General features: G+C 41.5%; 1 protein-coding gene across 1 annotated transcript; it reads left to right on the plus strand.

The window, feature by feature from the left end:
• The first annotated feature begins 53545 nt into the window (after positions 1-53545).
• Positions 53546-118919, plus strand: runx3 (RUNX family transcription factor 3). Its single transcript, XM_062962349.1, has 5 exons — positions 53546-53983; positions 67176-67332; positions 71325-71429; positions 99181-99342; positions 112937-118919. The coding sequence occupies exons 1-5, from the start codon at positions 53684-53686 to the stop codon at positions 113458-113460; spliced, it is 1248 nt and encodes a 415-aa protein (XP_062818419.1). The 5' UTR covers positions 53546-53683; the 3' UTR covers positions 113461-118919.
• The last annotated feature ends 25260 nt before the right edge of the window (positions 118920-144179 follow it).

A 144179-nucleotide genomic window follows, 5' to 3' on the forward strand; every position in this document is an offset into this window, starting at 1 on the left:
CATATGTTATCTATATACTGTACCAGCAAACCGAACATGGCATTTAACCGTTAGCCCAAGTTTCTCTCTTCCAATTTCATATGTATCTCTACTAGATGGAGAACAGATCCATTCGCATATTTATAGTCTGAGCTGTGCCTGTGCGGTTACGCAGAAAAAAAAAGGAATTCTACCAAGGTCAATAGGGTTTCTTGACAGCTTGTCACTTTAGGACAGCATCAGAAATTGTATCGGGAGGAGCGCGGAGCAGAATTTCTTTAAGAAACCACAACTTGAATATCAAAGTAGCTTCATATGTTCTAAATCAGGAAAGGAAGAAAGTCCATCAGAATCTACTGATAGGTCTTTAGGGGGTTTGTAGTAGATCCACAAGGATTTCTGCTTCTTAGGAACTGAATAATTGAACCACACACACAAAACAGCACACAACACTCCCATGTTGCTCCTCCAGATTCCAGAACACGGAGCATTTCCTTTTTTTTTTGGGATTGCAGCTCCTAGAATCCCAGAACAAACCCAGGCATTTGTAGTCCAAATAGGTATTTCTTCAAGTCCGGTCACAAACCGGCTGTTTATAGCGATGCAATGGAAGAAAATTGACTGAAAAACTCGACTTGTATTCAAGTATATACGGCAGTCTTGGTTTGCAAAATGCAAAATATTTGACATGCATCCCATCAAATTTTGCGCATTGTTTACTTGGAAAGGCATTTGCAGTGAGCATCAAATCCTCCACAATGAGCACAAGGAGATTTTATTTGGGTTATTATTAGAGAGAGTGAATCTAAAATCCACGCCCAAAATCCCACTGGAGGCAAGCACATACATGTGCACGTTCCTTTCCACATGCCATTGCATTATTTTCACTGATGTGCAATACTTTGTGTTTGCATCAGGAGCATTCTACAAATGTAACTATTTCATCTGGGCCTATTAGCAGTCCTAATTAGAGCAGAACAATTAAATCCACCCTGTCTGCTTGTAAACAATACAAAGATATAGATTAGTATTGAAGTAATTTAACCGGGTTGTGGCGCAGCTGGTTAGTAGCCAGCTGCAATAAATCACTTCTGACCAAGAGGTCATGAGATCAAAGCCCGGGTCGGATTAAGTCCCCGACCATTAATAGCCTAGCTTGCTGTTGACCTAAGCAGCCCTAAAGACTTGGGCTGTGGCGCAGGCTGGAGAGCAGCTGCAATGAATCACTGCAATGAATCACTCTGACCAGGAGGTCATGAGTTCGAGGCCTGCTCGGAGCCATGTTTGTCTTGTCTTTGTTCTATGTTAAAAGGCATTGAATGTTTGCCTATATGTGTAATGTGATCTGCCCTGAGTCCCCTTCGGGGTGAGAAAGAAGGGCGGAATATACATGCTGTAAATAAATAAATAAATAAATAAAGACAGTTGCATCTGTCGAATAGGAAATTTAGGTACGCTTTAGCCAGGGAGGCTAATTTAACTAATTTACAACACCATAAAATCACCAGCCGTGCACAGAAAGGAATGAGGAAGTACTACCATCAAGGACTCGGTGTCACAAGTGGACAGTGAAGCGGCAGCTCCCCCTTGTGGCCGGAATCGAGCATAATATCCTCCTGAAGCCAGATGCTGGAAAATGTTAAATTGCCTCTGTATGTGTCTATATGTTGTATGTCTAATGGCATTTATTTTATTTATTTATTTCCAGAATTTATACCCCGCCCTTCTCACCCGGGGGGACTCAGGGCGGCTTACACAGTTGGCAACATTTAATGCCAAGAACATAATAACAAAACAAAAACAGTACACATAATCAATTAAAACTATAAAAATACATCATTAAAATACATTATAAAAATTAAAACATATGTAAATTATGTTTGCATTGAATGTTTGCCATGTATATGTGCATCGTAATCTGCTCTGAGTCCCCTTCGGGGTGAGAAAGAAGGACGGAATATAAATACTGTAAATAAATAAAATAAATAATTTGGGAGCAGAGGAGGGGATAGTGCAGAAAATAAAAATGTAGCAAATAAATAAATAAAATGACATTTTCTTTTTGGCTCAACAAAAGCAAACTGGTTCAGCTTCTCCTGACTTTTGTGTTTGCCTTCATTCACCACATTCTGGACAGAAAATTCCTCACGTATTGCTTGACCAAATGAAAAATGTGTGAAACATCGGTGGGTATGAAATAACAGACAATACTGAATAAATGGCAGCCTTGAAAAATGTGAAAGCCTTTTGTTCTTCCCCTCTCGCTAACCCTCCCTGGGCTGCATTTATCTCTCTGTGTTTTATGATCCTGGATATGTAAGCAGCAGGGAGAGATATAGCAACAACTTCTTGGTTCTGCACAAAGTTTGAGGAATTTTCTGTCCTGTCATCTTGTTTCACCGTTGCGTCCCTTGGCTTAAAGTTCAGAGCTATCAACAAAGTCGTGAACATGACTGGCTCTAGGTTTTTTCTTTTTTACAGCATTCATTACATGGCCAGCCAGCAAGATACAATGGGGAAAAGTGGGGATTTGGGGGGAGAGTGTGAATGGCGCGGTCGAGGCCGGAGACAAGGGAAGCTTGTGGAGACGCACAGGCCGGTCTCTGTGCCTCGCAAAGGCCGATCGATCGTCAAGAGGATGGTCAAACTGTCATGAAGACTTTTACAACAAAAGTTAAAACATCCTGGTCAGACTGAACAGAATATCCCACTTCTGACACCAAAAATGTTATGAATAACTTTTCAATAACTTTAAAGCATAGGTTCTTTTTATTGCAGAACAAAGAACAATATTTAGACATACAGACATACAGATTCTATGCAACTACATTGGATTCACAAACAACCTACAGTTACATTGGCTAACAAACAAACAAGGGGGGGGTTTACATTTTCATTCTTCATTCACACACAACATGCATCCATCTTCATGCACACAAATATTACCATATCCTTTCTTCCTTCTTGGAGAAGCACCTGCTTAGGCCAGTCCCAGCTTCCACTGCTGCCTGCCAAGACATAGTTCCAAAACGCCAAAACTTCAAGAAGACCATGACTTCAAAATGCACTCTTTCCTCTTTCCATGAGAAAAAGAGGCCCCAAAAAGTGAACAGAGCAGATCTGCCACTCCCAAGGACACCATCTCCACTGAGCATGGCGGGTGAACAGCGTCGCTGTCTGTCACACCTTCTGGACTCTCATAAGGTCACTTATATAGCAATATTTTGCTGATGATGTTGACAAACAACGTTCCTCTCCTTTCTCTCTTTCTATTTATTTATATTGTGATAAAACATCGCAATGGATGTCCCTGTAATCCCAAAGACAGAGGAGTTCCAGTTCCTTTACGACAGGGTTGGGAATCATAAAACCTTCCACCTATTGTTCAACTGCAGCTCTCAGCATTCCTCACTATTGACAATGGTGGCAGTCCAACCCCCTGCCAAGAAGCAGGAAAATCACATTCAAATCGTGGATAAATGGGGCCACAAAGGCCATCTAGTCCGGTAATTCCCAAAGTGGGTGCTAGCGCCCCCTGGTGGCACCTATTAGGACTCAGGGGCGGAGCCAGAGGAGGGGCGGGGCCTCTTCCCAAGTGCTGGAGACAGGGTTGAGCACCTGAGGCACCTGTTAGGACACAGGGGGCGGAGCTAGAGGAGTGGGCGTGTCTTCTTCCCAAGAGCCTGAGACAGGGCTGAGCCTCTATACCTCTCCTGAGGCGCTTGTTAGAACATGGGGGTGGGGTATAGAGGTTCAGCCACCCCTGCCTCCTTCTCCTCCTTTCTGGGCCTTCCCGTGGGGGGCAGGGCCTCTTGGGGGGTGGGACCGCTTGGCATGGGGGCGGGGCCACACAGGGGCGTGGCCAGGATGCGCAGCAGGAAGGCCCAGGCAGACTGGCTGGGCCTTCCCGCCATGGCCTGTGCAGCCTGGCCCTGCCTCCTGTGCTGCGCAGCCTGGCTCCGCCCCCATGTGGCCTGGCCCCGCCCCTGCGTGGCCTGGCCCCTCCCCACGCACGGTCCCCCACGCCACGCGGTCCTGCCCCCCCACACTGCGCGACCTTGCCTCCCACGCCACAGGGGGGGGGGCGGGCGCCAAAATTACTTTTGCCTACTAAAGAAAATGAGCTAAGGACGGCTCTGGGTCTCTTCCAACTCTATGATTCTATATGGCAGTGTGGACTCAGATAATCCCATTTATGGTTGGGGGTCACCACAACATGAGGAACAGTATTGAGGGGTTAGGAAGGTTGAGAAGCCCTGATCTAGACGTCCTGTCTTCCCACAGGTAAGGGTGAGCAGGAGGTCCTTGACCTCTTCCTTTGAAGGAAAGGCCAAGGAGTGAAGCCGGGACCTTCTGGGCCCAAAGCCACGTGCCCTTCCCACCGAGCGAGGAGCCTTCCCATGTGCCTGCAACTCCCTGCTTTGTGTCTTTAAAGGCTTGCAGGCAGCCACTGTTCCTGCTCCCCAGCCAACAATGTTTATTCTGCTGCATGTGCTTCATATTTTTTGCTTAATACTAATTCGGAGAAAATCCCTCTGAAGAGGAACCACCCATCAACACATATGGAACGAGTCTTGGCAGCAAGAAGAGTCACTCGTACGGCTGGGGGAGTTCGAAAGCCACCGCTTTCAGGGGGGAAAAAATAAAAGAAAAGGGAGAGATGCAGACAAGTGGTAAATGTGGGAGAAAAAAAAGCAAAAACCACCAGATATGAAATGGGCGACAACGACGACGACTGCTTCGATCCACGATCCTGTGGCAAGGGCAACAAAAGAGAAAAGAAGGAAGCCTTCCAGGACAGCCGAGCCTTGGCTCGCTCCATCATTTGTTCTAAGTTGCGAATGAGTCAACAAGGCCTCCCGTGAACCGAAAAAACACATCCTCAACCCTCAATTTGTGTGTGTGCTTGAACGGAGGAGAGCAAGGCGAAGAAGCCACAGAGATCCTGGGTGACATCACGGATCAGATGACTCCCTCCTTCCAGTCAACGGACCTTGATCCGGAGTCATTTGAGTCTCAGAAAGTTGGGTTGAGTTGAGCGCTCTTCCAGGCCTCATTGGCAACCACAGAACCACAAGCCAACTGCAATCTGCAATTTAGAAGAGTACCTGAACCTTGACAGGGAGGTCTACCTCCTCCTTGTGTTTTTCCACACCTTCTGTGTATTTTTGGTTCTGCGTAGGGTGAGTTCCATCCATTCATTCATTCGTTCATTCATTCATGTTCATGCTTCCAAGACATGTTCATCTTGGGGGTGGGAATAGACGGGGGCACCTATCTCTCCGCATCAAAGCCCGGTTTGCTTCCTCCTCCCTTTTCATCTTCCTGACGCTCCAGCCTGCATTGGCTTCTGTTGGGAAACTCGTGTGGCTGGACATTCCTGTGGTGCCGTGGAATCGGATCCTTGGTTATAAACAGGCACCAAACCTCATTGGGGATTTTTATCCGTTGACGACGACCCCCCCGCCCCGCTCTCACACACATACACAACCCTTTTTTAAAAAACTTTTTTTGCCTTTTCGGTTCAATTTCGGTTTTTGTTTTTGTTTTGTTTCCCAAAGAAAGAGTAGGGCGAACCAAGCGAAACCACAAATCCGGGACTGGAAGACCCAATCTGGGTCATGGCTTCCAACAGCATATTTGATTCCTTTGCAAGCTACCCGTCGAGCTTCTTGCGCGGTGAGTACAGACCTCTCCTCCTCTCCTTCCTCGGAGGCAGGAAGCGCCGTTGTTTGCCACTCAAGGGAGCTTAAACTCACAGCCTCTTTTAATAATCCCGTTGGCACGTCTTCAGTTGGATGCAAACTCCTTGCAAACTGGGTGGTAGAGGAAGGAAACTTTTCTCTCTCTCTCTCTCTTCTATGCGGATGATGCTTAAGGGAAACCCATGGCAGGAAAGAACGGCAAATGTTCTCCCATGCTTTTCCAAGTTGTGGTTGGGTTGCTTGTGCGTGAAGGAGCGTTTTCCGATCACAGGCGCCGTTTGCACATTTGCGCCGAACTGCCCACAATATGATAAGATTGGGTGAAATCTATGAATGTGATAGGATAAGAATTCTCTCTTGGGTGGATGGCCATCTGTCGGGGGTGCTTCTTGGAAGGGGGTTGGACTGGATGTCCCATGAGGCCTCTTCCAACTCTATGATGCTATAACTGGGCCAGATTCACATTTTTCCATCTGTTGCTTTCCTATTTTCTGGCCCAATGGTGGTTGAATAAATTGGCCAGCAGAGCTGATAATTTTGGTACAATATTTGGCTTAGGATTCAGCAGGGATAGACCTATCTGTTGGAAAAGAACTTCAAACATTACTGCCTTTCCAGCCGTCAGGGGATGTATTTGTCTGATGCATCCCTCTCAGCCAAAAATAAAAATCCAAACAATTTATAGATTAGTGATGTGCAAGGTATTTGTTTCATCTGTTTCATTCGCCTGTTCATTTAATATCGTCCATTCGGATACACGAAATGAGCAACTTATAGATTAGTGATGTGCAAGGTATTTGTTTCATCTGTTTCATCCGTCTGTTCATTTAGTATAATCCATTCGGATGCACGAAATGAACAACTTATAGATTAGTGATGTGCAAGATATTTGTTTCATTTGTTTCATTCACCTGTTCATTTAGTATCGTCCATTCGGATGCACGAAATGAACAACTTATAGATGAGTGATGTGCAAGCTATTTGTTTCATTTGTTTCATTCACCTGTTCATTTAGTATTGTCCATTCGGATGCACGAAATGAACAACTTATAGATTAGTGATGCGCAAGGTATTTGTTTTATTTGTTTCATCCGTCTGTTCGTTTAGTATCATCCATTCGGATGCACGAAACAAACTACTTATAGATTAGCGATGTGCAAGGTATTTGTTTCATTTGTTTCATTCGCCTGTTCATTTAGTACCGTCCATTTTCAGATGCACGAAATGAATTACTTATAGATTAATGATGTGCAAGGTATTTGTTTTATCTGTTTCATTCATCTGTTCATTTAGTATCGTCCATTCGGATACACGAAATGAGCAACTTATAGATTAGCGATGTGCAAGGTATTTGTTTCATCTGTTTCCTTCGTCTTTTCATTTAGTATCATCCATTCGGATGCATGAAATGAAAGTTGCCATTTTCTTACAAAACAAAAGGCGACATGAAAGAGAACGCTGCCACTAATGGTCCAAAAATTTTCAAGTTTTTTTCGTAATCCAGACGAAAATTCTATTCTTATTGGCACCCCGTTTTTGGAAACTGGGACAAATACAAAACAAATGAAACTAAACAAAATGAACAGCGATTCCATACAAATGCACACCACTATGATAGACCATCCATGATGAGATCCTCAGGAAGGTTTCCTCACAAAGACTCCAGTGGAAAAAGCCATGGGTTGCACACAGGATAGTTCCCCCTTGTTGAAGCAATATTGTGCAATATTCTGAATGGAAATATTCTGAATCCAGTCATTGTAACAGCATTGTATGGACAGCATTGTATGGACAGGTTAGCCTCAATTAGTTTATATTCAATCTATGACCCTCATCGTCACCCTCATCATCACATTTCGTTTATGGCGGGCATGTCCCCAGCTGAAGAGTTTTTGGAATAATATATTTAAGGAAATAGGTAATGTTATAGGACAAAACATCACCCCAGATGCTAGGTTAGCATTACTAATGGAATTTAGAACTAGTTGAATTTAGAAATAGGAAAGAAATAATTGCGGAGACTTATAATGGCAAGGAATTGGAAGATAGTAAGCAGTCTCACGTTGGAAGCGTGGTATATTGAGCCTGAAATGATAAACTATCAATGGAAATGTGGGTGTACATGGGATATTTTGATTCATATTGGTCGGTTTCTATTAAATACATTTTAGAGAGTGAAAAGGTAAAACAATACAACCTTGTTGGTCAGAAATTTCAGAAAATCCAACAATATCTGCTTTGAACTGGGTTATCTGAGTCCACACTGCCATATATTCCAGTTCAAAGCAGATAACGAGGGATTTTCTGCCTTGATATTCTGGGATATAGGGCTGTGTGGAAGGGGCCTTAGCCTGTTTCTTGTTTTGTCTATTCGCTTGCTCACGATGTGCCATATATACTTGAGTATAAGCCGACCTGAATATAAGCCAAGGCACCTAATTTTACCACAAAAAAACTGGGAAAACATTGACTCCAGTATAAGCCGAGATACCAATAAAATTACCGTATATACTCAAGTATAAGCCAACCCGAATATAAGCTGAGGCACCTAATTTTACCACAAAAAAACTGGGAAAACATTGACTCCAGTATAAGCCGAGAGACCAATAAAATTACATTAATTGAGGCCTCAGTAGTTTAAATGTTTTTGAATCTTTACATCAAACTGTAATTTAAGATATGACTGTTCCACTCTGATTACATCATTATTTGCATCTTCTTCAATGTAAATGTGCTTATGTATCCTTTTAATCATAATAGAGTGAAATAATAAATGTAATAATAATAATAATAAATGCAGTGAAATAATAAATGTAATAATCGAGTAAAATAAATGTAAAAGTAACAACAATAATAGAGTTAAATAATAAATGTAATAATAATTAATAGAGTAAAATAATAAATGTAACAATACCAATAATAACAGAGAAAAATAATAAATATACCATATACTAGCTGTGCCCGGCCACGCGTTGCTGTGGCTAGGACTTATTTTTTCTTTTCTTTTTGTTGTATGAATGTAGAGGCGTGGATGAGAGGTTATGCTGTCAATTTTCGAGGTTGTGGGGCGTTTAGTTTAGTTGTTTTGTCCGGTGCCGTGATTCCATTACCCTTTTATATATATAGATACTTGAGTATAAGCCGACATGAATAGAAGCCCACCAGACCCTCACCCGAGTATAAGCCAAGGAGGTTTTTTTCAGTCCTAAAAAAGGGCTGAAAAACTAGGCTCATATGTTATTTGAGTGATTATATTCCTTCTGTTTATGTGATTGTTTTAGTCAATTGTTATGTTTTGTTTTTGTTTTTAATTCTTATAGCGTTTTATAGTGTTTTCAGTGTTTTATTGTACAATGTTTTATGCTGATTTTATATTGGAAACCGCCCTGAGTCCCTTTCGGGAGAGAGGGCGGTATACAAATAAACAATTCATAACAGTAACACAATGACGATGTGTTGTCAAAGGCTTTCATGGCTTCGACAACAGGGTTGTTGTGTGTTTTCCGGCCAGTACGGCTATGTTCCAGAAGCATTCTCTCCTGATGTTTGGCCCACATCTATGGCAGGCATACTCAGAGGTGTGAGGTGTGATGAGGGTGAAACGTCAGGAGAGAATGCTTCTGGAACATGGCCACACAGCCCGAAAGACATACAACAACCCAAATAAACTTTTACTTACTTACTTACTTACTGACTTACTAGGCTTATACTCGAGTATATACAGTATGTCTTTCTGATGCTTGACACCGATACAAAAGTATGATTCAAAACCCACCGTAGTAGATACACGAGCTTCGGATTTGTGAAGATGGCTTTGAGCGTAGGAAAGCAGCAAGTCTTTGACGTTGGCCCGAAACAGCTGATCTTTGCAGCGAGTCTTCAAAATTGTGATTTTGTTTGGTGGTCAATTGCAAGCTGAAGTCCCTGAATGCTGGTCCTTGTACAGCCGAAACCGCACCATCCATGCGCAAAAAGGTGGCTCCAACCAGATACGGGAGCCTCAGGGTTCATTGGAAAACAAGGGGGAAATGTTTCGAGAAAATGGGGTGGTCATCTGTTTCAGTTTCAGCAATTTATTACGGACTATGACCAGCATATATGAAAATGGGCACAGGTGCCCGAAAAGGTGGGTGGTCATCTGGACACTCCCAAAGACCCCAATGAGAACTGAACATAATAGTCAGAATAAGAATACTAATAATACACTTATTTCTTGCACACCTCTGGTAGGGATATTACTTGAAACCATGTAGCTCAGTGGTTCTCAACCTTCCCAATGCCGCGAAACCCTTGATACGGTTCTTCGTGTTGTGGTGACCCCCAACTATATCATTACAGTAGAGTCTCACTTATCCAACACTCGCTTATCCAACATTCTGGATTATCCAACGCATTTTTGTAGTCAATGTTTTCAATATATCGTGATATTTTGGTGCTAAATTCATAAATACAGTAATTACCACATAGCATTACTGCATATTGAACTACTTTTTCTGCCAAATTTGTTGTCTAACATGATGTTTTGGTGCTTAATTTGTAAAATCATAACCTAATTTGATGTTTAATAGGCTTTTCCTTAATGCTTCCTTATTATCCAAAATATTCGCTTATCCAACATTCTGCCGGCCCGTTTATGTTGGATAAGTGAGACTCTACTGTATTTTAGTTGCTACTGTCATTTTGTTGAGTTGTTGTGTGTTTTCCGGACAGTATGGCCATGTTCCAGAAGCATTCTATCCTGACGTTTCGCCCTCATCACACCTCACACCTCTGAGGATGCCTGCCATAGATGTGGGCGAAACATCAGGAGAGAATGCTTCTGGAACATAGCCGTACTGGCCGGAAAACGCACAACAACCCTGTTGTCGAAGGCATGAAAGCCTTCGACAACACATCGTCATTGTGTTACTGTTATGAATTGTAATGTAAATACCTGAAATGCAGGATGTATTTTCATTCACCGGACCAAATTTGGCACACTACTACTAATAATAGAGTAAAATAAATGTAATAGTAGCAACAACAATAGAGTACAACAATAAATGTAATAATAATAGAGTAAAATAATAAATGTAATAATACCAATAATAATAGAGTAAAATAATAAATGTACCATATATTCTCGAGTATAAGATGACCCAAATATAAGCCAGCCAGGACCCTCACCCGAGCATAAGCTTAGGGTGGCTTTTTTAGTCTTAAAAAAGGGGCTGAAAAACTAGGCTTATACTCAAGTATATACAGTATTTGCAGTCCCAACAGAATGCAATTAAAAATATGTAAAGCAAGTATGAGTTTCCAAGGAAGTAACCAAATAACCGCCAACCACGAATCCAATGGATATAATATGCGGAAGTAACTTTTCCTTAACGTCCAACAAATGTCTTGCAATTTGGCGAGGTTCCAGTTTTTCCCATCAGCGTTCTTTTTCCTTCCTTCCTTTCCTTCCCTTAATAAAATTATGTCTGAAACAAAGATGTTTATAGCTTCACGGGATTCGATTCATATGGAAAGAGAGTTCAAGATGCGACATTTCTCTCCCTTTTCTTATTTTATTATTATTATTATTATTTTGTGAATGATCCCGGTTAAAAACCTAGCCTTTATTCATCTCGCTCGTGGAAGGGAAAATATAGATGAAAAAGAACTGTGTGTGCAAATGTTTTTTATTTCCCTCTTCTTATTTTCTTGCCATGTGCCTGTCTTTAATTATCAGCATGGGAGGAAGTACAAAGGCGATATTTATAGTGCCACCATCTTGGAGGGGACGCTGCCACGATCCACCGCGCATATTGCTCCGTTACACCTTTGCAAAACCCAAAAGCTTCGCAAATATTTATTGCTTGCTTTTATTACAAACTGCCCTCAAGCGTGATCAGGGCCGGCACAAGGTAATTTTCAAGTGTAGGCGAACAAAATTTTGGTGCCCCGTCCCCCAAAACAATCACTGAAAAATAAAAGCGTTGGATAAGCAAAAATGTTGGATAATAAGGAGGGATTAAGGATAAGCCTAAATAAAGAACAGCACTCTGAAAACAGGGGAAATCCAGGCAGGAAACAATCAGGGCCAGCTAACACCTCCCAACCAAGGATGCCCTCAGGGAGGAAGCAGACAGGCTTTGAATCTGCAAGGCCATTAAATGCGGAGGCAGGTGAGGTGGTGGAGGCAGGTGTTGCCTCAATGGCGCCCCCTATAGGATGGCGCCACAGGCAACTGCCTAGTTCGCCTCACGGTTGAACCGCCCCTGCGCATGATTCCATGTTGGAGTGGCATTTAGAAAAGTAAAAGTAAAGGTAAAGGTTTCCCTCTGAGATTAAGTCTAGTTGTGTCTGACTCTGAGGGTTGGTGCTCATCTCCATTTCTAAGCCAAAAAGCCGGCGTTGTCCATAGACACCTCCAAGGTCACTTAGCCGGCATCATTGCATGGAGCGCCGTTACCTTCCCACCAATAGGACCGGTACCTTTTAATATATATATCATTTTTATTGTAAGATTTGTGAGCCACTTTGATACAGTCATTATTACAACAAATATCATCTTTTCTTCATACAATAAAAGTGAATTAATGACAGGTCAAAAACAGTGTGAAAGAATGACATAGCATAGAAGGGAAAGAGAAAATGCAACGAGAGAAAGAAGGACAAGTAGAGAGGAGAAAAAATATTTTAAAAAATACAACAAAGTAGAAATATATTTTATTTATTTATTAGCAACATTTATATCCCGCCCTTCTCACCCCAGAGGGAACTCAGGGCGGCTTACAAGTTATATTTACATACAATATATTATATTATTAACATTATATACTTATAAACAGTTGCTATAATATTCCTATTACTTCCAGAGCCCAGGGCAGAATTAAAAAGTAAATGTATTGTTATTCATACAACTACAAAGGGCAAATTAAATGGGTAAAGGACGGTTTGGAGGAGAAAGATCTAATTTCCCCCCTAATTTTCTTCTCCGAGAAAGCAATGAGTAATTCTGGTGATTTTTCCCTTTTTTCCAAGAAGAAAGATTTTGTAAACCATGCCGTTTCTGTTGCCTGCTCCCAATTTAGTACTTACTGTGCAGAACATTTGCATTCTGTTGTTTTGCATCGAAAGGAGAATTTTCTATACAGAAAAATGGCACTTTCATATTGAAAATGCTGCTTTCTACACAAATCAGCCGTATGCAAATTCTGTGCAGAATAAATCCCCAACTAGAGCAATTTTTGTTTTTTTTCTGCAGAGAAAATAAGCATTATATATTACTATACCAGTTGTGCCCGACAACGCTTTGCTGTGGCGTATGGAAATCCTTTGTTGGTCAGGTGGAATAGCAGTGAATAGCCTTGCAGCCTCAAAGCCTGACTGTTTTCTTCTTAGGGGAATCCTTGTTTGGTGAGCTGGAATGCAATGGAATAGGCTTGCTGCTTGGAAACCAGGATACTTGCGTTTTAGGGGAATTTTTTTTTTAATTTTGAGGGATTTTTCAGACCTTGTCTCTATTGATGGTCACTCCTTGGAAAGTGATTAGTTCTGTGGCCAAATTTGGTGTGATTTGGCCCAGTGGTTTTGTTGTTTACTCAGTCCTAATTATGCACTATATATATTTATATATATACACACACACACACACACTGTATATACTCGAGTATAAGCCTAGTTTTTCAGCCCTTTTTTAGGGCTTAGAAAACTCCCCTTGGCTTATACTCGAGTGAGGGTCCTGTCCGGCTTATATTCAGGTCAGTTTATACTTGAGTATATAGGTAATCAGACTTAGAGGGTCTTATCTTATTAAATTATTATTATTATTATTATTATTATTATTATTATTATTATTATTATCTTAAATTATAGTTTTACATAAATATTCAAAAACGTTTAACCTACTGATGCCACAAATAATGCAATTTTATTAATATCTATTTTTATTTTTGAAATTGACCTGTAGCTGCTGCATTTCCCACCCTCGTCTTATACTCGAGTCAATAAGTTTTCCCAGCTTTTGTGGTAAAATTAGGTGCCTCGGCTTATATTTGGGTCGGCTTATACTCGAGTATATACGGTGTGTGTGTGTGTGTGTGTGTGTGTGTGTGTGTATGTATATATATATATATATATATATATATATATATATATATATACACACACGCCACTATATTGCAATATTATTAGTAATATTACATGTAACATAAATATACAATTATAATAGTGTTTTATTATTATTGGGGGCCCCTGGTGGCGCAGTGTGTTAAAGCGCTGAGCTGCTGAACTTGCAGACAGAAAGGTGCCAGGTTCAAATCCCGGGAGTGCCCGCTGTTAGCCCCAGCTCCTGCCAACCTAGCAGTTCGAAAACATGTAAATGTGAGTAGATCAATAGGTACCGCTCCGGTGGGAAGGTAATGGCGCTCCATGCAGTCATGCCAGTGGCCACATGACCTTGGAGGTGTCTACAGACAACGCCGGCTCTTCGGCTTAGAAATGGAGATGAGCACCAACCCCCAGAGTCGATCACGACTGGACTTAACGTCAGGGGAAACCTTTACCTTTAACTTCTTCTTCTTATTATTATTATCATTATTATTATTATTATTATTAGACTAGCTTTGTCCGGCCACGCGTTGCTGTGGCTTATGGGAATCCTTTGTTGGCCAGGTGGAATAGCAGTGAATAGCCTTGCAGTCTCAAAGCCTGGCTGTTTTCTGGAGTAGCTGGAGCTGTTTATTGTATGAACGTAGAGGCATGGATGAGGGGTTGTGCTGCCAAGTTTAGTGTTTCTGGGATAGGTATTTTTGTTGTTTTGTCCTAGGCTGAAATTTCATTACCCTTTTATATATATACTAGCTGTGCCCGACCACGCGTTGCTGTGGCAAAGTGGTGGTGGTATTGGTAAAAATTTGTTGTGTAATTTTTATTTGACGTTATTTGTATTTTTAAATTATTTTATTGTAAGTTATCTTTTTATTTATTATATTTTATTATTTCCTTGTATTATTTTTAGTTATTTTCTGTTATTATAGTATTTCATTGTATTGATTTTTTAGTGCTTTTAATTATTTTAGTGTTTTTTATTATTTTTTATTGGGTTGATAGGAGACCAAGTTGGAGGAGCTTAGCCTTCTAACTGGCAGCAATTGGATAAAAGCAATTATTCCTCTCTCTCTAATTAGGACTTTGTATCAACCTAGAGGCATGGATGATGGGTTGTGTTGTCAAATTTCGAGGTTGGGGGGCCTGTAGTTTTGTTGTTTTGTGGGTCGCCGTGATGCCATCACTCTTTTATATATATAGATAGATTGTATTGCACTGTAATATTATTGTTAATATTATATGTATATACAATATATTATATTATATTCCTTCCATTGCTACTGTCAAGAGCAGAATAGAAATGTTGGAAATGAACCCGAATAAATCTATCTGCCTCCTTTTTTCTTGCAACTATCCAAGTGGCTGGTCATTGCGGACTGCACACCTGAATTTTGTGCAGACCTCCTTTTGCCCCCGTTGCGGAAAAGGGACCACCTGGAACGAGAGATAGAAAAACTGTTTCCGATAGCAGCCGCCACTCATCGGCTCCTGAAGGATGTTATGGGAGGCCAAAGCAGCCTGCCTGCCACCCTCCTGCCCCACCAAATGCCGACCTCAGTGGTTTTTGAAGTCTTGGCACGGAATCTCCGAATGGCTTGTTGATTCTAGCTCTAAGCTGCTCCTAAATCGTCCAGGCCGCGAGACCACCCGATGTGACCAAAACCACCGCCACCGAGAGAAAAGGTGCAGAAATGTACCAGTTCCTGTGATCACTCCATGTTCCCCACAGTCCTGGCTGATTTCCTTGCCTCGGTCGGAACATTTTCCCCGCCCGCCCCCAAACTGATACATCTTGTAAACAACCGCCGCTCTATATAGGCCGAAGGAGAGAAGGAGACGGTCTGCTGTTGTAGGAAAGGAGGGAGGGAAGGAAGGAGAAGGAAAAAGGAGAGCAAGACCTCCCTCTCACTGCCTTGTTGTTGCCCTCATTGACATGCAAAGGTGATGCCCTGGGGATCCCGGAGCAAGAAGCGAAGGAAAACAACAACGGCCCACCAGTGCCGATCTTACGAGCAAAGATCAAATAGCTAACCACAGATTGCATCCACTCCCATGGCAACCTCTCCGGCAAGGAAACAGTCGAGATCCTCTGGAGGGTGTCTCTCCCCCTCCCCGCCTGTGCCACACACCAGAAAGAAAACACACAAACACACACATGACAAAACAGAAGAACCTTCATCTAGACTTCAGTCCCAGGATGCCTACAATACAGAGCATGTGCTGGGATGGATGTAAAAGGATGGAGAGCCTTGTGCAGCCGACTCATCTTGTACGTTGGTGAAGGTTTGAAGGAGCCAACGGATGACCCGTCAAGCCAAGTGGATGACATCCATCAAGTGTGGTGACCCACCAGGAAACTTTATCAAAAGTGTACTTGTTGAACAAACAAGAGAGGTGGTCCAGCACTTGGCAAATCACCAGCCATGCACTGGGATGGGATATAAGTATCTACGTAGGTTCCCTGTTCTTTAAAAACAGAAGAACATCATTGACCTAAATTTTACGAGCTAACAAAGGATGGAGAGCCTTGTGCAGCCAACTCGTATTGTACATTGGTGAAGACCAAGTCACCAGTCATGTACTGGGATGAGATATAAGTATCTTTAAAAACAGGAGAACATCATTGACTTCAATATTACAAGCTAACAAAGGATGGAGAGCCTTGTGCAGCCAACTCATATTATACGTTGGTGAAGGCCAAGTCACCAGCCATGTACTAGGATGGGATATAAGTATCTACATAGGTTCCCTGTTCTTAAAAAACAGAAGAACATCATTGACCTAAATTTTACGAGCTAACAAAGGATGGAGAGCCTTGTGTAGCCAACTCATATTGTACATTGTTGAAGGCTTGAAGGAGCCAATGGGTGACCCGTCAAGCCAAGTGGATAACATCCATCAAGTATGCTGACCCACCAGGAAACTTTATCAAAAGTGTACTTGTGCTGTTGAACAAACAAGAGAGGTGGTCCAGCACTTGGCAAGTCACCAGCCATGTACTGGGATGGGATATAAGTATCTACGTAGGTTCCTTGTTCTTTAAAAACAGAAGAATATCATTGACTTTAATTTTACAAGCCAACCAAGGATGGAGAGCCTTGTACAGCCAACTCATATTGTACGTTGGTGAAGGCCAAGTCACCAGTCATGTACTGGGATGAGATATAAGTATCTTTAAAAACAGAAGAACATCATTGACCTAAATTTTACGAGCTAACAAAGGATGGAGAGCCTTGTGTAGCCAACTCATATTATACGTTGGTGAAGGCCGTCACCAGCCATGTACTGGGATGAGATATAAGTATCTATGTAGGTTCCCTGTTCTTTAAAAACAGAAGAACATCCTTGACTTTAATTTTATGAGCTAACAAAGGATGGAGAGCCTTGTGTAGCCAACTCATATTGTACGTTGGTGAAGGCCAAGTAACCTGGGAGACAGAGTTCAGGACCTTGGACAGTTCCTTTAAGGTTCTGGCTGAGTGTAGAGGAAATTCACGAGTTGTCCGTAGTTGTTAGATGCCCTTGGGTTCAGCTTTGAGGTGCCCTGGGTTCATCTAAAGTTCCCGATTCACATTCCATCTCTTGGGTCATCTTCAAGAGCTAGTAGCATTCTCTGCAAATACAATAAAGCACCCCATTCCCAAAAGCTGTCAATCTTCACCAATATTTTCCCTCCCATTTTTTGGCACATATCGGTCTCTCATGTTACCCAACAATTTAAATGTGTATGAATTGCTTTTCAAAAATCTTTCTTCTACATGTAACGTATTTGTAATTCATTCCTTGCACTGGCTGTTTAGAATGAATATACCGTATATACTCGAGTATAAGCCGACCTGAATATAAGCCGAGGCACCTAATTTTATCACAAAACTGGGAAAACCTAATGAGTATAAGACGAGGGTGGGAAATGCAGCAACTACTGGCAAATTTCAAAAATAAATATAAATATAGATACTAATAAAATTACATTATTTGAGGCATCAATAGGTTAAATGTTTTTGAATGTTTACATAAAATTGTAATTTATGATAATAATAATAATAAGACTTTAATAAGATAAGACTGTCTAAGTCTGATTAGCTATATACTTGAGTATAAGCCGACCCGAACATAAGCCAGCCAGGATCTTCACTCGAGTATAAGCCGAGCGGAGCTTTTTCAGCCCTAAAAAAGGGCTGAAAAACTAGGCTTATACTCGAGTATATACAGTAGTTGTGTTGGGCCGTATCCATACTAGAGTTTGACACCACATTATTATTATTATTATTAATAATAATAATAATAATAATAATAATAATACTTTGTTTATATCCTGCCACCATCTCCCGCAGGGACTCGGGACGGCTCACATAGGGCAAAGCCCGACAAAAAATTAAATAGAATGAACAATTAAATATTAATATTAATTAAATAGAATATACCATAAACACAATTCACAGTATAAAAGATAAAAGCAGTAATACAATACAATACGAGAATATTACAACAATAGTCAATAATATCAGTCAGCCACCAGGCACTGTTCTATCATGTAGTTCGATGCTATGGAACAATTTACGGTATAAAAGATAAAAGCAGTATTACAATACAATACGAGAATATTATAACAATAGTTAATAATATCAGTCAACCACCAGGCACTGTTCTATCATTAACTGCTATAGTTCGATGCTATGGAGTTCTGGGATTTGTTGTTCTGTGAAATATTTATTTTCCTTTTTCTGTAACGGCAAAAACTACAACCCCAGGGTTCCATTGGACACAGTTATGGCAATTAAAGTAGTGTCGAAGTGCTATAACGCTGCAGTGTGGACAGTATGTCGGTGTTCTTAGTGGATTGATTTGAAGGTTGGGCAATTCCAAGACTAAATCATAAATACTGCTAAAATTCACATGTAATATCCAGCCCTGGTCTTTTTCCTTGCTGTTTGGTTCATTCTCTCTCTCTCTGACCTTCCCAACCGGTCCCTTGAGAACCGCCATGGCCAACCCCACTAGACTTGCTGTTCTTTTGTCTGCAAAGTTTCAGAAGCAAATGCCATAGAAGTGAACTGGGATTACACTCTGAGACAATGAGTCATCGGTTTCACGCTGACTGTTTTCTAGACATTGTGGTTGTTTAGCATGATTTCCTCCTCTTTCGGTCTCCGTTGGGCATTTTCCTGTTCCCAGTGAAATCTAGCACAAAACTTCTGTTGGTTTGGAGATAGTGTCTTTGCTTTTGGATTCCGTGTTGCTTGGAATCAGAATTAAATCTTGGAGTCCTCGTGGACAACAAGTTAAACATGAGCCTACAATGTGATGCGGCAGCTAAAAAAGCCAATGGGATTTTGGCCTGCATCAATAGGGGAATAACGTCTAGATCCAGGGAAGTCATGCTCCCCCTCTATTCTGCCTTGGTCAGACCACACCTGGAATACTGTGTCCAGTTTTGGGCACCGCAGATGAAGGGAGATGCTGACAAGCTGGAAAGCGTCCAGAGGAGGGCGAGTAAAATGATGAAGGGTCTGGAGAACAAGCCCTATGAGGAGAGGCTTAAAGAGCTGGGCATGTTTAGCCTGCAGAAGAGAAGGCTGAGAGGAGACATGATAGCCATGTACAAATATGTGAGGGGAAGTCATAGGGAGGAGGGAGCAAGCTTATTTTCTGCTGCCCTGCAGACTAGGACACGGAACAATGGCTTCAAACTACAGGAAAGGAGATTCCACCTGAACATCAGGAAGAACTTCCTCACTGTGAGGGCTGTTCGGCAGTGGAACTCTCTCCCCCGGGCCGTGGTGGAGGCTCCTTCTTTGGAGGCTTTTAAGCAGAGGCTGGATGGCCATCTGTCGGGGGTGCTTTGAATGCGATTTCCTGCTTCTTAGCGGGGGGTTGGACTAGATGGCCCTTGAGGTCTCTTCCAACTCTACTATTCTATGATTCTATGATTCTAAATATCCCATCTCAGGCTTGTTAAGTCCTAAAGTTAGACACTCCAGGCCAGGCATGGGCAAACCTGGGCCCTCCCTCCAGGTGTTTTGGACTTCAACTCCCACAATTCCTGGCCTCAGGCCCCTTCCTTTTCCCCATTAGGCACTTAAGCCAGGTGTCAAAGGGATGACCTCATGGGTTCTTGGTAGGGCCTTAGCATAAATTAATATAAATTGTTGTATGGTTCTGCTTCACCGTCCACTTCTGATACCGAGTCCTTGATGGTAGTACTTCCTCATTCTTCTGCACACTAATGGACATTTTTATGGTGTCGTAAATTAGTTAAATTAGCCTCCCCACATAAAGCGGTACCTAGAATTTTCTACTCGACAGATACAACTGTCTTTTGAGCTGCATAGGTCAACAGCAAGCAAGCAAGTTTGCTGAGAGGCAACTCTTTGTCAAAGCAAATCGTTGCTTCAACAGAGAACTTGGTCTGTGTTTCCGTGCTGTTTTCGCCTTGGATGTATTCCTGTTCCTGGATCTTTGTAACTCTTTGAATGGACTACTGTTTTTGTCTATGGAGTTTTGGATTTGGATTTATGGACTCTATTTTGCAACTATTATTGGAACTGTTTTTCTGCCTGCTTTGCTATAATATAAATTATAGCTCTTGAATAAATAGGCCCAATATAAATATAATATAAATTATAGCACTTGAATAAATAGGCCCAATAGAGCTGTTACAGTAGAGTCTCACTAATCCAAGCCTCGCTTATCCAAGCCTCTGGATAATCCAAGCCATTTTGGTAGTCAATGTTTTCAATATATCGTGATATTTTGGTGCTAAATTCGTAAATTACTACATAACATTACTGCGTATTGAACTACTTTTTCTGTCAAATTTGTTGTATAACATGAAGTTTTGGTGCTTAATTTGTAAAATCATAACCTAATTTGATGTTTAATAGGCTTTTTCTTAATTCCTCCTTATTATCCAAGATATTCGCTTATCCAAGCTTCTGCCGGCCTGTTTAGCTTGGATAAGTGAGACTCTACTGTATTAGAATACTTCTTTCTGTTTTAAAAGCATATGGCACTTTATCGCTGTTACTTATTTCCATGATACAGCACTTTATGAAACCTGTCCCCACTGGTTTGCTTTTAACTACTCTGATTCTATCTGCTTGGATTTTAATGTATTGTCCATTATTTTATTTCGTGTATCGTTGGAATGTTTTAAGTTTCTGTCAAATATGTTGTGTTGTTGTTTCGGGTTTGTCCCTGTTGTGAGCCGCCCCGAGTCCCTTTGGGGAGATGGGGCGGGATATAAAAATAAAGTTTATTATTTTACTATATATATATATATATACACTGCTTTTGCTTAATTAACTACAAAAGACTATCATCTGCGTGCTGCTTGGTGTTTACAGCAAGGTGAAGCTATTCTAAGGTGTGACAGGTGACGGGATGGTCAAGAAAATTGTTGAAAGATGCAATGCACCACAGTGATTTTCTGTTTTGGAAGATAATAATAATATAATAATAATTTTATTCTTGTACCCCGCCTCTATCTCCCCACAGGGACTCAGGGCGGCTTACAAATGCAAAAGAGTATACATACATAAAACATCAAATACCGAAAACACACAAATGAAAAATTAAAACATATGATTAAAATCAAACCATTAATAAGACAAAGTTAAAACACATCAATAAAAACATAAGGATGGGCTGATCAAAGTGCACTAAGTGAGACTTGTAAACATAGAGGAAGTTAAAGGTGCTATAACAACATTGGGGAGAACCCAAATGCGAGTTGAACCCTGAGGCTATATAAAGAATAATAATAATAATAATAATAATAATAACTTTATGTTTTTATATCCCGCCCCATCTCCCCGGAGGGACTCAGAGCGGCTTACATGGGGCCATGCCTGACAACAATACAATAATAGCAATAAAACAATAAAACAAGATGGGCAATAAAACAATGTCGCATCAATAAAAACGTAACATCAATAAACAGTTATAAAAGTCAGCACACGGCATAAAATGGTTAAAAACAGGGCTAAAAACACGGAGCTGGGCCACGGGGAAAAACTTCAGCGTGGTAGAGGTAGTTTCACAGTTTAAAAATCAATAAAGTGCAAAATAATCGTGGCCAGGCAACCTATTATTAGATGGGCAGGAAAATCGACCCTATAATAATTAACCCTCAAACGCTTTTTGGAAGAAATTACCCATGCAGAAACAACCGATCAAGGATAACCATTTATGCAAGAATTTAGCATTCAAGAGGGTGGTACTAATTCAAAAGCCTGTGTGAACAAACAGGTTTTCAGGCTTTTCCTAAACCCTTCCAAAGTGGTAGCTAGCCGAATTTCCCTTGGGATGAAAGATGAAACTTTGGATGCGAGTAGCTCAGAACAGTGAGTACGAGATGACAAAGACGGAGCACAACTCTAGAGCAGGCCTCCTACTCTTCTGTATGTCGTGTAGCCTCCGTTCTTTGCCTCCTCGACTCTTTCTTTTCCATTCTTTGCTTCCCGATGTGCCCGTTCCTGGCGTGTCAGTACATCATCAAGGATAACCAACCATTTGTGCAAGAATTTAGCATTCAAGAGGGTGGTACTTATTCAAAAGCCTGTGTGAACAACCAGGTTTTCAGGCTTTTCCTAAACCCTTACAAAGTGGCAGCTAGCCGAATTTCCCTTGGGATGAAAGATGAAACTTTGGATGCGAGCACCTCGGAACAGTGAGTACGACATGACAAAGATGGAGCACAACTCTAGAGCAGGCCTCCTACTCTTCTGTATGTCGTGTAGCCTCCGTTCTTTGCCTCTCCGAAATCTTTCTTTTCCATTCTTTGCTTCCCGACATGCCTGTTCCTGGCATGTCGGCCTCTGTGTGTCGGCACATGTGTTTTCCTCGGGTGCCCTTCTGGCTTCCTCAGAGGCCTGGCACTCGTGTGGGAGTGAACATAAATCCTCGAACCTCTCACCACCTCATTAGGCTATAATGGGGCGAGGGAGGCGATGGCCTTTCCCTCCCGGCGGTGCTTAATTCCCGACGATTTCTGGGCTTGATCTCCTGGTGTTCACCGATTATGTCACCCGCCTCTGTGGTCCAACCGTTTGGGAAGCGAGAGAGAGACGGAGAATGAGTTACTCATTAGGAGCAAGGTCTGCCCCGCACATGGAAGGCATTAGGACTCCAAATGCCTCGTCCCATCTTTTTGAAAGCAGAGGGAAGCAACCTAAGAAAACATCCTTCAGTGGAGCTGCAAGCAATTGAGAGGGATTGATCCTGTGGAGGGAAGAGAAGAAGATTTAAGAGCTGTCGAGGCAGGCGCTCCTCGGAAACAGATGACGACCACGAGCACTCCCCTCGGTGGAAGCGACCCCGGCGGTGGCACATCTGGGGGAACTCAGAGCAGATAAAGTGGCCATATGGTCCCAGTTTTGGCTGCCATATGATGTGAGCAAATGTGGTCGCCAGTCATGCTTGTAACAAGGGATTTACGTACAGCAACAGGGACTTTGGATCGTCGCGACTCAACTGTCTATCACAGCCACCCACGGTCTGGTGGCCTCCAGGCAACATCTCTCCATCTGCAGCCAGCCATCCCACTTGAGATGCAATCTTTGGGATGGACTACAACACCCATCACCACATCCCAGAAGCATCTGGCTCAGCTTATCCTATGGATAAGGAGACGAGGAGACCACCAAGTTGGAAGAAGGCAACTAACTGTTAGTAGAGTGAGAAGCAGATATATACACCCACTAACTTTGGGATGGACTACAACACCCATCACCACATCCCAGAGACATATGGCTCAACTTATCCTAGGGATAAGGAGACGAGGAGACCACCAAGTTGGAAGTAGGCAACTATTGGTTAGTAGAGTGAGAAGCAGATATATACACCCACTAACTTTGGGCTGGACTACAACACCCATAATCACATCCCAGAGGCATCTGGCTCAACCTATCCTATGGATAAGGAGACGAGGAGACCACCAAGTTGGAAGCAGGCAACTATGTGTTACTAGAGTGAGAAGCAGATATATACACCCACTAACTTATCCCTCCGCCTGCAGCCAGCCATCCCACTTGAGATGCACTCTTTGGGATGGACTACAACACCCATCACCACATCCCAGAGACATATGGCTCAACTTATCCTAGGGAGAAGGAGACGAGGAGACCACCAAGTTGGAAGTAGGCAATGACCTGTTAGTAGAGTGAGAAGCAGATATATACACCCACTAACTTTGGATGGACTACAACACCCATCATCACATCCCAGAGACATATGGCTCAACTTATTCTAGGGATAAGGAGAAGGAGAGACCACCAAGTTGTAAGAAGGCAACTATCTGTTAGCAGAGTGAGACGCAGATATATCCATCCACCCACTTCCACATTATTATAGTTTCACTTTCTTTCTTCAAGAATGACAAAGAGGGCTTCAAAGTCAGTTTTTTCCCTACTTTTCTTCCCTTTCTGCCTTTCAGTTCCTTCTGTGTTTCTTTTCTGGGTTGCATTCTCTCCTGACGTTTCTCCCACATCTATGGTAGGCATCCTCAGAGGTTGTGAGTTGGTGTGTTGTACATTTTTTGGGTACCTCACAACCTCTGAGCATGCCTGCCATAGATGTGGGAGAAACATCAGGAGAGAATGCTTCTGGAACATGGTCATAAAGAACACTGGTGTCAAACCTATTTCCCTTTCGGCTACAATCCTTTGTGTGCAGAACTGGGCAACCCTGTCCAATAACCAAATGCGCCACACCATGGTTACATTTGCAGGCAGTTCCTTCTCCGCTAAAACCTCTTTCTTCAGCAGCTAGCCATGCGCGTTGGGTATGACATGAAACTCCCCATTGCTTCCTGAGAGCGCACGATGCACAGACCATAGAAGGCTCAGCCGAACCTTTGCAGCCACCAAATTGTCTGTGGGACCAAATGCCTTCTGCAAATGACTCAGCTGCTTTTAAACTCTCAGGATGTGGTTGATGAATTGGTTTGCATTGCCCTTGCCTGGGCTTTTGTATACCGTGCAGATGGTCCCCGTGTTTTCTGAAAACCGCCAGCTTTAGAAACAATGCAAGGAACCGAAACGCTTGAAACTCCTTCAGTGTGGACGATAGTGTTTTTCTGCAGGTTGCTTTTTTGAGAAGCAGGGAAATTCCTGTGCATATTATTTTGACTGGATTTGTCAACTGTCCAGAGCAGCGTTTCTCAACCTGGGGGTCGGGACCCCTGGAGGGGTCACCAAAGACCATCCAAAAACACATAATAATAATAATAATAATAATAATAATAATAATAATAATCATCATCATCATCATCATCAATCATTGATGTCGCCATCCCAGGTGACAGTCGCATTGGTGGGATCACAAACCTGCAAAAGTCTTGGAAAATGAGCACGCAAAGATACTGTGGGACTTCCGAATCCAGACTGACAAAGTTCTGGAACACAACACACCAGACATCACAGTTGTGGAAAACAAAAAAGGTTTGGATCATTGATGTCGCCATCCCAGGTGACAGTCGCATTGACGAAAAACAACAGGAAAAACTCAGCCGCTCTCAGGACCTCAAGACTAAACTTCAAAGACTCTGGCAGAAACCAGTGCAGGTGGTCCCAGTGGTGATGGGCACATTGGGTGCCGTGCAAAAAGATCTCAGCTGGCATTTGGAAACAATAGACATTGACAAAATTACGATCTGCCAACTGCAAAAGGTCACCCGACTGGGATCTGCACGCATCATCCGAAAATACTTCACACAGTCCTAGACACTTGGGAAGTGTTTGACTTGTGATTTTGTGATACGAAATCCAGCATGTCTATCTTGTTTGCTGTGTCATAATAAAATAATAATAATAATAATAATAATAATAATAATAATAATAATAATAATAATAATAATAATACATCACACAGTCCTAGACACTTGGGAAGTGTTTGACTTGTGATTTTGTGATACGAAATCCAGCATATCTGTCTTGTTTTCTGTGTCATACAATAAAATAATAATAATAATAATAATAATAATAATAATAATAATAATAATAAACTTTATTTGTATTCCGCCCTATCTCCCCGAGAGGACTCAGGGCTGATTCCAACATAAAATGGCAAACATTAAATGCCTCCATAAACAGACAAATACTGACATAAAAATCTCAGAGAAACCCCACATATAAAAATAACATTAAAACATCACATAAATTTAGAGTCATAGTTCCGATAGTCTTAGGAGCCGAAATCCCTTCAGTGTTTTTTGTTGATATTGGGGTTCTGTGTGGGAAGTTTGGTCCAATTCTATCGTTGGTGGAGTTCAAGGGGCGCTTTGATTGTAGGTGAACTATAAATCCCAGCAACCACAACTCCCAAATGTCAAGGTCTGCTTTCCCCAAACTCCACCAGTGTTCACATTAGGGCATATTGAGCATTCATGCCAAGTTTGGTCCAGATCTATCATTGTTTGACTCCACAGTGCTCTCTGGATGCAGGTGAACTACAACTCCCAAAAGAACTAGGTATCTTCTCAGGGCCCTTCCTCGCAGTCATATTACCCAACAGATCAAGGCGGATCTATGTGTTGTCGAAGGCTTTCATGGCCAGCATCACAGGGTTGTTGTATGTTTTCCGGGCAGTCTGGCCATGTTCCAGAAGCATTCTCTCCTGACGTTTCACCCACATTTATGGCAGGCATCCTCAAGGCGGATCTGCTTTGAACTGGGTTATTCGAGTTCACATACAACCAAGTTCAGAGAGTTAAATCGCCGAGCTGCTGAACTTGCGTTCCAAAAAGTGGCAGGTTCGAATCTGGGTAGAGCGGAGTGAGCTCCTGCTGTTAGCCCCAGCTCCTGCCAACCTAGCAGTTCGAAAACATGCAAATGTGAGTAGATCAATAGATACCGCTCTGGCGGGAAGGTAACGGTGCTCTATGCAGTCATGCCAGGGGCCACATGACCTTGGAGGTGTCTATGGACAACGCTGGCTCTTTGGCTTAGACATGGAGATGAGCACCAACCCCCAGAGTGTGAGTAGATAAATAGGTACTGCTCTGGTGGGAAGGTAACATTAGCGCTCCATGCAGTCATGCCAATGGCCACATGACCTTGGAGGTGTCTATGGACAACGCTGGCTCTTTGGCTTAGACATGGAGATGAGCACCAACCCCCAGAGTGTGAGTAGATCAATAGGTACTGCTCTGGTGGGAAGGTAACATTAGCGCTCCATGCAGTCATGCCAGTGGCCACATGACCTTGGAGGTGTCTATGGACAACGCCGGTTCTTTGGCTTAGAAATGGAGATGAGCACCAACCCCTAAAGTTGGACATGACTAGACTTAATGTCAGGGGAAAACCAAACTTTACAACCCAGTTCAATGAAGTTAATTGGCATTCTGAAACCGCATTGTATGGCAGTGTAGATCCAGTGTAGACGGGGAGCAAAGGTAGCTCACTGAGTAGCAACACAATTGAAACCTGTGTGGATTTCACCAACTCTCTGTATGTGTAGATAGATACGACAGTGCCCGACCTATGCGCTATGACTCTTGAGCGCACTGGATGATGTCTTTCAAGATGACTCTTTCCATGTCTTCAGGAAGCCTTCGTGGTCCTTTCCCACCACTTGTCACACCTGTCTGTTCACGTCTCTTCCGTCCCTCCCACTCATCTCCGTGCCCGCCCGGCCCCTTCCCTCCCGTTGCACACCCAAAATTGGAAACTCATTGAGCGCCTCTTCCAGTCTATGCGCATCATCAGCCACTTTCCAAATGAGGCAGCTCGGCTCGCAGACAGAGGAAGTGGTTTGGCTCTCCCCGTCCGACCCGTCCATGGGAACAGCCCAGAAGTTCTCAGAAAGGACCCCTTCTGAGTAGTGAGGGCTTCCTATGAGAGTCTCACGCTGAAAGGCGCGCAGAGTGAAAGAGACGCTTTGTGATGCCCTTGATGACATCTCTGCAGGACTGTGACATCTTCTCCTAGGTGTAATTTCCACAGGTTGAATGAAGAGTAATGCCTCCACCTTTGTTACTTGGGTTTGGGAATATTCTAATAAATCAAATGCAGAAATAATCCTTAGAACGTGCTCTTTAACTACCACTATTCACTTTTCCACGTAATCACCAGACCATTGGATACGAGGGTTGAATGAAAAGTAATGCCTCCACCTTCGTAACTCCTCAACAAAAGGCAGTCCTGGTCTGCAGCAGGTCATGGCTTGTTCAGTAGACTCTCCTCTGCATTTCCATTTGGAGGGAAGCCTTAGCATTGAACGGTTGTGTTGTTAAAGAGTGAAGTATGGAACCCTGCACAGACGGGGAAGCCTTAGCATTGAACGGTTGTGTTGTTAAAGAGTGAAGTATGGAACCCTGCACAGACAGGGAAGCCTTAGCATTGAACGGTTGTGTTGTTAAAGAGTGAAGTATGGAACCCTGCGCAGACAGGGAAGCCTTAGCATTGAACGGTTGTGTTGTTAAAGAGTGAAGTATGGAACCCTGCACAGACGGAGAAGCATTAGCATTGAACGGTTGTGTTTTTAAAGAGTGAAGTATGGAACCCTGCACAGACGGAGAAGCATTAGCATTGAACGGTTGTGTTTTTAAAGAGTGAAGTATGGAACCCTGCACAGACGGAGAAGCCTTAGCATTGAACGGTTGTGTTGTTGAAGTGTGAACTATGGAACCCTACACAGACGGAGAAGCATTAGCATTGAACGGTTGTGTTGTTAAAGAGTGAATTATGGAACACTGCGCAGACAGGGAAGCCTTAGCATTGAACGGTTGTGTTGTTAAAGAGTGAAGTATGGAACACTGCGCAGACAGGGAAGCCTTAGCATTGAACGGTTGTGTTGTTGAAGTGTGAAGTATGGAACCCTGCGCAGACGGGGAAGCCTTAGCATTGAACGGTTGTGTTGTTAAAGAGTGAAGTATGGAACCCTGCGCAGACAGGGAAGCCTTAGCATTGAACGGTTGTGTTGTTAAAGAGTGAAGTATGGAACCCTGCACAGACGGGGAAGCCTTAGCATTGAACGGTTGTGTTGTTAAAGAGTGAAGTATGGAACCCTGCACAGACAGGGAAGCCTTAGCATTGAACGGTTGTGTTGTTAAAGAGTGAAGTATGGAACCCTGCGCAGACAGGGAAGCCTTAGCATTGAACGGTTGTGTTGTTAAAGAGTGAAGTATGGAACCCTGCACAGACGGAGAAGCATTAGCATTGAACGGTTGTGTTTTTAAAGAGTGAAGTATGGAACCCTGCACAGACGGAGAAGCATTAGCATTGAACGGTTGTGTTTTTAAAGAGTGAAGTATGGAACCCTGCACAGACGGAGAAGCCTTAGCATTGAACGGTTGTGTTGTTGAAGTGTGAACTATGGAACCCTACACAGACGGAGAAGCATTAGCATTGAACGGTTGTGTTGTTAAAGAGTGAATTATGGAACACTGCGCAGACAGGGAAGCCTTAGCATTGAACGGTTGTGTTGTTAAAGAGTGAAGTATGGAACACTGCGCAGACAGGGAAGCCTTAGCATTGAACGGTTGTGTTGTTGAAGTGTGAACTATGGAACCCTACACAGACGGAGAAGCATTAGCATTGAACGGTTGTGTTGTTAAAGAGTGAAGTATGGAACACTGCGCAGACAGGGAAGCCTTAGCATTGAACGGTTGTGTTGTTAAAGAGTGAAGTATGGAACCCTGCACAGACGGAGAAGCCTTAGCATTGAACGGTTGTGTTGTTAAAGAGTGAAGTATGGAACCCTGCACAGACGGAGAAGCATTAGCATTGAACGGTTGTGTTGTTAAAGTGTGAAGTATGGAACCCTGCACAGACGGAGAAGCCTTAGCATTGAACGGTTGTGTTGTTAAAGTGCGAAGTATGGAACACTGCGCAGACAGGGAAGCCTTAGCATTGAACGGTTGTGTTGTTAAAGAGTGAAGTATGGAACCCTGCACAGACGGAGAAGCATTAGCATTGAACGGTTGTGTTGTTAAAGAGTGAAGTATGGAACCCTGCACAGACGGAGAAGCCTTAGCATTGAACGGTTGTGTTGTTGAAGTGTGAACTATGGAACCCTACACAGACGGAGAAGCATTAGCATTGAACGGTTGTGTTGTTAAAGAGTGAAGTATGGAACACTGCGCAGACAGGGAAGCCTTAGCATTGAACGGTTGTGTTGTTAAAGTGCTATTGATAATAATATTATGATGTAATACAATGTAATAAAAATAATAATAATAAAAATAATAATAATAATAATAATTATTATTATTATACACTATTATAATGGTGTATTTATATTACATGTAATATTACTAATAATATTGCAATATAGTCGTATAGCACAGTATAATAATATATAATGCTTATATAGTGCTTATATTGTGCTATACTAATAATATAATATATTGTATGTGTATATACTGTATATACTCAAGTATAAGCCTAGTTTTTCAGCCCTTTTTTTAGGCTTATACTCGAGTGAGGGTCCTGGCTGGCTTATGTTCGGGTCAGCTTATACTTGAGTATATAGGTATTCAGAGTTGGACAGTCTTATCTTATTAAAGTATTATTATTATTATTATTATTATTATTATTATTATTATCTTAAATTACAGTTTTATATAAATATTCAAAAACATTTAACCTACTGATGCCTCAAATAATGCAGTTTTATTAATATCTATTTTCTTTTTGAAATTTACCAGTAGCTGCTGCATTTCCCACCCTCGCCTTATACTCGAGTCAATATGTTTTCCCAGTTTTTGTGGTAAAATTAGGTGCCTCGGCTTATATTCAGGTCAGCTTATACTCGAGTATATATGGTAACTTGTAAGCCGCCCTGAATCCCCTTCGGGATGAGAAGGGCGGGATATAAATGTCGCTGATGATGATGATGATGATGATGATGATGATGATGATGATGATGTTATGGTTGGGGGTCACCACAGCATGAGGAACCGTATTAAGGGGTCATGGCATTAGGAAGGTTGAGAATCATCGTCTTTGAACATCTAAGAAGCCCACTAGAAACCCATTGGATTCAGAGCTGGCTTGAGATCTACCGTATATACTCGAGTATAAGCTGACTCGAATATAAGCCAAGGCACTTAATTTTACCACAAAAAAACCCTGGGAAAACATTGACTCCAGTATAAGCCGAGGGTGGTGAATTTCAGAAATAAAAACAGATACCGATAAAATTACCTTAATTGAAGCATCAGTAGGTTATTGAATATTTACATCAAGCTCAAATTTAAGATAAGACTGTCAACTTTGATTAAATCATTATTCTCATCTTCTTCAATGTAAATATGCTTATGTATCCTTTTAATAATAATAGAGTAAAATAATACATGTAATAATAATTATTATTATTATTATTATTATTAATAGAGGAAAATAAAACATTTAATAATAATAGAGTAAAATAATAAATATAATAATAATAAGATCAGAGTGAAATAATAAATATATTAAATAATAAAAATAGAGTAAAATAAATGTAATAGTAGCAACAATAATAGAGAAAAATAATCAATGTAATAATACCAATAATAATAGAGAAAAATAATAAATGTACCATATATTCTCAAGTATAAGCTGACCCAAATATAAGCTACCCAGGACCCTTACCCGAGTATAAGCCGAGGAGGGCTTTTTCCTCTTTATTAAGCTTTATTAAGTATATACAGTAATTAAGCTGTATACTCGAGTATATACAGTAACTGAGCTATTTCCCATTTGGTTCCATTTCGCTCCCATAATCGGCGACCATTACGATGTCACATGCAAAGCTTCCCATGTCCCGATTTTCACCATCTCCTGATACCAATTCCATGATCTTTAGTCACTCATTACCGCTTGCTGCCATGTCCAGACACCACAAAATAAGAGGTTTTATTATTTTATTTTTTCCAGGGAGCTGAATGGTAGACACCATAATGCTTGGGCACATCGTAAATGCCTGCTTTAAACTCAAAGCATATGCAGCGTGATAATTCAGTACGATGTTTTCTCCTGCTTGCGTTCAGGGATCAACTCCCTTTCCTAGTGGGGGGATTTCTGGGCTTTTTCCTTCATTAGCCCGAGAAGAAGACCGAAAAAGCTTAGAAATGCCAATAACGGTCGGGAAAGTCAGACTTGCCCCAAACAAGCGTCTTTCCTCTGAGCTGCTTTTGTCCAGGGCTCTGTTTTACTGGCTGCTTTTGTTCCCCAATTATACCCAAACCCTGTAATTAAACACCTTTTTTATTGGGGCAAAGTAGCTTTAGAAAATTTTGCCCAGCAGCAAAGCTGGTTAGGGTTTTTTTTCCGCACAGGAATTGGCAAAGTTGCCCATACAAAGGAAACCGAGCTCCTTTGCATGTAAAATCCACATCAGAACCACCCAAGAACCTCAGTTGCAGGCAGGCCAATGGGTTTTATAGTGTGTCTGGTGCCGCCAAGGAGCAACCCACTGTATTTATTTACTTATTGACAGTATTTATATTCCGCCCTTCTTTCTCAGGGCGGATCACAATGTACATAGACATGGCATGCATTCAATGCCATTAGACATACAACACACACAGTCAGAGACACAGAGGCTCTTTAACATTTCCCAGATTCTGGCTTCATGAGATAGTCATGCTTGATTCCGGCCACAGGGGGAGCTGCTGCTTCATCATCCACTGTGATGCCGAGTCATTGATGGAGTACTTTCTCATCTTCCGGCAAGCATGCTGCTGAACATTTTTTTTAATAGTGATTTTTATTGTAATATATAAGTAACTAGCTGTGCCCGGCCACGCGTTGCTGTGGCAAAGTGGTGGTGGTATTGGTTAAAAATTGTTGTGTAATTTTTATTTGACATTATTTGCATTTTGTTTATTAATTTTATTGTAAGTTATATCTTTATTTATTATATTTTATTATTTTCTTGTATTATTTTTAGTTATTTTCTGTTATAGTATTTTATTGTATTAATTTTTAGTGTTTTTATTATTTTTTATTGGGTTGCTAGGAGACCAAGTTGGAGGAGCTTAGCCTTCTAACTGGCAGCAATTGGATAAAAGCAATTATTCCTCTCTCTCGAATTAGTTTTTCTTTTCTTTTTGTTGTATCAACCTAGAGGCGTGGATGATGGGTTGTGTTGTCAAATTTCGAGGTTGGGGGGCCTGTAGTTTTGTTGTTTTGTGGGTCGCCGTGATGCCATCACTCTTTTATATATATAGATGTATACAGTGCAAGCGAGGAAAACATTGGTGAAAGATTAGAGAGATTAAAGTACAAGATGAAAACCAAGGATTGAATAAGTAATAGAGATAGTTCAACAAAATAATAATAATAAAAAAACAGGAAAAAAATAATAATAAAAAGAAAAAAAAGAAGAAGAAAAAAAAAAGACTTCCCATTGTTGTCTTGGGATCTACCGTCGTAATTTTCTTTTTCGGCAGTCTTTCCCAGTCTTGCCATCTTAATGTCATAGAGGTATTTCAAACGTTGGATATGTCTATTATTAATGTGTATCCTTCTTTTCGAATAAAGTCTTTAAAACCTGACCAGTCTGTTTTTTTCCTTTTTATCTTGTAACTTTTGTGTTAGGCTGTCCATTTGGATTATATCAATAAGCTTTAAGATCCAATCTTCTATAGTGGGAATATTTTTTTTGTTTCCAAACTCTTGCCAGAACGAGTCTTCCTGCAGTCCCTATTAAGAAGACTACTTTGTCTTGATTTTTGTTCAACTTTGTGTTAGATATTCCCAGCAGGTATGTTTCTGGCAGTAAGGGGAGATTTTTTCCCGAAAATTTTTTGTGTCGCATTGTGTATGTTGTTCCAGTACTTTTTAATTCTTTTGCATTTCCACCATTGATGGATAAAGGTTCCTATTTCTTTGTTGCACTTCCAACATTTATTGGAGGTGTCTTTGTTGAATTTAGCCAGTTTTGCTGCTAAACATTTTTATGGTGACGTAAATTAGGAGTATAAGCCGAGGGTTTTTTTTTTCAGTCTTAAAAAAAGGGCTGAAAAACTAGGCTTATACTCGAGCATATACAGTAATCAGAATTAGGAAGCCCTGTCGCTTTAGATTTCTAAATAGACGTGGAAGGTTTTATGAATTAGTCTCCTGTTTTAATATTGTATGCTTCATGTCGATTTTATCGATTGGTTTACTGATAATTGAGGTTTTATTGGTATCATTGTTTTATTGTTGTATCATTGATATTTGATTGTTTTATCGGGCTAGGCCCCATGTAACATTTTAACATTTTATCTTGTAAGATTGTCCTTTTCGATTGTTTTACCGATATTGTTGATTTATTGTTGTAAATTTGTGTTTTTGTTTTGATTTTATATTGTGATGTTGGGCAAGGCCCCATGTGAGCCGTCCCGAGTCCCTTCGGGGAGATGGGGCGGGGTACAAGAATAAATAATAATAATAATAATAATAATAATAATAATAATAATAATAATAATAATATGTAAGCCGCCCCAAGTCCCTTCGGGGAGATGGGGCGGGGTACAAGAATAAATAATAATAATAATTATTATTATTATTATTATTATTATATTATTATTATTATTATGTAAGCTGCCCCGAGTCCCTTCGGGGAGATGGGGCGGGGTACAAGAATAAATAATAATAATAATAATAATAATAATAATAATAATAATAATATGTAAGCCGCCCCGAGTCCCTTCGGGGAGATGGGGCGGGGTACAAGAATAAATAATAATAATAATAATAATAATAATAATAATATTATGTAAGCCGCCCCGAGTCCCTTCGGGAAGATGGGGCGGGGTACAAGAATAAATAAATAAATAATAATAATAATAATAATAATAATAATAATAATTATTATTATTATTATATTATTATGTAAGCCGCCCCGAGTCCCTTCGGGGAGATGGGGCGGGGTACAAGAATAAATAATAATAATAATAATAATAATAATAATAATAATAATAATAATAATTATATTATGTAAGCCGCCCCGAGTCCCTTCGGGGAGATGGGGCGGGGTATAAAAATAAAGTTATTATTATTATTATTATTATTATTATTATTATTATTATTATTATTAACGTCATCTAATGACAACATGCCTCGGTTTCACATCATCATCGGGCCTCCAAATGAGACTTCATTTGAATTGGCTCCATATTGCAAATCCTGGCCAAAGGTAAACAGACAATGTCAGGGACAAGGAGCGGAAACTGGCGTATGTGGAACTCAGGGCCAGGCAAAGATCCCGAATTCCCATCAAATTCCAAAATTGTCCCGTCAGTGGTTCAGGTTCAATGTCCTGCACAAGAACCGGCAACGTTGTGACGGTCCGTACACACTCAAGGTGCCACCGGAGATTTCTCCTCAGCCGTGCGCTCCGTTTTCTTCGCCACCGAAGCCATAGCCAAGGGTGGAGACCACGTGATCCGATCCACATGTGGTGCCCATGTGTCGACTTTCACATCTGAACAGTTTGTCATGTGGTTACATGCCTGTTTCCGGACCGCTTCCTGTATAGTAACAGTTGCCAGTATATTCTTGCTGCAGACAAGAGCCAAAGTGAATTTGATCCCCACATTTTTCCCCTTCTGTCAATATTGACGTTGAATATTTCACCCTCCCGGAGAAGGGAATATTTGCTGAATATTTACAATAAGTTTGAGATACCTATAATTAATATCTAGCATTTGATACTCGGCAGTTGTCCTTGGGCAGCTGACATATTGTTAGGTTACATTTGTAGCTCATGCCTTTATTATAATTTTGCTGAAATTTCTTAGCTGCCCAATATTAGTCCGTATTTGACAGTTTTCGATAGCGGAATGAAATGGGATTTTGCACATTGTTATTGGCCATGTTGTAGAACAGTCTATTGAATGACATTTGACTATATTTGACAGTTGGAATTTTATTTTTACAGTCTAAAGTGTATGCTATTTTTCATTATACACATCATTGGTGGAGTCCAGAATGCTCTTTGATTGTAAGTGAACTATAAATCCCAGCAACTACAACTCCCAAATGACCAAATCAATCCCCCTTAAACCCACCAGTTATCGGGTATTTGTGCCAAATGGGGTCCAGTGAATGAAAATGCATCCTGCATATATTTACATTATGATTCATAACAGGAGCAAAATTACAGTGATGAAGTAGCAACGAAAATAATTATGGTTGGGGGTCACCACAACATGAGGAACCGTATTAAAGGGTCGCGGCATTAGGAAGGTTGAGAACCACTGATGTAATGGCACACAGGTAACTCAGCTGTTAGACTGAAAAACCATAAAATAATTTTATGGTTGGAGGTCACCACAACATGAAGAACCGTATTAAAAGGTTGCGGCATTAGGAAGGTTGAGCACCACTGATTTAATGGCACACAGGTAACTCGGCTGTTAGACTGAAAAACCATAAAATAATTTTATGGTTGGGGGGTTACCACAACATGAGGAACCGTATTAAAAGGTCTCGGCATTAGGAAGGTTGAGAACCACTGTCCTAGAGTCTCTGATCAGAATAATTTCACATTGAAAAGATATCATTGCAGACCCCCATATACAGTACTTTTTTTCATTTTGAAGGCATCAAGGGTGGCTTTTCACCTTTCCATCTTCCCTTGGATTTTTCCGTCTCACTTAATGTGTAGCTGAAGCCTAAAGCAAGCCTTGAATAAGCTGTATGATGGGTGTAGAAATCTACCGGGAGGAAGGCAGGACTCCGGGAGTGGGAAGCGATAGCTTTTGAAAGCTCTTAGCATGAAGGCATCTGACCAAAGGTTAATTGAGAGTGAGGATCACAGAGTCAACCACCTCATGACCATCCAGACCATGGATTCTGCTCTTGGGTCCACAATCCCTTTAAGTGATATTTTTTTCTCTCTCTCTCTTTCGGATGACTTCATCCACAACAGACTTGGCAGGTTTCAAAGATAAGCATCAGTTCATTATCTGGTATTTTAGCAGGAGAGCCATTCGCTTGAGCTCCAAGGGAACCAAATGGGTGACCTAGAGGAAGCGTAGTATTAAAAATTCATCACAAATTCCTGTGCCGAAACTCTCAAGAGGAGGTGACTGAGCAAGGGTCGTGCCGATCAGGATGTGGGGTGGCGGAAGGGTCAGTCCTGACCGAATCTGCTCTACGGGAATGGAGAACAAACACCAAAAGTCATATCATGTCCTCCAAATGTCCCTCTTTGGCAGGAATAATCTTCAATTAATCCCAATTGGTGTTAACACACCACTGTTTATCTCTCCAACTCCCACTTTCCGCCTTCGACATTGGCTTACTTCAATGGTCGCAAACTTAGTCCAAGTTGAAAAATAGTTAACACATGTCCCAGTTCTCATCTGTGAAATTTGGTAGAATATATAACATGGAGAGCATGATGTTCGATTACAGTTGGTCTCAGTGGAGGGGAAAAGGAACGAATTAGAAGGAAGTATAATTATGAAACAAGTAGATTGAAATCAAGATGTGATCCTTCCCAATTCTTCCCTACTTTGCTGCTTACCTGGCTCTTAAGAATCGTCTTTTGCTACCTGGAGTCCTCCAGATGTGTTGGACAGCCAGCGCTATGATAGTATGTAACTCAAGTGTTGGAAACCTGAGTGTGGACAAGACTATAAATGAGGCATGGGCCAACTTGGGCCCCCCTCCAGTTCTTTTGGACTTCAACTCCCACCATTCCAAACAGCCTCAGGCCCCTTCCTTTTCCCCCTCAGCCGCTTAAGTGATCAGATAATCACATACAATGCAGACAGATACTCACACTGAGTCACACAGGAGAGAGGAAGATGGATTCTACAATGCAGGGAGATACTCGGACTGAGTCACATAAGAGAGAGGAAGATGGATTCTATAATGCAGGCAGATACTCGGACTGAGTCACATAGGAGAGAGGAAGATGGATTCTTTCGTCCTCCTTATATATGTAGCCACCTGCTGATAGGTCACCAGTAAGGGACACTGGGAAGCATTGGTTCAAATCCATACATGGGAGCATCCCATGCTGCAACAATTGATCTTTGATTCCTCAGGTAACAACCTTGTGAAACCTCAGATGTATAAATATCAGAACACCATAAAAGGAGCACAACAATGCAGCCAGGGAGATACAATCTGTTCTTATATTTTATTTTTTCAAAACCTAAGTTTTAGCAGAGGGAAGAGGGAAAAATTCCTTCTGGAAAGAAACTAAGTTGGCTTTCCTGCCTGGTTTCTTTCCATCGTTGCAAAATACGCACACATTTTTTTTGAATCCAGCAGCAACACATATATGCTCATTTTGTTTACTTTTAGCGACTCTTATTTGTCACCATCAAGTGCCCAATCTGTCTGTCCTGAATCCTGGACAAGCTGACCGCTCTGCAACACTTTCGGAAGTTGCCCGAGAGTCAGAAGAGCACGGAGACCTTCCGTTTGTACAACTCCGGTTTTCAACACAGAAGGGAACTTCAAGATACTCACACAGGAGAGAAGAAGATGGATTCTGCAATGCAGGGAGATACTCGGACTGAGTCACATAGGAGAGAGGAAGATGGATTCTTTCGTCCTCCTTATATATGTACCCAACTTCTGATAGGTCATCAGTAAGGGACACTGGGAGGCATTGGTTCAAATCCATACTTGACCATGAAGCTCAATGAGTAGTTTTGGACTCAGTGGTCATTCTTTCTCAAACCTTGCAGGGCCGTATTATCAGATTAAATGAGGGCAAGGAGAGAACTGTAATGCCAACACGAGTTTCCAGGAGGAAAAGGAAGAAATAAGTAAAAAATCATGTATCTATTCTGGTTTTAAAAAAAAGAACACAAAATCTCTTCTATCTTGTTCCTTTCCCTCTACTTATACTTCTTAATTAATCTCAGCGTTCGGCTGCAAATCGGAAACAAGGCAGCTTTTGCCCTGATGCGGATGAGTATTACTGTTCCATTTGATGTGGCAATTCAAGGAATGCTGTTATTCATTCCTGCCTCCAATAAAAACCACATGTTTTTTAAGACTTTGCACTCGGAGGGGGGGAATCCCTCTTCGGAAAGGGATCAAATATGTTTTGTATGCATGGCATGAGATAAAAAAAGAGTTGTAAATATTCAAAGAACAGTCGGGCCTTTGTGTTGGATGGAAGCGAGTGTCAGGAAAGGGAGGAGCAGGTTGGACATCTTTGGTGGGAAGAGGTGAGAAGCCACCCATGGGCCTTGGCAGCCAAGAAGTTGCACAATTCTCGGCACCGGATCTTCTCCAAAATATTTGGATCCATCTCGATCATGCGCGGTGCAATGTTCAGAGCAACTTCACCAACTGGGCACCTTTTGGTTATGATTCCCATTTTGGAATGTTTGCATTTACATATATGTACATGGGAAGGTATCTTGCAGATGAGATCCAAGTCTAAAGCAAAGTCCATGTATACCTTCTACACCTTGACTGAATTGTAAAATATTGTACACAATTTTGAATTGTAAAATATTGTACACAATATTGAATTGTAAAATATTGTACGCAATGTTCAATGGTAAAATATTGTACACAATATTGAATTTTAAAATATTGTACGCAATGTTGAATTGTAAAATATTGTACACAATATTGAGTTGTAAAATATTGTATGCAATGTTCAATGGTAAAATATTGTACACAATACTGAATTGTAAAATATTGTACGCAATATTGAATTGTAATTGCTGTTGGTTTTGGGAGCAGAAGACGTCGCCCTGTCTAAACGCAGACGTTGGGTTCAGCAGGAATTCAGACATTTCCAAACCTTCTCTGGAGACGGAAGAGACTGGACTTCATGCAAAGCATGTGGTCTACCCTTTAGCCACCACTTTTGGCTCAAATGTGCCAGGAAAATCCTAGAAGCTGCCTTATGCCACATCGGACCATTGGTCCACCTTACAGGATCCTGTAAAAACGTCTCAGGTGGAGTCGGAAAGGTTTAAGAAGCCCTGGTGTTGAGGACATTTGCTGGGAGTTGGAGTCCAAATATGCTCTGTTACAATCCCAATATGAGCTATTTGTGCTGAGATGTGTGTGTGTTTATGTACACAAACAAAAGAAAAGTTGGGGAAACAACCATCCAGGCATTTTAAGGGACAGATTTGTGTCCAATTGGATGCCTAGCCTTTGCTTTCAGTCAAAAGAACCCATTTAATATAATCAGTGAACCAGGTATTTTCATTTAGGACAGTGGTTCTCAACCTTCCTGATGCCACGACCCGTTAATACCGTTCCTCATGTGGTGGTGAACCCCAACCATAATATTATTTTCATTGCTATTTACTTCATAACTGTAATTTGGCTATTGTTATGAATCGTAATGTAAATATCTGATATGCAGGATGGATTTTCAAACACTGGACCAAATTTGGCACAAATACCCAATACACTCAAATTTGAATACTGGTGGGGTTGGGACGGGGATTAATTTTGTCATTTGGGAATTGTAGTTGCTGGGATTTATAGTTCACATACAACCAAAGAGCGTTCTGAAGATATGCAAGCTATCAAATTCCCATAGTTCCTAACAGCTTCCGTCCCCTTACTTTTCCCCCTCAGCCACTTAAGTTATCAGATAATTACATACAACACAGGCAGATACTCACACTGAGTCACATAGGAGAGAGGAAGATGGATTCTATAATGCAGGGAGATACTCGGACTGAGTCACACGGGAGAGAGGAAGATGGATTCTACAACGCAGGCAGATACTCACACTAAGTCACATAGGAGAGAGGAAGATGGATTCTACAACGCAGACAAATACTCGGACTGAGTCACACAGGAGAGAGGAAGATGGATTCTACTACGCAGGTAGATACTCGCATAGAGTCAAACAGGAGAGAGGAAGGTGGATTCTATAATGCAGGGAGATACTCGGACTGAGTCACACAGGAGAGAGGAAGGTGGATTATTTCGTCCTCCTTATATATGTAGCCACCTGCTGATAGGTCACCAGTAAGGGACACTGGGAGTCATTGGTTCAAATCCATACATGGGAGCATTCCATGCTGCAACAATTGATCTTTGATTCCTCAGGTAACAACCTTGTGAAACCTCAGATGTATAAATATCAGAATGCCATAAAAAGAGTACAACAATGCAGTCAGGGAGATCCAATCTGTTCTTGTATTTTATTTTTTCAAAACCTGAGTTTTAGCAGAGGGAAGAGAAAAAAGTTGGCTTTCCCGCACGGATTCTTTCTTCCATCGTAGCAAAATGCGCACACAAGTTTTTCGAATCCAGCAGCAACACATATACGCTCATTTTGTTTATTTTTAGCGACTCTTATTTGTCACCGTCAAGTGCCCAATCTGTCTGTCCTGAATCCTGGACAAGCTGACCGCTCTGCAACACTTTCGGAAGTTGCCCGAGAGTCAGAAGAGCACGGAGACCTTCCGTTTGTACAACTCGGGTTTTGAACACAGAAGGGAACTTCAAGATCTATTGTACAATGTGGCATGAGTTGGAAGTCTCGGCAACTCCCCAGTCCCGTCTCGGACACATTCTATCACGCGCATAAAGGTTGTTCTTGTGAAATCAATAGGGCCCTTTGCCTGCAGCCTGGAGGTGTGTGTTTGTGTTTGTGTGTGTTCTGGGTCCCTGGATCTGAGCGAGATTTGAATGAGAAGCACTCCGTCTTCTGCAGATTGAAAGAGGTCATAAATTACAATGGTTGGTTAGTTTCCTTCCGGACCTAACGTCAGGGCGCATTGTTTGCAAACGTCGGAGTATTTTATTACCTAAATGCAGGCATTTATTTTGTGAATTTATATCCTGCCTTTAGAGGCTGGAAAGCGGGTCCTTGAGGCGTGGCTGGGCATTGGCAACAATGTTTGCGCACAATAGGTGCAATCCAGCCTGAAGATAAACATTTGTATGGGCCAACATCAATTACATGGACACAGTAGGAGGTAGCGACTCCCACATCATTTCGGAGTGGATCTCCCCTGCCATTGGGTCACTAGTCTTATGAGACCATTTAGATGGCTTTTGGAGGTCACTTATGGTCCTATGAGACCGTCTAGATGGCCTTTGAGGGGCCCTTTCCTTACCTATGGTCTTATGAAACCATCTAGATGGCCTTTGAGGTCCCTTTTCTTCTCTATGGTCTTCTGATGGCCTTATGAGATCATCTAGATGACCTTTGAGAGTCCCTTTCCTTACTTATGGTTTTATGAGATTGTCTTGATGGCCTTTGAGGGCCCCTTTCCTTACCTATGGTCTTATGAACACTATTTTATGACCCTGTTTTCTGTGGTTTATTTCTATTCCCTTTCTCACCCCGAGTTTTTAACCTAGTGTTCATGTGGACCACCCTTGGTTTTATTGTTCTTTTGATTTTGCTTAATGTAGTGCAGGGGTCCTCAAACGTTTTAAGTGGAGGGCCGGTTCATGGTCCCTCAGACTGTTGAGGGGCCGAATTATCATTTGAAAAAAAACCCGCACAAATACCTATGCACGCTGCACATGTCTTATTTGTAGTGCAAAAACCCCCCAACAACAATTATTTGTTTGTTTACTACATTTATACCCCACCCACTCTCATCCCGAAGGGGGCTCAGAGCAGTTTACAAGTTGTATGTACATACAATATATTATATTATTAGCATAGCACAATATTAGCATTATATATTACTATATTGTACTATGCCACTATACTGTAATATTAAGAATATTACATTTAATATATAATTAATATTATTATATTGTATTATTATTAGTATTATATTGTATTACATTATAATATTATTATCAATATTATATGTATATAGGTACACAATATATGATATTATTACCATAGCACAATATTAGTTAATGAAAAAACAATACAATATTTAAAAATAAAAACAATTTTAACCTACATAATCCTACTAGGATTTCAATGGGAAGTGTGGGCCTGCTCCTGGCCAATGAGATAGTCAAGTTAATTAGGATTGTTGTTGTTGTGTGCCTTCAAGTCATTTCTGACTTTGGCCGAGCCTAAGTCTAAAACTGAGGATGGGGGCCAAGTAAATGACCTTGGAGGGCCACATCCGGCCCCCGGGCCTTAGTTTGGGGACCCCTGATGTAGTGTATATTATCTTTTATTGTATTATTTAATGTGTTATTATTTGTTGTTCTATTTATATTCTGTGATATTGTATTGTTCTGGGCATGGCCCCATGTAAGCCGCCCCGAGTCCCCATTGGGGAGATGGTGGCGGGGTATAAATAAAGATGATGATGATGATGATGATGATGATGATGATGATGATGATTATTATTATTATTAAACCATCTAGCTGGTCTTTGAAGGCCCCTTTCCTTACTTATGGTCTTATGAAACCATCTAGATGGTCTTTGAGGACCCCTTTCCTTACCTATGGTCTTATGAGACCATCTAGACCAGGGGTCCCCAAACTAAGGCCCTCCAGAGCCATTGCCCTGGCCTTTGTCCTAAACTTTAGACTTTGGGTTGACCTAAGTCTGCAACGACTTGAAGGCACACAACAACAACAATCCTAATTTTGGACTATTTCATTATAGTCTGGCCCCCCAACAGTCTGAGGAACTGTGAACCGGCCCTCCACTGAAAATGTTTGAGGACCCCTGCTCTACTGTATCTATTTTAATTTTAATTTTTTTTTAATTTACCAGTAGCTCCTGCATTTTCCCACCCTTATCTTATATTCTAGTCAATAAGTTTTCACAGTTTGTTTTGTGGTAAAATTAGGTGCCTTGGCTTATATCCGGGTCAGCTTATACTCGAGTATATACGGGTAATCAGAGTTGGGCAGTCTTATCTTAAATTATAGTTTTATGTAAATATTCAAAAAAAATCCCTACTGATGCCTCAATTAATGTAATTTTATTGGTATCTATTTTAATTTTAATTTTTGAAATTTACCAGTAGTTGCTGCATTTTCCCACTCTCGGCTTATACTGGAGTCAATGTTTTCCCAGTTTTTTGTGGTAAAATTAGGTCTCTCGGCTTATATCCGGGTCGGCTTATACTCGGGTATATATGGGAATTTTATTGATATCTCGGCTTATACTGGAGTCAATGTTTTCCCAGTTTTTTGTGGTAAAATTAGGTGCCTCGGCTTATATTCAGGTTGGCTTATACTAGAGTATATACGGTACTTTGGACCCAAAGCCAATTCAGCTGAGGTTTATTCATTCATTCAAAAAAGAGACTGGATTTGGCAGCCCTTTCTTCCAAACTGAGTGTGTTTTTGTCTGGATGGCAACGTTGTTTTCGTGGTGCCATGCAGTCGGTCCAATTCCGTCTTCCAGGTCAGTCTGTCCAGCGCATTTGGCCTTGTTTTCCACTATGAAGCGTGTCAATCTGTGCCTTGACCGGGAAAGATGAGGACCTTCTTTTGTCCCTCGTGACTCGTAACCACAGTCCAGATTATTTTGGGAATCTTGCGGCCTATGGAAGTCGGCCGGAACTGCTTTCCCATCAAGAGCGTGTTTTCCAAACCAAAGTGCCAGCTCCTTGGACAAACCGGGCATTCTGACATCCTTTCCTGGCAACCTCAAGTGGGCAATTTTGCAGGAATTCGGCAGAATAAAAAGAGTAATTACACTGGGAGAGAAGGTTAACTGGGGGAAAAAACTGCCATTTCCAATCCAGCTCATTGAAGGGAGGAGGGGTTCGGCAAATTAGAGAATTTATAGAATTTCTCATCAGCATTTCTATAGCAGTTTATTATTTACTAGCTGTGCCCGGCCACACATTGCTGTGGCGAAGTATGGTGGTATGGGAAATAAAGTATTGAAGAATTATCTGATTAGAACTGGATTATATGAGGCCCCTTCTTCACAACTGTATAAAATGCACACTGAAGTGGATTATATGGAAGTGTGGAGTCAAGATAATCCAGTTCAAAGCAGATAATATAAGATTATAAATGGGTTATATAGCTATGTGGAAGGGCCTTGAGTCTACACTGCCATATAATCCAGTTCAAATCTGATAATCTGTATTTTATAGGCAGCGTGGAAGAGGCCTAAGTGAGGCCTAACTCTGCCTGTCCCCTGGGCTGAGTGGGTTGCTAGGAGATGAAGTGGGCGGAGCTTAGCCTTCTAACTGGCAGTAATTGGATAAAAACAATTATTCCTCTCCCTCTAATTAGGATTTTATTTTTATTTTATTTTTGTTGTATGAACTTAGAGGCATGGATGAGGGGTTGTGCTGTCAATTTTTGAGGTTATGGGGTGTTTAGTTTTGTTGTTTTGTCGGTTGCCAGGATTCCATCACTCTTATATATATATAGATTTATTTATTTATTTATTGGTGAATTTTATATCCCACCCATCTCACCCTGAAGGGGACTCAGGGCGGTGTACAAGTATATATACATACAATATATTATATTATACGACTATATCACAATATTCTTAGTACTGTATATACTCGAGTATAAGCCTAGTTTTTCAGCCCTTTTTAGGGCTGAAAAAGCTCCCCTCGGCTTATACTCGAGTGAGGGTCCTGACTGGCTTATGTTCGGGTCAGCTTATACTTGAGTACATAGGTATTCAGAGTTGGACAGTCTTATCTTATTAAAATCTTATTATTATCTTAAATTACAGTTTTATATAAATACTAGCTGTGCCCAGCCACGCGTTGCTGTGGCGAAGTATGGTGGTATGGGAAATCAGATAATCTGTATTTTATAGGTAGTGTGGAATAGGCCTAAGTTTGGCCTAACTCTGCCTGTCCCCTGGGCTGAGTGGGTTGCTAGGAGACTAAGTGGGCGGAGCTTAGCCTTCTAACTGGCAGCAATTGGATAAAAACAATTATTCCTCTCCCTCTAATTAGGACTTTATTTTTCTTTTTTTGTTGTTGTGTATGAACATAGAGGCATGGATGAGGGGTTGTGCTGCCAAGTTTAGTGTTTCTGGGATGTGTAGTTTTGTTGTTTCGTCCTAGGCCGAAATTTCATTACCCTTTTATATATATAGATTCAAAAACATTTAACCTCCTGGTGCCTCAAATAATGCAATTTTATTAATATCTATTTTTATTTTTGAAATTGACCAATAGCTGCTGCATTTCCCACCCTCGTCTTATACTCGAGTCAATAAGTTTTCCCAGTTTTTTTTTTTTGTGGTAAAATTAGGTGCCTCGGCTTATATTCGGGTCGGCTTATACTTGAGTATATACGCTATCTGCTTTGATCATCTGGATGATATGGCAGTGTAGAAGGGACCATAGTAAGCTCCATGGAATGCATGGGCCTGCCACAAGTTGACAGGAGACTTGAAGTCACATCTTACCGCTCAGACTCTGATCGAGGCATTGCAAACAAAAGTCTTCTTTTCTGCAACTTTGCAAAGGGGAGGCGAGGCCTGTGGGCCTGGGGAGGGAGGGGTGGGGAGGGTGCCAGCTTAATATTTTTATTTTATTTTTTGCTCTTGACTTGGTGGGAGGTCAGCTTGCTGTGGGTTCTGGAGCCCGGTGCTGCCAGCAAGGTTTTGATTTGAATGCCCAAAGGGTTTGTTGCTTTGCAAGCAAAGCAAAGCAAAGCAGAGAAGCAGTCACTCAAGGATGGGGCTTAGGCGCCAACTAGTGGCCGCAGGGGGAAGGACAGCTTCTCTGGGAGTTCCATTAGCAGCAGACTGACACATGTCAGTGTTGGGTTTCAGACTTCTAGATTCATGGCCCAGCCTTAGAGATGGCAAAGCCCATGCCTATACTTTGAAAAGTAGTTATATGGCATTTTATGAAAAGGTGGAAAGGGTCTCTCTAGATCAGGCATGGGAAAACTAATAATAATAATTATAATAATTATTATTATACAGTAGAGTCTCACTTATCCAAGCCTCGCTTATCCAAGCTTCTGGATAATCCAAGCCATTTTTGTAGTCAATGTTTTCAATATATCATGATATTGGTCTCTTCCAACTCTACTATTCTATGATTCTATGATTCTATGATTCTATGATTTTGGTGCTAAATTTGTAAATACAGTAATTACAACATAACATTACTGCGTATTGAACTACTTTTTCTGTCAATTTTGTTGTATAACATGATGCTTTGGCGCTTAATTTGTAAATTCATAACCTAATTTGATGTTTAATAGGCTTTTCCTTATTCCCTCCTTATTATCCAAGATATTCGCTTATCCAAGCTTCTGCCGGCCCGTTTAGCTTGGATAAGTGAGACTCTACTGTATATAAAAACTCTTTTTCTGAAATATTTCAAGGAAGCTCTTGTCTGTTGGAGGCCAGTGTGAAGGTTGCAATTGATCACCTTGGTTAGCATCGAATAGCCTTGTAGCTTCAAAGCCTGGCTGCTTCCTGCATGGGGGAACCCTTTGTTGGGAGGTGTTAGCTGGCCCTGATTGTTTCCTGTCTGGAACTCCCCTGTTTTCTGAGTGTTTTTTTTTTAATTTACTGTCCTCATTCTGTTATGCTAGAATTTTGGGAAAAATTGGGACGAGAATCCTTATCTAAGGGACATTCAGGGCCCTTCCACACAGCCATATAACCCAGAATATCAAGGCAGATCACCCACAATATCTGCTTTGAACTGAGTCCACACTGCCATATAATCCAGTTCAAACTAGATAATGTGGAGTTGTATATAGGTGTGTGGAAGGGGCCTCAGAAAGCCAAAATATCCCAAAAGGCACTAAAATCCTCTGATTTGGGAAGCTAAGTAGGGTAGGCTTTGGTTAGTACTTGGATGGGAGACCATCTATGACCATCTAATAATATTGCAGTATAGTGGTATAGTACAATAGAGTAATATATAATGCTTATATTGTGCTATGCTAATAATACAATATATTGTAAAGACATATAATATTGATAATATTATATAATACAATACAATAATAATACACTATTATAATTATATATTATATATTACATGTAATATTACTAATAATATAGAAGTATAATGGTATAGTACAGAGTAATATATAATGCTTATATTGTGCTATGCTAATAATATAATATATTGTAAAGACGTATAATATTGATAATATTATATAATACAATACAATAATAATACACTATTATAATTATATATTATATATTACATGTAATATTACTAATAATATAGAAGTATAATGGTATAGTACAGAGTAATATATAATGCTTATATTGTGCTATGCTAATAATATAATATATTGTATAGACATATAATATTGATAATATTATGTAATACAATAATAATAATACACTATTATAATTGTATATTATATATTACATGTAATATTACTAATAATATAGAAGTATAATGGTATAGTACAGAGTAATATATAATGCTTATATTGTGCTATGCTAATAATATATATTGTATATAAATATAATATTGATAATATTATTATAATATAATACAATATAATAATAAAGATAATGATAATACACTATTATAATTGCATATTTATATTACATGTAATATTACTAATAAGATTGCAGTATAGTGGTAGGGTACAATATAGTAATATATAATGCTTATATTGTGCTATACTAATATATAATATATTGTATGTGTATATAACTTGTATACAGAACTTGGGCGAGAAGGGTGGGATAGAAATGTTGCTAATCAATAAATAATAAATTCTATCCACTCCCCCAGAAATCAATGGACTGCTCCTTTAAGAAAGAAAGGACTCTCTAATATTATTTTTTTCCCCCAGCCTTATAATATATTCCATTAAGCACAATAAGGAGAAAGGGAGGAATTGGCGCTTTTATGACTTACCGATTTTAATCCCATTCTAAAATAGCCACAAAGTATTAGGGTTGCCCTCAGTTTTCCGGGCTGTTTGGTCATGTTCCAGAAGCATTCTCTCCTGACGTTTCGCCCACATCTTTGGCAGGCAACCTCAGAGGTTGTGAAGTTTGTTGGAAACTAGGCAAGAGGGGTTTATATATCTATAATGGAATAATATCCAGGGTGGGAGAAAGAAAGAACTATTGTCTGTTTGAGGCAAGTGTGAAGGTTGCAATTGATCACTTTAATTAGCATTGAATAGCCTTGTAGCTTCAAAGCCTGGCTGCTTCCTGCCTGGGGGAATCCTTTGTTGGGAGGTGTTAGCTGACCCTGATTGTTTCCTGTCTAGAATTCCCGTTTTCAGAGTGTTTTTTTTTTAAATTACTATCTTGGTTTTAGAGCTTTTTAAAAAATACTGTTAGCCAGATGTTGTTCATTTTCGTGGTTTCCTCCTTTCTGTTGAAATTTTCTACATGCCTTTTAAAACACTGTATTATTTCGATGTGCAAGTGATGTAGCCAAACTGAATTAATTCTACAGTGCAGATGCATCCAGGGATGAACCGGGGAATTGATTATTTTCCATGGAACGCCCTGCACTTGGGCTAATCAAATAATAATAATAATAATAATAATAATAATAATAATAATAATAATAATAATAATAATAATAAAAGACACTTGGACCTAATGTGCATTATGCTGTGTTATGTACATGTAATAAATATAATAATAAATATAAATATAAATATAATAACAACCGTGGGCAACACACATTTTGGTGCCTCAAAAGTTAGACTTATGTCTGGGTAGATTTTGACCTGCTGATTCCAAAAATGGAGCCTGTTGTTGTTGTTGTTGTTGTTGTTGTTGTTTATTTATGAGGTTAGGAGGTCCTGCAATAACTATTTCATGTAGGGAAAGAGGAAAAATACAAGGAGGAACATTCCGAGACGAATCCAACCCATGCAATGAATAGATGCGCAAGTTGGCTTTCATTTCTCATAGTCCCGACAATAGCTTGCAAAAAGGGACCGAAGGCGCATCTAGACTGAGGAATTAATGCGGTTTGGCACCGCTTTGAACCGCCAGGGCTGGAGGCTAGGAATTCCTAGGTATTGTAGTACGACAAAGCCTGCCAAAGATTCACAAGACTTGAGATCTATTCATTATTATTAGTATAGTTAGTATTTCTTTAATATCATTGGTATTATTAGTCATAGTGATGGTATCATTAGTATTATCACTATAGTTAGTATAGTTAGTATTTTTAGTATCATTAGTATTATTAGTATAGTTAATATCTTTAGTGTAATTATTATTATTAAAATTATTAGTATCATTAGAATTATTAGTATCACTAGTATTATTTGCATTATTACTTGCACTGGTAGTATTATTAGTGTTATTGGTATAGCTAGTATCGGTAGTATCATTGGTACTATTAGTCAGAGTGGTAGTATCATTAGTGTTAGTATAGTTAATATCTTTTGTGTTACTATTATTAAAATTATTAGTATTAGAGTTATTAGTATCACTAGTATTATTATTAGTCGCACTGGTAGTATTATTAGTGTTATTGGTATAGCTACTATTGGTAGTATCATTGGTATTATTAGTCGTAGTGTTATTACATTAGTATTATTACTTTAGTTAGTATCTTTAGTGTTATTACTATTCTTAAAATTATTAGTATCGTTAGAATTATTAGTATCACTAGTATTATTTTCATTATTACTTGCACTGGTAGTATTATTAATGTTATTGGTATAACTAGTATCTTTAGTATCATTGGCATTATTAGTTGTAGTTGTAGTATCCTTAGTGTTATTCGTTTAGTTAGTATCTTTAGTGTTATTACTATTTTTAAAATTATTAGTATCATTAGAATTATTAGTATCACTAGTATTATTTGCATTATTAGTCGCACTGGTAGTGTTATTAGTGTTATTGGTATAACTAGTATCTTTAGTATCATTGGCATTATTAGTTGTAGTTGTAGTATCCTTAGTGTTATTCGTTTAGTTAGTATCTTTAGTGTTATTACTATTTTTAAAATTATTAGTATCATTAGAATTATTAGTATCACTAGTATTATTTGCATTATTAGTCGCACTGGTAGTGTTATTAGTGTTATTGGTATAACTAGTATCTTTAGTATCATTGGCATTATTAGTTGTAGTTGTAGTATCCTTAGTGTTATTCGTTTAGTTAGTATCTTTAGTGTTATTGCTGTTATTATTATTGTTCGAATTATTAGTATTATTAGTATCTTAGAGCTATTACTGTTATTAGTATTATTCAAATAATTATTGTTATTACTATTAGTAGTATATTTATTTACCTCTCTGGTTTTGCGGCGGAGAGGGAGGGGTCCTTGTGGGGAAGGGGATGTGGGCAGAGTCCTGCTGCTTCCCCTTTTGGGACCCCTTTCAAGTGGGGAAAGGTCTCTGGTTTACCCTCTTGTTCAAAAGAGCCCCATTCAAGCTATTTAAGGCCGCTGTGGCTGCTCTCAAGAGTTTCCTCCTATTATTATTATTATTATTATTATTATTATTATTATTATTATTATTACTACTTATTTTACATCTACAGAACAACACAGCACCCATGCACTTTAGGTCCAAGTGCCTGGGATTCGGCTCTGCATATTAGGCTCTTCTCAAGGACCTAGGATATTCGATGCATTATTTTATTATGACACAGCAAACAAGATAGATATGCTGGATTTCATATCACAAAATCACAAGTCGAACACTTCCCAAGTGTCTAGGACTGTGTGATGTATTATTATTATTATTATTATTATTATTATTATTATTATTATTATTATTATATTGTATGACACAGCAAACAAGATAGACATGCTGGATTTCGTATCACAAAATCACAAGTCGAACACTTCCCAAGTGTCTAGGACTGTGTGATGTATTATTATTATTATTATTATTATTATTATTATTATTATTATTATTATTATATTATGACACAGCAAACAAGGTAGACATGCTGGATTTCGTATCACAAAATCACAAGTCGAACACTTCCCAAGTGTCTAGGACTGTGTGATGTATTATTATTATTATTATTATTATTATTATTATTATTATTATTATATTGTATGACACAGCAAACAAGATAGACATGCTGGATTTCATATCACAAAATCACAAGTCGAACACTTCCCAAGTGTCTAGGACTGTGTGATGTATTATTATTATTATTATTATTATTATTATTATTATTATTATTATTATTATTATATTGTATGACACAGCAAACAAGATAGACATGCTGGATTTCGTATCACAAAATCACAAGTCGAACACTTCCCAAGTGTCTAGGACTGTGTGATGTATTATTATTATTATTATTATTATTATTATTATTATTATTATTATTATATTGTATGACACAGCAAACAAGATAGACATGCTGGATTTCATATCACAAAATCACAAGTCGAACACTTCCCAAGTGTCTAGGACTGTGTGATGTATTATTATTATTATTATTATTATTATTATTATTATTATTATTATATTGTATGACACAGCAAACAAGATAGACATGCTGGATTTCGTATCACAAAATCACAAGTCGAACACTTCCCAAGTGTCTAGGACTGTGTGATGTATTATTATTATTATTATTATTATTATTATTATTATTATTATTATTATTATTATTATCTGAAGTCCATAATTCCATGAGGGAGAGAGAAAGAGAGAGAAAGGATGATGTATTATTATTATTATTATTATTATTATTATTATTATTATTATTATCTGAAGTCCATAATTCCATGAGGGAGAATTATTATTATTATTATTTTATTTTATTATTATTATTTTATTATGACACAGCAAACAAGATAGACATGCTGGATTTCATATCACAAAATCACAAGTCGAACACTTCCCAAGTGTCTAGGACTGTGTGATGTATTTTCGGATGATGCGTGCAGATCCCAGCAGGGTGGCTTTTTGCAGTTATTATTATTATTATTATTATTATTATTATTATTATTATTATTATTATTATTATTATTATTATTATTATTATCTGAAGTCCATAATTTTATGAGGGAGAGAGAAAGAGAGAGAAAGGATGATGCATTATTATTATTGGTGTTGTTGTTGTTGTTATATATATATGTGTGTGTGTTGTTGTTGTTATTATTATTATTATGTATATAACATCACAGCACGCATGCACATTGGGTCCAGGTCTCTGGGATTCGTCTCTGAATATTGGGCTAATAGAGATATTATTATTATTAGATGATGATGATGATGATGATTATTATCCCTTTCCACTTCAAACCACTCCCCCAATTGTATCGCTTTAATGTATGCATGTATGTATTTATATCCCGCTTTGTCTCGTCACATCTCCACTCCTAATTAAACCGGATTCCAGGTTTGACACCGGTTTAAACCTCCCAGGCTGTAAATTAAAGGGTTTCTTTTTTCACTCCTTCATAGGGGGGGTGGGGTGGAGAAACGTTTGGGGAGGGAAAAATAAATAAATATGTTGTCGAAGGCTTTCATGGCCAGGATCACAGGGTTGTTGTGTGTCTTTCGGGCTGTGTGGCCATGTTCCAGAAGCATTCTCTCCTGACGTTTCGCCCACATCTATGGCAGGCATCCTCAGAGGTTGTGAGGTATGGAGAAAACTAAGCAAGGAAGGTGTGTGTGTGTGTATATATATGTCCACCTCACCCTTCCTTGCTTAGTTTTCTCCATACCTCACAACCTCTGAGGATGCCTGCCATAGATGTGGGCGAAACGTCAGGAGAGAATGCTTCTGGAACATGGCCACACAGCCCGAAAGACACACAACAACCCAATAAATAAATAAATAAATAAATAAAGGAGCGTGCTTTCCTTTGGGGGCGCTCCACGTGTTTCCCTCCCCGTTGGAAACAAATGGGAAAGGGGGCGTGGTTTCTCTTCCCTCCTCCCCCCCGCCCCGTTCCCCTTTTCCTGGCGCTCCGATTGGTCCGCGGGGCTGCCACTCCGCCGCCGAGAGCCACGCCCCCCTCCTCTGCCTCGTCCTGAAAATAAAGTCGTAGCGGGGGAGAAAGAGAGAGAGAGTCGGGTTGAGAAAGTGGAGGCGGAGGAAGAAGTAGGGAAAGCGGGTCCCATCGGGCGGCTGGCTCCGCGCAGAGCAGAGCAGAGCAGAGCAGAGCAGGGCAGGAGAGCGGGTCGGGGTCTCTTTGGGGGGTTCCGGGGAGAGGGCGCGGACTCTGACGCCGGTGATGCGTATTCCCGTAGACCCCAGCACCAGCCGGCGCTTCACCCCTCCCTCGGCGGCCTTCCCCTGCGGAAAGATGGGCGAGAACGGCGCCGCCACCCTCGGAAGCGGAGGCGGAGGAGGCGGAGGGGGGCTCGGCCTGGGGTCCGGAGCAGCCCGGGGCCGGACAGAGCCCCCCCGCTCCGTGGTCGACGTCCTGGCCGACCACCCCGGAGAGCTGGTCCGCACCGACAGCCCCAACTTCCTCTGCTCCGTCCTGCCCTCGCACTGGAGGTGCAACAAGACCCTCCCCGTCGCCTTCAAGGTAAGACCGACCTTGTAAGACCGATAGTGCTTCTCCTTCCAACTGCTCTGGACCAGAACTTATCCAGAACTTACAGTTTGTAATTGTGAGCCCTTGCCATGTTACAAAAGTAAGATAACTAAGCCTGCAAGATTTGAAAGGAAGGCAAACACTGATTCTGGAACAATGTCTGGAGAAATGGACAAAAGAACCATCACCTGGGCAAACTCAGCTAATCAGTAGACTTGAGCCCGATACAGTTTGACCAAAAGTGATTTGTAATGTTCAGTGGTCCATATCATGTAATTCCCCGAAAACAGAATGTGCTGGAAGGAGCCCGCGTGGAAGGAGCCTCCGGTGGCCTAGGCTAGGGGATTAAAGCCTCCTGACTTGAAGGTTGGGCTGCTGACCTGAAGGCTCCCAGGTTCGAATCCCACCCGGGGAGAGCGCGGATGAGCTCCCTCTCTCAGCTCCAGCTCCATGCGGGGACATTATTATTATTATTATTATTAAATTTTATTTGTACCCCGCTAGCATCTCCCGAAGGACTCGATGCGGCTTACAAAGGCCAAGGCCTCAACACACAATATAACAATACAAAACAAAAGGCAAATTAAAAGAATTAAACAGTATAAACCACAAGCAATAACAATACGCTAAACACAATAGAACTGGGCCGGGCCAGAGTAATGGGTACTGACATGAGAGAAGCCTCCCACAAGGATGGTAAAAAAAAACATCAAAAACATCCGGGCAATGTCCCCTGGGCAACGTCCTTGCAGACGGCCAATTCTCTCACATCAGAAGCGACTCAGGTTGCTCCTGACACGGAAAAAAAAAGCTGGTGTGGGGGGAGGGGGGAGGGGTCCGCCTCGACCCCCTTCGAGGACCCCAGCCCTTCACAGGGATCCAGGCAAGCCGTCCTCTCACTCCCTGGTCACTCTTGTCATCACTGGATGGATGGCCATCTGTCGGGGGTGCTTTGAGTGTCATCTTCATGCTTCTTGGCAGAGGGTTGGACTGGGTGGCCCACAGGCCTGTAGCCAGAGGGGTTTAGGGGTTCAACCCCACCCCCCGAAAATTTTCAGGTTTTTTTTTCTTGAGAAACTCCAAGTCGCTTCGGATGTGTGAGAATTGGCCGTCTGCAAGGACGTTGCCCAGGGGACATTGCCCGGATGTTTTTGATGTTTTTACAATCCTTTTGGGAGGCTTCTCTCATGTCCCCGCACGGAGAGCTGGAGCTGACAGAGGGAGCTTATCCGTGCTCCCCCCAGATTCTATATCTGAGGATGCCTGCCATAGATGTAGGCGAAACTGGATTGCTGTGAGTTTTCTGGGCTGTAATGGCCATCTTCCAGAAGCATTCTCTCCTGACATTTCTCCCACACCTCTGAGGACGCCTGCCATAGATGTGGGCGAAACTGGATTGCTGTGAGTTTTCTGGGCTGTAATGGCCATGTTCCAGAAGCATTCTCTCCTGACATTTATCCCACACCTCTGCCATAGATGTCTGCGAAACTGGATTGCTGCGAGAGTTGGCCGTCTGCAAGGACGTTGCCCAGGGGACGCCTGGATGTTTTTGATGTTTTCACCATCCTTGTGGGAGGCTTCTCTCGTGTCCCTAAATGGAGCTGGAGCTGAGAGAGGGAGCTCATCCGCGCTCTCCCCGGTTGGATTTGAACCTGGCAGCTTTCAGGTCAGCGACCCAACCTTCAGGTCACAAGGCTTTAACCCACTGCGCCACCGGGGGCTCCATTTTCAGGTTTTTAAAAAAATTGGTTTACTCATGAATTTTAACTGGTTAACCAAATCCCCATGCTGAGTCTAGGAGACAAATTAAGAGTCCCTCCAGAACTGCAAGCACCATCTCAAGCAAATATTGACAATTTATTCACACTGTCATTACTTGCAGCAATAGCCGATGTAGTGAAGCAACCAAGTTGGGTGGTGGTGTTTTATCTTATACGGAGCAATAAGGGTCTTTGGGCTGTAATAAATATGTTGTTGTGTTATGGAACTACTCTTCATGATTTGCTTAAAAAATCCAGGGAAGCCATCGTCCTCCCACTCAATGTGGTCCTGTATTCTCCATACAGCTCGGAAACCACACATTTCAGAGATGAACATGCCTTCTGTAGACCTGCATTGACCCACAGAAGGCATGTTGGTCACTGGGATGTTGTAGGAACATGGATCCAGGGAAGTCATTGTCCCACTCCTTATGGAACTGTAGAAGGCAAGCTGAATCCTTGTGTAGTTTCCAAGCTGTGTGGCTAAGCATTTTGCCACTCATAAGGATCCAGGGAAGTCTTAGAAGTCTCCACGTCAGATATAGAAGGCATGTTGATCACTGGAATCTGGTGTGGTTTCCAAACTGTATAGTAGTCAATGTATTCTATCAGTATTTTGCCACTCATAGGGATCCAGGGAAGGACTCATCCCACTCCATGTTGACCTACACAAGGCATGCTGATCACTGGAATCTGGTGTGGTTTCCAAACTGTCTAGTCAATGTCTTGTCCAAGGCTTTCATGGCCGGAATCACTGGGTTGTTGTGCCTTTTCCGGGCTGTATGGCTATGCACAACATCTCACTGTATAGTTAATGTATTCTAGCCGAATTCTGCCACTCATAGGGATCCAGGGAAGTCCTAGTCCCATTCCATGTCAAGCTATAGAAGACAAGCGGATCCCTTGCGTAGTTTCCAAGCTGTATGACCAGCATTTTGCTACTCATAGGGATCCAGGGAAGTAATTGTCCCACTCCAGGTCGAGCTATAGAAGGCATATTGTTGTGTGTTTTCCAAGCTGTATGGCCAATGCAATCTACTGTAGTAGCATTTTGCTGTTCATGGGAATATGGATCAAGGGAAGTCAATCCATCGCCCTACTCAATGTGGCCATGCATTGGCCATACAGCTTGGAAACAATATTCCAGTGCCTTCTCTAGATCTACATTGACCTGCAGAAGATGTGGTTTCCAGGCTGTATGGCCAATGCATTCTAGCAGCATTTTGCCATTCGTAGGAATATTTCCGCCTTGTTCCCTTTTTGGGGGAGATAAAGCGGGGTATTATTATTATTATTATTATTATTATTATTATAGTATATTAATATTATTAATAATAATAATAATAATAATAATATGGATCCAGGGAAGCCATTGTCCCACGGAAGGCATGTTGATCTCTGTTGTGTGGTTTCCAAGCTGTATGGCCAATGTGTTCTAGCAGCATTTTTATTATCATTATCATTATTATAGATTATTATTATTATTATTATTATTATTATTATTATTAATATTATTATTAATAATAATAATATTGATCCAGGGAAGCCATCGTTCCACGGAAGGCATATTGATCACTGTTGTGTAGTTTCCAAGCTGTATGGCCAATGTATTCTAGCATTATTATTATTATTATTATTATTATTATTATAGTATATTATTATTATTATTATTATTATTAATAATAATAATAATAATAATAATATGGATCCAGGGAAGCCATCGTCCCACGGAAGGCATGTTGGTGACTGTTGTGTAGTTTCCCAGCTGTATGGCCAATGTATTCTAGCATTATTATTATTATTATTATTGTATATTATTATTATTATTGTATATTATTATTATTGTATATTATTATTATTATTATTATTAATAATAATAATAATAATAATAATAATAATAATAATAATAATAATAATAAGGATCCAGGGAAGCCATCGTCCCAAGGAAGGCATGTTGATCACCGTTGTGTGGTTTCCAAGCTGTATGGCCAATGTGTTCTAGTAGCATTTCCTCCTGAAGTTTTGCCTGCATCTGTGGCTACTGTCATCTCCAGAGGACTGGTGAGAAAGGCAACACTGCAATATAAAATCCATATCACCTGCTTTGAACTGGATAATATAGCAGCATAGACTCAGATAATTCAGTCCAGATCATGGATAAGCACAAAGATCAAGACTCAGCAATGTATATTATATTATTAATATATTAGTGATGCGTGTTTTAATTGTTTATATGTTTAGACTCTTTTATATTTCGATGGATGTGTTTTTTTTCTGTGCCTGCAAGGTATTGAATTTTTGTCGAATTTTGTAAGCCGCCTTGAAGACCTCACAACCTCTGAGGATGCCTGCCATAGAGGTGGGCGAAACGTCAGGAGAGAATGCTTCTGCAACATGGCCAGACAGCCTGGAAAATGCACAACAACCCAGACACGAGCTCTAGTTTCCAGTGAGTTTTCCGGGCTGTATCATGGCCATGTTCCAGAAGCATTCTCTTCTGACGTTTCGCCCACCTCTATGGCAGGCATCCTCAGAGGTTGTGTTGAAAGGGTGGCTTGATTTGAGCCTTGTAAATAAATGTAGACTACAAAGAACGAATGCGGCTTGACACCACTTTCTGAAATGTTATAGAACCCGGGAAGTGTAGTAATTTGGGAAGATAAAGCTTGCCAGGTTCCTATTAGAGTTAAAGCGATGTCAACCCGCATTCATTGTACAGTGTAGACACACTAAGTATTAAAAAAAACCCGAAAGTGTCCCATTGAGTTCAGCCTGGTTTTCTTCTGAGTTTAAAAGCCGCATTCGGCCTTTTCTGTGTCAAATAAACAAATAAACGAAAACTAAACTATGAAGATTCGTTACTGACAGGAAAATAGAAATATGGAAGTAATTAAAGATATAATCGGAATGGTGCACGATTTAAATGTTGTTGTTTATAGTTTGATAATTTAAATGTTGTCCTTGTTGTTTTGATGCATGCAAAGCATTGGGTTTTGCCATTGGTTATGTTGGGAACCCTGAGAGGTGAGGAAAACGGTATAGAAGTGCAATAAATAACAAAAATAAAGATATAATAGGCTTTTCAGAGACATTTCAACGCTTTCTGCCCAGTCAGGGGTCCAAATATAAAAAATAAATCCCACCCCAAAACATCATCAATTATTAATATTAATATTATTAATACCCCGTTTTTTCCTCCTCACAAGGAGACTCAAAGCGGTATAAACATTAATTAAGGTGTTAAGCTTTCTTTGGGAGCAAGAAAACAAAATCGAGTAAACCAGCTCAAGGCAGAAAATCCCAAAATATCAGATAACTGGTTTATCTGAGTCCACACTGCCATATAATCCGGTTCAAAGCAGATAATGCGGGGTTTTATTCACTTATATGGAAGGGGCCCAAGCCTCCTCTGAGCCTGACTTTGACGCTTCCGAACTATAACTCTGGCTTTGGCTCCCCGAAACCCAATCCGCGTTAAGTGGTCCGTGTAGACCCACGCGGTGCAGTTTGGCTGCATTATCCGGCTCTACACTGACTATACAATCCCGCTTTAGGCTGCAGTGTCAATCCAGACAAAGCCGGGAAGGGCTTTTCAGTCGGATGCGAATTAAGAAAGGACTTTCATCTTCCCTTAGGAATTTAAATCCGGCTTCAGAAACCCTCGCCCTGTTAACTGAACTGGGAATAATAATAACAATAATAATTAATAATAATAATAATAATAATAATAATAATAATTCCCGGGAGTCCCTTCATCCCAAAGCCATACTCCTTCCCTCCCTTTCTCTCGGTTCCTCTCCTCCCTTCACGCCAACTGGAGCCGAATTCCCACCAAAAAACCGGGATCTCTTAATTCGGATCGTTTGCTCTGCGGATCCAGTTCCATTGGTGGCCAATATCTCGAGTTGAATTCGGAAGTCCAGATTGTTTTGTTGCAGCCGGGCGAGTCTTGCCTGCTGCTTAGATTCATCTCAAGAGATGCCCCCTATTATTATTATTATTATTATTATTATTATTATTATTATTATTATTATTATTATTATTATTATTATTATTATAAATAATAATAATAATAATAATAATAATAATAATAATAATCGTCTCTGGGATTCGTCTCTGAATATCAGGTTCTTCCAAAGGGTCTGGGATATTAGATGTATTAGATGCAGGAAAGAAAGAAGGAAAGAAGGGAAGAAGGAAGGAAGGAAGGAAAGGAAAGGAAGAAAGAAGGGAGGAAAGAAGGGAGGGAGGAATGAAGGAAGAAGGAAGGAAAGAAAGAAAGAAAGGAAGGAGAGGAAGAAAGAGAGAAGGAAAGAAGGAAGGAAGGAAATGAAGAAAAGGAAAAGAAGGAAGAAAAGAAGGGAGGGAGGAAGCGAGGGAGGAAGGAAAGAAAAAAGGAAGGAAGGAAGGAAAAAAAGAAAGGAAGGAAAGAAGGGAGGGAGGAATGGAAGAAGGAAGGAAAGAAAGAAAGGAGAGAAAGAAAGAGAAGGAAAGAAGGAAGGAAGGAAAGGAAGAAAAGAAAAAGAAGGGAGAAAAGAAAAAAGGAAGGAAGGAAAGAAAGAAAGAAAGAAAAAGAAAAAAGGAAGGAAAGAAGGGAGGGAGGAATGAAGGAAGAAGGAAGGAAAGAAAGAAAGAAAGAAAGGAGAAAAGGAAAGAGAGAGAGAAAGAAGGAAGGAAGGAAAGGAAGAAAAGAAAAAGAAGGGAGGGAGGGAGCGAGGGAGGAAGGAAAGAAAGAAAAAAGGAAGGAAAGAAAGAAAGAAAGAAAGAAGGAAAGAAGGGAGGGAGGAATGAAGGAAGAAGGAAGGAAAGAAAGGAGAAAAAGAAAGACAGAAGGAAGGAAGGAAGGAAGGAAGGGAAGGAAGGGAAGGAGGAATGAAGGCAGGAAAGAAAAGGAAGAAGGAAGAAAGGAAGGACAGAAAGAAAGGAGAGAGGGAGGGAGCGAGGAAGGAAGGAGAGAAAAAAAGACAGAAGTAAGGAAAGAAGGAAGGAAGGAAAGGAAGGAAAGAAAAAAGGGAGGAAAGAAGGGAGGGAGGAATGAAGGAAGGAAAGAAAGAAAGGAGAAAAAGACAGAAGGAAAGAAGGAAGGAAGGAAGGAAGGAAAGAAAAAGAAGGAAGAAAAGAAGGGAGGGAGCGAAAGAGGGAGGAAGGAAAGAAAAGAAAGAAGGGAGGAAGGGAAGAAGGGAGGAGGAAAGGAAGACAAAAAGTGGGGAGAAACCCAGGCGAAGGTGAAGAACTCTCTCTGTCCGCGGCAATCGAACCTCTCTGAGCGAAGGTCCTGATTGTTTTTATTGACCATTAAAAACCCAGAAAACCAAGCCAACTGGGAGCGTTTTAAAGGGAACCAGTGGGGTGTGGGGTGTGGGGCGGGCGAGAGGTTTTGGGGGAAGCCCTTCCTTGAAACCTTCGGTCTGCTGTCCTTTCGGTTAAATTAGAACAAACTCCAACGCTCCTCTGAGAACATTTGCATTTTGCAGGCGACCCGTCCGGTTATTTCCGAATGGCGAAGCCAGGCTTGCAAGGCAAAGAAAGCCCTTCTTCTCCCTTGAAACTATTTTTTTTCTAGTTTTATCCAAATCAGAAATAATCTGCTCTCTCTCCCCCCAAACCCTGTAGGATTTTAATTTTTATTCTAAAAATCTGTCGGGACTATTTCGATCTCAGATCTCTGGCAGTGTAGACTCATATAATACAATTTAAAGCAGACAATGTGGATTATATGGCAGTGTAGACTCATATATTCCAGTTCAAAGCAAATAATGTGGTTTATATGGCAGTGTAGACTCATATATTCCAGTTCAAAGCAGACAATGTGGTTTATATGGCAGTGTAGACTCATATAATCCGGTACAAAGCAAATAATGTGGTTTATATGGCAGTGTAGACTCATCCAATTCAAAGCAAATTATGTAATTATATGGCAGTGTAGACTCATATAATTAAATTCAAAGCAAATAATGTGGATTATATGGCAGTGTAGACTCATACAATCCAGCTCAAAACCAATAATGTGGATTATATGGCAGTGTAGACTCTTATAATCCAGTTCAAAACCAATAATGTGAATTATATAGCAGTGTAGACTCATATAATCCAGCTCAAAACCAATGATGTGGATTATATGGCAGTGTAGACTCATATCATCCAATTCAAAGCAAATTATGTAACTATATTGCAGTGTAGACTCATATAACCCAGTTCAAAGGAAATAACGTGGATTATATGACAGTGTAGACTCATATAATCCAGCTCAAAACCAATAATGTGGATTACATGGCAGTGTAGACTCATATAATCCAGTTCAAAGCCAATACTGTGGATTATATGGCAGTGTAGACTCATACAATCAAGTTCAAAACCAATAATGTGGATTATATTTAATATTATTATTATTATTATTCATAATTTGGATTATATGGCAGTATAGATCCATTGCCAGTTTACATTGCCATATAAAATCCAGATTATCTGCTTTGAGCTTAATTTTATGACAATGTAGATCTAGCCTTGGCTTACTCTATGGCATCTGGACATTATTCCCAATGTTTTCAGTGGGATCTCTTTTTTCTTCTTCCCCTGATTTGAATCCATGGCTTTGTGACCCATCCTCTGGAGCAGCCCAACCAGCCTCCTTCTGCCTGACATCCCTTCAAATGTGTCTAAATAGCTCTGCTCCATCCGCTACATCTCAGTCTTTTCTCCAGGCTGAACCTAACCAGTTCCCTCTGCCTTCGGATCCGCCCACCTTTTGAAGTCCTGGCCAAATTTGTGGAGATCACTGGCAACTCCCCCCAAAATATGACTGCAGATTTGGTTCAGGGCCCTGCCAAATTTGCAGCCTTTTAAATCATCTGGGTGATTAAAAGTGTCAGCATTTGGGCTGGAAGCGGATTGGGGCCTTTTGTGGAGGAAGACCTCCAAACAACACGTCTGGTGGGGCCAAATAAATGCTCCATCCATGTTTTAGGGCGGCAAGGCCTTCACTGGTTTATTGGACTGGTTTATTTAAAAATGAAAACAATTTTAACCAACGTAAACCTATCAGGATTTCAATGGAAAGTGTGGGCCTGCTACTGGCCAATGAGATAGTCAAGTTAAGTAGGATTGTTGTTGTTGTTGTTGTTGTTGTGTGCCTTCAAGTCATCTCAGACTATGGCCGAGCCTAAGTCTAAAATTCATTATTTATTTACTGCATTTATTTACTACATTTATATCCCACCCTTCTCACCCCGAAGGGGACTCAGAGCAGCTATATGTACATCTATATATATAAATGAGTGATGGCATCACGGCGACCCACAAAACAACAAAACTACAGGCCCCCCCAACCTCGAAATTAGACAACACAACCCATCATCCATGCCTCTAGGTTGATACAACAAAAAGAAAAGAAAAATAAAGTCCTAATTAGAGGGAGAGGAATAATTGCTTTTATCCAATTGCTGCCAGTTAGAAGGCTAAGCTCCGCCCACTTGGTCTCCTAGCAACCAACTCAGCCAAGGGACAGCCAGGGTTCAGTTAGGGGACAGGCAGATTTAGGCCTCACTTAGGCTTCTTCCACAGATTATCTAATTTGCAATGGATTATATGGCAGTGTAGACTCAAGGCCCTTCCACACAGCTATATAACCCATTTATAATCTTATATTATCTGCTTTGCACTGGATTATCTTGACTCCACACTACCATATAATCCACTTCAGTGTGCATTTTATACAGCTGTGAAGAAGGGGCCTCATATAATCCAGTTCTAAGCAGATAATATAAGATTATCAATATACAATATACAATTCCTCAATACTTTATTTCCCATACCACCATACTTCGCCACAGCAACGCGTGGCCGGGCACAGCTAGTACAATATATTATATTATTAGCATAACACAATATTAGCATTATATATTACTATATTGAACTATACCACTATACTATTATATAATATGTAATATATAAGATATAATTAATATTATTATATGGTATTACTATTAGTATTATATTGTATAAAATAATATTATTATCAATATTATATGTATATACAATATATTATATTATTAAAACTGATATAAAAATATTATATTATAAAACTGAGGGCGGGGGCCAGGTAAATGACCTTGGAGGGCTGCATCCGGCCCCCAGGCCTTAGTTTGGGGACCCCTGGATTAACTAGTAAAGCAGAACTAGAAATGGCCATCAGCCAAAACAAAATAAAACTATTTTAGACTATTATCCTATCCCCACCTATCTATTTCCCCTGGTTTCCTAGTTTCATTAAATTCAGTACAGTAGAGTCTCACTTATCCAACATAAACGGGCCCTTGGATAAGCGAATATGTTGGATAATAAGGAGGGATTAAGGAAAAGCCTATTAAACATCAAATTAGGTTATGATTTTACAAATTAAGCACCAAAACATCATGTTATACAACAAATTTGACAGAAAAAGTAGTTCAATACGCAGTAATGCTATGTAGTAATTACTGTATTTACTCAGGATGTATTGAAAACATTGACTACAAAAATGCCTTGGATAATCCAGAACCTTGGATAAGTGAGACTCTAGTGTATTTCTGAACAGATATATATTGGATGGTGGTCTTGGACTACACCCCTCTGCACAATTATATGGGAGCAAAAACTCCAGGTTGAGTGGGTTGCTGTGAGTTTTCCAGGCTGTCTGGCGATGTTCTCCTGACGTTTCACCCACATCTATGGCAGGCGTCCTCAGAGGTTGTGAGGTCTGTTGGAAACTAGGCAAGTGGTTTATATATTTCTGAACTTTGGGTTGCTGTGAGTTTTTCAGGCTGTCTCAGGCCATGTTCCAGAAGCACTCTCTCCTGACGTTTCTCCCACATCTATAGCAGGCATCCCCAGAGGTTGTGAGGTCTGTTGGAAACTAGGCAAGTAGTGTATATATTTCTGAACTTTGGGTTGCTGCGAGTTTTCCAGGCTGTCTGGTCATATTCCTGAAGCATTCTCTCCTGACGTTTCGCCCACATCTATAGCAGGCATCCCCAGAGGGGATTTTTGTTCAACAATAAATGTGAATTCTTCTTCATAGAAAAATAAGACATTCCCTGAAAATAAGACCTAGCACAACTTTGGGAGTAAAAATTAATATAAGACACTGTCTTATTTTGGGGAAAACAGGGTATATATATATATATATATATATATATATATGACCACTTGTCTAGTTTCCAGTAGACCTCACAACCTCTGAGAATGCCTGCCATAGATGTGGGAGAAATGTCAGGAGAGAATGCTTCTGGAACATGGCCAGATAGGTTAGAAAACTCACAGCAAGCCAATGAGTCCAGCTATAAAACCTTAAAAATCTTGAATTATTAAGCAAGATTGTACTCATGAGTTTCAATAGGAGCCGTGTAAGTGAGCATATGTTCAATGTGCCATTGGAATCCATGGGGCCGAGAGTGCTGCTTAACGGTTGTCTGCATGGAATCCTTGTTGGAGATCCCAGCCGGAGCCAAGTTCAATTGGCAGGCCCCCGAGTTAAGAGCTCAGCTGTTTATTATTTTGAGGCTATTTTGGTCCTCTTATGTTGCTCTCGTACAGAATGAAAGAGACACTGTCAACCATGGCTTTGGCTTTAAACAGAAGGAGGGGACTTTAGCTTTTTTCCGCCCCCCCCCCCCCCCCCAAATGGCGAGGATATGAGCCAGATGCAGTCAAATGCTTTTCAAGCTGCATTGATTTCCACCCGAGGATTAAACACATTTTTTCATTCTTTCCTCCTGAAATCGATAGGAGTTTTTGAAAAGGCTTCGCTTTGGAAGAAATTGCAGCCCTTGAAGTGATTTCTGCTCCTTTGTTCCCCTTCTTTCCTTCTTTCTTTCGCTCTGAAGATTGAAAGGCTTGCAAATTTACTTCAGTTGAATCAGTTAGAAGGTAGATACAGACCTACCCCCAAAATAAGACCTATCCTCAAAATAAGACCTACTCCAAAAATAAGACCTACCCCAAAAATAAGACCTACTCCGAAAATAAGACCTAATCCCAAAATAAGACCTACTCTGAAAATAAGACCTACCCCGAAAATAAGACCTACCCCGAAAATAAGACCTACTCTGAAAATAAGACCTACCCTGAAAATAAGACCTACTCCGAAAATAAGACCTACTCCGAAAATAAGACCTACCCTGAAAGTAAGACCTACCCCCAAAATAAGACCTACTCTGAAAATAAGACCTACTCTGAAAATAAGACCTACCACGAAAATAAGACCTACCCTCAAAATAAGACCTACCCCGAAAATAAGACCTACCCCGAAAATAAGACCTACCCCGAAAATAAGACCTACCCCAAAAATAAGACCTACTCTGAAAATAAGAACTACCCCAAAAATAAGACCTACCCCAAAAATAAGACCTACTCTGAAAATAAGACCTACTCTGAAAATAAGAACTACCCCGAAAATAAGACCTACCCTGAAAATAAGACCTACCCCGAAAATAAGACCTACCTAAAAAAAGCTAATTTGGAAAATTTTATTTATTTCTTTATTTATTTACAGTATTTATTTTCCGCCCTTCTTTCTCACCCTGAAGGGGACTCAGGGCGGATCACATTGTTACACATATAAGGCAAACATTCAATGCCATATGAACATAGAACAGAGACAGAGACAGACGCAGAGGCAATTTAAACCTTCTCCAGCTTCCAGAGGGTATGCTTGATTCTGGCCACAGGGGGAGCAGCTGCTTCATCATCCACTGCGACGGCAACTTCCTCATTCCAACGGCAGCTGGGTGATTTTTATGGTGTCATAAATTAGCCTCCCCACATAAAAGTGGTACCTAAATTTCCTACTTGATAGATGCAACTATCTTTCGGATTGCTTAGGTCAGCTATATTTTATTTTTAATTGTCGGGTGCTCACCCCGACACGGGCTGGCCTCGAACTCATGACTTCTTGGTCAGAGTGATTTATTGCAGCTGGCTGCTAACCAGTTTGCGCCACAGCCCGGCCCCCTGAAATAATAATAAGACATCCCCTGAAAACAAGTCCTATCAGTAAGTGTCCACAGGATGTTATTGCGTGCAGCTACTTTGTGCTTGGTATTCACACAATGTTTTCTCAATGTTAGTGTTTGATCTAAGGTGACGGCAAGTTATTTAATTCTTGGCCCTCCCAGGTAACTTTCAATTTCCTGTTGGCTGGAATGACACCCTGGGTTGCAACCTGACGTTTGGGCAGGATAATTTTCTGGGTGAATTGTGCTGCAATTTACACTGCAATATAATTAACCAAAACCGCATTATATGGCCAATGTAGATGGAACCGCAGTGTGTATATATGCATGTTGTTATGGATTTTCTGCCACAGAGATCTGAAATGTCTGAGCCCTGAACATTCAGGACATTCATTCTAAACCCAGCCCTTCTTGCCTCCTGCTGATGTTATCCAGGTGGTGGCCCTTGGAGACGTCCCCGACGGGACCGTGGTGACCGTCATGGCCGGCAACGACGAGAACTATTCCGCCGAGCTCCGGAACGCTTCTGCGGTGATGAAAAACCAAGTGGCCAGGTTTAATGACCTTCGCTTTGTTGGACGGAGCGGCCGAGGTAAGAGGATCAGAGGGAAACAAACGGCAATCAAAGTTTGAGAGATCGTCAAAGGTTGGTCTAGGAAACGAATATTCCACGAGTGTGGCTTTGCATGCGGGAGGGATGGAATTTGTAATTTCACATCTCGCTGGGGACGAAATCCTGGGACCTTTTATCTGCAAAGCACATGTTCGCCTACAGCGTTACAGCTCTTCATCAGAACCCCTTCCACAAAGAGGTGCTAGATGTGTGGCTACTAAAATAGCAGTCTCTGGTAGAGTTGTGCATGAATCCCGTTTTCCTTCGTTACATCCATTTTCTAGTTACTTTCGTTACCTTCGGGAGCACGTTACAGGAAGCCCCCTCCCGGTTACGATATGAAAGCAAGTAGGAGCCAATCACAGCTCCTCATTTGCTTTTGTGAGCAGCCTCCTTGCCTTGGAACATGCATGTGGTTTGCAGGCCCAGAAAGCGTGCCTGCCTGCCTGCCTGCAGCTGAGCACCTCCTCTAGAGTAAGAAACAGGCTGCTTTTTGTGAGCAGCCTCCTTGCCTTGGAAAATGCATGTGTCGTGCAGGCCCAGAAAACATGCGCACCGGCCGGCCTGCAGCCAAGCGCCTTCTCTCGAGTAAGAAACAGATAAGAAGCCTCCTTAAAGTGCACAACTGCCTGCAGCTGAGCGCCGATCCTCTAGAACAGAAGAGCTTAAATGCCTAAAATGATGGGAAGGGGAGCCTGTGAAGCCCTCCTGATTTCCCAAAATACGGATCGGGGTACCCACCGAAAGCCGGGACACGAAACGGGTCAAGGTTTACCCCGAAAGCACAACCCTAATCTCTGGCTCTGTTGAGAAGTCCAAACAGATGTACAGAAAACAGGATTGGGCCAGGGCCGGGATCTAACCCCTATTCCAGGGGTCCCCAAACTAAGGTCCATGGGCCGGATGCGGCCCTCCAAGGTCATTGATCTGGCCCCTGTCCTAAACTTTAGACATGGGGTTGACCTAAATCTACCTGGTCTTTGGAGGTCTCTTTGCTTATCTATGGTCTTATAAGATCGTCTAAATGGTCTTTGGAGGTCTCTTTGCTTAGCTACGGCCTTATGAGACCATCTAGATGGCTTTTGGAGGTCACTTTTCTTACCTGTGGTCCTTTCTTACCTGTGGTCCTATGAGACCGTCTAGATGGCTTTTGGAGGTCTCTTTGCTTAGCTACGGCCTTATGAGACTATCTAGATGGCTTTTGGACATCACTTTCCTTACCTGTGGTCCTATGAGACTGTCTAGATGGCTTTTGAGGGTCCCGTTCCTTATCTATGCTCTTAGGAAACCATCTAGATCGTCTTTGAGGGTCCCTTTCTTTATCTATGGTCTTCTGACAGCTTTATGAGATCATCTAGATAGGCTTTGAGGGTCCCTTTCCTTACCTGTGGTCCTATGAGACCGTCTAGATGGCTTTTGGAGGTCACTTTCCTTACCTATGGTCCTATGAAACCATCTAGATGGCCTTTGAGGGTCCCTTTCCTTATCTATGTTCTTCTGATGGCTTTATGAGATCATCTTGATGGCCATTGAGGGACTCTTTCCTTACCTATGGTCTTATGAGACCATCTAGATGGCTTTTGGAGATCTCTTAGCTTAGCTACGGCCTTATGAGACCATCTAGATGGCTTTTGGAGGTCACTTTCCTTACCTATGGTCTTCTGAGACCACTTAGATGGTCTTTGGAGGTCTCTTTGCTTACCTATGGTCTTGGGAGATCGTCTAGATCAGGGGTCCCCAAACTAAGGCCCATGGGCTGGATGCGGCTCTCCAAGGTCCTTGACCTGGCCCCTGTCCTAAACTTTAGACTTGACCTAAGTCTGCAACGACTTGAAGGCACACAACAACAACACTCCTAATTTTGGGCTATTTCATCATAGTCCTGCCCCCCAGCAGTCTGAGGGACCGTGAACCGGCCCTCCACTGAAAAAGTGTGAGGACCCCTGCCCTCTTCATTTGCTGATTTGGGGCCATTTTAAGGGCCGGCTTCCTCTGCAAACTCGCCCCTTCCACAAAGAGGGTCCCACTGTAGCCTCGTGGGCATCCGGCCAACTTTTCTCCCAGCTTTTTGAATGTATACATGCAAACCGTCAAGGGATTTTGGCTCCTCGGCATTAGGGCCGAGTGATCTTAAGAATGATTTGCGTGTAATAACTGTTTACTTGTTGCTCTCTATGAAACCCAAATAGTTTACATTCTTCTGTGTATTTCCGCTTTCCTGTTGGCTTTTTTCCCAAGTGGCAGGCAGGCTTTCTTTCACCCCCCTTCCCAAAAAACTCCCACTTAACTGCTTGCAGGTTGATGAATGGAAAATGTTTTGCTTTTATGAATTAAGCTTTCATTTCTGTACTCAATTATTTGCTTAAGTCTCCTCCCTCTCGCCCCGTCCTTGTTTTTTTCTCCTTCTTCTTTCCATTTCTCCCCCTTCCGCAAATTTCCAAACCGAACATAACTCCATCTGAACTCTTGAATTCATTAAGGCCCCTCCGCCCACCCGCCCGGGTCTCCATGTCTGGGCTACGAAATTACAGTAGTCTGGAGTCTTGGAGGGGCTTGTGCCGAGTTCGATTTCAAGCCCCAAACAACGGGTTTTGGTCCAAGCCCAACGAAGCCAGCAGAGCTTTCTCTAACCTTTTATCTTCAAGACAATAATATTATTTACAATATGAATGGGTTCTTGAGTAAGTAAACTCAACATAAATCACCCACTTTTATACAAAATAGAAAATAAACAAGTTCAGTAAATAATTTGAATATTAAATTAGTTATAGTGTTTGAATTCACAGTAATCACACACAATGTTGTACGGATTTTGTATGAATCAACTGCACCATGACCGGTTTCGGCCTTATTCCAGGCCTTCTTCTGGTGGTCTGAAATTATTATATACATCAACATATGGATATATTTGTAGCATATGGTGATGTACAGTAGAGTCTCACTTATCCAACATTATTATTATTATTATTATTATTATTATTATTATTATTATTATTATTATTATTATTCTGCACACCAACAGAATCAGGCCAGAACATGGGAGCACCCTAGGTCATGGGACCATGTATGAACTTATATATATGAATACAGTAGACTCTCACTTATCCAACACTCACTTATCCAACGTTCTGGATTATCTAACACATTTTTATAGTCAGTGTTTTCAATATATTGTGATATTTTGGTGCTAAATTCATAAATAAAATAATTACTACATAGCATTACTGCGCATTGAATTACTTTTTCTGTCAAATTTGTTGTATAACATGACGTTTTGGTGCTTAATTTGTAAAATCATAACCTAATTTGATGTTTAATAGGCTTTTCCTTAATCCCTCCTTATTATCCAACATTCTGCCGGCCCATTTAGCTTGGATAAGTGAGACTCTACTGTAATACATACTCCCTGTGGTTCGAGGGGGAATGCAACCTCATTCAAACAAGAGATGAAACACTATTAAAAGACATACAACAAGATAAAATATATTATTGGATATTGTCTAGTTTTTTTCAAGACATCGATTGCTATGCTGATAGTTCTTTTGCCACTGAACAGGAATGTAAATCTGTATCAGGTGTAATTGTAACATTTTCTGGTAATATGTTAGTATGGCGATCTCGAAAACAGAACAATGGCAAAATAATGCTAAGTCGGAAAGCAAAGATAGAACAATTGATTGAAAAATGTGGACTTACTGGCCCACTGATAAAATGCATATTAAAATAAAAAAATAATATGTGTTTGGCAGGCAGAAGGTTCCAGATTCAATCCCTATCATTCCCAAGTAAAGGGATCACATCATAGTCAGCTTTGGAAACCTTATCCTTTGGCTATTAGCTCTGCTGAAAGAGATTTTAAAAGCTATAATCTAAAAAAAGTAATTTTCCACTCTGCCTAGGTTTTGAAGCCACAGTGTGTTTACATTTCCATCCTTGGGCTCATGCATGTTTCTCCTTTCCTTGCTTTTTAGGAAAAAGCTTTACGTTGACCATTACGGTCTTCACCAACCCCACCCAAGTGGCCACTTACCACCGTGCCATCAAAGTGACCGTCGACGGACCCCGGGAGCCACGAAGTAAGTGATATACCTTGGCTTGTGCATTCGTTGGTTTGCTTTGAGTGGAAATGTGTGGCACATGGGCTTTTGAGTCTCATCAAGACTGTTTGGTGGCATCTGTGAGGGATGGATGCCATGGTGGTGTTATTCTATAATAGGGCTTCCCTGTGATGGAGAGTTGTGGCTGAAACGAGGCTTTATTTGGATAGTATTTACGGAGTTCCTTCCTTGCAGGATACTCCTGAGATCAGTTTTGGTATGTGGTGTTCTGAGGGAGTGTGGGCAAACTCGTTGGCTTGGCGAGTTGCCAATGGGGAATATGAAAGCCAGCCATACAAAGAGAGTACTTTTTGTGGTGGAAGCTGTTCTGTAAAGTCTATCTATGCACATACTTTGGAGAAGAAGGGAATTTATGAAGCAGTATAGGTTCAGTGGGTGACATTGTAAACAATCAGGCCTATAGATAAGTTAATAGTTGGTGTATTTTGGTGCCTACTGTCTGATCAAGTGGCTTTACACTCATTGTCCAGAATAGCTGGACAGTATACTTGCTAATGGCCATTTCTGTTGGAGAATTCTTGAAGTTGTAATTATCCTTCTGGGAACCTCTGCCTTTGATGGCATATGCTGTTGACCTAGCAGCCCTGAAAGACAGTTGCATCTGTCAAGTAGGGAAAATTTAGGTACGCTTTATGCGGGAGGCTAATTTAACTAATCTACAACATCATAAAACTGCTCACGAGGAAAAGAATGAGGAAGAACAGCCACCAATGGACGGTGAAGCAACAGCTCCCCCTGTGGCCGGAATCGTGAAGCTGGAAAGATGTTAAAATGCCTCTGTGTCTGTCTAAAACTGAATGTTGTTTGTCTGTTGGCATTGAATGTTTGCCATATATGTGTTCATTGTAATCCGCCCTGAGTCCCCTTTGGGGTGAGAAAGAAGGGCGGAATATAAATACTGTAAATAAATAAATAAATAAATATGCAGAGGATTGGTTTCAGCTGCCACCAGAAATATGTGTTAGACAGATCACCTCCCATTGACACCAATATATGGAGGATTCGAACTCGTATTAGGATATTTAGAGAGTTAAACGAGACACTTTATGTGAGGAAAAACAAGAAGTTGTTTTTTTATTTGAACTTACTGTATATACTTGAGTATAAGCCTAGTTTTTCAGCTCTTTTTTAGGGCTGAAAAAGCTTCACTCGGCTTATACTCGAGTGAGGGTCCTGATTGGCTTCTATTCAGGTCGGCTTATACTTGAGCATATAGGTATTCAGAGTTGCACAGTCTTATCTTATTAAAGTCTTATTATTATCTTAAATTACAGTTTTACATAAATATTCAAAAACATTTAACCTACTGATGCCTCAAATAATGCAATTTTATTAATATCTATTTTTATTTTTGAAATTGACACGTAGCTGTTGCATTTCCCGCCTGCGTCTTATACTCAAGTCAATAAGTTTTCCCAGTTTTTGTGGTAAAATTAGGTGCCTCGGTTTATATTCGGGTCGGCTTATACTTGAGTGTATATGGTAAATATAGATCCATGTACAGTAGAATCTCACTTATCCAACATAAACGGGCTGTCAGAATGTTAGATAAGCGAATATGTTGGATAATAAGGAGGGGTTAGGGAAAAGCCTATTAAACATCAAATTAGGTTATGATTTTAGAAATTAAGCACCAAAACATCATGTTAGACAACAAATTTGACAGAAAAAGTAGTTCAATAGGCAGTAATGCTACGTAGTAATTACTGTATTTACGAATTTAGCACCAAAATATCACGATGTATTGAAAACATTGACTACAAAAATGCGTTGGATAATCCAGAATGTTGGATAAGCGAGTGTTGGATAAGTGAGATTCTACTGTATTTTATTTTTGAAATTGACCCATAGTTGCTGCCTTTCCCACCCTTGTCTTGTACTCGAGTCAATACGTTTTCCCAGTTTTTGTGGTAAAATTAGGTGCCTCGGCTTATATTCGGGTCGGCTTATACTTGAGTATATACGGTACATATAGATCCATGTACCTGTATATCTATATCCATATGTATATACATTATTTAACCTACTGATGCCTCGGTTAATTAATGTAATTTTATTGGTATCTATTTTTATTTTGTAATTTACCAGTAGCTGCTTCATTTTCCACCCTCGGCTTATATTCGGGTCAATAAGTTTTCCCAGGTTTTTTTGTGGTAAAATTAGGTGCCCCGGCTTATATTTGGGTCGGCTTATACTCAAGTATATATGGTATTTGTTCTTTCCCTGTGTGGTTCAATGCAGAGAAAGGAATGACTCTGTGCCTGGGTTGCCAGTGATCCGAGTCAGAGAGCAGACCGGGTGTAATTATTCCAGGGCAAGGGAGTCCATTCATGAGTTTTAAGCTCAGGAAGGGCTTCATCAACAGAGACAGGCTGCGAAAAACCAGGCTTTGTTAACAAAAGGAACAGCCAGGGGAACATTGTGTTCAGAAGTTGGCAATCCTGGAAGACAGTTGGCAAGGAAAAGCCAGCCAAGGGCTATTCTCTTCACCTGCTCCCCTCCTTGCATCCCAAATTAGAAGCATAATAAGACCGAGCTACCTTTGAAGGCACTCATTATCGAGATCAGGTACACAAAGTGCTTTGAACGCTCAGAATCAAGGGTGGGTCATGTTTTTGGCCCTCCATGTTTTGGACTTCAGCACCCAGGATACAACACAGAAAACTGTCACAGAACAATGGGATTTGAAAGCCAAACAAATTGGAAATAAAATGAACATGATGATTAGGAATACTTTGTAATGTGTGTATTAGACTTGTCCAAAAAATCGTTTTGAATTGTATATCGGAATTATTTCGGATTGTTCTCGCTTTTTGATACGCATTCCGAGACATTGTCTCACAGCGCAACCAGCAATGTAATTCGAACTCTTAATGTTTCGTTAATTCCCCCCCCCCATTTTTTTTGAATATATTTTAAAAAATATTTTAAATTTTTTTTTTGTTTCTGCAACCTACCTTGAATGGGAGCTTAGCACAGCCTAACATGGCTGCAGCTCCCCGGCCAATCAGAAGCTTCCACGATGGACGCAAAGGTGGGGGCTAACGTCCTCTGCGTCCACATGGAAGATTGCCATACAAGCCTTGTGTGTAGCGATTGCGCATGCGCGTCCGCCATTTTAGAAACATTTAGAATCATTACGAATTTTCGGAAATATCCAAAATTTTTGGGTGAAAAATTCGGAAAAACTTTCTATATCGAAGCGACAGCGCCCCCTACTTTAGAAACGAGAATTGAAACATTTTTTTCATTGATCGGACATGCCTAGTGTGTATCCATAAGAAACCATTGTGTAAACAATATTATTATTATTATCATCAACACTGAAAATTTTCACTGCAGCCATCACTATCAGATTGAGCACCCTTGATCTTAAATGCTTGGGAGATTTTTGACATGGGACTCAAACCCATGTATGTTTCATATATGCTTTATAAAGATAGTTTGAATGTACAGTAGAGTCTCACTTATCCAACATAAACGGGCCGGCAGAACCTTGGATAAGCGAATATCTTGGATAATAAGGAGGGTTTAAGGAAAAGCCTATTAAACATCAAATTAGGTTATGATTTTACAAATTAAGCACCAAAACATCATGTTATACAACAAATTTGACAGAAAAAGTAGTTCAATACGCAGTAATGTTATGCTGTAATTACTGTATTTACCAATTTAGCACCAAAATATCATGATATATTGAAAACATTGACTACAAAAATGGCTTGGATAATCCAGAGGCTTGGATAAGCGAGGCTTGGATAAGCGAGACTCTACTGTACTTTGTAAGGTGTGTATCCATAAGAAACCATTGTGTAAACAATATGATTATCATCATCACTACCCCGGTGGTGTAGTGGATTAAAGCCTTGTGACTTGAAGGTTGGGTTGCTGACCTGAAGGCTGCCAAGTTCGAATCCAACCTGGGGAGAGCTCCCTCTGTCAGCTCCAGCTCCATGAGAGAGGCCTCCCACAAGGATGGTAAAAACATCAAAAAATCTGGGCAACGTCCTTGCAGATGTCCAATTCTCTCATACCAGAAGCGACTTGCAGTTTCTCAAATTGCTCCTGACACTGAAAAAAATAATAATCATCGCTGCAAATTTTCACTGCAGCCATCACTATCAGATTGAGCACCCTTGATCTTAAATGCTTGGGAGATTTTGGACATGGGACTCAAACCCAAGCATGAAATGCATGTATGTTTCATATATGCTTTATAAAGGTAGTTTGAAGGTCGTTTATATGCAACTAGCTTTGCCCGGCCACGCGTTGCTGTGGCTTATGGGAATCCTTTGTTGGCCAGGTGGAATAGCAGTGAATAGCCTTGCAGTCTCAAAGCCTGGCCGTTTTCTGGAGTAGCTGGAGCTTTTTGTTGTATGAACGTAGAGGCATGGATGAGGGGTTGTGCTCCCAAGTTTGGTGTTTCTGGGATGTGTAGTTTTGTTGTTTTGTCCTAGGCCAAAATTTCATTACTATTTTATATATGTAGATACTAGCTGTGCCCTGCCATGCGTTGCTGTGGCCAATTGGAATTGCACTGAATAGCCTTTGTGCTTCTAAGCCTGGGCAGTTTCTATATAGGGGCCTCTTTGCTTGGGCTGGTTGAGTGGAATGGAGTGGCCTGATGGCTTACAAGCCTGAGGGTTATCCATGTAGGGTATATTCTGGTTGGGCTGGTTGAAGAGGAGTGAATAGTCTTGCTGCCTGGAAGCCTGGCCGCTTTCTACCTTGTGGAATTGTTGGTTGGCCCGGTCAAATAGCAACGAATAGTCTGAATGCAGGAAGTATGAATGTTGGAATTAGTTACCTCGATTAGCATTGAATTGCCTTGCACGTTCAAGGCCTGGCTGTTTCCTGGTTGAGGGAATTCATTGTTGGGAGGTGTTAGCTGGGTCTGATTGTTTTCTGTCTGGAATTCTCCTGTCTTGTGAGTGTTGATTTGTATTTATTGTCCTGATTTTAGAGATTTTATTGTTCTGTTTTCTGATTGGAGCGGTTTTTGGGGTTTTGCGGGTCCCAGTTCTGTTTTGGGGGTTCGGTTGTGTTGTATGAACCTTGAGGCAAGGCTTTTGCGTTGTGTTGCCAAGTTTGGTGTTTCTGGGACGTTTAGTTGTGTTGTTATAGTCACGGCGCAAACAACTTTACCCTTTTATATAAAGAGATTTGTAATAATTTTGTCCATGGAATTAATTTGAACCAGCAGAAAGCACAGCCAGGCATGTGAACCCCCATGAGCAACAGAAAATGTGGGTCTTTGGTGACCCCCAGGTTGAAAAATGCTGTTAGAGAGAGAAGCATACACTCTTGTTCCTCCAAAACCTTGCTTCTATTCCCTATCTTATGTCATTGCCTCACTCTATCTTATGGAAGATCTGTCCCAGTATTCAACTTCATGGGAATCCAGCAATATAAAATCTGGTGTTTTGAACGGAACTGGAGCTTGCCAACGACAGTCCGTACATGACAAACGCCGTGTAAGAAAGTTGTGGCTGCTGCCTTTCTCTTCAAGGCCAAATTCTAGTTTGCAAAATGTTAGACTACAAGGGGGGAAGGAAGAAAAGAAAACACCATAAGCGTAAACTTCCAGAAAGCCGTGCCATTAGGAGACGCGAATCCCTTATGCGGCAAGTCATCGGCCTATCGTGGAGATCTTTAATTTCCGTTCCAGCATCGGAAGGCAGAAGAGCAGTTGAAGATGACTCACCGGCAAATCTGGGCCAACATTAACAATTACGCTAAGTGCTCCAAAGCAGGGACAGGCAGGATATCCCAAGATGTGTTGCGAGGAGGTGGCTTCCAAGGAACGACCGAACGAGGTCCAACTGGTTGGTGGGACTTTGAAAAGACACCTGGACCAGTTGAGCCCTGTTTTGAATCCTGCGAGAGCACTTCCTGTGCATTCTTAAAGTGAAAGAAGAGCCTACATTTGTAGGTTTTGTACAAAAGAGAGCGAATGCAGAGAGAGTTAAGGAACTGCTGGCAACTCCAATGCCCAAGTAAAAAGTGCCATGGCATTTGACTAGTTAGGAAGGGGGCAGCTAATGTATTTTTTTTGGTATAATTTTTATTGATAGTTTTTCATACATACCGTGTTTCCCCGAAAATAAGACAGTGTCTTATATTAATTTTTGCTCCCAAAGATGCACTAGGTCTTATTTTCAGGGGATGTCTTATTTTTCCATGAAGAATTCACATTTATTGTTGAACAAAATATTTGAACATTTATTATATACTGTACAGTAGTTGTCATCACAAACCAGCATAACCAGACAAACTGTGAATCCTGTCAAGAATTTCTTGTTACTACCATTATTTTCATGTACAATCTATGGTATGTACATTTACCGATCCTGCATGCTCTGGTGTTCTGTTTGGCGGGCATGCTTCCAAAGAAAACCTTTGCTAGGTCTTACTTTCGGGGGAGGCCTTATACTTAGCAATTCAGCAAAACCTCTACTAGGTCTTATTTTCTGGGGATGTCTTATTTTAGGGGAAACAGGGTAGTTAAAAACTTAGGGTAGATCACTTTGTGAGGGGGGAAGGATAGGAGTGGATTTTAGGGTGTTTGGGGAGGGGGGGGACTTTCATGCGGGAGGTAGTGAAGGAAAAGAGGGATGATAAGGGTAGAGAGGAGTGTGGAATGATTTAGTTTGTGGGAAAACATCTTCTCTTAGTACTTCCTGCAGCATTGCTATAGGAGATTTTCAATTATCATGATGTAGCGAAATCTTCTCATCTTTGTGTATTTTCTTCCATTTTTTACATATGCCCAGTTTTCTGTTTCTCAAGTCGCTTTCCTCATTTTTTCTCTTCTTAACCTTACGTATTCCTCAAAATTTGACCAGTCAGTCTCTTTCATTGGTCTTCCTTGATGCTTCTTCATTAGGAATGTCAGTTTGTCCATATTCTTTATTTCCCATATCTTTGATAGCCATTGTTCCGTAGTTGGTATTAGGTTTGATCTCCATACTTTGGCGAATACTATTCTGGCACCTGTGACTAGATAATTTAAGATCTTTTCCTCATTTGCGTCTAACTTCATATTTTTCAAACCTAGAAGATACAGTTCTGGTCTCATCTGGATATTCTTTTTCATTATTTTCTCACATTCTTTGTGTATTTCCTTCCAGTATTTCTTTGTTTTAGTGCATGACCACCACAAATGGTAGAAATAGCCCTCTTGCTCTTGGCATTTCCAGCACTTCATTTGTTTATCCTTCTTATAGTGTCCTAATTTTTTCAGTGTGATGTACCATCTGTACTGCATTTTATATTGGTTTTCTTTTAAATCTGAGGCGTAGGTGGTTTTTATGTTTTTACTCTAATGTATTTCCATCATAAGCAACAACAACAACAACAACAATAATCGGCACACTGGATGCAGTGCCTAAAGACCTTGGTCAACACTTAAAAGCAATCGGGGTAGAGTTCTTTCCCTTCCTGTCGTCTCACCCGTTCTTAACTATGAGTTGTCTAAGCCAGATGTCTATAACTTGGGGACTGTCTCTGTACAATGCTGATCTCAATCTCCAAAATACATGCACCTCAAGAAATTTAAGTTTTGTAAACTGCCTTGAGTTATAGGAGGGTAATTGAAATAATTATAATGTTGTATCGTCGAAGGCTTTCATGGCTGGAATCACTGGGTTGCTGTGAGTTTTTTTGGGGGGCTGTATGGCCATGTTCCAGCAGCATTCATAGGCCCGGGCTGTGGCGCAGGCGGGAGAGCAAGCCAGCTGCAATTAACTGCAATGAATCACTCATGAGTTCGAGGCCCCTTGGAGCCTATGTTTGTTTGTCTTTGTTCTATGTTAAAAGGCATTGAATGTTTGCCTATATGTGTAATGTGATCCGCCCTGAGTCCCCTTCGGGGTGAGAAGAGCGGAATATAAATGCTGTAAATAATAATAATTCTCTCCTAACGTTTCGCCTGTATCTGTAGCTGGCATCTTCAGAGGTTGTGTTGGCAGTGAGGTTCTGTTGGCACACTTGCCTCACTTCTAACAGAACCTCTGAAGATGCCAGCCAGAGATGCAGGTGAAACGTTAGGAGAGAATGCTGCTGGAACATGGCCATACAAGCCCAAAAAACTCACAGCAACCCAGTGATTCCAGCCCTGAAAGCCTTCGACAATACAGTAGAGTCTCACTTATCCAACATAAACGGGCCGGCAGAATGTTGGATAAGCAAATATGTTGGATAATAAGGAGGCATTAAGGAAAAGCCTATTAAACATGAAATTAGGTTATGATTTTACAAATTAAGAACCAAAACATCATGTTAGACAACAAATTTGACAGGAAAAGTAGTTCAATATGCAGTAATACTATGTAGTAATTACTGTATTTATGAATTTAGCACCAAAATATCACGATATATTGAAAACATTGACTACAAAAATGCGTTGGATAATCCAGAACGTTGGATAAGCGAGTGTTGGATAAGTGAGATTCTACTGTATCTGTAGCTGGCATCTTCAGAGGTTGTGTTGGCAGTGAGGTTCTGTTGGCCCCCTTTCCTCACTTCTAACAGAACCTCTGAAGATGCCAGCCAGAGGTGCAGGTGAAACGTTAAGAGAGAATGCTGCTGGAACATGGCCATACAGCCCAAAAAACTCACAGCAACCCAGTGATTCCAGCCCTGAAAGCCTTCGACAATACATCGAATCTATATATATAAAAGGGTAATGAAATTTCAGCCTAGGACAAAACAACAAAACTACACATCCCAGAAACACTAAACTTGGCAGCACAACCCCTCATCCATGCCTCTACGTTCATACAACAAAAAGAAAAGAAAAATAAAGTCCTAATTAGAGGGAGAGGAATAATTGTTTTTATCCAATTGTTGCAAGTTAGAAGGCTAAGCTCCGTCCACTTGGTCTCCTAGCAGATAATCAGATAATCTGTATTTTATAGGCAGTGTGGAAGAGGCCTAAGTGAGGCCTAACTCTGCCTGTCCCCTGGGCTGAGTGGGTACTCAGCCCAGGGGACAGGCAGAGTTAGGCCTCACTTAGGCCTCTTCCACACTGCCTATAAAATACAGATTATCTGATTTTAACTGGATTATATGGCAGTGTAGACTCAAAGCCTTTCCACACAGCTATATATCCCGTTTATAATGGACTTAATGTCAAGGGGAAATCTTTACCCTTTACCTTAACTACTACCAATTCCTCAATACTTTATTTCCCATACCACCAGACTTCACCACAGCAATGCGTGGCCGGGCACAGCTAGTGTATTGTATAATGACCATACCTTGTTGCTGTTCCTCTGCTATCCGATGTAAACAACTGTCCTGTGAAATGAATCAGTCTCTTTCTAAATTAAAAATAAGCTCACTCATAAAGGAAATGCTGCAGGAAAGCCAAACTGTTTTATGACATCCTGTTTGTAGGTGTCATCTTGACACTTAGCGCCGGAAAGACAGTCGGCGTGGATGACAACAACCTATTTGGCCAAACAAGGGGGAGAAACAGGAGATCAGATAGAAATGTCTCCATCAAATGAAGACAGTTTCAGAGCATGATACCTGGTGGTTTCCCCATCCAAAACAGAAGCCTCGATGTTGGGAAGGAGGTGGAAGGGAGCGAGACAAAACCACAAACCCAATCTCTGTTTACCATATCAATAGGCTATCAGATGTTGAGTAATCAATCATTCATTCTTATCTATTCAGAGCATTCCTAATATTGGTGCAACAAACCTGTTCAATGGTGCCGTTGTGAGTCTGGTTGCTGTGCATGAGTTGTCTGGATGAACTTCTAAATCCAGAGAAGTCATGCTACCCTTTTATTCTATTCTGCCTTGGTCAGACCACTTTACCTGGAATACTGTGTCCAATTCTGGGCACCGCAGTTGAAGGGAGATGTTGACAAGCTGGAAGGCGTCCAGAGGAGGGTGACTAAAATGATCAAAGGTCTGGAGAACAAGCCCTATGAGGAGCGGCTTAAAGAGCTGGGCATGTTTAGCCTGCAGAAGAGAAGGCTGAGAGAGAGGAGACATGAGAGCCATGTACAAATACAGTAGAGTCTCGCTTATCCAATGTAAACGGGCTGGCAGAATGTTGGATAAGCGAATATGTTGGATAATAAGGAGAGATTAAGGAAAAGCCTATTAAACATCAAATTAGGTTATGATTTTACAAATTAAGCACCAAAACATCATGTTATACAACAAATTTGACAGAAAAAGTAGTTCAATACACAGTAATGCTATGTAGTAATTACTGTATTTACGAATTTAGCATCAAAATATCATGATATATTGAAAACATTGACAACAAAAATGATTTGGAAAATCCAGAATGTTGGATAAGCGAGTGTTGGATAAGTGAGACTCTACTGTATGTGAGGGGAAGTCCTAGGGAGGAGAGAGCAAGATTGTTTTCTGATTTCTTGGAGACTAGGATGCGGAACAATGGCTTCAAACTACAGGAAAGGAAGGAAATTCCACCTGAACATCAGGAAGAACTTCCTGACTGTGAGAGCTGTTCAGCAGTGGAACTCTCTGCCCCGGACTGTGGTGGAGGCTCCTTCTTTGGAGGCTTTGAAGCAGACACTGAATGGCCATCTGTCAGGGATGCTTTGAATGGGATTTTCCTGTTTCTTGGCAGAATGGGGTTGGACTGGATGGCCCGTGAGGTCTCTTCCAACTCTACAATTCTGTGATGCTACGAATGTGCCACACTGGAACAATCTCACAATCCCTGCTTCTCAGTTGGCCCAGGATCATGGGCGATACGGCTCCGAAGGGGATTTTGGACACACACGGAGAGGAAAGAGGGATCGTTTTGTTCACTTCTGCAGAACAGAAGCCTGCCTGTTTGTCGCCTTGTATTTAAAAAAATATATGGCTGGAGGGGAAACATCCACATTAATCAGGTTTTCCAAGTATAATAGTAAACATTAAAAACAGACTTGATCTCTGGAGTTGCTTTAGCAGTAAACAGGCAACATTTCAGGGCAATTTCTCCTAACTTTTTTTTTCGTATTTGCCTCACACACACATGCAAGTGCTTTTGATTTCTCTGGCTCTCACAGAATGGCCTTTTTGGGATGTAACACTAAACCATGGCTTCGTACTATAGGAATGTCCCTGGGCCTGAGTATATATATGTACAACCCTCTGCTCTTCCAGGACAAGTTTGCCCATGGCTGCTCTCAACTCTCCAGACCAGGGCTCCTCAAACTTTTTCAGTGGACGGCCGGTTCACGGTCCCTCAAACTGACTATGATGAAATAGCCCAAAATTAGGATTGTTGTTGTTGTGTGCCTTCAAGTTATTGCAGACTTAGATCAAGTCTAATGTTTAGGACTGGAGCCAGGTCAAGGACCTTGGAGGACCACATCTGGCCCATGGGCCTTAGTTTGGAGACCCCTGATCTAGACAATCTCATAAGGCCATCGGTAAGCAAAGAGACCTCCAAAAACCATCTAGATGGTTTCATAAGACCATAGGTAAGAAAAGGGACCCTCAAAGGTCATCTAGACAATCTTATAAGACCATAGGTAAGCAAAGAGACTTCCAAAGATATCTAGACAATCTCATAAGACCATAGGTAAGCAAAGAGATCTTCAAGGACCATCTAGATGGTCTCATAAGACCATAGATAAGGAAAGGGACCCTCAAAGACCATCTAGATGGTTTCCTAAGACGATAGATAAGGAATGGGACCCTCAAAAGCCATCTAGATAGTCTCATAGGACCACAGGTAAGGAAGGTGACCTCCAAAAGCCATCTAGATGATCTTTTAAGGCCGTAGCTAAGCAAAGAGACCTCCAAAGACCATCTAGACAATCTCATAAGACCATAGGTAAGGAAAGAGACCTCCAAGGACCATCTAGATGGTCTCATAAGACCATAGGTAAGGAAAGGGACCTTCAAAGACCAGGTAGACTTAGGTCAACCCTAAGTCTAAAGTTTAGGACAGGGGCCAGGTAAAGGACTTTGGAGGGCCGCATCCGGCCCGCGGGCCTTAGTTTGGGGACCCCTGCTCCAGACCTTCTACACTGCCATATAAAATCCAGGTTATCTGCTTTGAACTGGATTAAATGGCAGTGTAGAGGGGGCCTCAGTCCAGTACTCTCACCACGGCATCACAATAGCACGATTAGAGTATGAAAAGACTTGGATACAGCCAAGCCAAGCCAAGCCTTAGGTAAGCCTCTGCAGAAGAGGGAATGCCAACTGCGGCACCTATCTCTGCACCAGATCTCGAACCAGGCTCTCAAGTGTTCTTGAGGTTAATTCCGTGTAGTGTTTACAAGATGTACACAAGGGTGGGATCAAGGGTGAGTGAGTGCTGGCAAGCCGTGATTCAGAGTGACCGACCCAACTTGTTGGTTGTGCTCAGGAGCATGCCTGAGCTCACAGGCATCGCGCAGCCACCCTAAACCCACGCCGTGTTTTTTTCTGTCTTTCTTCCAACTTCCATTAGATCCTACCAGCTTCCACTGCAGTCATTAGAGACCAAGGGAGACACACCTCAATTCCACCTGCCCACACCCTCCTATCTTATCCTGTCTATCTCGGTTCTCATACCACACCCTTTGCCAAGGGATCAGAGCATTGCCTTGTGGTTTGATGCCTTGGCTTCTTTGCCCGTTTTTGTGCATCCAGAGGAGAGGGGCCTGTGAGGATCCCCATGGAGGGACACAGAACAGAGGAGCCGGCATTGTCCAAAGACACCTCCAAGGTCACGTAGCCGGCATCACTGCATGTAGCTCCAGAGTGGTACATATTGATCTACTCACACTGTGGGTTGGTGCTCATCTCCATTTCTAAGCCGAATAGCCTGCGTTGTCCATAGACATCTCCAAGGTCACGTAGCCGGCATCACTGCATGGAGTGCCGGAGCAGTATCTATTGATCTACTCACACTCTGTGGGTTGGTGCTCATCTCAATTTCTAGGCCGAAGAGCTGGCGTTGTCCATAGACACCTCCAAGGTCACGTAGCCGGCATCACTGCATGTAGCTCCGGAGTGGTACCTATTGATCTACTCACACTCTGGGGGTTGGTGCTCATCTCCATTTCTAAGCCAATGAGCCAGCGTTGTCCATAGACACCTCCAAGGTCACGTAGCCGGCATCACTGCATGTAGTTCCAGAGTGGTACCTATTGATCTACTCACACTCTGTGGGTTGGTGCTCATCTCCATTTCTAAGCCGAAGAGCCGGCGCTATCCATAGACACCTCCAAGGTCATGTGCCCATAGGCATGACTATATGGAGTACTATAAGAAAAAATGGGTTCCCAAGGACTTGAACTAACAAGTGTCCACTAAATGGAATAATAACAATGTATTAAATACCATTAAACATTGTATTATACACAATAAACGAATATGAATTTCAGATAAATGGTTACAAAAGCCATCCAAACTGTTGCATTCACAGTATGATGAATGGTAGTTACGTTCACAATGTAATCAACTTTCTTGGTTATCTTCTTGTTTCTTCATCAAAGAAGAGTAGACCCCTGATCCACATCCGGTTTCGACTACTTATAGTCTTCATCTGGTGGTAGCGTTTTTGTTATTTAGTTCAAACAATTCAAGCATGTACTCAATAAACCGTACAGTCATTCATAGATACTGTGGAACAAAGCGTTCTGTTGCAAATCAAAGATACTCTGCATTCAGGTTTTATTCTTCTTTGATGAAGAAACAAGAAAATAACCAAGAAAGTTGATTACATTGTGAATGTAACTACCATTCATCATACTGTGAATGCAACAGTTTGATGGTCATTTGTAAACATTTACCTGAAATTTATATTCTTTTATTGTGTATAATACAATGTTTAATGATATTTAATACATTGTTATTATTCCATTTAGTTCATGACTATATGGAGTGCCATTACCTTCCCGCCGGAGCGGTAACTTGCTTTTTGGATGCTGTGTCCTAACATTGGATTGTATTTAAATATGTTTTTCTGTATGCTTATTTTAATTTTAATGCAACTTTCTCATGTTTTATGCTGTAGGCAATATGTAGTGCCTTCTGTAAGCCGCCTCAGCCAGAGGTTGAGAAAGGAGGGGAAATAAATATAGTAAATAAAATAAAATAAACATACACCATGGTTGCCAAAATGATTTGAGAGCAAATCAAGACCGAACCTTCTCATAATTATCAAGATGAAGTTATTGTACTTTGGGTCTATCTTGAGAATATGAAAAGATGACATCTGGAAAAGTCAAAAGCAACAGGGAAAGAAGAAGAGTGAATTACAAGTAGGTTGACTTGACTACATTAGAAGCTATGACTTTGAGTCTGAAGGACTTGATGAAAGTAGATCTTGGACATCTCGCCTTCATTGGGTCACCATAAATGAAGGGCAACTTGATGGAAATTTGCAAGCATAAATAAATCAATGGCCATGGTAGATAGTGTGGGAAGTTCAGCGACCAGTCGTACCAAAAAGTCACCTCTCCGGGCTTGAGTGCAAACATTTCGCTCAAAAGTCTATCTATTTTTCATAGTCTGGATTCTACATCTCTGGAATATCCTTCTTAAACAGGGGTAGCTGCAGGTTATACAAGACGCTGTCGAGTTTGCATTAAAAAGAAAAGGATAATGAGCGGTGTTCTCTTTGCTGCTCTTTCTTCCTTTCTTTTTTTGTAATTAAATCTTAAGCGCATCCAAGTCGGGGAATTTGGAGTTGAACTTCAGACATATTAAAATCTCTTGCCCCTTAGGCAAGGTTGAGGATGCGTTGATTTGTACGCCTAAGAATCAAGGCCCTCCATACAAGACATTCTGTTCATCTGGATGCAAATCAATCTGTATCTATATATACACACACAGATATAGGATTCACTTTGGAGTGCCAACTTTTTTGGGAGGGGGGGCTGCTGGGATTGGCATGTCTGGTGAGCTTCCAGCCAAAGCAAAAACTGGAAAGTATGTAGAATAGGTAAAGGTTTTCCCCTGACGTTAAGTCCTGTCGTGTCCGACTCTGGGGGTTGGTGCTCATCTCCATTTCTAAGCCAAAGAGCCGGCGTTGTCCGTAGACACCTCCAAGGTCACATAGCCGGCATCACTGTTGGCGATTGGAGTGAGCTCCTGCTATTAGCCGCAGCTTCTGCCAACCTAGCAGTTTGAAATCATGCACATGTGAGTAGATCAATAGGTACTGCTCTGGCGGGAAGTTAACAGCGCTCCATGCAGTGATGCTGGATACATGTCCTTGGAGGTGTCTACGGACAACACCGGCTCTTCAGCTTAGAATTGGAGATGAGCACCAACCCCCAGAGTCGGACACGACTGGACCTTTCTCAATGCGACATCCTAGATTGCAACAAGACGCTGTAGTTTATTTACCAGCATTCAGGTTGCGACCTGAGCCTGCTCCGTACACAACCTCTCTGATGCAGATCAGGCAAAGCTCCGTGTCCCAGTCCAGGCATGTGCTGCAACTGAACATACAACACCAGAGGCAGTGAGTTTTTGGGGGGAATTCCTGTCCCTCCCTTGCTGTTCTTACCTTGGGACTCCTGGCAATTTTCCGGCTCCCTTTATAAAGCATAAGGAATAAACGGCGCGGGACCGTTTAACTTCTCTGGCCCTCCTGCCATCGTTTTTCCTCCGAGGTAATTGAAACAAGCCCTCCCTTCCTTTCTCAGAAAAAATAAATAAATTAAATAATACAAATAAAAATAATAACGCGATATTAAGAAAGCCCTAAAGAACTGCTCTTTGTTACTAGTAATTACCAAGGAGTCAGAAATTTGGCCAGACTTGATAATTATTGTTTCTGGAGGGAGGGAAAAAATTCCCAAGCTCGCAAGGAAACAGGCAGCAGGCCCTGCACTTTATGGGGCCAGAGGTTTGGTGAGGCTTCTGGAGGCTCAAGCTTGAAATTAACCTTAAATTGGTCAATGGGACAATCTTTCATGGTCTGCTATGACTAGTACGGCTGCAACAGCTCATTTTTTTCAGGGTAGTTTATTGCTTGCAAGTTCTAAAAAGCTCTCCAAGAAACACCAGCCTAAGTTTCTAGGCCTAATGAATATTGAAATATTATCATCAGTTTGCTATCTGATTGCTTTCAATACTACCCTGTTTCCCCGAAAAGAAGACATCCCCTGAAAATAAGACCTAGTAGAGGTTTTGCTGAATTGCTAAATATAAGGCCTTCCCTGAAAGTAAGACCTAGCAAAGTTTTTGTTTGGAAGCATGCCTGATAGTTTGATAGTTTGTCTGGTTATGTTGATTTTTGATGACAACTACTGTACAGTATATAATAAATGTTCATTTATTTTGTTCAACAATAAATGCGAATTCTTCTTCATGGAAAAATAAGACATCCCCTGAAAATAAGACCTAGCACATCTTTGGGAGCAAAAATTAATATAAGACACTGTCTTATTTTCGGGGAAACACGGTAGGATCTGCATAACAGAGTGCAAATGGATCAGAATGATTGGCGAATGTCTCTAGGGTGCATCTACACTGTGGAATTAATGTAGTTTGATACCACTTTAATTGCAGTGGATGAATTCTTTAGAATCCTTGGATTTGTAGCTGGTGACAGCCCATGCTTCTTCTATAGTATTGTCATAGCAGTTAAAGTAGGGTCAAGATACATTAATTTGACAGTGTAGCTTCACCCCTATTTTGGGCAGTGAAAGTAGGCTGGGTGATGCAGCTCAAAAGTAACTCTTCCAAAGTTTAACATCTAACCGTGCTGACTGGAGGTGATTGGGTTGTAGGCCAACGTGTCCGGAAGGTGTCCGGTTGGGGACATATACGTGTAAACTTTCTGGAAAGTGAGCCTCACAGAGTGCATGTGAAGCTGTTCCCGGAGACGTGTGCCTAGGACTTCATCTACACAGACCTCTCTCTGGAATGTATGGAATGTGGGAGCTACTCGGAAGGTGTGCGCCAATGTTCTCCTCCACCTGCCCCCCAGCTAAGGGTGGGTCTTGAAATTTGTATGAGCAAAACTCGTAGTCTGGAACCAGGAGAAGAGGAACTTTGGGTCTCCAACCCCAAGCCTGGGAGGCTGAACAATTCGTTCATCACATGGACTTGCAGATTTGTAGACAAGCGCGGGGATCTGTCACTATTATAGGGATAGCAATAATGCCTTTTTATTGCAAGTTGCTTCATTGCAATGGGCAAACTTCGGGCCACAATTCCAAACAGCTTTCCGGAGGTGACAACACGGGCTCCTTGGCTTGGAAATGGAGAAGAGGACCTCCGCCAGAGATGAGCCAGAAATGAAAGGAGAAGCCTTTGCCTTTGCCTGTGTGTCTCATTGTGTTTGTTTATATACTCTAATCCGCTCTGAGCCTCAATGGGGAGAAGGGTGGAATATAAATAAAGTGGGACCTCCTCCAGAGCCAGAGATGAGCACTGCTTCCATAGCCAGAAACAAAAGGAGAAGCCTTTGCCTTTGCCTGTGTGTCTGATTGTAACAAGCACTGAATGCTTGTCTGTGTTTGTTTATAGACTGTAATCAACTCTGAGTTTCATTGAGGAAAAGGGTAGAATATAAATAAAGTGGGACCTCCTCCAGAGCTAGAGATGAGCACCATCTCCAGAGCCGGAAATGAAAGGAGAAGCCTTTGCCTTTGCCTGTGTGTCTGATTGTAACAAGCATTGAATGTTTGTCTGTGTTTGTTTATATACTCTAATCCGCTCTGAGTCTCATTGGGGAGAAGGGTGGAATATAAATAAAGTGAGACCTCCTCCAGAGTCAGAGATGAGCACCATCTCCAGAGCCGGAAATGAAAGGAGAAGCCTTTGCCTTTGCCTGTGTGTCTGATTGTAACAAGCATTGAATGTTTGTCTGTGTTTGTTTATATACTCTAATCCGCTCTGAGTCTCATTGGGGAGAAGGGTGGAATATAAATAAAGTGAGACCTCCTCCAGAGTCAGAGATGAGCACCATCTCCAGAGCCGGAAATGAAAGGAGAAGCCTTTGCCTTTGCCTGTGTATCTGATTGTAACAAGCATTGAATGTTTGTCTGTGTTTGTTTATATACTCTAATCCGCTCTGAGTCTCATTGGGGAGAAGGGTGGAATATAAATAAAGTGGGACCTCCCCCAGAGCCAGAAATGAGCACCGCCTCCAGAGCCGGAAATGAAAGGAGAATCCTTTGTCTTTTCCTTATGTCACATTGTAACAAGCTCTGAATGCTTGTCTGTGTTTGTTTATATACTGTAATCTGCTCTGAGTCCCATTGGGGAGAAGGGTGGAATATAAATAAAGTGGGACCTCCTTCAGAGCCAGAAATGAAAGGAGAAGCCTTTGCCTTTGTGTCTCATTTTTACAAGCATTGAATGTTTGTCTGTGTTTGTTTATATACTCTAATCCGCTCTGAGTCTCATTGGGGAGAAGGGTGGAATATAAATAAAGTGGGACCTCCTCCAGAGTCAGAGATGAGCACCATCTCCAGAGCCGGAAATGAAAGGAGAATCCTTTGTCTTTTCCTTATGTCACATTGTAACAAGCTCTGAATGCTTGTCTGTGTTTGTTTATATACTGTAATCTGCTCTGAGTCCCATTGGGGAGAAGGGTGGAATATAAATAAAGTGGGACCTCCTTCAGAGCCAGAAATGAAAGGAGAAGCCTTTGCCTTTGTGTCTCATTTTTACAAGCATTGAATGTTTGTCTGTGTTTGTTTATATACTGTAATCCACTCTGAGTCTCATTGGGGAGAAGGGTAGAATATAAATAAAGTGTTGTTGTTGTTGGTGTTGTTATTATTATTATTATTATTATTATTATTATTATCATTATTATTCTGTTTATGTAAAGTGACCCAGCACCCATTATAAAACAGCACCCTGGGCTCATTTCAATCCATACAAAACAGAAGTATTCATTCAACAGAAGGGCAGGGCTGATGTAATTTATGCAGTGTATCCTTTTGTAATTTATGTAATTTATACATTTTGAGGCATAAATGTCTGTGGGAAAGGTGGAGCCTGAGACGAACTCAGGGTAGAATGAATGTTGTGTGGCTCCAAATGCAAGGACTCAATGACTACGGAGCAGTCGGTGACTTCTTGGAAAGCTCTCTGCTCCGGCTGCCAAAAACTCCCAGGTTTATATCCCTCATAAAAGCAGACTTGCTGATAAGAGGATTATCTCATAAGGGTGACAAGAGAGAGATTTGAATATCGGAACTGAACAGAATACGAGGCAGAGTTTACCTCTGAATAAAATGATACTAAATTAAACAAATCAAAGGGATAGTTATTTGCATAAATGCAGAATTGGTTCTGCTATGGCTTTTCCACTTGTGGTCTCGCTTATCAGGCTTTTCTGATAGTAAGATATCTCCTCCAGTGTCAATCCAGCAGGTTTGGATATATCATAGTATTGTATTTATTGAATACTTTATCACAATTATAGGTTTCTTAAGGGGGAGAGTGATTTCCAAAGATGGGAACGGTGTTGACTATTTTAAGATATTTTTGAATATTGCCTGTATACATCGAACAGTTTGTGACAGGTGGCTGGCTGAATACTGATATTACCGTATATACTCGAATATAAGCTGACCCAAATATAAGCCGAGGCACCTAATTTTACCACTTAAAACTGGGAAAACATTGACTCAAGTATAAGCCAAGAGTGGTAAATTTCAGAAATAAAAATAGATACAGTAGAGTCTCACTTATCTAATGTAAACGGACCGGCAGAACGTTGGATAAGCGAATATGTTGGATAATAAGGAGAGATTAAGGAAAAGCATATTAAACGTCAAATTAGGTTATGATTTTACAAATTAAGCACCAAAACATCATGTTATACAATGAATTTGACAGAAAAAGTAGTTTAATACTCAGTAATGTTATGTAGTAATTACTGTATTTACGAATTTAGCACCAAAATATCACAATTTATTGAAAACTTTGACTACAAAAATGTGTTGGATAATCCAGAATGTTGGATAAGCGAGCATTGGATAAGTGAGACTCTACTGTAATACCAATAATAATAGAGAAAAAATAATAAATGTAATAATACCATAGAATCATAGAATCATAGAATCATAGAATAGTAGAGTTGGAAGAGACCACATGGGCCATCCAGTCCAACCCCCTGCTAAGAAGCAGGAAATCGCATTCAATAATAATAGAGAAAAATAATAAATGTACCATATATTCTCGAGTATAAGCTGACCCAAATATAAGCCAACCAGGATCCTCACCCGAGTATAAGCCGAGGGGGGCTTTTTTAGTCCTTAAAAAAGGACTGAAAAACTAGGCTTATACTCGAGTATATCCAATAATTTTCTTCCATCACCTAAGGCACCTGTTCCATTGGCAGTCTAAGATCCTATGGAAATTTAAAATGCTGGCATAGACCCCACTGGGTACCATTGGCACGTTGAGGGCTGGGTGGCACAGAGAGTGCTTTGTTGAGTCTTCTAGACTTGAGTTAATTCCATTCCTATATTCTGATTAGAAAGTAGAGAAAATAATGTAACTCCGATTCCTTCTTGGCAGGACGTCACAGGCTTGCTCCGCGCTGGCTAGGGGTTGTGTGTGTGTGTGTTTACACTTCTGCAAGCGAGTGCCATCTTAAGCCCTGAGGGGACCTTTCCTGCCGGCACACGTGTGGCTCCGTCTAATGGTTTATATATACATTAAATAACAAGGTTTGGAATCGATACGCTGGCAGGTTTCCAGCCTGCCTAACTGGTTCACCTTGCCACCACGTTCCCTCAATGCTGACTCAAGATATTCATGCTTTACCAGTCCTAACCATGCGCTGAGGTTGTTTCGTCACACATGTCCCTGCTTCCATTGGTGAAATAACGCAAGGGATGTGCAAATGCATGTTCTGCAACCATGCTCATGTGCATCCCAGCAAAAGAGGTTCTTGGCCTCATTTCACACATCACTGGATAGAAGTGATTTCCAATTTTCCTAAATGACCCTGTGTAAAGAATTTATAACGACTGCCACCAATTTGTAAAGGACTAAGAACGACTAAGGTTCTTTCAGGCAGGGGGAATCTTTTTTATCCCACCGCTGCCACCAATTGTCGAAAATGCAACCAGCAAAGACTCAGAGAGGAGAACTTTTTTAAAAAATTCTTTCTTCTTCTTATTCACTTTAGATGGTAATGCAGCTTGGTTTATAATATATGCGACATAGGCTTAGATGTTGGAGGAACAATAACAAGTTTATTCAGGCACAGAGCTTAGTGGTTACGATATTGTTTCTCACTTAGAGGCATTTTTATTAACAGTTACAATACTAGAATGAGGTAAGACAAACTCCCTAAAGTGTCATTTCTTTTACTTAAAGTAGTTAGAACTTCTTCCTCTACTGCTTTTAAACTGCAGTCACCTTTTGATATACGATCACAGATTCTCTGTTCCTCACTAGGACACAGACTACATCAAATAAGTCACCAAACTTATTTTAAACCGACTCAAAAATGAACAATTGAGTCTCCTTGATCCCCTCAACCTAGGATCAATCTTCCCTGTGCCTCATCAGAGCACAGACTCAATCCCTTTTTTAAACTCTGCACTTTTTCAACAAAATGGCAGTTGGCTCCGCCTACTTCTCCATGGCAACCAGCCTCTGAGTGCTGAGATGCAATAACTGTAATACTTACCCTTTTAAAACACAAACACACAATTAAATATAACATCTGTAAACCAAAAATTCATACTTCATTACACCCTGATATAGTGTAAGACAATTACCTTCAGAGGGTAATCAGGAGGGAAATCAGGCAGAGAAACTCATTCTTGTGAGAGATGCATAAAGCAATGTTTATTTTCAAATAGCTATGAAAGGCAAACAGCCATACATACCCCAGAGGGCTGTATCATGAAAATGGCCATTGCAACATGTGCATAGCAAACAAATAATTTATACCTTTGGCTTATCTAAGATTGACCAATGGCTGAGGGTCTTCCTCACCTTACACACTTACTTGGCATAAGTGAAACCAATGACCTAACTTGTTTTCTCTGAGCTTTCTTCTCTTCTTGGAACTTTCTGGAGAAAGGCACCAGCTCACAGGAAGGTAGGGGCATATGCAGAGGCAAAACTACATAGGCAAAAGTTTACTACTTTCTGGCTTATGGTCCCTTCAATAGCATTCCTTGGAAGGGACTGCAGACAATGCAGTTGGTGTTGCAGGCCTTGGAGGTGTCTATGGACATGCAAATGTGAGTAAATCAATAGGTACTGCTTCTTCAGGAAGATAACGGCACTCCATATAGTCATGCTGGCCACATGACTTAGGAGGTGTCTATTAGCCCACTGCTATCCTACAAAAGTTGTGTCAGATTATTAAAGCGGTGGCTGCAATGCTGGCTGCCCTCCGAGTCTTGTCAAGCGAGGAAGGCGTACGGTCCAAGGTTAAGGCGGGAGAGATGTGTGCCATTTATCAGACTCCTGGAATCTGACGCACACCGTGGTTAGTTTAAGATTATTAAAATCAAAAGCACACTTCGCCCGCGCACAGGGTGTCTACTTATGCATCACCCAGAAAGGTGGCCGGAGCGGACATGGATCTGAATAAAATTTGCAGGTGCTAATGCATTGCACATTTGGAAACCATTTAATAGAAACGCAGTACGTCATGCAGAAGTGGGCAAGTGTGTGGGCAGGGGATCTGCGAATGTGCCGTCGAGCTGGTTCTCTGAGCAAAAGAAGCTGCTTTCCTGGCTTCTTACTATAGACCTCAACAGGATAGCATTTCAAATAGAAAATGAGACACTTAGCGTATATACTCGAGTATAAGTCGACCCGAATATAAGCCGAGGCACCTAATTTTACCACAAAAAACTGGGAAAACATTGACTCCAGTATAAGCCAAGATACCAATAAAATTACCGTATATACTCAAGTATAAGCCGGCCCGAATATAAGCCGAGGCACCTAATTTTACCACAAAAAACTGGGAAAACATTGACTCCAGTATAAGCCGAGATACCAATAAAATTATCGTATATACTCAAGTATAAGCCAACCCGAATATAAGCCGAGGCACCTCATTTTACCACAAAAAAATCTGGGAAAACATTGACTCAAGTATAAGCTGAGATACCAATAAAATTACTGTATATACTTGAGTATAAGCCAACCCGAATATAAGCCGAGGCACCTAATTTTACCACCAAAAAACTGGGAAAACATTGACTCCAGTATAAGCCGAGGGTGTTAACTTTCAGAAATAAAAACAGATACCAATAAAGTTACATCGATTGAGGCATCAGTAGGTTAAATATTTTTGAATATTTACATAAAGCTCAAATTTAAGATAAGACTGTCCATCTCTGATCAAATCATTATTTTCATCTTCTTCAATGTAAATGTACTTATGTATCCTTTTAATAATAATAGGGTAAAATAATACATGTAATAAAAATAATAATAATAATAATTATAAATAAATAAATAATACAGGAAAATAATACATGTAATAATAATAATAATAATAATAATAAAAATACAGGAAAATAATACATGTAATAATAGAGTAAAATAATAAATGCAATAATAATAATAATAATAAGATCAGTGTGAAATAATAAATGTATTAATAAAAATAAAAATAGAGTAAAATAAATGTAATAGTAGCAATAATAATAGAGAAAAATAATAAATGTAATAATACCAATAATAATAGAGAAAAATAATAAATGTATCCTATATACTCAAGTATAAACCGACCCAAATATAAGCCAACCAGGACTGTCACCCGAGTATAAGCCGAGGGGGGCTTTTTCAATCTTAAAAAGAGGGTTGAAAAACTAGGCTTATAGTCGAGTATATACAGTAATTTTATTTTTCCAAAGTATTCAGTCTTAGCTCCCTGCTCCACTGTTAGCTTTTCAGCTGTTCATTTCTGGATTATTTTATTTTGTGTTCTCGTTTTATGACTGCTGTTTATTTTTATTTTTAATGAGGGCTTTTTATATATATATATTTTAAAAAGCACTGGTAATGCCTAGCTTTATTATTTTAATTGTTGGTTTAGTCATTGTAATTAGCTGCCTTGATCCTGTTATGAAAAGCGATAGGATATAAACAGGCGACACCTTCTCCTTATGGAAAGCCCAAAGCAAATGTGTCGGGATGCTCCAGATGTTGGCTCTTGGCAGGGTCAGGCCCACGATGGAGCCGATACCATGCTCTGGGAAAGAACTGACATCATTCCTCCTTAAATCCTAAGATGCAATTTCTTCCCCATAAAAATATATATATCTTAAAAATATATCTAAAAATGGGGTGCGTCTTAAAATTGTGGCATATATATAGATATATATATATATACCGTATATACTCAAGTATAAGCCGAGTTTTGCAGTCTTTATTGACTGAAAAAGCCCCCCTTGGCTTATACTTGAGTGAGGGTCCTGGTCGGCTTATATTCAGGTTGGCTTATACTCGAGTATATACGGTAATCAGAGTTGGGTAGTCTTATCTTAAATTACAGTTTTATGTGAATATTCCAAAAGAAATTCTCTACGGATGCCTCAATAAATGTAATTTTATTAGTATCTATTTTAATTTTAATTTTTGAGATTTACCAGTAGCTGCTGCATTTCTTCACTCTCATCTTATACTCAAGTCAATAAGTTTTCCCAGTTTTTTGTAGTAAAATTGGTGCCTCGGCTTATATTCGGGTCGGCTTATATTCAAGTATATACGGTATCTATCTATCTGTCTGTCTGTCTGTCTATATATACACACACACACACACACACACACACACACACCTATTGGTGCTACTGAAATTAGTGTGCAACCGATGGCATCTTTAGAATCAAAGAAATACAATTCTTCTTTAGATTGTTATAGGTAAAGGTAAAGATTTCCCCTTGACATTAAGTCTAGTCGTGTCCGACTCTTTGGATTGGTGCTCATCTCCATTTCTAAGCCGAAGAGCCGGCGTTGTCCGTAGACACCTCCAAGATCATGTGGCCATTGATTGCATGATTACATGGAGCGCCGTTACCTTCCCACCAAAACAGTACCTATTGATCTACTCATATTTGCATGTTTTTGAACTGCTAGGTTAAACCACTAAGCCCCGGTGGCGCAGTGGGTTAAGCCCTTGTGCCGGCAGGACTGCTGGCTTGAAGGTTGGGTTGCTGACCTGAAGGTTGCCAGTTCGAATCCAACCCGGGGAGATCGCAGATGAGCTCCCTCTGTCAGCTCCAGCTTTCCATGTGGGGGTATGAGAGAAGCCTCCCACAGGGATGGGGTGAGCTCCCATTGTTAGCCCCAGCTTCTGCCAAACTAGCAATTCAAAAACGTGCAAATGTGAGTAAATTTCTGTTCAGAATCGATAGATTCATCACATTTCCAAAAACACTTGCAATGGATCGACTGCTCTTCTCCGCTCCGCTTCATCCTTATTGCATTGAAATTCCTTTTCCTCCTGCTGCTTATATTATAGCTGTCAACTTTCAGATGAACATGTACAAGTCAAGGAGGGTTTGTGACATTCATCCATGTGTTCATCCAGGCATTCTTTTCAGGACAGGGGGAAAAACATCTCATCTTCTATTATGGGAGGGACTGCAGAGGGGCGCCAGCAGAAGTCCGCATGCAACGCGATGTGAATTAATCCATCAACCGAGCATAGCTGCAACACTATGCACATGTATGACTGGGAGTACATATCGTCGAGTACAAAGGAGGCTCATGAATAAACATGTCGAGGGTTGCAAAGTATGCAGCACCCTTTGAGGAAATATCGGCATATTCCAAAAGCATCCTTACTTCATTGTTTGTTTGTTTGCTTACAAGAACCCTGAGTTCCAGGAACCACATGCAAATGAGTGGCTCAGACAGGTAGATGTCGGGTGCACCTGAGCGCATTCTCTGCCCAGGAATTTGGGATCAGCTCACAAAGACTTCCATGCCGAAATCCCCTTCTGCTTCTCCCTCTGCTCGCTTCCTTCCCGGAAACTCCCTTGAGCAGGAGAGCGTTTCTATTTATTTTGATTTTGCTGGAAGTCAGAAATCAACGGCAGATCGCCCAGAGATCTCTCTCGCCCACCCCTGCTGTAAGGGATACGTTTCCAGCGAGAGCTCCATCTTACGTTTCCAGTCTCTCTGCCTCGTGCCAAAATGCCCCAAACTACCAGCGTGCTTTTTAAAAAAACTGCCTGCAGTATCAGATTCGCAACCATCGCTCCATATGGAAAATATTTCATGCGTTTGATGTAGCGATATGGATCTTCATATTTGCTGGGAGGGGAAACCAACATGTTTGCGCCGTGATGTCATGTCATGGGGGTCCGAACGCAAAATAGTTGAAAAACACCCTTGTTGGACCCTAAAAGGGGCAAACTCATGAGTTTGAGGTTCACTTTGATCTCTCAGAAAGAGAAAGAAGAAAATAATTACCATTGTTGATGGCGCCTGTGATATCTTACAATGCAAATCATAATGTAACTATAAATTGAATTCCTTGAGCTTGGTTGTCTCTGTTGAGGAATTGCAGGAGAAACAAGCCCAAAATGTTGGCAACGGGGAAGAAAGTTAAGCTCCACGACCTAATCTCATGGATGTGCTTACCGTGGAGATTTGGCGCTATCCTGTCGACAGCAAAGACATCGGCTTTGCCTTTAGGCTTCCTCTTCCACTACAGCTGTCATTCTCTCCGGGGGAAATGAAATATTCCCAGCTGTACATGTATCATAATGAATTAACCACTATTGTCTTGCAAAATATTCTGTATTGGCTTCACTTAGTGGCAGACAGTTAAGAGTCATTATCTTGACAAAAGGTATATTCCTGTCGAAAATGAACACTGCTAGAAACAGGATTTTTGAATGAATCAAAGCAGATGATTGTGGTATGTTCACAAGATCAGTTGTGATGAATCCCTCCGTTTCAACATTTCTTAGGTGGCAGAGTTTCTCAACCTGGGGGTCGGGACCCCCAGGGGTCGCGAAGGGGGTTTCAGAGGGGCTGTCAAAGACTATCAGAAAAAAACCCCACATATTTATGTTGGTCATTGAGGTTCTGTGTAGGAAGTTTGGCCCAATTCTATCCTTGGTGGGGTTCAAGGGGCTCTTTGATTGTAGGTGAACTATAAATCCCAGCAACTACAACTCCCAAATGTCAAAGGTCTATTTTCCTGAAACTCCATCAGTGTTCGCAATTGGGCATATTGAGTATTCGTGCCAAGTTTGGTCCACATCCATCATTGAGTCCACAGTGCTCTCTGGATGTCGGTGAACTACAACTCCCAAACTCAAGGTCAATGCCCACCAAAACCTTCCAGTATTTTCTGTTGGTCATGGGAATTCTGTGTGCCAAGATTGGTTCAATTCATTAGTTGATGGAGTTCAGAATTTCTTTGATTGTAGGTGAACTATAAATCCCAGCAACTACAACTCCCAAATGTCAAAGGTCTATTTTCCTGAAACTCCATCAGTGTTTGCATTTGGGCATATTGAGTATTCGTGCCAAGTTTGGTTCAGATCCATTATTGTTTGAGTCCACAGTGCTCTCTGGATGTAGGTGAACTACAACTCCCAAACTCAAGGTCCATGCCCACCAAACCCTTCCATAAGAAGATAGTGTTGACCACTAGCAATGAAAGCCAGATAAGGCACATTGCGCATTTAGTCGTAGCTCCCCTTGAGATAGTGAGCTCTGTTGCAGAGATAAATGACACACAACAGGAGCTGTAAAGACTCAACAGTGCCTTTATTTACTCATATATTTATTTGCATCCCTTACCATTTCAGGGCACAGGCAGAAGTTGGAAGAACAAGCGAAATCCTTCCCGAATCGTTTTGAGGAAATCGAAAGGTTGCGGCACTCCATGCGCGTCACCCCCACGGCTCCCAACCGCGGACCCCTGACCACGCCCGGGCACTTCGGACCGCAAGCGCAAAGCCAGATCCAAGGTAAGACTTGGCACCTTTGCCAATTGTGACATTCACACTTGCCTCAAGCAGACAACCATTCCTTCTCCCACCCTGGACATATATATATATATATATATATATATATATATATATATATAGAGAGAGAGAGAGAGAGAGAGAGAGAGAGAGAGAGAGAGAGAGTTGGTAAATAAATACATAAATAAATAAATATATAAACCCCACTTGCCTAATTTCCAACATTGGGTTGCGGTGAGTTTTCCGGACTGTATGACCATGATCCAGAAGCATTCTCTCCTGACGTTTCACCCACATCTATGGCAGCCATCCTCAGAGGTTGTGAACTCTGTTGGACACTAGACAAGTGGGGTGTATATATCTGTGGAATAATGTCCAGACAGGAAGCAGCCAGGCTTTGGAGCTGCAAGGCCATTCAGTGCTAATCAAGATGGCCAATTGCAACATTCCCACTTGCTTCCAATAGACAAGAGTTCTTTCTCCCACCCTTCCAAAGATATATGCATCCCACTTGCCTGGTTTCAAACAGTCCTCACAACCTCTGAGGATGCCTGCCATAGATGTGGGCGAAACGTCAGGAGAGAATGCTTCTGGAACATGGCCAGACAGCCTGGAAAACTCACAGCAACCCAGTGATTCTGGCCATGAAGGCCTTTGACAACACACTACATTTTACTTGAATTGAGAGCTAAGGAAAGCGTACAGTCCGTCTGGTCAGTTTATTAAACTGTGTCCCAAGATAACTTCGCCAAGAAAGAAAGTAGACGGTGGCAATCAAGAAATGAATGGGAAGGAAATGAATTAACGAAACAACCAATTTTGACTCTGTACAAATCAATGGGTAAATAATTAAATCATCAGGAGCCGGTCCCCACATTAGAGAAACAAGGTGAAAAAAAATGAATTTTAAGAATCAGGACGAAGCTCAGACACGAGCAAAATAAGGAGAGAAGCACGCTATTTGTTGCATGTGGTTTTGTTTAAGATGGATTGCCTGCGCAGGGCTTTCGAAAGCTCCTTCTTCAACCACGGAGCGTCCTTCCCGATGCTTAAAATAACCATTTCTTAATGGCAAAAAATATCTGTTAAGTCGAGCAGCTGCAAAATGGTTTTCCAAAGGAAACCGAATGAGAGTAAAGGGAAGTGACTGTACTACGGGGTTGCTTTTTTTTTGCCTCCCAAAGCAAGACCGGAGCCAAAATAGTTTGCCTCGCCTCACTCACGCCTTTCTCATTGAGTGTGTCTCCGTGACCATTCGCCCTAGTCATGCGTGACACTTTGCGGTGCTCAGGGTTTGCTTTTATGATTCTCCCAACTCCCCGAACTGAGGTCAGTGGGTCGGAAGACTTTTCCACTGGTATTGTACAAACTGGGGAAACTCTTCCCCAGTTTGGCCTCCTGCATCATCAAAATGTTATGAAGTTGCTCCAGATCATCGCCTGAACTGTCCCCTACACAAAGCTACCATCCAACGTAGTCACCATCAATTTGAACACATTTGCACCATCGTTTAACCCAGGCATCAAAATCAAACGAGAGCCAAGAATTGTGCTACAAATTTGAGGAAAATGCACAATCGGATGGAGCTGCTTTGAGTCTCCTTGTAGATGGAAAAAAGCGGGGAGCAAAATAAACATCATGGTAGAAATTAGTGGTGTGCTTTTGTATGGAATCGCTTTTCATTTTGTTTAGTTTCATTCGTTTTGTATCAGTTTTGTGTTTGTCCCTGTTTCCAAAAATAGGGTACCTATACAAATAGAATTTTGGTCTCACTTACAAAAAAGCCGAAAATTTTTGTACCATTGGTGGCAATGGGAGGGCTTCCAAGGCTCACCCCCCCCCCCCCCTTCCTGGCTCAGTTTTTGGGCTAGAGGGGAGAAAATTACCACACACGGAGAGCATTTCGACCCCCTTTAGCCCACCAACATTTAAAACTTTTGGGTCTTCCCCAGAGTATTATTATTATTATTATTATTATTATTATTATTATTATTAACAACCATTGGTGTACACATCAGATGTCATGGGGAAGCAGCCCTCTCTCAGACTCAGCTTAGGGTCCCAGAGTAACTATTGTTATTAATACTAATATTAACACCCATTGACACACATCGGATGTAATTGGGAGGCACTCCTCTCCCAGACTCAGCTTAGGGTCCCAGAGAAACAATCATTATTTATATTAATATTATTATTAATACCCATTGGTACACATTGGATGTAATTGGGAGGCACTCCTCTCTCAGACTCAACTTAGGGTCTCAAAATAATTATTGTTATTAATATTTATATTAATATTAACACCCATTGATACACATTGGATGTAATTAGGAGGCACTGCTCTCTCAGACTCAGCTTAGGGTCCAAGAATAACTATTATTATTCATATTCATATTATTATTAACACCCATTGGTACACATCGGATGTAATTGGGAGGCACTCCTCTCCCAGACTCAGATTAGGATTCCAGAGTAACTATTGTCATTAATATTAATATTATTATTAATAATAATCAGATGTAATTGGGAGGCACTCTTTTCCCATGCTCAGCTTAGGGTCCCAGAGTAACTATTGTTATTCATATTGTTATTGTTATTATTATTAGCACCCATCGGTACACATTGGAAGTCATGGGGAGGCATTCCTCTCCCAGACTCAGCTTAGGGTCCAAGAATAACTATTGTTATTCATATTCATATTATTATTAACACCCATTGGTACACATCAGGTGTCACGGGGAAGCAGGCCTCTGTCTGTACCTGCTTATTGTTACAAGGCCCGGTAACTGTGCAGCTTTCTCTTTTGTGTCGCCTTTTGTTTCGTCCGAAAATTGCATCTTGCGTTTCGTGCATCTGAATGGATGATACGAAATGAATAGATGAAAGAAGCAGATGAAACAAATACCATACACATCACTAGTAGAAACGTACTGGTAGAATCTATCCCAGAGACGAAACAATATCATAGTGTGTATAATTCATCATCATCATCATCATCATCATTTAATTACTTATTAATCGCCCTCCATCCAAGATGCTCTAGGCGATTTACAAGATAAAATTGTAAAGGATAAAAATACATACATACAGTAGAGTCTCACTTATCCAAGCTAAACGGGCCGGCAGAAGCTTGGATAAGCGAATATTTTGGATAATAAGGAGGCATTAAGGAAAAGCCTATTAAACATCAAATTAGGTTATGATTTTACAACTTAAGCACCAAAACATCATGTTATACAACAAATTTGACAGAAAAAGTAGTTCAATATGCAGAAATATTATGTTGTAATTACTGTATTTACAAATTTAGCACCAAAATATCACGATATATTGCAAACATTGACTACAAAAATGGCTTGGATTATCCAGAGGCTTGGATAAGTGGGGCTTGGATTAGTGAGACTCTACTGTACAAATATTGATAACATTAATTTGTATTGTGCAAATTGGCTATCTAGATTTCAAAGCCCTGGATTATGGGCAACCCGAGAAAGGCCCCAACTATTTTAGCTTTCTTCGAGCCATCATTTCTTGGTACTCATTCAGTCAAGCCAAGAACTAGATATATATTTTAATTTTTTTTCTGAAGGCTGGTATGAAAATAGAGGCAATGGTTGTTTGATCTGGAAAGGGTCTGCTGAGGAGCTTGAAAAACAATTTGTATGCCATTCAGCTCTTTGGGAAGCAGGGAGAGGATGGTTTCCGAGCGGCGCCAGGAGCCGTGCCGCGTGCCGAGAAACAGAAAAGCGGAGAAAGGCGGATGAATGCCAAAGTGGCCTCCTTTTTCTTTGTCCGGCTCCCAAGATAATGACCAGTCGGTCCTACAAGACGGGGATGACCTCTGGTTGAACACACATTCCTGGCTTCCCAGTTGCCTGATCCAAAGTGCTGCCATTTCCGTTGATAGATCGGGTCAGATATTTGGAGTGCGCGGGCACTGGGATTGCTCTCACAATGGTTAAATTCTTACCTCTAAATGGGCTTATTCAGTTAGAGCAGCAGCTGGTGCGATTTCGAGAAGAAAATAAACATTTCCTTCAAATATTTTGATTGGCAGCACGACAAGCCAAATATTCGCCCTCCCCATTGCCCGGGCCCTCGAGAAAGAAATACAGGAGCAGACACAAAAAATCGAGAAATACAAGTTGGGCCATAGTAAAAAAAATTTTTTTCAAAGGTGAAGCCGTAAAAATCTGTGGTTTCGTGTGGACTAAAAAAAGAGAAGAAGAAGATTGTTTAACTATTGGATCTTGCTCACCGTTTAGCTGCACGTTCGGGGAAAAGTATTGTCAGATCTAGATGCAGATGGAGTGAAAAGGTGAGAGAAAGTCACAGCGAAAAACCCCATTAATTCCACTTTTATGCTCAAGGCTGGCCCTACCGTGAAGCAGAGTGAGCCGTTGAGGTTAGGCAATAGGATCTGAAACACTATGGAAAAGCAGCCAATTGCAATTCAGATGGATGGGTGGATGGATGGATGGATGGATGGATGGATGGACGGACAGATGGACAGCTCGAGCCCTTAAGCCCTGCTTGTGGACATTCCTATAGGATTAAAGTAATTGTGGTTGTATTTGAAGCCATCTGGATGGCATCAGGTGGGACAGACCCCTCTACAAAGCCCATATCTTATTTTATTCACCACACTTTCATGCTTGACCATCTATACATTACAGTCAAGGCACCCCATCGTCCAAGCACAGCTGCATCTTAACCTGAAATGGCAGATCAATCTGCTTGGACGAACCAGCAGTTATTGTAACACTGCACTGCATGGTCAATATTAGAAAATGTTGACCATTTCCGCTCCCTTGGCAGCCACCTCTCCACAAAAGTCAACGTTGACACTTAAATGCAACACTGTGTCTGAGCTCTGCGAGTGCAGCATTCTTCCGAATGAAGCAGAGAATGCCTGAGGATCTGGACATCCATAGGGAGACCAAGGGGCTTGTTTATAAAGCTACTGTTCTCCCAACCCTGTTATACGTTTACCATTTCCGCTCCCGTGGCAGCCACCTCTCCACAAAAGTCAACATTGACACTTAAATGCAACACTGTGTCTGAGCTCTGCGAGTGCAGCATTCTTCCGAATGAAGCAGAGAGTGTTTGCGGATCGGGACATCCGTAGGGAGACCAAGGGGCTTGTTTATAAAGCTACTGTTCTCCCAACGCTGTTATATGTTCACCATTTCTGCTCCTGTGGCAGCCACCTCTCTATAAAAGTCAACATTGAGACTAAAATACAATACCGCCTGAGCTCTGTGAGTACAGCATTCTTCCGAATGAAGCAGAGAGTGTTTGAGGATCGGGACATCCGTAGGGAGACCAAGAAGCTTGTTTATAAAGCTACTGTTCTCCCAACCCTGTTATACGTTTACCATTTCCACTCCCGTGGCAGCCACCTCTCCATAAAAGTCAACATTGAGACTGAAATACAACACCGCCTGAGCTCTGCGAATGCAGCATTTCTCCAAATGAAGCAGAGAATGCCTGAGGATCTGGACATCCGTAGGGAGACCAAGGGGCTTGTCTATAAAGCTATTGTTCTCTCAACCCTGTTCTACACCTGTGAAATGTGGACAGTCTACAGACATCATACTCAACTCCTGGAACGATTCTACCAGCACTGCTGCCGAAAAAAATCCTGCAAATCTCTTGGGAAGACAGGCGGACCAATGTCGGCGTGCTGGAAGAAGAAGCAAAGACCACCAGCATTGAAGCAATGCTCCTACGCCATCAACTCCTCCATGGGACTCTGTTTAAAACGGAGAGAAAACGGAGGAAAACCTCCATGTGATGAAGTCCAATAACTTCACCATTTACCCATGTAATTCCCATAAACCGACTGGGTTTGCTCGGGGCATCTAAGAAGTTCCTTTTTGGAGCTGCCCTAGATTGGCTGAATGCGTCTGGTTCAGGACGTGCGGGAAGAAGCACGCCGCCCTCCCCTCCCAGGCCTTTGCTCTGCATCAGCGTTATCCTCGTCCTCATCGCTTTGTGATATTAAAATTGCTTAAAATATACAAGTATTTACTGTGTGCTGTGCAGCAGAAATTAAAACAGACAGGTTTCTTGCCCACAAAATCTAATTAACAAAAGAACAAAAGCAAAGCTGCAGAACGTTGGGAGGGATTTCTTATTGCAGGAAGGAGTAACCCTTCAGTTTTGGGCAGGATTGTACCCTTCTGTTTCCTTATTATTAGGGTAGGATCTAGAATGCAGCCACGAACACGAACAAGTCAAAATAGTATCTCAGGACAATATTTATTTATTTACAATATTTATATTCCACCCTTCTCACCCTAAAGGGGACTCAGGGAGGATCACATTGTATACATATAAGGCAAACATTCAATGCCATATAAACATAGAACAAAAACAGAGACAGACGCAGAGGCAATTTAACCTTCTCCTGAGGGGATGTTCGATTCTGGCCACAGGGGGAGCAGATGCTTCATCATTCACTGCGACGGCACTTCCTCATTCCAACAGTGGCTCGGTGATTTTTTTGGAGTTGTAAATTAGTTAAATTAGCCTCCCCACTTTTATAAGTGGTACCTTAATTTCCTACTTGATAGATGCAACTATCTTTCGGGTTGCTAGGTCAGCAACGAGCAGGGGCTATTTTTTATTTTTAATTGTCGGGTTCTCACCCCGCCATGGACTGGCCTCAAACTCATGACCTCTTGGTCAGAGTGATTTATTGCAACTGGCTGCTCACCAGCTTTATTAATAATTAGCTGTGCCCAGCCCTGCCATATAAGATTCTAAATGGGTTATATAGCTGTGTGGAAGGGCCTTGAGTCTACACTGCCATATAATCCAGTGCAAATTAGATAATCTGTGGAAGAGGCCTAAGTGAAGCCTAACTCTGCCTGTCCCCTGGGCTGAGTCGGTTGCTAGGAGACCAAGTGGGCGGAGCTTAGCCTTCTAACTGGCAGTAATTGGATAAAAACAATTATTCCTCTCCCTCTAATTAGGACTTTATTTTTCTTTTCTTTTTGTTGTATCAACCTAGAGCCATGGGTTGTGTTGTCAAATTTCGAGGTTGGGGGGCCTGTAGTTTTGTTGTTTTGTCCGCTGCCCTGATGCCATCACTCTTTTATATATATATAGATAAAGCAAAACTAGGTGAGCCACAGCCTAGGAGAACTAGAATTTGCTTCCTTTATGTATCCAAACAGCAGCAGCATCAGGGGACATGCCGTACTCTCTCCCCAAACCAGATGCATTTTCTTTTCACCTTTTTAGGAACCTTCCTTCATAAAAACAGCACCTGAAGCAGTTGTGTGTTCCCATTTGCATGGAACAGGAAGACATCCATCCATCCATCCATCCATGGTGGGGAGAGGTCCACCAATGGCATTTTGTGTGGCTCCCCCCAAATTTTGTTTTGTTTTGCAAGCCGTCAGTAATTAACACGTTTGCACTGTTGCTTTTACATTAGCAGCGACGGGCGATTGCCAAGTGTTGCAAGCTCAGACTCATAAAAGTTTAGCCTCTCTCCAAAAACTTTTTTGGGGAGTGCATTAGGGAGGAAAAGAAAGGGGAAATGTGCCCTGAGCACTTGGCTTTTTATTTGAATTCGCTCTTTATGGAATATTATTTATGGCCACATGAAACATAATGAAGGAACGTAAGCCCTTCCTTTCACTCCGCTGAAGCTGCTGCTGAGTCGCAAATGGCGCCTGCCTGCTGTTTATCCCAAGATATCCATCTCTTGGAGTTCTCAGAGCCAGCCTTGCCGAGGAGGAGAAGGAAGGGCAAGAGCACAGGCAGGCAGCAGGCCCAGGGTGGGAAAGATGCATGAAGTTGTTCAAACCATCAGGCAGGAGTCACACAGGACGGTGGGAAGCATGTTCTGAACTCCAGGGAAAGGGACACAGGCTCTACTCCCAGAGCCGGTCCAACAATGAGGCAAATTAAGCGGTCACTTAATAATAATAATAATAATAATAAAACTTTATTTATACCCCGCCACCATCTCCCCAACGGGGACTCAGGGCGGCTTACATGGGGCCATGCCCAGAACAGTACAATATAGCAAAATATAAAACAACATATCATAATACAATTAAACAATACAATAAATAATCATGTACAATGCAACACAAAGTATATATATATATACACACATATAACAGGGCGGGCCGCATGAGACACTTAGTTAAAACTTGGGGTGAGAAAAGGATAAGAATACAACCACGGAGAACAGGGACATAAGATAAAAAACAATCTAGAGGATAGATGTTGGGGGAGTAACAAAAGAAGTGTGTAATAGTTACTCTCCAAAAGCACATCACTTGGGGCGCAAAACATATGGGGGTGTAGTTGAGACTGCTTTTTCTGTTGATTTCTTTTAAAACATGATGTTTTGGTGCTTAATTTGTAAAATCTTAGTGTAATTTGATGTTTAATAGGCTTTTCCTTAATTATCCTCCTTATTATCCAACATTTTCGCTTATCCAACACTTTTATTTTTCAGTGATTGGTTTGGGGGGGGGGGGGTGTGCCAAAATTCTGTTCGCCTACACTTGAAAATTACCTAGGGCTGGCTCTGTCTACTCCTCACCCCAACGCCAGCCCAGGAAAAAATTCCAAATCTCAGAACGGTGCTGGAGGGCAGCATGATTAAAACCTGCCTTTCCTAACCAAGGGTGCCTCTGCACTGTAGAGGTAATGCAGTCTGACAGCACTTGAATGGCCATGGCTCAAATGTTATGGATCCTGGATTTTGTAGTTTGGTGAGGCACCACCGAGTCCTACGGATGATGCCGCAAAATTACTTCTGGCCGTTACCCATGGGACTCTTAAAATGTGTTCAAATTATGTAGAAGAGTGGTTCCCAACCTTTTTTTTTGACCAGGGGTCACTTGACCAGAAGCCAGTTGACCAGGGACTACTTTGATCAGAAGCCAGTTGACCAGGAACCACTTGACCAGGGATTACTTCAACCAGATGCCACTTGACCAGGGACCACTTTGACCAGATGCCACTTGACCAAGGACCACTTCGACCAGAAACCACTTTACCAGGGGCCACTTGATCAGGAATCACTTGACCTGGGACCACTTGACCTGGGACGACTCTGACCAGAGGCCACTTTGACCTGGGACCACTTGATCTGGGACGACTCTGACCAGATGCCACTTGACCAGGGACCACTTTGACCAGAAACCACTTTACCAGGAGCCACTTGACCAGAAATCACTTGATCAGGAACCACTTGACCAGAAACCACTTGATCAGGAACCACTTGACCTGGGACCACTTGACCTGGGACCACTCTGACCATGGACCACCTTGACCAGAAACCACTCTAACCAGTGACCACTTTGACCAGGAACCACTTTGACCAGGAACCACTTTGACCAGAGACCTTGACCAGTGGGAAGGTCTCTTTTCAGGGTTCCCGATAAGGAAGAGGTTTGTAAGTCGACTCAGCTGAACACACGGACCACCACCTGTGTTCGAAATGTATCACCAAGATCTTGATTAAATATTAGTGCTAGCCAGAGAAGCTGTACTGAAATCAATGTAAGCAGTTACTTCCTAATCCTGTTCATTTTACTCTGTGTATTCATTGGGGACTTGCATTGAATTTAACCCTAAAGAAAGGAAGCCAGGCCTATAGGAACAGTGTGGGTGGGCTTTGCATATGCGGAACATCACTTAATAGAAACATATGACTATTTCATTATCAATGTGTTAGTTTTGTGTTTTGCATTTTAATTATGTTATTTAAAAACACAATATGGCCCTCATATTTGCAAGGGATACATTGCTAAACTTACAGTGGAAACAGGAAAACATGGATAATAGTGAATCAGACTGAAATGAATGAGTGGGATCCTCCCTAGGAATTTTCTGGGCATTCCAATGCAACACTATAGTGGAAGTGAATCATAGAATTGCCTGAAGGACCAAAAAAATCCTCAATAGGATGTATTTATTTTATTGGTTGTGGGTAGGCAGAACCACAGTATTGTAAAAAGTGCATTAATAGGGTCAAAATATTTCAAAATTCCATCAGCATACAACTTAAAAGCATCAGCATACAATTTAAAATATCAGCCTGTATTCATTAGAGTTGTGCACAGACTTCGTTCCTACCGTTTCTTTTGTCTCTTCCATTTTTTCGGGAGCATGAAACGGGAAGCTCCTTCCCCGCACGAGAATCTGCTTGACACGAAAGCTTGCTTCTGTCTGCAGCTGAGCGCCTCCCAGAACTTGCCTCCTTGCCTCAAAAAGAGTGTGTGTGTGTGGTATGCAGGCCCAGAAGATGCGCACACCTGACGGTACCTGCAGCCGAGCGCCTCTTAACTCTAGAGTGCGGCGCTCAGCTGCAGGCACTGTCAGGTGTGCATTTTCCAGGCCTGTATGCCACACACACACTCTCTTTCCAAGGAGAGAGTGTGTGTGGCATGCAGGCAGGCCCAGAGCTTGCCTGCAGCTGAGCGCCTCTTACTGTAGAGTAGAAACAGTAGCAGGTAAGAAGCCTCCTTAAAGCGCACACTGGGAAGGGGGGCCTGGGTGGGAAGCCTCCCAGAACTTGCCTCCTTGCCTCGGAAAGAGAGTGTGTGTGTGGTGTGTAGGTCCAGAAAATGTGCACACCTGCCGGTACCTGCAGCCGAGCGCCTCTTAACTCTAGAGTGCGGTGCTCAGCTGCAGGCACTGTCAGGCACGCATTTTCCGGGCCTGTATGCCACACACGCACTCTCTTTCCAAGGAGAGTGTGTGTGTGGCATGCAGGCAGGCCCAGAGCTTGCCTGCAGCTGAGCGCCTCTTACTGTAGAGTAGAAACAGTAGCAGGTAAGAAGCCTCCTTAAAGCGCACACTGGGAAGGGGGGCCTGGGTGGGAAGCCTCCCAGAACTTGCCTCCTTGCCTCGGAAAGAGAGTGCGTGTGTGGCATGCAGGCCCAGAAGATGCGCACACCTGACGGTACCTGCAGCCGAGCACCTCTTAACTCTAGAGTGCCGCGCTCAGCTGCAGGCACTGTCAGGCGTGCATTTTCCGGGCCTGTACGCCACACACACACTCTCTTTCCAAGGAGAGTGTGTATGTGGCATGCAGGCCGGCCCAGAGCTTGCCTGCAGCTGAGCGCCTCTTACTCTAGATACTGTAGCAGGTAAGAAGCCTCCTTAAAGCGCACACTGGGAAGGGGGGCCTGGGTGGGAAGCACCCCCTCCTCCCCATAATGGTCCATTTTTTGGGGCCCTAAACTGGGACCACCAACAAAAGCCAGGACACAAAACAGGGCAAGATTTACTTCGAATTCACAATGCTAGTATCCATAGATGCTCCATCCATGGATTCAATGGGCTTTGGAAGGCAACCATAAGGTGGATGTGGCCCTTGATAAAAATGAGTTTGACCTTCACAATATAATAATAATAATAATAATAATAATAATAATAATAATAATAATAAAAATAATTTTATTCTTATACCCCACCCCATCTCCCCGAAGGGACTCGGGGCGGCTTACATGGGGCAATGCCCAACGCAACAATACAAAATCAAACAAAAAACAAAACAATAAACAAATCAGCAACATAAAAACATCAGCATAGGTAAAACCGTCATAAAAAGTTGATACACAGAATAATATTAAAATCATGAGTTCGATCAAAAGATCTGGGCCAAGGTGCAGAAAAATATCAAGTATTTTTGATATCAAGTATTCACAATGTAACCAATCGCATCTTTACTCATCACATGTTCCATCCAAGTGATGCAAATACTCTGGCTTCCACTTCTTTATGGGATCTGTCTGAACGCTTGCATAGGACTAATATGAAACATGAAACCAGGACTCTGGCTGAGGGACAATATCCCCTTGAACTTGGGATTCTTATTAGGCTTGACACATTGTGGCACATCTTTCCAATAAAACTGGTTCTGAGCCCCTCTGGAAGCCAAGGGAGGAGTCCTTCTGGAGCCGCTCTTGCTGAACTCAATGAAATACCATTACTTGTAAAAAAAAAACAAAAACCTAGAATCACATTTCCTCACTCTTTCAAAAAAAATACGGTTGGAAGCCAAAGGAACAGTAATAGCATGACCTACAGTAAGCAAGCTTTCAGCTGCGTGTTTATCAGCCCGGTCCCTGTGCCTCTCGGCACAAACAGACCACCCGCACGAAGGCCTCAGAAGACCTTGCCGAGACTCCAGATTTCCTTCTGAGTCTCTCTGTTTGTGTGCGCACATCTCTGCCAAAGCAGATGGACTGGGGAGCTTGGGGACTCGCCGCTGACTATTTACTACACAGCCCCAGAGAATAGCTAAACAATTTTATTTCAATGTTTATAGCTCTGCATTGGTGGAAAGTCACACACAAACCTATTGCTAATACACACATATTGTACCAGCCAAGAGGAGTTTGGGTTTTTATAAACTTACTAACAGGGGCAGAATGTATAAAATTTTAATTTGGGGGCTACAGCTCCCATAATTCCTCAAATGGTATGGATGGCTACAGAAATTTATTTATTTATTTACAGTATTTATATTCCGCCTTTCTCACCCCGAAGGGGACTCGGGGCGGATCACATTGTACACATATAAGGCAAACATTCAATACCATATAACATAGAACAGAGACAAAGACAGACACAGAGGCAATTTAAACCTTCTCCAGCTTCCCACTTCCTGAGGGTATGGTTGATTCCGGCCACAGGGGGAGCAGCTGCTTCATCATCCACTGTGATGGGGAAATGGGGCGGAGTATAAAAATAAAGTTGTTATTATTATTATTATTATTATTATTATTATTATTATTATTATTATTATTATTATTATTATTATTATGGCAATTTCCTCATTCCAACAGCGGCTGGGTGATTTTTTTATGGTGTCGTAAATTAGCCTCCCCACATATAAGCCAGGTCTTCTCCTTATCAGCTTTTCCTTCAATTTTGTCAAGGAACTTTCCATGCAATGTTCTGTTGTGCCAGCTTCCAGCTCTAGTTTGTAGTGCGGTTTTCTTGTACTGGTTTTTTGTCTGTTATGCTTTAAGGAGTTTCTGATTTTTGACTTCCAAGTCAAAGCAGGTTCTTCACTATTATTATTATTATTATTATTATTATTATTATTATTATTATTATTATTTCCCACACTTGGCTTATACTCGAGTCAATAGCAGAGCCGGTCCAACAATGAGGCGAATTAAGTGGTCGCTTGGGGCACAAAACATACGGGGGCGCAGTCGAGACTGCTTTTTCTGTTGATTTGTTGTAAAACATGATGTTTGGGTGCTTAATTTCTAAAATCTTAATGTAATTTGATGTTTAATAAGTTTTTCCTTAATCCCTCCTTATTATCCAACATTTTTGCTTATCCAATGCTTTTGTTTTTCAGTGATTGGTTTGGGAGGGGGCACCAAAATTCTGTTCGCCTACACTTGAAAAATACCCAGGGCCGGCTCTCATCAATAGGTTTTTCCAGTATTTTTGTGGTAAAATTAAGTGCCTCGTCTTATATTCAGGTTGGCTTATACTCGAGTTTATACGGCAAAATCATAATAATAATACTAATAAGCCTTTCACTTTGCAATAACGTATTTTCTCTGTTTTGTTTCCCTCCCTCCCTGACTAGGCTCATCGGAACTGAGTCCATTCTCCGACCCTCGCCAGTTTGACCGGTCTTTTTCTGCATTGCCGGGCCTGGCCGAGACCAGGTTTTCCGACCCCAGGATGCATTACCAGGGCGCGATGTCGGCGGCCTTTCCGTACACGGCCACGCCGTCGGCCACAGGGATCGGCGGCATCAGCATGACAGGCATGCCGTCCGCCACGCGGTTCCACCACACGTACCTGCCCCCGCCGTACCCCAGCTCCACCCAGAACCAGAGCGGGGCCTTCCAGGCCAACCCGTCTCCGTACCACTTGTACTACGGAACCTCCTCGGGGTCCTACCAGTTCTCCATGGTGGCCGGGGGAGAGCGCTCGCCCACGAGGATGCTGCCCTCCTGTCCGGGCGCCTCGGCCGGAAACAACTTGATCAACGCCAGCCTCGCCAATCAGAACGACGGCGTCGAGGCCGACGGGAGCCACAGTAACTCGCCCACGGCCATGACGACACCCGGGAGGATGGACGAAGCCGTCTGGAGACCATATTGAAAAAGAGACAAGCAAAGCCGGCACCTTCATTCGGCTCTAGCGGAATTAAGACGCCCAACCACATCCTAGGATGGTTGTTAAAAAAAAGAGAGAAGATATTATTAAAAGAGCCGCAGGCAACGTTTTCCACATGTATCACCAAGTGAAATTGCTTTTGTACAAAAAATATAGGTAATTAAGTTAATTAAGCAAAGGCAGACTGGAGATGGGCTGGACTTTTTCATACATTTCAAGGCAACGTTCTCTTGATGCCTTTGGGTTCTCCTTGAGCCACGGCTTCTCGTGTCCTGAATGTACATAAAGCGGCAATGCTTTGCTCCTTTTGTAGCGGTCGGAGCCGTGCGTGGAAATGGGTAAACAATCATCTCAAAGGCAACGAGTTGTCTAAAATAAATGGACAATCAAATAGGGTACTTCGCTCTCCTGGGACCAGGGTTAGGGTTAGGGTTAGGGACGTCTGTGAGTCTTGGTCAAACCAAAACGCACCATGTTGTGTATCAAACAAGGGTTGGTTTGGATTTATTTATTTTTTTGCAATTCAGTTACATCTTTACCTGGAGGCAATGTAAGGTTGGCATGTCAGACTGCAAATATTGGCACGATAGAATAGGAATCCAACAGGTCTTATCCATAGCGTATATAATGTCTACACAAACCACGTTCAAAACTGAACATAGCTGCTATTTGCTCACATGGGCCTTCTGCAAAAATTGGAGAATCGAGACAGGCAATAATAATAATAATAATAATAATAATAATAATAATAATAATAATAATAATAATAATAATAATGGTAAAGGTAAAGGTTTTCCCCTGACATTACATCCAGTCATGTCCAACTCTGTGGGTTGGTGCTCATCTCCATTTCTAAGTAGCATTATCTCCTGATGTTTTGCCTGCATCTGTGGCTGGCATCCTCGGAAGTTCTGTTGGCCGTGAGGCAAGTGGAGTTTATAGTAAAGGTAAAGGCTTTCCCCTGACGTTAAGTCCAGTCGTGTCCAACTCTGAGGGTTGGTGCTCATCTCCATTTCTAAGTAGCATTCTCTCCTGATGTTTTGCCTGCATCTGTGGCTGGCATCCTCAGAAGTTCTGTTGGCAGTGAGGCAAGTGGAGTGCATAGTAAAGGTAAAGGCTTTCCCCTGATGTTAAGTCCAGTCGTGTCCGACTCTGGGGGTTGGTGTTCATCTCCATTTCTAAGTAGCATTCTCTCCTGATGTTTTGCCTGCATCTGTGGCTGGCATCCTCGGAAGTTCTGTTGGCCGTGAGGCAAGTGGAGTGTATAGTAAAGGTAAAGGTTTCCCCTGACGTTAAGTCCAGTCGTGTTCGACTCTGGGGGTTGGTTCTCATCTCCATTTCTAAGTAGCATTCTCTCCTGATGTTTTGCCTGCATCTGAGGCTGGCATCCAAAGAGCCGACGTTATCCATAGACACCTATAAGGTCATGTAGCCATGGGCATGACTGCATTGAGCACCCTTACCTTCCCGCTGAAATGGTACCTATTGATCTACTCACATTTGCATGTTTTCGAACTGCTAGGTTGGCAGAAGCTGGAGCTAACAGCGGGCGCTCACTCCGCTCCCCAGATTCGAACCTGCAACCTTTTGGTCCGTAAGTTCAGCAGCTCAGCGCTTTAATATGCTGCGCCACCAGGGACTCCAATAATAATAATAATAATAATAATAATAATAATAATAGCCAATGGGATGCAGTGCGTTTGTGTCAAAATATGGAACAACAGATATTCTGTTGGGTCCTAAAACCATTCCTCTGTGCACATATAATATTACGTAGTGTTGTGGTTGGATTCTTGTTTAGTAGTGTTTATATCGGGTGGCAAAACAAGAAAAGTGACTTTCCTGACAAGATCTTGCAGTTGTTAATTCCTTGCTGCCTCTGCAGGAATAAAATCCAGATTATCTGCTTTGAACTGGCTTATAGGGCAGTGTAAAGGTAAAGGTTTTATCCTGACATTAAGTATAGTTGTGTCTGACTCTGGAGGTTAGTGCTCAACTCCTTTTCTAAGCCGAAGAGCCGGTGTTGTCCGTAGACACCTCCTGGGTCATGTAGCCGGCATGACTGTATGGCGCACCATTACCTTCCCACTGGAGCAGTACCTATTGATCTACTCACATTTGAATGCTAGGTTGGTAGAAGCTGGGGCTAACACTGGGAGCTCGCCCTGCTTCCCAACTTTTCAGTCAGCAAATTCAGCAGTTCTGTGGTTTAACTTGGAGCACCGTTACCTTCCCACCAGAGCAGTACCTATTGATCTACTCACATTTGAATGCTTTCGAACTGCTAGGTTGGTAGAAGCTGGGGCTAACAGTGGGAGCTCACCCCGCTTCCCAACCTTTCGGTCAGCAAATTCAGCAGCTCTGCGGTTTAACTTGGAGCACCATTATACCTTTCCGCCAGAGCAGTACCTATTGATCTACTCACATTTGAATGTTTTCGAACTGCTAGGTTGGCAGAAGCTGGGGCTAACAGTGGGAGCTCACCCAGATCCTCTGATTTGAATTGCTGATCTAGTAATTTAACATGCTGCACGACCAGGGGCTCCATATAATCCAGTTCAAAGCAGATAGTCTGGATTTTATATGTCCTGTGTGAGTTTTATTTAGTGCTCTTCTCAAGGCCAAAACCAAACATGTTTGGGACAACGTGGCATGGCGTCTGTCCATCCGTGGTCTCAATGTGCACTTGCCAACTCCATTGCCGCCGGGCCCAGCCCAGCCCTTTTCCCTGGTCATGCGTGACGAAAAACACGCGTTTTATGCAAGCCGTCAAATATTAAGATGGGTGGTTTTTGTTTGTTTTTGCTTTGCACTATAAATATGCTTCTTTTTTATATAAAAAAGTGAAAAAAATAAATTAAAAAAGTTTGTCTCCAGGAATATTTAACTGTTCTTAAAATAAAAAAACTAAATCAACATTTGTGTTTGTTATAATAATATAATTCTTTTTTTTTAAGTTGCTGAAGGATCTCAGTTCTTAGATCATGTTTATAGTTTGTGTATTTGTGAATTTGTTTGGTTTTGGAAAGAACAGTGACTCGATTCGAAGGCGGTTTTTAAAAGGCCTGCGTGTTGTACAGAAGGCCGTGTTCAACATGGCAAAAGCGGGGCCACTTATGTTCTCCCTTTGTGTATGTGTTTTTATGTGTGCGTATGTTGGTCAATGAGTTTTTTAAATATATATATAAATATTTTAAAAGATGTTCATAATATTTAAAAAAAATTTCAGGTGAGAGTCTGCACAATATCCAAATATTATTTGGTGGCGTGTCTGTCTGTTTTGAAATGTAGATCTCCCTCTTCCCCATTTTTTTGTTTTTGTATCTGACATGTAGCACTTGTAAACTCGCCGGGACACAAATCCATGCAAAACTCAACCGTCCCAAGCCAAAGTTTGGTGAAGACATGGAAAGCTTTTTCTGAATGTTTAAAGCAGGCTCACGTTGCCACCTTTTAAAGGAAGGGATCCCCAAAGGCCATCTAGTCCAACCCCTCAACATAGAATCATAGAATCATCTGCAAACACATGTCACCGCACTCCAAAACTCCGGAGTTTTGGAAGAGACCACCTGGGCCATCTAATCAAATCCCTTTCTGCCATGCAGGAAAAGCACAATCAAAGCACCCCTGACAGATGGCCATCCCGCCTCTGCTTAAAAGCCTCCATCACACTCCGAGGCGGAGAGTTCCACGGCTCAACATCTCTTATGAATTGAATGCACAGATGTCTATAATCCACAGTGAAACGGAAAAAGGAAAAGTATGGTATATAATATAGTTCAAAGTAACTAATTTATGAGTTCTATATTTCTATAGTTAAAATTTGAGACTGCAATAGTTTTAAATAATAACAATAATAATTATTATTATTTTATTTTTGTACCCCACCACCATCTCCCCAGAGGGACTCGGGGCGGCTTACAGATATAAAACCATCATACAGTGATATCAAATACAAATATCAAATACAAAAACACACAAATAAATTTAAAAGGCATTAAAAATCACAATTATTATAAAACACATGAAAAACACAGCAATAAAAAACAAAATGAGCTGGAATTCTTATGTAAAGTGTTACTAAAGTAAACATATTTATGTTAAGAACTGTACAAACTCAGTTAGATAACAACTTTAGCAGCATTTGAGAACATTATCAAGACATTAGTAAAAATTTTTTTGTTTGGTTTCATTTACTTTATGTGTCAAGACTGAGAGTAAAACCTGAAACTGCAACAGGTTTATAGATATACTTATGTGAAGTGTTGCCATACTATACATTTATGTTATGAGTTATACAATTCCAGTTGCATAATAATATAATTATTGGATACTTAATTTAGAATATACGTTGCTTGTTTGGAACAAATTCTGCAAATACAGTAGAGTCTCACTTATCCAACATTCTGGATTATCCAACGCATTTTTGTAGTCAATGTTTTCAATACATTGTGATATTTTAGTGTTAAATTCGTAAATTCAGTAATTACTACATAGCATTGCTGCATATTGAACTACTTTTTCTGTCAAATTTGTTGTATACCATGATGTTTTGGTGCTAAATTTGTAAAATCATAACCTATTTTGATGTTTAATAGGCGTTTTCTTAATCTCTCCTTATTATCCAACATATTCGCTTATCTGACGTTCTGCCGGCCTGTTTATGTTGGATAAGTGAGACTCTACTGTACTTAATTTAGAATTTACGTTGCTTGTTTGTAACAAATTCTGCAAATGGATTAGCATTAGTTGTTGGATATACAATAGGGACAGGGTTATGGTTTATCACTGACTTCATTTAAATCCAGTTCAGACTTAAGTAGGTACGTCACCACAACCCCTTTCTTATACAAGTTGGATACGAGTTGGTGTTACAGATTGGATATATAAAATATTATATCACTATAGAAATATAGAACTCATAAATTAGTTACTTTAAACTATATTATATACCATACTTTTCACTGAACGTCTCTTATGGTCAGGAAGTTCTTCCTGATGTTCAGGCTGAATCTCCTTTCCTGTCACTTGAACCCATTGCTCCCAGTTGTAGTTTCAAGGGCAGCGGATGACAAGCCTGGTCCCGCTTCCTTATGACAGCTTTTCAAATATGTGTACATGGCTCTCATGTCTGCTCTCAACCTTCTCTTCTCCACCTTGGATCCTCTCTCGTGGAGTCAAGATAGTGCCGACAGTCCTCTACTTTCCTCATCCACAACAGTCTTTGGCTCAGTCTGCGTTGCCTTGTGTAAGGCTGAGCGTTCAGGTCTAGTAAGTACACTTAGTAGGGCCAGCGACCCTGGATTCCTTTTTTTGCTAGGAGAAAAAGTAAAAAGTTCCATGCTCTTTGATCCAATATACAAGATTATATTGTTAGGTGTTACGCGTAATCATTTTAATGCCTTACTGTCTGGAATAAATAAATGTATGATGATTACCAATTAGGACGTTGCCTCTTGCCTCTTCAATCCGTAGCCTCCTAAACTATATTTTATTCCACTTTGGCCATTTCGATATCCTTTATTTGGCTGGCCTGGGAAAAGATATTTACAGGATCTCATCATCTCCATGCCTTGAAATCCAAAGAAGATCAGCATCTAGCATATTTGTATCTATTTCTTTCTGTATAACTTGTATCCTTTTATATAATGTATCTATTATACCAAGGAACCCTCCTGCACCCCTCCGCAGTGCGGCAGAACGTTTGTGGGGGAGCAAGGGCCTGAAAACTCCCAACTTCCAACACTTTCTGGAATTAATTCATCCGTTATTGTCTAATAAAGTCTTTTTTAAAAGCTCCAGTTATACCATCATCACCATCACCATCTTTATTTATACCCCACCACCATCTTCCATAGGAACTCAGGGTGGCTTAAGGAAGTTAATATAATAATAATAATAATAATAATAATAATAATAATAATAATAATCTTTATTTATACCCCGCCACCATCTTCCATAGGAACTCGAGGTGACTTAAGGAAGATAATAATAATAATAATAATAATAATAATAATAATAATAATAATAATAATAATCTTTATTTATACCCCGCCACCATCTTCCATAGGAACTCGAGGCGGCTTAAGGAAGATAATAATAATAATAATAATCTTTATTTATACCCCGCCACCATCTTCCATAGGAACTCAGGGCAGCTTAAGGAAGTTAATAATAATAATAATAATCTTTATTTATACCCCGCCACCATCTTCCATAGGAACTCGAGGCAGCTTAAGGAAGTTGATAATAATAATAATAATAATAATAATAATAATAATAATAATGAAACTTTATTTTATATCCTGCCTCCATCTCCCCGAAGGGGCGGCTCACATGGGGACGAGCCCAACATTAACAAAGGTCAAAACACAGTCCATGAATTAAAACAAGATGACAAAATAAATATTTATATAAGTCTATCCCACAAAGCCAATTTTTTAAATCATGTCAGAAGTGACTTGAGATAGCTTCTGGTGTGAGAGAATTGTCCATCTACAGAGATGTTGCCCAAGGGATGCCTGGATGACATGTTATTGGGAGTCTTTTCTCATGTCCCTGCAAGCTAGAGCTGACAGGCAGGAGCTCACCCAACTTGAGAACATACTGCAAGTCACTTCTGGTGTGAGAAAATTGGCTGTCTATAGAGACATTGCCCAGGGTATGCCTGGATGCATTACTCAGAGGATTCTCTCATGTCCCTGCAAGCTAGAGCTGACAGGTGGGAGCTCACCCGATTTGAGAACATCCTGCAAGTTGCTTCTGGCGTGAGAAAATTGGCCGTCTATAGAGACGTTGCCCAGGGGATGCCTGGGTGCATTACTCAGAGGATTCTCTCATGTTCCTGCAAGCTAGAGCTGACAGGTGGGAGCTCACGCGACTTGAGAACATACTGCAAATCGCTTCTGGTGTGAGAAAATTGGCCGTCTATAGAGACGTTGCCCAGGGGATGCCTGGGTGCATTACTCAGAGGATTCTCTCATGTTCCTGCAAGCTAGAGGTGACAGGTGGGAGCTCACGCGACTTGAGAACATCCTGCAAGTCGCTTCTGGCATGAGAAAATTGGCTGTCTATAGAGACGTTGCCCAGGGGATACCTGGATGCATTACTCAGAAGATTCTCTCATGTCCCCGCAAGCTAGAGCTGACAGATGGAAGCTCACCCTGTCTCGTGGAACCTGATGTACAGATCCAGTCTGAGTGCAATAGCAAATCTTAGGCCAAGATATATTTGTGTCTCACTGAATGTGGCTCATGAGAGCTGAGTTGAAAACAAGCGTTCTTTCTGGCGCATAGCAATTATTCCGACCCTCCTTCCGCGCACAGTTGCGTGCCCCTTGGCTGCATTTAGAAGAAACCACAAGAAACGCTCACACGGGTGAGAATTTTGCTTCACAGCCTTGAGTAACGGAAATGCGTTTCGAGTGCAGCCGCTCAGCACAGAACAACCTTTTTATCACAGCAACGGGGAGAGGAAATATGCCCCCCTTGCACACACACACACACATGTACACACATACGCACACTCATGCGCCAGGGTGTGACCATTATTAGCAGAAATTTCCATTCCAAATTGATCTGAGCTTCTTGGAGTTTAAAGCGGAAAGGAACCCTTTGCAGGAGGGGAGAATGGTCATCTTCAGAGGTGGAAGGTCTTTGGAAACCTATGTAGGACTAGAGGGCAATGTTTACTTGGACGATCTCATAAGACCATAAAAAAGCAAAGAGACCTCCAAAGACCATCTAGACAATCTCATAGGACCATTGGTAAGGAAATTGACCTCCAAAAGCCATTTAGATGGTCTCATAAGACTATAGGTAAGAAAAGGGACCCTTAAAGGCCATCTAGATGATCTCATAAAGCCATCAGAAGACAATAGATAAGGAAAGGGACCCTCAAAGACCATTAGATGATTTCATAAGACCATAGGTAAGAAAAGGGACCCTCAAAGGCCATCTAGACGATCTCATAGGACCATAGGTAAGGAAAGGGACCTCCAAAGTCATCTAGATAGACTCATAAGGCTGTAGCTAAGCGAAGAGATCTCCAAAGACCATCTAGACGATCTCACAAGACCAAAGGTAAGCAAAGAGACCTCCAAAAGTCATATAGATAGATTCATAAGGCTGTAGCTAAGCAAAGAAACCTCCAAAGACCATCTAAACGATCTTATAAGACCATAGGTAACTAACTAAAGAGACCTCCAAAAGTCATCTAGATAGATTCATAAGGCTGTAGCTAAGCAAAGAAACCTCCAAAGACCATCTAAACGATCTTATAAGACCATAGGTAAGCAAAGAGACCTCCAAAAGTCATCTAGATAGACTAATAATGCCGTAGCAAGGTAAAGAGACCTTCAAAGACCATCTAGACGATCTCACAAGACCATAGATAAGCAAAGAGACCTCCAAAGACCAGGCAGACTTAGGTCAACCCTAAGTGTAGGACAGGGGCCAGGTAAATGATCTTGGAGGGCCGCATCTGGCCCACGGGCCTTGGTTTGCAGACCGTGCTCTTGTTTGCTGAAGAACAAGCTTTCGCATATGTTGGGCCTCAAGCCCCTGGTGCATCTTGGCATAAAAGAGCCATTGAATGAGTGCCAGCGATTTAGGATTGAGGGGCAGGGAGGCAGAGAAGGAGGCATCGGAGATCCGTGATGTGCCTGGGAAACTGCCGCATCACATGTCACTCACATCCACTGACTCGGCTGGACTTTGAGCCTCGAGGGGGAAGGGTTCCTTTGATTCAATGCTCAGAATATATATCTTTTTCTCTTCCTCCACAACAACAACAAAAGGTTCTCACAGGCTCTGCCTTGACAAGAGTCAGCGTGTGCTTCAGTCAACTCCAGATTTTGCCTCACAGCAAGTCATTTCTTTGAACTTAATTTCTTTGTTGCCATGTTGCCTTTTTGGCGGCTCCAAGGACGGGCGGATTCAGCGGCTGGAAGGGCAAGGGTGCCAATCGAGCATAAGGACGGTTCGGGATGGAAAGAATGGACTGTCCGGAGACAAGATGACCTTCTTCTGAACACAACAACAACGCCGATAATCCCCGTGAACCGCCAGCAAAGTGTTGTTCTGAACACAGAGAGAAAGAGATGCCTGGAGGGAAGCGCTGCAATTATTTAGCATTACATTTGGAAATTAAACAGTCAGAGCCAGCGTTCCTTAAATTAAGTTCTGGGCTGGATTTGCCAGCCATTCTATCTTTTTAAAAAAATTCTTTTTGATACATCACAACAATTAACTATTTTTGCCATACATATCTTATTTCAGTATACATTGTTCCAAAGGTAGCTATTTCTTAAATGACATTTTAAACAGTCCTTAGAAATGTTTCGCCCTCCCCCCATACTCCCCACCCCCCTGGAACAGCCATTCAAAATGGTCAATACATCAGTTTAATCGTGTGGAACGCCTGGTTCAAGGTGCGGTATCTTTCGTCTCCGTCTATTTTGTCGATTAGCACAGTCCATTTCCTTAACTAGTCTTGATCTTTTAGGCTATTTGTATATATTTTTTCCTTTTGAATAATGAAGTCGTTAATTATATATTCTGATATATAAGCCCACCAGGTTTCTACATCCCATTTTGTATCATCCCTCCATCCTCGGGCTATCGTGGCTTGTATTGCGGCTGTCATATTTTTTAGAATCTCTGTTCAATTATTGTTATCTTCCATTACCTTTACTGTGAGAGACATGTATCTAGCTTTGTCCCATATTAATTCGTTCCCTATTATTTCTTCCATTATTTTCCCATAAAAGTTCTGAATTTTTCTACAGTCCCACCACATGTGGGAAAATGTACCTATTTCCCCACAGTTGTGCCAACACTTATTTGAAGTATTTCCCGTTATGTGTGCTACTTGGAGTGGGGTTCTGTACCATTTGGATATTATTTTCCTTTGGGTTTCTTTAATCCTTATATGTTTAATTTTATGAATATTGTCAATCCAAGTCCCAATTAATTTCTCAGTAAATTTTTTTTTCCTGTTTCCAATTATCTATAATGGTTATTTTTGTCTTGTAAGTTAATGTGATTAGTTCATCATACAATAGCCCAGTTATTCCTTTATCTATTTCTAGTTTCCTTTTAATTATTCTATCCAGTGGGGTTTCAGCTACTTCTCTTCTTTTCATGGCCTGGGCTTTACCGGACAGACCTCACCATGCTATCCAGTTCCCTTGACCACATTTATCTTTTATTTTATCCCACTTTAATACTTCTCCTTTGGGATTCATGATGTCCCCAATCCTTTTGATGCCGTTTTCCTTCCGTGCCCTAATTAGATTTGTGAATGTCTTGTCCAGGGGTCCCCAAACTAAGGCCCGGGGGCCCTCCGAGGTCATTTACCTGTCCCCCGCCCTCAGTTTTATAATATAATATATTGTATAAACATATAATATTGATAATAATATTGTAATAATATATAACACTAATAATAATACCATATAATAATATTAATTATATATTCTATATTACTTATAATATTACTAATAATATTACAGTATAGTGGTATCGTTCAATATAGTAATATATAATGCTAATATTATGCTATGCTAATAATATAATACATTGTATGTACATATAATTTGTAAGCCATTCTGAGTCCCCTTTGGGGTGAGAAGGGTGTGATACAAATGTAGTAAATAAATGCAGTAAATAAATATTAAATAAATGTTAGACTTAGGCTCACCCAAAGTCTGAAATGACTTGAAGGCACACAACAATAACAACAACAACCCTAATTAACTTGACTATCTCATTGGCCAGAAGCAGGACCACACTTCCCATTGAAATCCTGATAAATGTATGTTGGTTAAAATTGTTTTTATTTTTAAGTATTGTATTGTTCTTTCGTTGTTGTTGTTGTTGTTGTTGTTGTTTTTGCACTACAAATAAGACATATGCAGTGTGCATCGGAATTTGTTTGTATTTTTTTCTAATGATAATCCGGCCCCTCAACAGTCTGAAGGATTGTGGACCGGCCCTCGGCTTAAAAAGTTTGGGGACCCCTGTTTTAAACAGTCCTTAGAAATGTACTTCTCTTCTTTTCATGGCCTGGGCTTTACTGGACAGACCTAACCATGCTATCCAGTTCCCTTGACCACATTTATCTTTTATTTTATCCCACTTTAATACTTCTCCTTTGGGATTCATGATGTCCCCAATCCTTTTGATGCCGTTTTCCTTCAGTGCCCTAATTAGATTTGCGAATGTCTTGTCCTTATTCTCCAATGTTTCTAGTGGAAAAGGGTCGATTTTATTTATTTGTAATTTATTTTGCCATTTTTTCCAGATTAAGCCAGCCATTCTATCTATCTCCAGAGGTGTGGTGGTGAAAGGGCCTCTTTTGCAAAGGCTTCAGCAGAACAGAGGCACAAAACTTGCAGATCTTTGTGTTGTCAAAGGCTTTCGTGACACTTAGCACTTCGGCACCCACTTTGCAAAACCAGGCTACAGTGTGAATCAATGATAGCGAGGGCACAGTCCAAATCCTTTCTTCTTGGGACTGGTTAAAGATTTCTGCCTTCCTCTTCCAAAAAAAGAAGGGGAAATTGGGGATAGGGCTGGGAAATGCCTCTGTGGAGGCCACACAAGTCGCTAACCAGGAATGAATTCAAGGGCCATGTCTCCTGCTGGCTTTGCAAACCACCGAGAAGAGGCCGGCCGTGTGTTTTGGGGAGGCCGAGAAAGAGGGAAGTTATATCCCTTAATTTCGGAGAACGCGGATCCGTCAGGAAGGAAAAGGAACCGAGGGCAGGCCTCTTCGACGTGAGCCTCGTATACGTTTCGCTGTCTCATTAACCAGACCCTTTGGAACAATTCATTCTTTGAGCCGGGCTTCGAAAAAACACCCGACTTTACTTTACAGCCCATTCCATTTATGACCCAGGAATAAAATTACTGTATCAGTTTCATTACATACATTAAAGCCTGGGTGTTCTACATTCTTCCCCCCCCTTTCTTTTTTTCTTTTTCTTTCGTTCTTTCCTTTTTTTAAAGAACAAGAACCCCTGAAAGGTAAACAATCATTACTGCCAAGAGGGAAGGAGCAGATCGGAGTCGTGAGCGTGTGGCCCCGTGAGGTTGGGTTTAAAGGGTGTGACAAGTCACACCAGCCTCGAGTGTGAGTGGGGGAGTGTGAGTGGGGAGGGGAATGTGTTGCCTACCAGCATCCTTTGGACCACAGACTCCCACCAGAATACATCTGCTCACGGCTGGGGACAAAACATCTCATTTTTAGATAAGATGCAGATAGAAATGAGCTGTGGTTGATTCCTTCCAAGTTGGTGCGGTGGAAAAATTGAGTGGGATTTTAGTCCAAACTTTAAAGCAGTGGTTCTCAACCTGTGGATCTCCAGATGTTTTGGCCTTCAGCTCCCAGAAATCCTAACAGCTGGTAAACTGGCCGGGATACCTGGGAGTTGTAGGTCAAAACACTTGAGGACCCACAGGTTGAGAACCACTGCCTCACGCTGCTGACCCCCATCCCCAAAGCAGGTTCAGCACCTTGGAGAGCGGCTTTCACCTTTGGGTTAACACTTGTCCTCATCACATTGAGAGGGGAGAGCACGCGTGGCCATCCTTTTAGCATCGAGCAGTGGTTCCCAGCCTTTTTTTGACCAGGGATCGCTCCCCAACATTAGTACCGAAAGGTTTATGAATCAGTTTTGGTCAACTCTAGATTCGGTTTGGTTATTTGGAGTGCTGAATTCAGAAAATTGCATTGGATAGATCACATCAGCTCTGGTTTCTGACACAGAACATATGCTATCCAGTAGTCACCATCTGCTCACCCACAGAAAACCATATACAGTAGAGTTCCAGTTAACCGACATAAATAGGCAGGCAGAATGTCGGATAACCGGAACTTTAGGAAAATAGGGAGGCCCTATTATCCCTCCCGGCAAACTGGATGCTTGCCGAAGGGAAGAGTTTTGTCCCTCCAGCAAGCACCCGCACTTTGGAGAAGCCTGGTGCGTGGTGCTGGGCAATTCACACCGGGCTTCTCCAAAGTGCGGGTGATAGCCGGAAGGATGAGCCTCGTCCCTACAGTGAGCACCCTGTTTAGGGAAGCCCAGTGTGTGTTGTTATGCAACGCACACCATGCTTCTCCAAAGTGGGGGTGCTGGCCGGAAGGATGAGCCTTGTCCCTCTGGTGAGCACCCGGTTTAGGGAAGCCTGGTTTGTGTTGCTAGCAAATGCGCACTGGGCTTCTCCAAAGTGCGGGCGCTGTCTGGAGGGATGAGCCTCATCCCTACAGAGAGCACCCGGTTAGGAAAGCCTGGTGCATGTTGTTAGGTAATGCACACCGGGCTTCTCCAAAGTGCAGGTGCTGGCCGGAAGGATGAGCCTTGTCCCTCTGTCAAGCACCCAGTTTAGGGAAGCCTGGTGCGTGTTGCTAGGAAACGCACACTGGGCTTCTCCAAAGTGTGGGCGCTGACCGGAAGGATGAACCTTGTCCCTCTGGCGAGCACCCGGTTTAGGGAAGCCCTGTGCATGTTGCTAGGCAGCAACACGCACTGGGCTTCCCTAAACTGGGTGCTTGCCGAAGGGAAGAGTCTCGTCCCTCCGGCAAGCACGTCGGATAACATGGTAGGTAGAATAATTGGAAGTCAGATAACTGGAACTCTACTGTATTAATAATCTAGATGTGGTCTATCCAATGCAATTTTCTGAATCAACCTCCCAAATAACCCCAAAGAGAGATGTTTTCTCTCTTTGGGCCAATTGGGAAGAGGTGCCGCTCAGATGAGATAGATCTATATTGCTCTCATTGTTTCAGGTCAGTTGCAAAGTCCTGGAGCCCCCAAGACAAGGACCAAGAGGCAGAGGAGGAGGCCTTTTAATTTACGTGTTTATTTACTTCAACGCTCAACCTGCCCAGCCCTGAGGCTTTGGGCCAGATAAATGAGCTTGGTAAAACAGAAGCTATAAAAACAAGATGCAAGAGATTAACAGGATGTCTAAATTAAAATGTACAATTAAAGTAAATCCTAGATTCTCCTTGATAAACATTTGCCAAGATAAAATCGCCAGGCTTTGGTTCACATTCATCTCCAAAGGATGGGCGGGGGTCCGAAATGGTACAAATGGCAACTCAAGAGGATGCTCTTGGCTGATCGTACATTATTATCTCTGCCTTGTTCAGACAGTTAATCACTGAACAATACATCCTGTCACATAATCCCAATTTTATTAGGACTTGAACCAGTGTTAATCCACTCTTTTCGTTTGCAAAACTGAAAGAAAATTAATCAAATGTGTCTGGTATTAATCTTTTCAAGACGGATGTAGATCCCTTTGGGAGATGCTGGGACGTGTATAGGGTGAATGTACATTTGTCATGGGAAATAATTTCGTTGGAGTTCAGTTTTCTGACAAAAGTATCCATTTCCACGTACACCAGGACTGTTGTGCATCAAGACACTCGCTACAAAGTGCCGATGTGCATCAAGACACTCTTACCATTATACTGTGAAGCATCTTTGCAATTTGCTAACAGGGTTTGCAAACACCTTTGTGGTGCCTGGAGGCAGGGGTTCCTTGGTGTCTTCATTTTGAGGCTTATTTATTTTATTTATTATTATTTATTTACAGTATTTATATTCCGCCCTTTTTTCTCACCCCGAAGGGGACTCAGGGCGGATTACAATGAACACATATATGGCAAGCATTCAATGCCAACAGACAAACAACATTCAGTTTTTAGACAGACACAGAGGCATTTAACATCTTTCCAGCTTCACGATTCCGGCCACAGGGGGAGCTGTTGCTTCACCGTCCACTGGTGCTTGTTCTTCTTCATTCTTTTCCTCGTGTTTTGCTGGCAGTTTTATGGTGTTGTAAATTAGTTAAATTAGCCTCCTGCATAAAGCGTACCTAAATTTTCCCTACTTGACAGATGCAACTGTCTTTTGGGGCTGCATAGGTCAACAGCAAGCCGGGGCTATTAATGGTCAGAGGCTTAACCCGACCCGGGCTTCGAACTCATGACCTCTCGGTCAGTAGTGATTTATAGCAGCTGGTTACTAGCCAGCTGCGCCACAGCCCGGCCCTGCGCCACAGCCCAGCCCGGCTTATACTCAAGTATATATGGTACTGCAAGTCGCTTCTGGTGTGAGGGAATTGGCCATCGACAGAGACGTTGCCCAGGGGATGCCCGGATGTGTTACCATCCTGCTGGGGGGCAATTCTATTAAACAATACTATTAAAAACAGACAGAAAATTGCAAATCCAAATCAATATATTCCATCAAGGATTCAAATACAAGTAAACAGGACTTCAAAGTAGACATGGTCAATTTTAAGGGACCTGTGCATCAGGGTATCATAGGGCCAGAAGAATTGTTTAATTCTTTGTTGTGTGTTTTTTTTTTTTACCTATTGTGTATATTTTATCATTGGTTTTGTTTTTGTCCTTTGATGCTTTATATTTTATCATTGCTTGTATTTTGATTTTGCTGTAAGCCGCCCCGAGTCCCCTTAGGGGGAGATGGAGGCAGGATATAAATAAACTTATTATTATTATTATTATTATTATTATTATTATTATTATTGACACAACGACGTTTTATGACACAGCAAACAAGATAGATATGCTGGATTTCGTATCACAAAATCACAAGTCGAACACTTCCCAAGTGTCTAGGACTGTGTGATGTATTTTTGGATGATGCGTGCAGATCCCAGCAGGGTGGCCTTTTGATGTTGGCAGATCGTAATTTTGTCAATGTCTATTGTTTCCAAATGCCGGCTGAGATCTTTTGGCACGGCACCCAATATGCCCATCACCACCGGGACCACCTGAACTGGTTTCTGCCAGAGTCTTTGAAGTTCAGTCTTGAGGTCCTGATAGGGGCTGAGTTTTTCCTGTTGTTTTTCGTCAATGCGACTGTCACTTGGGATGGCGACATCAATTATCCAAACCTTGTTCTTTTCCACAACTGTGATGTCTGGTGTGTTGTGTTCCAGAACTTTGTCAGTCTGGATTCAGAAGTCCCATAGTATCTTTGTGTGCTCATTTTCCACGACCTTTGCTGGTTTGTGATCCCACCAGTTCTTTGCTGCTGGGAGGTGGCCCTTGAGGCATAAGTTCCAATGGATCATTTGGGCCACACAGTTGTGCCTCTGTTTGTAGTCTGTCTGTGCAATTTTCTTACAGCAGCTGAGGATATGATCCATGGTTTCGTGAGCTTCCTTGCTGACGAAATTATTATTATTATTATTATTATTATTATTATTATTATTATTATTATTATGTGGAGGGGGGACACATATAATTGATAATATTAATGCACAAATGCAGCAAAGGTGCAAGAGAGAGCGTCAACAATCGGCAGCACAGCTTAGCTTCAGTCGTGGTGGATCCTTCCACGGCGCTCTGAAGGGAAGCCGCAAGGCTCGTAATTAAAAGCGTTTTCATTGTTTGCATGATTAGTGAAGTGAAGCCTTTCTGGATTTTTACACCGTTGAGATCAGAATCTGCCCTTTTTTTCTCACCACTCTTTTTCCCCTTGAGGGTGCGAGGGACCGGGGATAATGAGCAGGGAGAAGAACTTTTCACGTGGAGGATTGTTCAAAGCAACTCGCAAGCTCATTTTAAGGCCAAGGACTTGGTGTGGGAATTTTTTGTGCCCATTTCCTGCATGGCAGAATAGCACTGGCAAGGCCAGCCCAAGGTCATTTTCAAGCGTAGGTGAACAGAATTTTGGCGCCCCCCCCAAAAAAAAAATCAATCACTGAAAAATAAGCAAAAATGTTGGATAATAAGGAGGGATTAAGGAAAGCCTAAATAAAGAACAACACTCTGAAAACAGGGGAAATCCAGACAGGAAGCAATCAGGGCCAGCTAACACCTCCCAACCTCCCAGAGTTGGACACAACTGGACTTAATGTCAAGGGAATACCTTTACCATTATTGTTGTTGTTGTTATTATTATTATTATTATTATTATTATTATTATTATTATTATTATTAGTGACATTTATATCCCACCCTTCTCACCCCGAAGGGGACTCAGGGCAGTTTACAAGTATACATACAATATATTATATTATACGACTATATTGCAATATTATTAGTAATATTGCATGTAATATAAATATACAATTATAATAGTGAATTATAATTATTATTACACTTTTATCTATGTATATTTATATATACACACTCCACTTGCTTCACCGAAGATGCCATTGATCACAGATGCAGGCGAAACATTGGGAGAGAATGCTACCAGGGCCTAGCCATACAGCCTGGAAAATTCACAGCAGACTTCTGTGACTGTAGGTGATTCATATTTGCCAAAGGTGAATAGGCGAGTCGCTGTTTGAAAACCTGGATGAACATCCTCGCAGCGATCAGATAAGGCCGCCAATCTGATCCGGCAACCTTCGCGCTGAGATATATTTTAATTATCCCCTTTTGCCCTGCAACCCTTCCCCAGCAAAACGAGTTTGTGTGTGGCCATGAGTCGGGCTGGGAGTCGAAATTTTGGTCAAAGGGCCCTTCTGACCGGATGGGGAGAGAGTTAGCATGACGGGGGGGGGGGGGGTCCAAATGGAAATGCAAGACTGAGTCCTCACGGGAGGGAATGCAAGAGAAATAGATGCAAAATCAGGCCTCAGTTATGCTTATTATGATGAGAATAATAACTTGGGTTATTTGAAAAAGTCAATTTTTCAGTTGTATGAAATGCATAAAGTTGTGGACAATTTGGACAGAAAACCAAGAAAACTCATGACCATTCATCATTCCCTGCACCCTCTCAGTGATGTTGACCGACTATATCTGCCTCGAAGATCAGGGGGCAGAGGACTCTTACAAGTCAAACAAGCCGTCAAAGAAGAAGAACATGCCCTGGCAGAAGATGTAAAGCAAAGTGAAGAACCTGCTTTGATTGAAGTCAAAAATCAGAAACTCCTCAAAGCACAGCAGACAAAAAACCAGTACAAGAAAACCGCACTACAAACTAGAGCTGACAGCTGGCACAACAAAACATTGCATGGAAAGTTCCTTGACAAAATTGAAGGAAAAGCTGATAAGGAGAAGACCTGGCTCTGGCTCACAAATGCCGGCTGAGATCTTTTGGCACGGCACCCAGTGTGCCCATCACCACCGGGACCACCTGCACTGGTTTCTGCCAGAGTCTTTGAAGTTCAATCTTGAGGTCCTGAGAGCGGCTGAGTTTTTCCTGCTGTTTTTCGTCAATGCGACTGTCACCTGGGATGGCGACATCAATTGTTACATTATTATTATTGTTGTTGTTGTTGTTGTTGTTGTTGACACAAAGACACAGTATAACACAGCAAATGAGATATATATGCTATATTTTTATCACAAAATCACAAGATTATTATTATTATTATTATTATTATTATTATTATTATTATTATTATTTACTACATTTATATCCCACTCTTCTCACCCCGAAGGGGACTCAGAGCGGCTTACAAATCAAATGAACATATAATATATTATTAGCATAGCACAATATAAGCATTAAATTACTATATTATACTATATCATTATATAGTAATATTATTAGTAATATTACATTTAATATATAATGTATAATTAATATTACTATATTGTATTATTAGTAGTATAATATTGTATTCCATTATAAGTTCCCAAGCGTTTATGGCTGTGTGATGTATTATTATTATTATTATTATTATTATTATTATTATTATTATATTGTATGACACAGCAAACAAGATAGATATGCTGGATTTCATATCACAAAATCACACGTCGAACACTTCCCAAGTGTCTAGGACTGTGTGATGTATTATTATTATTATTATCATTATTATTATTATTATTATTATTATTATTTTATTATAACACAGCAAACAAGATAGACATGCTGGATTTCATATCACAAAATCACAAGTCGAACACTTCCCAAGCGACTGTGTGATGTATTTTCAGGTGATGCGCGCAGATCCCAGCAGGGTGGCCTTTTACAGCTGTTTTTATTATTATTATTATTATTATTATTATTATTATTATTATTATTATTATTATTATCTACCCTGTAGAATTAATTGTTTTGGTCCCACTTTAATTGCTATGGCTCAATGCTATGGAATAATGGGAGTTGCAGTTTTATATAGCATAGAGCCATGGAAGATAAAGTGGTCTCAAATGGACCGGGCTGTGGTGTGTCTGGTTAGTAGCCAGCTGCAATAAATCACTTCTGACTGAGAGGTCATGAGTTTGAGGCCAGCCTGGGTCGGAGTGAGATCCCAACCATTAATAGTCTAGCTTGCTGTAGACCTACAGAGCCCGAAAGAAAGTTGTATCTGTCGAGTAGGAAATGTAGGTACCGCTTTATGCGGGGAGGCTAATTTAACTAATTTACAACACCATAAAAACCTCCAGCAAACGTGCGGAAGAATGAGGAAGTACTCCATCAAGGGCTTGGTGTCACAAGTTGACAGTGAAGCGGTAGTTTTATATAGCATAGAGCCATGGGAGATAAAGTACTCTCAAATGGACCGGGTTGTGGTGTAGATGGTTAGTAGCCAGCTGCAATAAATCACTACTGATCGAGAGGTCATGACTTCGAGGACCCGGCCAGATTGAGCTCCCGACCATTAATAGTCTAGCTTTTTGTTGATCTACAGAACCCAGAAGAAAGTTGTGTATGACGAGTAGGAAATGTAGGTACCGCTTTATGCGGGGAGGTTAATGTAACTCATTTACGTGTCGTAAACAGTCCAGTAGCGTGCGGAAGAATGAGGAAGTACTCCGTCAAGGACTCGGTGTCACAAGTGGACGGTGAAGCAGTAGCTCCCCCTGTGGACGGAATCGAGCAAACCCTCATGAAACCGGAAGCTGGAAAATGTTAAATTAATAATAATAATAATAATAATAATAATAATAATTTTATTTCTGTACCCTGCCACCATCTCCTCAGAGGGACAAATTGCCTCTGTGTCTGTCTATATATATGTTGTATGTCTAGTGGCATTGAATGTTTGCCATGTATATGTACATTGTGATCCTCCCTGAGTCCCCTTTGGGGTGAGAAGAAGGGGCGGAATATAAATACTGTAAATAAACAAATAAATGTATAAGGACGGAGATAGCAAAACATAAAAGGTATTGCTAATCTGTCAATCCTTTCAAAGCATAACACCGATGGAAATGGCCCCATTGGCCCACCTTGCTGCGATAAATCCTCATTTCCATCGAGCCGGGGACAATTAAAGTAACTTTTTACAAAACTTCAAAGAGGGACGATACGGGAATATGGGGAACAATTATGCTCATTAACTCTGCTTTTGAGTCACGCACAGTGATGATGGGAGAGATAGAGGATTTTAATGAGAAAGGCCGGGAGGAGTGAAGCCACACGGAGAAGAAGGCTTTGCGCACGGCGCCTGAGTCAATGTGTGGGCACCAAAAGCACAAGCAAAGCACCCCTGACAGATGGCCACCCAGCCTCAATGTTAATAAATAATAATAATAATAATAATAATAATAATAATAATAATAATAATCACAGTCCTAGACACTTGGGAAGTGTTCGACTTGTGATTTTGTGATATGAAATCCAGCATATCTATCTTGTTTGCTGTGTCATACAATAAAATAATAATAATAATAATAATAATAATAATAATAATAATAATAATACATCACACAGCCATAAACGCTTGGGAAGTGTTCGACTTGTGATTTTGTGATACGAAATCCAGCATATCTATCTTGTTTGCTGTGTCATAATAAAATAATAATAATAATAATAATAATAATAATAATAATAATAATAATAATAATAATATTTTCATCCGAAAATACATCACACAGTCCTAGACACTTGGGAAGTGTTCGACTTGTGATTTTGTGATATGAAATCGAGCATATCTATCTTGTTTGCTGTGTCATAATAATAATAATAATAAAAACTATTTGTATTCTGCCCTATCTCCCTGAGTCTCTTTGGCAGCCATAAAAAGATGTTGTCAGCAATGTGGAAGAAATAGATTGCGACATACAAATGAGTAAAATATGCTTGAGCATTAATGGGTTTTTTTCCGTCCCTGTATTTATTTTCCTTGCTGCTTCATAGATATAATTATCCGCTACCATCTCAGCAAAAGTAGCGGAAGGGGGAAAGGCTTCTTGGCACTCGGCAGACCCGAGACTCCCCGCCGCTGCCTTGGGAGACCCAGGCCGGCCTCTGCTCCTCCAGACTTCTCCCTTTCACCGCAAAAGAAGTTGCTATTAATACTTTCATTGGCCAGGGTACAATTCAAACAGCAGTATTTCAAGCTCTCCTGTGAAAAAATAAACCCATTGCCATCCCGATATCTGGATGCAACTGACACACGAGTCTTACACCAGGGTTTTGTGCTTTCCAGGAGACAGATCTCCGTCGAAAAGCATCTCCTCACAAAAGGACTTCCAGATCCAAGGGAAAGAACCCTTGCCCGTCAACAAGGAGCTCCTTGTTGGTACGGGTTAAACCACTGAGCTGCTGTACAAAAGGTCGGTGGTTCAAATCTGGGGAGCAGGGTGAGCTCCCACTGTTAGCCCCAGCTTCTTCCAACCTAGCAGTTCGAAAACAGAAATGTGAGTAGATCAATAGGTACCGCTCTGGCAGGAAAGTAACAGTGCTCCATGCAGTCATGCCAGTTGCCACATGACCCCGGAGGTGTCTACATACATGCAAATGTGAGTAGATGAATAGGTACCGCTCTGGCGGGAAGGTAACAGCACTCCATGTCAGTGGCCACATGACCTTGGAGGTATCTATGGACATGCAAATGTGAGTAGATCAATAGGTACTGCTCCGGCAGGAAAGTAACAGTGCTCCATGCAGTCATGCCAGTGGCCACATGACCTTGGAGGTGTCTATGGACATGCAAATATGAGTAGATCAATAGGTACTGCTCTAGCAGGAAAGTAATGGCGCTCCATGCAGCCATGCCAATGGCCACATGACCCCGAAGGTGACTACATACATGCAAATGTGAGTAGATCAATAGATACTGCTCCGGCAGGAAAGTAAAAGCGCTCCATGCAGTTATGTCATTGGCCACATGACCTTGGAGGTGTCTACATACATGCAAATGTGAGTAGATCAATAGGTACTGCTCTGGTGGGAAGGTAACGGCACTCCATGCAGTCATGCCTATGGCCACATGACCCCGGAGGTGTCTACATACATGCAAATGTGAGTAGATCAATAGGTACTGCTCCGGCGGGAAGGTAACGGCACTCCATGCAGCCATGCCAATGGCCACATGACCCCGAAGGTGACTACATACATGCAAATGTGAGTAGATCAATAGATACTGCTCCGGCAGGAAAGTAACGGCACTCCATGCAGTCATGCCAGTTGCCACATGACCCCGGAAGTGTCTATTACATGCAAATGTGAGTAGATCAATAGGTACTGCTCCGGCAGGAAAATAACGGCACTCCATGCAGTCATGCCAGTGAATTGGCTTAGAGTTTTAGTCAGATTTTGAATGATTTATCAAAAGTACTGGACCGTATTCCCAAACTGGGTTCAGCACCTTGGAGAGCTCTGTCAAAGTTCACACATAGTTATCATTACACACAGTAGGAAGAATGCAGCTTGACATTACCTGAACTGCCAAGGCTCAATGCAATTGAATCCTTCGATATTTAGACCGGAGAGGCACCAAAGGCTAAAGAACTTGTAAAACTACAGCACCCTTGACTCCATAGCACTGAGCTGCAGCAGTTAAAGTGATGCCAAAATACATTTATTCTACCGTGGAGATCCGACATGGGCAAACGTTGGCCTTCCAGGAATTTTGGACTTCAACTCCCACAATTCCTAACAGCCAGACCAAACTGAAGAAAGGTTAAAAAAGGATACTAGAGCTGAAATAGTATCCCCCGCAGCAAGAAACTTTTGCTTCACAATTACTATATATTCTTGAGTATAAGCCTAGTTTTTCAGCCCTTTTTTTAGGACTGAAAAAAAAAACCTCCTCGGCTTATACTCGGGTGAGGGTCCTAGTGGACTTATATTCAAGTCGTCTTATACTCAAGTTTATATGGTATATTTATTATTTTTCTCTATTATTTATTATTATTATTATATTTATTGTTTTACTCTATTGTTGTTGTTACTTTTACATTTATTTTACTCTATTTTATTATTAATAATACATTTATTATTTTACCCTATTATTTTTATTACATTTATTATTTTACTCTATTGTTGTTGTTACTTTTACATTTATTTTACTCTATTTTTATTATTATTAATACATTTATTATTTTACTCTATATATTATTACATTTATTATTTTACTGCATTTATTATTATTATTATTATTATTATTATTATTACATTTATTATTACACTGTTATTATTAAAAGGATACATAAGCACATTGACATTGAAGAAGATGAAAATAATGATTTAATCAGAGTTGAACAGTCCTATCTTAAACTACAGTTTGATGTAAAGACTCAAAAACATTGAAACTACTGATGCCTCAATTAATATAATTTTATTGGTATCACAGCTTATACTGGAGTCAATGTTTTCCCAGTTTTTGTGGTAAAATTAGGTGCCTCGGCTTATATTCGGGTCGGCTTATACTCGAGTATATACTGTAATTTTATTGGTATCTAGGCTTATACTAGAGTCAATGTTTTCCCTGTTTTTTTTGTGGTTAAAATTAGGTGCCTTGGCTTATATTCGGGTTGGCTTATATTCGAGTATATACTGTAATTTTATTGGTATCTCGGCTTATACTGGAGTCAATGTTTTCCCACTTTTTGTGGTAAAATTAGGTGCCTTGGCTTATATTCGGGTTGGCTTATATTCGAGTATATACTGTAATTTTATTGGTATCTCGGCTTATACTGGAGTCAATGTTTTCCCACTTTTTGTGGTAAAATTAGGTGCCTCGGCTTATATTCGGGTCGGCTTATACTCGAGTATATACTGTAATTTTATTGGTATCTCGGCTTATACTGGAGTCAATGTTTTCCCAGTTTTTTTGTGGTAAAATTAGGTGCCTCGGCTTATACTTCAGTATATACGGGAATTTTATTGGTATCTCGGCTTATACTGGAGGCAATGTTTTCCCAGGTTTTTTGTGGTAAAATTAGGTGCCTCAGCTTATATTTGGGTCGGCTTATACTTGAGTATATACGGTATATGTTCAGGAGGAGCTTTTTCCTGCCAGGGTTTTCTTTTGGAGAGAGGCAAATGATACGTTGCCCCACCCGCGGCCAAGCAAGCTTAAGGCGCGGGAGGGCAGTTTGAAAGACCCCATGAATGAGCCAGACTTGCTGAGGCTGGCTGGTTTGCCGGCCCATCCATGTGAGGGGGTGGAGCAACAAGTGGGAGGAGACTCCTCTGTCCCCCTCTTTCAGTTTCTTCCCCCACCCTATGGACAGTGTGAGTATAGACTGGTCGCGCAAGGGCTGGGTAGGAATTTTTCCCCCCCAAGTTTGCATTGGGGGGTTTTTCGCCTACCCCACACTGTTTCAGATGGGTGTGGGAATTGGCTTTGAGGTGGCGTCATATAAATAGGTTTTCTTGAATATATAATAAGATTCCAAGGCATGTTTAAGGTTAAATAGGTATGGTAGGCACCGTGGCACCCCCCCTTAGGGGTGAAGGGTGGACTCCCACAAAAGTCCCCGTAAGTTTTCATAAAATGGGAGCTACCCTTGGGGCTGGATTGAGGGTTCTCACTCTTGAAAGACTCTGTGGTTTGGGAGAGAGCGCCCTCAGGATGGCCTTCCAACTATGATCGGCCGAGGGTGCAGACTAAGAATTTTGGTCGGCCTTCGGGATCCTTGGTGCACGCATGTCCTTGGAGGTGGTCAGAGGGAGTGACACCTGGACCCGGGACAAGGCTCACTAGGTGGCCATTTACCCATGATTTATGTTTTGGTGTTTTTACAGATTTTCCCTCTACAGGTTATTACCAGTTCTTTCAATAAATAGGTCAGAAAATGGCCCTTTAGATCCATTTTCTTGTGTCTGGCTCTTTATTTCATGGTGGGAGTTCAAACTCTTTCCACCTTGTAGATCCTGGAGATATCTTGCGTGGCGTTTCCACTCCCAATCCTGGAAGTCCTAGGAACACTCCTTTGCTGAAGTCGCTCCACTCGTTTGCTCTTCCCTGGCAGATAAGGCGCTGTTTATTGCAATAGGACTCCTTTTAAATAATAATACTATTAATAATAAGAAAAGGCATGGGAACTCCTGGGCTCGTTCCATCACACGGTGTGGCCTCGCTCCAGCAGCACCCGTTCGTGCCCAAGTTGCTCTTCTCTCCTCACTCACTGCTCTTCTCCAGAGCAACCACGTGCCGCAGGTGCAGCCCAGCAAAGACCCACAGCCTGGGAATCCATCAATCAGACTGACAGCTTCCGGAAATGGGCCAGCAACAGTATCCTGCCTTCTGGGCACGACTGGCAGGTTCTGTGGCCGTGTGGGTGAGGAGGTTTCTGTGGAGCGGAGCCCAGTCCTGTGTGGGCTGGTTTCTGTGGAACCTGGAGGAACCACCGCTCCTTCCTCGCCCTCTTCCTTTGCTTTGCCAGGGAAGAAATATTTCCCTCTATCAATGCAAGCACCACCCATCTTATTATTTATTTTATTTATTTACAGTATTTATATTCCGCCCTTCTTTCTCACCCCGAAGGGCACTCAGGGCGGATTACAATCAACACATATATGGCAAACATTCAATGCCAACAGACAAACAACATATAGTATAGACAGACACAGAGGCATTTAAATTTTTTCCCCCCAGCTTCACGATTCCGGCCACAGGGGGAGCTATTGCTTCACTGTCCACTAGTGGCTGTACTTCCTCATTCCTTTCCTGGCAGTTTTCCTGGCAGTTTTTATAATGTTGTAAATTAGTTAAATTAGCCTCCTTCTTTGGAGGCTTTTAAGCAGAGGCTGGATGGCCATCTGTCGGGGGTGCTTTGAATGCGATTTCCTGCTTCTTAGCAGGGGGTTGGACTGGATGGCCCATGAGGTCTCTTCCAACTCTACTATTCTATGATTCTATGATTCCCACATAAAGCGTACCTAAATTTCCCTACTTGACAGATGCAACTATCTTTCGGGGCTGCATAGGTCAACAGCAAGCCGGGCTATTTAATGGTCGGGGGCTTAACCCGACCCGGGCTTCGAACTCATGACCTCTCGGTCAGTAGTGATTTATTGCAGCTGGTTACTAGCCAGCTGCGCCACAGCCCGGCCCATCTCGCGGGTTTGGACGAGTGTGCAAAATGAAACCCTTGTCGGCTTGTACGAATTCACACACTTCCAGGTTTTGTCTCCGAGTGCTGCGATATTGTGTTGTGGTAATCTCTGAGCGGTTAGACTCAATTTAACCCTCTCTGGGGAGATTCCACCAAAGTGCAGCAGAGTAGCAAAAGCAAAAGCTTTCAAATGCAACAGTTACTTACCTGGTTTCCCCTAAAATAAGACATCCCCAGAAAATAAGACCTAGTAGAGATTTTGCTGAATTGCTAAATATAAGGCCTCCCCTGAAAGGAAGACCTAGCAAAGTTTGTGTTTGGAAGCATGCCCGCTGAACACAACACCAGAGCAAGCAGGATCGGTAAATTTACGTACCATGCAGGATCGGTAAATGTACATATTATAAATTGTTGTACGTTAAAATAATGGTATTAACAAGAAATACTTGATAGGATTCACAGTTTGTCTGGTTATGCTGGTTTATGATGGCAACTACTGTACCGTATATAAACATGTTCATTTTTTGTTCAACCATAAATGTGAATTCTTCTTCATTGAAAAATAAGGCATCCCCTGAAAATAAGACCTAGTGCATCTTTGGGAGCAAAAATTAATATAAGACACTCTCTTATTTTCGGGGAAACACGGTACACGCGGTGAGCAAAGAGAAGTCTTTTAGCTTAGGATGGCAATCGATTGCAGAGTCTCAGTAAAAGTTCAAAGAAGTATTTATTCTGGTAAAAATAACTCCATTGTAGATAGAAAGGCTTGGGAGCTGTCTAGTCTACTCTAGACTGGTTTCTAAGGAAAAATAAGAAAGGAAAAATAACAAACATCTAAATAGTTACATCTTGCCAGGAGAGATGGCGAGATGCTTCTTGTTAGCTAGAAGAACAAAGGGAGAAGAGAGAACCAAAATGGTTCCAACCTCATGGTCCAGTTTATTGGGGCCATAAAAGACATTCTGACCAATGAGAAGTTAGTGTCCTTAAAGATTCACATTTCTACTAACTTCTGTTGACAGAGAAAAGATACACCGTGCAGATGATCAGTAGACAACAAGAAGTTTAGTCTTCAAAGTGCAGAGCAACATATATACAGCAGAGGCCCTATTGCCTACTTTTAGCCGAGTGCTGCGATACTGAAATGAGTTGCAAAAAAAGTGACGCCTGGTATCATATTCGTGATGTGTGGCGGAATGTAAATTTATTTATTTATTTACAGTATTTATATTCCGCCCTTCTTTCTCACCCCGAAGGGGACTCAGGGCAGATTACAATGAACACATATATGGCAAACATTCAATGCCAACAGACAAACAACGTTCAGTTTTAGACAGACACAGAGGCATTTTTTAACATCTTTCCAGCTTCACGATTCCGGCCACAGGGGGAGCTGTTGCTTCACCATCCACTTGGTGGCTGTTCTTCCTCTTCTTTTCCTCGTGAGCAGTTTTATGGTGTTGTAAATTAGTTAAATTAGCCTCCCGTATAAAGCGTACCTAAATTTTCCCTACTTGACAGGTGCAACTGTCTTTCGGGGCTGCTAGGTCAACAGCAAGCCGGGGCTATTTTTTTTTTTAATGGTCGGAGGCTTAACCCGACCCGGGCTTCGAACTCATGACCTCTCGGTCAGTAGTGATTTATAGCAGCTGGTTACTAGCCAGCTGCGCCACAGCCCGGCCCCGTAGTTCATGTTTGACCAGTCTACACACTGTCTTGACAGAGAAAAGATATACCGTGCAGATGCGCAGATGCGCAGATGCTCAGCCCAAGAACAGAGGCTTCAGCTAAACTTTGAGCTCATCGAAATCATTAGCCATGGCTCTCCCCACGGCACGCATGATCTTAAGACTCGATTGCCAATATGTCAGATAGAAATGACCATAAATAAATACGTGCCGAGAGTGTATCTCTGCGCATCGTTTTCTACCTCTGGCCAGGAACAATGGGCCCTTTTCAATCCGGCAGCTGTTCTGCTTATGGAGTCATTGCTTCTGCCCAAACACTGCTCTGCTGGTCCTCCATTTTCAGAGACAAACATGCATTTGTGTCCAGCGTCATGGGAAGTTCTCTCCATGAAGAACCGGGTTGGCTAGGAATAGCTTCTGTAATCTCTCCTAAGCATAAAGCTCAACCGGACATGACTTATGGTAACGCTTTTGCTCTCAAACAGAGTTCGGAAATACTCAACAAATTATTTCTTTTTATTATTATTAAAATAACAAATAGGTTACTAAGGTTATGTCACAATTGTATGTTTACGGGCCGGGCTGTGGCGCAGGCTGGTTAGCAGCCAGCTGCAATAAATCAGGTCATGAGTTCGAGGCCAGCCCGTGTCGGGGTGAGCACCCGACAATTAAAAATAAAATATAGCCCCTGCTCGTTGCTGACCTAAGCAACCCAAAAGATAGTTGCATCTATCAAGTAGGAAATTTAGGTACCACCTATATGTGGGGAGGCTAATTTACGACAACATAAAAATCACCCAGCCGCCGCTGGAATGAGGAAGTTGCCGTCGCAGTGGATGATGAAGCAGCTGCTCTCCCTGTGACCGGAATCAAGCATACCCTCGGGAAGCTGGAAGCTGGAGAAGGTTTAAATTGCCTCTGTGTCTGTCTCTGTTTTATGTTATATGGCATTGAATGTTTGCTTTATATGTGTACAATGTGATCAGGGTGAGAAGGAAGGGCGGAATATAAATACTGTAAATAATAACAACAACAACAACAACAATAATAAATGTGTTTTAATTGCTGTATGGTTTTAAACTTGTTGTATGTTTCCTGAGGCTGTTAGGAATGGTGGGAGTTGGTGTCCAAAACACCTGGAGGGAGGACCGAAGTTGGCCCATGCCCGCAGTAGCTTCTGCCTGGCTTTGCAATTTGTAGAACGGCCTCTTTGACTTCTGAAGCTGACAATTCCAGCAGAAATATTTCAGGCTTTATTAATTCCTAGCATTATTTTTACATCTGCCGTGGGTTTGCACCCTCAGAGGAGATTTCATGCTCTATCTGTGCGCTCTGTGTACATTTCTTGGTTCAGAATTTTATCATATTTCACGGGGTCTCTGCCGTCCCCCCTCCAGACTTTCTGGAGTCCTCTTTGTTCGATGGATTGTGGCATGATCCATGGGACCCAAGAGAGCCGACGCAGTCCATAAAACATCCTCGTGTCTCATTTATTTCCCTTCTTTATTTTCTTTCTCTTCTTTGGCCCCTCACTCGGTTTGCAGGAGGGAGAAGAGAACGGGCCAGAGAGGGGTTTTGGATGCTGACTTCGGGAATCACTGTGTTTATGTTTTAAGGCGAGAGATACAGATGGGAGGGAGCCATGGAAGTCTGTTCATGGAGTGTCCCATGGCTACTGTTCCATAGCCTTCATGTCCAGTTGTAAACACAAAAAATGATGATAATCATGATCATGATGATCACGATATTATTTGAAACACAACAAGATGAGTCCACAGCAGACACTCTGCTGGCTGTTGTATTGGATCACATGTCGGACACTTCCCAAGTGTCTTGGACTGATATTATTATTATTATTATTATTTTATTGTATGACACAGCAAACAAGATAGACATGCTGGATTTCGTATCACAAAATCACAAGCCGAACACTTCCCAAGTGTCTAGGACTGTGTGATGTATTTTCGGATGATGCTGCAGATCCCAGTAGGGTGGCCTTTTGCAGTTGGCAGATCGTGATTTTGTCAATGTCTATTGTTTCCAAATGCCGGCTGAGATCTCTTGGCACGGCACCCAGTGTGCCCATCACCACCGGGACCACCTGCACTGGTTTCTGCCAGAGTCTTTGAAGTTCAATCTTGAGGTCCTGAGAGCGGCTGAGTTTTTCCTGTTGCTTTTCGTCAATGCAACTGTCACCTGGGATGGCAACATCAATGATCCAAACCTTTTTTCTTTTCCATAACTGTGATGTCTGGTGTGTTGTGTTCCAGAACTTTGTCAGTCTGGATTCGGAAGTCCCACAGTATCTTTTCATGCTCATTTTCCAATACTTTTGCAGATCATTTGGGCCATATAGTTGTGCCTCTGTTTGTAGTCTGTCTGTGCGATTTTCTTACAGCATATGATCAATGGTTTTGTTGGTTTCCTTGCACAGTCTGCATTTTGGGTCATCAGCTGATTTTTCAATCTTGGCCTTAATTGCCTTTGTTCTGATGTCTTGCTCCTGGGCTGCAAGGATCAGGCCTTCTGTCTCCTTCAGGGTCCCATTCGTGAGCCAGAGCCAGGTCTTCTATTATTATTATTATTATTATTATTATTATTATTATTATTATTATTATTAATTGGCTTTGTCCTGATGGCTTGCTCCTGGGCTGCAAGGATCAGGCCTTCTGTCTCCTTCTTCAGGGTCCCATTTGTGAGCCAGAGCCAGGTCTTCTCCTTGTCAGCTTTTCCTTCAATTTTGTCAAGGAACTTTCCATGCAATGT

Source organism: Anolis carolinensis, unplaced genomic scaffold (assembly GCF_035594765.1).
Source record: "Anolis carolinensis isolate JA03-04 unplaced genomic scaffold, rAnoCar3.1.pri scaffold_10, whole genome shotgun sequence".
Classification (NCBI taxonomy): Eukaryota; Metazoa; Chordata; class Lepidosauria; order Squamata; family Dactyloidae; genus Anolis; species Anolis carolinensis.

Coding starts and splice junctions, on each gene's coding strand:
- runx3 (XM_062962349.1), top strand. CDS start 53,684: ATGCGTATTCCCGTAGACCCCAGCACCAGCCGGCGCTTCACCCCTCCC. Junction 53,984..67,175: donor CCCTCCCCGTCGCCTTCAAG/GTAAGACCGACC, acceptor GATGTTATCCAG/GTGGTGGCCCTTGGAGACGT. Junction 67,333..71,324: donor TGTTGGACGGAGCGGCCGAG/GTAAGAGGATCA, acceptor CTTGCTTTTTAG/GAAAAAGCTTTACGTTGACC.